At 45.8% G+C, this 144,179-nt stretch overlaps 2 protein-coding genes across 3 annotated transcripts; both read right to left on the bottom strand.

The window, feature by feature from the left end:
* Nucleotides 1-2,443: 2,443 nt before the first annotated feature.
* On the bottom strand, nucleotides 2,444-28,436 carry GPI (glucose-6-phosphate isomerase). The gene is made up of 18 exons (XM_047078286.1): nucleotides 28,264-28,436; nucleotides 27,134-27,224; nucleotides 26,708-26,776; nucleotides 25,152-25,271; nucleotides 20,778-20,861; nucleotides 20,498-20,644; nucleotides 19,533-19,604; nucleotides 18,986-19,030; nucleotides 17,620-17,673; nucleotides 7,079-7,139; nucleotides 6,620-6,663; nucleotides 6,363-6,515; nucleotides 4,804-4,933; nucleotides 4,572-4,648; nucleotides 3,398-3,526; nucleotides 3,105-3,180; nucleotides 2,953-3,019; nucleotides 2,444-2,847 (listed from the first exon to the last, which is right to left on the bottom strand). The coding sequence occupies exons 1-18, from the start codon at nucleotides 28,383-28,385 to the stop codon at nucleotides 2,712-2,714; spliced, it is 1,677 nt and encodes a 558-aa protein (XP_046934242.1). The 5' UTR covers nucleotides 28,386-28,436; the 3' UTR covers nucleotides 2,444-2,711.
* Nucleotides 28,437-38,341: 9,905 nt separating this feature from the next.
* Nucleotides 38,342-120,874, bottom strand: GARRE1 (granule associated Rac and RHOG effector 1). 2 transcript variants are annotated; one of them, XM_047078289.1, is made up of 14 exons: nucleotides 120,809-120,874; nucleotides 90,133-91,430; nucleotides 64,264-64,470; nucleotides 57,967-58,107; nucleotides 57,672-57,767; nucleotides 57,385-57,546; nucleotides 56,343-56,501; nucleotides 53,979-54,076; nucleotides 48,800-48,925; nucleotides 46,678-47,711; nucleotides 43,242-43,407; nucleotides 42,325-42,462; nucleotides 40,740-40,818; nucleotides 38,342-40,290 (listed from the first exon to the last, which is right to left on the bottom strand). In XM_047078289.1, the coding sequence occupies exons 2-14, from the start codon at nucleotides 90,625-90,627 to the stop codon at nucleotides 39,982-39,984; spliced, it is 3,210 nt and encodes a 1,069-aa protein (XP_046934245.1). In that variant the 5' UTR covers nucleotides 90,628-91,430; nucleotides 120,809-120,874; the 3' UTR covers nucleotides 38,342-39,981. The 2 variants fall into 2 exon arrangements, with proteins under 2 accessions (XP_046934245.1, XP_046934244.1); XM_047078288.1 differs by lacking the exon at nucleotides 120,809-120,874 and adding an exon at nucleotides 102,946-104,334.
* Nucleotides 120,875-144,179: the final 23,305 nt, after the last annotated feature.

A 144,179-nucleotide genomic window follows, 5' to 3' on the forward strand; every position in this document is an offset into this window, starting at 1 on the left:
GACATGCAGAAGAATAAACCTGGACCACTTTCTTACACCATACACAAAAAATAAACTCAAAATGTTTGAAAGACCTAAATGTAAGATAGGAAGCCATCAAAATCCTAGAGGAGAAAACAGGCCACAGCATCTTCTTACTAGACAGGTCTCTGGAGGCAAGGGAAACAAAAGCAAACATGAACTCTTGGGACCTCATCAAGATCAAAAGCTTCTGCACAGTGAAGGAAAGAATAAAATTAAAAGGTAACAGATGGAATGGGAGAAGATATTTGCAAATGACATATTAGATAAAAGATTAGTATCCAGAATGTATAAAGGATGTATCAAACTCAACACCCAAGAAATAAATAATCCAGTGGAGAAACAGACAAAAGATTGAACAGATACTTTTCCAAAGACATCCAGATAACTAACAGACACATGGAAAGATGCTCAACATCACTCATCATCAGGGAAATACAAATCAAAACCACAGCAAGATTATCACCTCATGCCTGTCACAATGACTAAAATGAACAACTCAGGCAACAGATGTTGGTGGAAGATGTGGAGAAGGGGAACCCTTTTGCACTGTTGGTGGGAAGGCAAACTGGTGCAGCCATTCTGTAGAACAGTATGGAGGTTCCTCAAAAAAGTAAAAATAGAGTTACCTTACAACCCAGCAATGGTACTACTAGGCATTTATCCACAGGATATAAAAATGCTGATTTGAAGGGGCACATGCACCCCAATGCTTATAGCAGCACTATCGACAATAGCCAAATTATAGAAAGAGCCCCGATGTCCATCAACTGATGAATGGATAAAGATGTGGTGTATATATACAATGGAATATTACATGGCGATCAAAAAGAATGAAATCTTGCCATTTGCAACAACGTGGATGAACTAGAGTTATTATGCTAAGCAGAGTAAGTCAGAGAAAAACATATGTGATTTTACTGGTGGAATTTAAGAAACAAAACAGATGAACATAAGAGAAGGAAAAATAGGAAAAACAGAGAGGGAGGCAAACCATAGAGACTCATACTGAGAACAAACTGAGGGCTGCCAGAGGGGAGGTGGGTAGGGGGATGGGCTAAATGGCTGATGGGCATTAAGGAGACACTTGTTGGGATGAGCACTGGGTGTTATATGTAAGTGATGAATCACTAAATTCTATTCCTGAAACCACCTTAAACTCTATGTTAACTAACTTGGATTTAAATTAAAAAAATAAATAAATAAATAAGGCCTTCACTTATCAGCTAGATTAAGAAAGAAGGTGGGTTAGGAGGGGCCTCAACAGAGCCAGACCATCAAAGACCATTTTTAGAGGAGTGGGCATTTGCTTTTGGAAAGAAAAACAAAACAAAACAGAACTACACCACCATTAGAGAAGTGCTGACAACTTCCAAGCAGTATTTTAAGCAGATAGTTACATCTGTATGGTCACATTCTGTAATTAGGGTATGCCTCCCTTTGAACCTTCATGGGTGCCATTTGTCTTCTTACAGGAGCTTTCCCTGTCTTGAGGAAGTCATATGACCAACCCAGAGTACAACTCAGAAAGGGGCAACCCAGGAGAGAATGGGGTGAAGGCAGCTGTGATGACGGGGCTTTTGTGAAAGGGGCAGCAGTTTCCCTGTCTAGACCCTGTATGATGATCGAGTGTAGACCCTGAAAGCTCAGCCTCCAGCCTGCCGATCAATTCTGCTTGTTGACTCTTTATCTATCAATCTATCAATCAATCTATCTTAATGCTTTTATTTATTTTTGAGACAGAGACAGAACATGAGCAGGGGAGGGGCAGAGAGGGAGACAGAATCCTAAGCAGGCTCCAGACACTGAGCTGTCAGCACAGAGCCTGATGCAGGGCTGGAACTCATGGAGTGAGATCATGACCTGAGCTGAAGTCAGACGCTTGACTGAGTCACCCAGGCGCCCCTGCTCATTGACTCTTAAAGTAAAATTCCCTTTCTGCCTAAGGGGCCAAAAATATTATTTAATATCCTGAACAGAAGGTAAGTATCTTCAACAGAAGATAAAAGGGTGGTTTGCTCAAAATCCTTTTTTCAGTGCCTGTCTTCTGAAAGAAAAGAACTTCCTGAGCATCTGGCCAGAAGATGATCATTACCCTTGATCTGGGCTAGGTATTCATCCATAACAGACATAATCTAATGCAGCTTTTAGAACTAAGTATCCAGTGAACAGAAGCATGCAATTCCTCCAAAATCACTGAGGTGAGGAGCGGATAAAAGGATTTGCTTACAGTGGCTAAGTTGCCCTTGTGACTTTGTGCCCCATGTCTCCTCCACTCTCTTCTCAAGGGACCATCCTCCATTCTGGACCTGCTCACCACTTACAAGTCAAGCCTCAGTCGAGGCACATCACTCCTCCTGGTTGCCCTAACTCCTGTGTAGAGCACCACTTCCAGAGACAAGAAGAGGCTAAGCCTACAACCTCCTTTGTGGCATCTTTATTTTTCTGATACATGAACAAGGTGAACACGGTCAGAAAAATCAGCTGCACTGAAACACTTCAGCCAGTCGTAAAACAGGGCACACAGACATGGAGGGGTGATGATAGCAATCCCAGACCAGCTTCCCCCAAAGGGCTTGTACTCCAAGCCTACAGCCAGAAGGTGCTCTGGGAAGGACTGTGCAGTACATCTCTGGTGAAGAGGGACAAAGAAGGACCAGTCACAATAGGGACTGCAGCCAGGCATGAGTTTATTGGCTTCTGGCCTCACGCTCCTGCTTGATGAAGTTGATTAGCCCATTGGTGGAAGCGTCGTGAGAAGTCACTGGGCTACTGCCGTCAAGCTCAGGCTCGATTTTCTTGGCCAGCTGCTTTCCCAGCTCCACCCTGGCAGGACGATAAGAATAAGAGGAAGGTTCCAGCATCACCAGTGAAATCCGTGAGCCTGCCCACAGGCATTCTCCACCCTCCCCTTGAGGAGCAGCAACTCACCCCCACTGGTCAAAGCTGTTGATGTCCCAGATGATGCCCTGAACGAAGATCTTGTGCTCGTACATGGCTACAGAGGTGGCAGATGGGGCACATTAGGGCTCTACCAGCTTCATCCAACCTACCCCAGGCCAGGACCTTCCCCGCTCACTCACCAATCAAGGCTCCCAGAATGAATGGTGTGAGCTTGGTGAACACAATAGAGTTGGTTGGGCGATTTCCTTCAAAGACCTTCAGAAAACACCCAGGAATGTCCCCTGGTTAGTTGTGATCCCCAAATAACTTAACAGGGGATGTACACCCTGTCCCAGAGGTCGGGATGTGCAGATCTGTAAGGACAGCCCCTCCTACTGCGTAGGACAAGGCAGGCACGCTGTGAATCCTTGCCCTGGCCTCACAACTTTTATCCTTCCGACTCCAGGATGCCACCCACTTCAGAAGTCCTGACCTTGTGTGGCAACAGCTTCTCAAAGTCCTCTGGACTCTTTCCTGCGGCCTGCAGCTCCTTCCGGGCCTCCTCTGTCGACTTCCCCTTCATCAGGGCCTCAGTCTGGGCCAAAAAGTTGGCCATGAGGATCTGACAAGAGAGACACCCAGTTCTGCCAAGAAGTACTGTCTGAGCTTCAGGCAGAGGAGCAAGACTGCCTGGCAATTCTCAGCTGGGGTAGTCCCAGCCTCGGTCAGGTTGCCAGCCCCCAACGTAGAGCTCAATGGAAGTGAGAGGGGACGGCAGGTCACATCTGATGACAGGGTAAAGTAGGTAATGACAATAACTACCCTTTCAGGAACACGCCTGACTTGCCGAGGACCCTGCTAAGAACTTTAGCTATCTTGTAAGATTCTGAGGGGCAAAAGCATCCCCTCTCTTTCCTAGTTGAGCCTGTCTCCCCAAGTCAACAGTGCTGAATCACAGAGGTAGAGAGAGGAAGAATCAGAATTCAAACTCAGGTCTCTGACTCCAAAGCCTGTGCTCACAGTTACCCATGCTACTCTGCACACCCAACATAAGGTGCACTCAATCCTCTTCAAAGCCAGTGTCAGGTCAGGTTAGGTACTGGATGGTTTTCCCATTTGCTGCTGTGGTAAGTAAGATCTTTGCCCCCGCCCCTGCTGTTGCACCTATGTAGGTTACAGGACATGGCAAAAGGGATCTTACAGATGGAATGAAGGTAACAGACGCTGAGATAGGGATAGGTGGGCCCAATGTAATCACATGGGCCCCAAAAAGTAGAAGAGGAAGGCAAATAAGTTGGTCAGAGAGAATCAACAGAGGAGGCAGGACAGAATCAAAGCTGGAGAGGGACTCCACCTACCACTACTCGTTCTGAGACCGTGCCACAGGCCAAGGTGGCTTCTTGGAGCTGAGAATGATCCGCTAGCTGCCATCAAGGAAACTGGACCTTGGTCCACCCTGAGCAAAGACCCAGTAGAGCCTGCTGGACTTCAGATCCATTGAAACCAATATAAAAACCGGGTGTTGTTTTAAGCCATTACGATTGTGTAATTTGTTATGGCAGGAACAGAAAACTAGTATAACCGCCAACCAATGCATCAGCTCTTTAATAGTCTGGGTGTAATGTGAGCCTGACAAAGTGTGAGGAGAGGCTGGATGGGGCTCTTACCTTGTGATGCAAACCCTTCCTTATTGGGTGCTGGGTCTGGACTGGGATGAGGAAGTCACAAGGTATCATCTTGGTGCCTGTAAGAGGGCACAGCGGTCACCCAAGCTCCTACCCTAGCCCATGGGGGCCACCCACATGGCCGATAGGAGAGTGTTGACCTCAGGGAGAAGTCTCTGCCAGGGGGCCCTCCCCCTCCTGAGCAGCACCCCTGCCCAAGCCAGATGGGCCCTACCTTGGTGGATAAGCTGGTAGAAGGCATGCTGGCCATTGGTCCCTGGCTCCCCCCACACAATGGGGCCCGTCTGGTGGTCCACACGAGTGCCGGACTTGGTGATGTACTTCCCATTGGACTCCATGTCACCCTGGAATAGGGACAGAAACCCAGCCCTCTATCTGCAAGTCTTCTTTTCTTCATGCACCATGCCCAAATCCTGCCTGAGATGCACCAAGTATACCTGCCCTGCCCTGTGGGTTATCATCAGGCATGTTCCTTTCATCGCCCCTCGAGGACACAGGCTCGTGGCTTTCTGGCTTAGAGCACTGCAGGAAGGTAAAGGTGGGGATGGAGGTCCAAGGAGGACCTCCCTATGAGCAGAAACCAGTCACAGTATATTTAATTGACGTATTTCTTTTTAAATTATTTATTAAAAAACATTTTTCTTGGGGCGCCTGGGTGGCGCAGTCGGTTAAGCGTCCGACTTCAGCCAGGTCACGATCTCGCGGTCCGTGAGTTCGAGCCCCGCATCAGGCTCTGGGCTGATGGCTCAGAGCCTGGAGCCTGTTTCCGATTCTGTGTCTCCCTCTCTCTGTGCCCCTACCCCGTTCATGCTCTGTCTCTCTCTGTCCCAAAAATAAATAAAAAACGTGGAAAAAAAAAAAAAGCTTTAAAAAACATTTTTCTTAATACATATTTGTTTTTGAGAGAGAGCACGCAAGCTGGGGGGGGGGGGAGCAGAAAGAGAGGGAGATACAGGATCCGAAGCAGGCACCAGGCTCTGAGCCCAACGCAGGGCTCGAACCCATGGACCACAAGATCATGACCTGAGCTGAAATCGGACGCTTAACCAACTGAGCCACCCAAGTGCCTCTCAAGTTTATTCATTTAGGTGATCTCTACATCCAGTGTGGGGCTCGAGCTCATGACCCTGAAATCAAGAGTTGCGTACTCTTCCAACCAAGCCAGTCAGGTGCCCCTCTTTAACTGTTGCCTTAGGGAAAGGCTGGCTGAGGTCCAGGGTGTACAGCCTTTGAGGTCTGTCACCTCAACTAGATGCTGGACTGTGGGGAGCCCTGAAAAGAGGCCCCCTGAAAGAGAATCTGGACCAGGAGAGATGCTGTTTGGTCCCTGGGGGCCCTGGAGATTCGAGGGGGTACAGAAGGCTGTGAGTAGCTCAAAGAGGCACCACAGACTGGGTGTGAGTTGCTTTTCTAGAGGGACAAAAGCAGTGCAAGCCATAGGGGTCCTGGCCGATGGCCCCCACCCTATCGCAGGCACACAGTGAATGCCAAGGAAGAAATGACCGAGCTGAGACCCATGCCCTAGCCAAGCCAGGGTCTGACTGGCCACCATGATAACCAGTCATGCCCCTCTATGGTCGTCGAACTTGGCTAACACTCAGATCAAACAGACCCTGGTAACAAAGACTCACCCTGAGACTGGGAACAGAGGTGGGCCTTGGCTATACCCAAGGGCAGTGGGGGAGAAAAGCCCCTGGAGGGGCAAAAACCTGGGCTCATGGGCCTCCCAGTGCCCCCACAGGCTGACCCAAGACCTGGCCTGGCAGCTGGTACCTGCTGGAAGTAGGCGGCAAAGCGGTGCAGGTACTGGTCATAGGGTAGCATGGCCTGCGTCTCACACCCAAAGCAGTTGATGTACCAGATGCCCAGCAGAGCCAGCAGGACGGGGGCGTTCTTCTCCAGGGGTGTCGTACGGAAGTGCTGGTCCTGAAACAAGAGCAGGGTCAGTGAGAGCCGAGCAGCTGCCCAGGAGGAGAGGGAGCTGGAGCAACTACATGTCTCTGGCAGAGAACACGAGCCTCAGCACTTACCATCCAGTGAGCCCCTGACAGCAGCTGCTCGAAGTTGTCAAATCCTGCGACACAAAAGCAGCGTCAACAGAAATGGTCATGCCCGGTGCCCTTCTGGCAGTGGACACAGCTTCTTCTGGACCCAAGGAAAGGCTGAGGTGCAGCCAGAAGAAAAAGGACCTGGGAAGACTTGGGCCTACAGAAAGTCTTTCTAATCAGAGTCTGCCCTCAGGGCAAAGGCAGATCTAACTTCATCCACCATGGAAAATGGCAGGAGGGCAGTTGTGAGGGACAGAGATCAAGGCCAACCTGCAAACCCAAGAGAAAAAAGGCCTGCCGTCCTGACCCGAAAGAAATGTTCCAGCCAAGGGGAGAGGGGCCAGCATCCTCTGTGGGTCAGGAAGGTGTTCAGGGACCTGAGACCCCCACTCCTGACCTCAGACTACAATATCATCTCCCAAGACTAAAACAAACACTCACCCACGTGCAGTGCAATGGAGAGTCCAATGGCTGACCACAGCGAGTAGCGTCCTCCTACCCACTAGGAGAGACAGGAAAAGGTGCTGAACAAGGGCTGGCGCACCCCGCCCCCCCTCCCTCCTGCCACAAAACTTGCCCCCTGAAAGCAAGGCTCTTCCACAGGTGCAGCATGGAGGGCCAGGCCCAACCCACCTCTGGGAAGCAAGACAGCAGGCCAGGCGCTGGCAACTCTTTGTGCTGACCAACAGGACAGACTACGCGTGGGACTGATCAGAGCCACAAGACCCAACCGGAGACCTTACCATGGCTGGCCCTGTCTCCTCAGACACAGAGAGACCCGGCGCACCTCGTACCTGCGCCAGGCCCGGCCTTCTCCTCCGATAGACCCAGCGCCTCATACCTGCACCGGGCCTGGCCTCCTCCTCCTCCGACAGACCCGGCGGCTCATACCTGGTACCAGGCCCCATCTCCTCAGACAGACCCACAGACCCAGTGCCTCCTACCTGCGCCAGGCCTGGTCTCCTCAGACACAGACAGATCCGGCACATCGTACCTGGTACCAGCCCCACTTCCTCAGACACCAACAGACCAGCATCTCATACCTTGCCGGGTCTTGCCCCTCAGACACTGACAGAGTCAGTGCTTCATACCTGTGCCCGAGCCTCTTTGAATACTGACAGACCCAGCACCTCATACCTATGTCACGGCCGGCCGCCTCAGGCACCGACAGACCCAGAGCTCATACCCGTGTTTGGTCATGTCTCGTGAGACGCTGACAGACCCAATGCCTCACACCTGTGCCAGGCCTATTCAAATACCGACAGACCCAGCCCTTCATACCTGTGCCAGGCTCTACCTCCTCACACTGACAGACCCAGCACCTCATACCTGTGCCAGGTCCTGCTTCCTCAGACACTGACCGGCCATACCTGTATCCAGCCTCTCTGAACAGTGACAGACCCAACATCTTGTACCTGTGGCGAGCCCACCTACCTGGGCACTAACAGGTCAGAATCTCATACCAGTACCCGGCTTGGCCTCCTTCGGCAGTGACAGACCCAGGGCCTCCTACCTGTGCCAGGCCCTGCATCCTCAGACGAACAGACCCGATGCCTCCTACCTGTGCCCAAGCACACTTCCTTGAACAAAGAAAGATCCAACGCTACCTGGCCTTGGCCCTGCCTCCTCAGATACTAATGTGCCTGGGCTTGGCCTTGCCCCTTCTGATACTGACAGACCCAGTGCCTCATATCCAAGCCTAGGGCTGCCTCCTGGGACAGTGACAGGCCCAGAGCTCATACCTAATCGTAGTCTCAGCCCCAAGACATACACAGGCCTACCATTCACACTTGCAGATTCCACTCTGTATCTTCCTGACACATTCACATCTTCTTAACAGCTATTTATAGAGCACCTACCACATAGCTAGCACAGGCCAACAGAAGCAGCCCATGGGGGGGTCCCCAGATGTGTAAATGAAATAATCGTGCCAATAAATGTGAAATGAGATATAAGTGCTTGGGAGAAAGGAAATACACCAGTGAAACCAATTATGAAAGGAACCTGAGGAGTGCTTGAGCTTGGATCTAAGGAATGAGCAGGCATTACCCAGGAAAGCACTGAGTGGGGAGAAGCATTCCAGCAGCCAGCACAGCATAGGCAAAGGTCCTGTGGCTAGAGCAGCCTTTCTCAATAGTGAGAGAGTTAAGCCCCACAGAAAATACTTTCAGTGACTTCACTTCTTAACTGTCCCAAGGATGGTCCAAGGCTAGTACTCTCCTAGAAGCAAAGAAGAGATGCTGACTCATTACATCCCCTGGATGCTCTGGGGCATTAGGGCTTAATTCTCTATTGGAGGCCCATTGAGACAGGCTGGGCAAGAGAAGCACAGCACATTCTAGATGAAAGAAGCAGCGGAGCTGGAGGGTAGAAGCTGAGAGGCAATGCTGGAGAATGAAGCAGGGAATGCCAGGGGTCATCAGGAACGTGACAGTACTGTGGATGAGGGTGCAAAGGACTGATTCAGGAACTTCAATCAAATAGGGTGAATTGAGAGAATGAGAGAATCAAGTGCAGCCCAGAGGTTTTTGGCCTGGGTAATGAGATGAACAGGGAGGCCCTTCACCTGGAAACAGTCCAGGTTTGGGGAAACCTTACCTGACAGACACCGTCCCAGGGGCCCAACCATGTATGACATGGGGTCTCAGATCTCACCGAACAGACTCAATTCTAGAAAGCAGACTGCCAAGCTGCTGATTTTGGCTGAGCCAGGTCATCAGACCTCACTTTTGGGAGCCAGGCAATGCCAGTGTCTGACTTGAGCCTCTAAGACCTCCACCTACAGGACACAGTCTCTAGAACTCATGTTCGCTGCAGCGGCTCTTTCAGATCACACCTTATAGCTCCTCAGTCAGTTCAGCATTCTATGCCTCTCCCACAACAAACCTCACTTTATCTAGTTATAATTCTATTATTTCCCTCACCTGAGTAACTCAGACCCCAGTGCTATAGATGACACCCTGGACTGGCTAGAGATCCTCATGCCTCTGCAACACCATGAGCTCTGCCTATCATGCCTGACCGGGGTACTGAGAACAGGAAGCTGCCCTGGCCAAGGCATTCCATCTGTCCTACCTGATCCTAAGGGTCCCCAGGCAGACCCAGGTACACATACCTACGATGACTCTGGCTTTCCCTTGAGGGCAGCCCATGCTACCCAAACCATGCCTGATCCTACCACCGAGGACCCCACCTGCACCTGACCCATATTCTCAGGCCTCACCAGCCACATCAGTTATGCATTCCTGGGCTAGAGCTTGCCTTCTCATTTCACCTAACAAGCCCAGGGATGCCAACTCATACCTGAATCCAGGTGACAAGAACCCACCTAAGATCACACTTATATACCTCTGCCCACATGACTCCGGATCCACGGACTCACGACACTGCATGGATGCAGTGGCTTCGCCTGTGAGGTTAGCTCTGCCTACCTGTGTCCCGCTCCAGTACCTCATACTACAGGGTCACACACCTGTCAGAGACTGGTTCCAGAAAGCTCAGCGGGTGTACCCAGCTCCACGTATCTGTGCCTGACTCCCCACATCTCAGATGACAGACTCGGGCGTACTTCCCTGAGTCCAACTCAGACTCCTCACACCTTCCTGAGAGACTCAGCTCTGTCTGAACAGGCCTGACCTCAACTCCCAGGCCCAACTTGAGAAACCCAGCTCCATATCCCTTGTCTGACATGGATCTCGGCATCTTGCAGATCCGACATTAGCAGCCACTGCTTGACCTGGCAACAACCGCTCACTGAGGAGCCTCAGACCTCATCAGACAGAAGTATCTCTGTGTATACCAGTGCTCCAGAGACGCCCCCCCCCCCGCCGAGATGTGGCTCTCCCTCCCTGTGACTAACCCATGCTCTCCAAGCCTCCCCTCTAACTCTAAAACCTGGGCCAGCACACCTAAGCCAGAGCCACGTTCCAAGGACTTCACCAACAAGACTCAAGTGTAGATCTCTGGCTCCAAAGTCCGTGCTTGAGAGAGCCACATCTACCTACTCTCGTCTAACTTAGGGCTTACAGACCTCCCTTGAACCCCACAGTGTCTGTCTACCTAAAGACCCCAATGCTGTGGGACTCGCCTGTGGCCACTCCACCCACCCAAGCTTAACCTTCTTCAGGCCCCACCACAAAGATCCAAGGGTACATGCCTTTGCCTGAATCCAACACCTGAAAGTCAACTCTACCTCCCTCCTCAGACCACACCTGACAGGCCAGCTCCACCTACCTTTGCTTGATCTTGGGTCCTGAGACCACACCTGGCAGGGCAGATCTGCCTACTTTACGTGCCTGTGGCTCTTACACTGCAGTTGGTGGGCCAGCTCTACCTACCTTCTATGACCCTGGCTCCTTATACTGTACCTAGCAGGCCAATTCTGCCTACCTGTGCTTGACCTTTAGCTCCTCAGACCATATCTGGTGGGCCACTTCTACCTACCTGTGCATGACTCTGGTCTTTCGGTCACACCTGGAGGGCGATTTCTACCTACCTGTGCTTGACTCTGGGTCCTCAGACCACACCTGGCAGACCAGATCTGCCTACCTTATATGCCCCTGAGTCCATACATAGACCATACCTGGCTGGCCACTTCTACCTACCTGTCTCTGACCCCAGCTCCTCTAACCTGCCGGGCCAGCTCTGCCTACCTGTGCTTAACCTTGGCTCCTCAGACTGCACCTGGTGGTCGTTCTACGTACCTATGCTTGACCCGGGCTCCTCAAACCTGACCTGGCAAGCCAGATCTGCCTACCTGTGTTTGACCCCAGTTCTTCAGACTTAACCTGACAGGCTAGTTCAACCTACTAGTGCCTGACCTTGACACCTTAGACCATACCTGGTGGGCCAGTTCTACCTACCTGTGCTTAATTAACACTGGCTCCTCAGACCTCACCTGGCAAACCAGATGTGCCTTCCTGTGTTTGACCCCAGTTCTTCAGACTTGACCTGACAGGCCAGTTCTACCTACCTGTGCTTGACCCTGAATCCTTAAGACCAATGGCTAGTTCCACCTGCCTGTACTTTACCCCAGATCCTCAGATCTCACCTGGTGGACCAATTCTACCTACCCATGCTTGACTTTGGCTCCTCAGACCACAAATGATAGTGCAATTCTACCTACCTATACTTGACCTTGGTTCCACAGACGTGACCCGCAAGCCAAATCCGCCTACCTGTGCTTGACCTCAGTTCCTCAGACTTCACCTGATATGCCAATTCTACCTACCTGTCCTTGACCCTGGCTCCTCAGACCATACCTGGTGGGCCATTCTACCTACCTATGCTTGACTTTGGCTCCTCAGACCACTACACTGTCGTGTAGTTCTACCTACCTATATTTGACCCTGGTTCCTCAGACTTCACCTGGCAAACCAAATCTGCCTACCTGTACTTGACTCCAGTGCCTCAAACTTTACCCGATAGACCAGTCCTACCTACCTATGCTTAACCAGGGCTCCTCAGATCGTATCCTGGTTCCTCGGACCTCACCTGCTGGGCCAGCTCTGCCTACCTGTGTTTGACCTTGGCTCCTCCAACAACCCTTGGTGGGCCAGTTCTACCTACCTATGCTTGACTTTGGCTCCTCAGACCACAAATGACAGCGCAGTTCTACCTACCTATACTTGACCCTGATTCCACAGACCTGACCTGGCAAGCCAAATCTACCTACCTGTGGTTGACCTCAGTTCCTCAGACCTCACCTGATATGCCAGTTCTACCTACCTGTCCTTGACCCTGGCTCCTCAGACCGTACCCGGCGGGCCAATTCTACCTACCTATGTTTGACTTTGGCTCCTCAGATCATACCCTGGTTCCTCAGACCTCACCTGCTGGGCCAGCTCTGCCTACCTGTGTTTGATCTTGGCTCCTCCAACAACCCTTGGTGGACCAGTTCTACCTACCTGTGCTTGACCTTGGCTCCTCAGACCATACCTGGTAGGCCAGTTCTACCTATCTGTGCATGACCCTGGTTCCTCAGATCTCATCCGATAGCCAATTCTACCTACCTCTGCTTGATCTTGGCTCCTCAGATCATACCTGGTGGTCTAGTTTTACTTACCTGTGCTTGACCTTGGCTCTCAGACCATAACTGGCAAGCCAATTCTACCTACCTATGCTTGACCCTGGTTCCTCAGACTTCACCTGATAAGCCAGTTCTACCTACCTTTGCTTGACCCTGGCTCCTCAGACCATACCTGGTGGGTCAGTTCTACCCATCTATGCTTGGCCCTGGTTCCTCAGACCTTACCTGGCAAGTCAGGTCTGCCTACCTGTGCTTGACCTCAGTTCCTCAGACTTCACCTGATAGGCCAGTTCTACCTACCTATGCTTGACCTTGGCTCCTCAGATCGTACCCGGCGGCGTTACCTGTGCTTAACCCTGGTTCCTCAGACTGTACCGGGTAAGCTAGTTCTACCTACCTACCTGTGCTTGACCCTGGCTCCTCAGACCTCACCTAGCAAGGCAGATCTGCCTACCTGTGCTTGACCTCAGTTCCTCAGACTTCACCTCATAGGCCAGTTCTGCCTACCTGTGCTTGACTCCAGTTCCTCAGACTGCTCGATATACCAGTTCTACCTACCTGTGTTTGACCCTGCTTCTTCAGACCTCACCTGGCAAGCCAGATCTGCCTACCTGTGCTTGACCTAGGCTCCTCAGATCATACCTGGTGGTCTAGTTTTATTTACCTGTGCTTGACTCTGGCTCCTCAGACCACACCTGGTGGACCAGTTCTACCCACCTATGGTTGATCCTGGTTCCTCAGACCTCACATGCCAGGCAAGCTCTGCCTACCTGTGCTTGATCTTGGCTCCTCCAACCACCCTTTGTGGACCAGTTCTACCTACCTGTGCTTGACTTTGGCTCCTCAGATCATACCCGCCAGGCCAATTCTACCTACCTGTGCTTGACCCTGGCTCCTCAGACCTCACCTGGCAAGCCAAATCTGCCTACCTGTGCTTGACTCCAGTTCCTCAGACTTCACCTGATAGGCCAGTCCTACCTACCTTTGCTTGACCTTGGCTTCTCAGATCATACCTGGCGGTTTTACTTACCTGTGCTTGACTCTGACTCCTCAGACCATACCTGGTGGACCTATGGTTGACCCTGGTTCCTCACACCTCACCTGCCAGACCAGCTCTTCCTACCTGCGTTTCACATTGGTTCCTCAGACTTCACCTTGGTGAGCCTGTTCTACCTACCTGGGCTTGACCCTGGCTTCTCAGACCATACTTGGTGGGCCAGTTTTGCCTACCTGTGCTTGACCCCTGGGTCCTCAGACCTCACCTAGTGGGCTGGATCTGCCTACCAGTGCTGGACCCTGGCTCCTCAGACCACACCTGGCAGTGCAATTCTACCTACCTGTGCTTGCTTCTGAGACTGTACCTAGTGGGCTAGCTCCGCCTACCTATACCTCATCTCCGTTGCTCACATCTCACCTAAGACATTCGGTTCTTCCCAGGGCTGAACTGTGACTTATTAGAACTCACTGGACAGATTGAGTGTTGTGAACCTGCCCTAATCTTGGCTCCACAGACCTTACCTGATAAACCCTGCTATACTCACCTGTGCTGAACTATACTGACAGTCCCAAGGATACAAACCTGTGCCATTTACAGACTCCGTAGACCCTTCCTGAGAAACTCAATTCCATATACCTGTACCTGGCCACAACTCGTCAATCTTGCAAAACAATTCTACAAGATAGGCAGAGATGCAGTTCTATCTGCTGATCTTGACCTTACCTAGGAGATCCAGATCTAGTCACTCGTACCCAATCCTGGTTCCTGAGATCTCACCTGAGAGACTGAGCCCTGTCCTCCTGACTTCACTTCATATCCTCAGAGATCATCTAAGAGATACAGTTCTTTCTACATAAGCCTAACACCAGCTCCTTAGGCCTCGCCTGACAGATCTCGTCTACTGACGTATGCCTAAATTCAATGGTGAGACAGAGTTGAATGAACCTAACCATGGCTTTTCAGGTCATTCTACCTCTGCTTGCCTTTGGTTTCATAGATATTACCTGAAAAACTCAGCTCTACCCACCTGTGCTTGACCCCAGCTCCTCAGCATTCAGACCTTACTTGGTAGAAACCCAAAGTACAAACCTGTATCTCACCTCAACTCTTCAAGCCCCACGTGACACAGACCTGTTCTACATACCTGAGCCAGACCCAGAATTCATGGATGCAGTTCCCCTTCCCCTTCCTTTTGCCTGACTCCAGCTTTTCAGTCTTTTCCCAGGGGACCCAGGACCACCTCTAGGATCACCGAGTTGTGCACGACCAGAACTGCTGGATATCACCTGAGGACATAGCTCTGACCTGGACCTGACCATGGATTTCTAGTCCTCACTTGTCAGACTTTGCTCTCTCTGCCCTTTTCCGGCTCCAGTGTCCTTACCTGAGCAACCCGCTTCTACCTATATGTGCCAAATCTTGGCTCCTCAGGCCTCCCTAAGAAACCTGCCTAGTTATACACACCTTGTCTGACTCTAGCTCCTGAGACCTCAGACAGATGTGGCTCTACAGACCGCCCTTGGCCGACTCCACTGTACAAACTTAATCCGAACAGATATTTCTCTCAGACGGGACAAATTCCTGGCTGCTTACCTGGGCCTGAGGGAGGACTGGTGAGAGCCCCTTGGTGCCTGAGTGACTTGGGCCTCAGACCTCTCACCTTATAGACGTGGGTCTCTAGACCTTTGTCTGCCACGAGCCTCTCAAACTATACCTTACCAACACGGCTCCTGTATCTTTTTCACACGCCCCAACTCCCCAGTCCTCACCTTTTATAACTTGCTCTATTCCTAACTTTCCCTCTCTGGGCCCCTCAAACCCCTCCCCAGCCAGAACCCAGTGCCAGAACCTTGGCTGGTTGTGGATCCGCAAAGGCCTCTGCAACCCCTGAGCTCTGCTTATCACACCTGGTCAGGATGCCGAGAGCCAGGTGGCTGATGTGGCTCAGGGGGCTTACCTGTATTTGCCTAATTCTGAGTTTTAATCACCTCATTCGAGTGAGCACACACCCATGACCTGATGCTCACTTTGCAGAACCAGTCAAGAGAGACCCCGATGTATATGACTGTCCTATGCCAGGGACTTCACTTCACAGATCCAGGTTAAAGTACCTGTACATGACTTTGGTTTCTCAGACCTCACTTGATAGAACCATCTGTAAATACTGGTGTCTTTTCCAGAATTCATAGACCTCATCAGTACCTTTACCTGTCCTTGCTCCTCCTCAGAACTCACCTGTACCTGTCCTGGCTCCTCTTCAGACCCCACCAGTCAAAGTTAGCTCTCCAATGTATGCGGACTCTGGCTGAGCCGCTGAGCCCTGAGAAACCCCACTATTTACCATCGTACCTCTGCCTGATCCCGACACGAGGCTACCCCATGACTGACCCTAAATGACCAGGCTCACCACTTATATGTTCCCCTGCCAGACTGGACTCTTCTGATCTTACCTCAAAGCCAGTACAACATCCCCTATGTCTGTCCTGACCCTCTGTCTCACCTGAGAGATACTAGGCTCCACAAATTTCCCCTGTCCCTGGCTCCTCAGGTGACACCTCTTGATTCAAAATGATATACATCCTTAGTGACCAAGGCAGGTCCCTCCTGCAGCCACTGTGTATGTGGTATGCGTGGCCTGGCCCAGGAGGCCTTCGTTGTGCCCACCTCGGTCACTCAGGCCACACTGCCCAGCCCCAGCCCCATGCCTTACCCCAGGCCTTACCTGGAGACCTGCGCCTCTCCCTAAGCCACACCCCCCTTCATCTCTGCACGCTGGACTGTTACGGCCAGTGAAAACCCAGAGGGGTGACTGGCAGGCCACTCGTTCCTGACCACCTCCTGTTCAGGCTCCAGATCCCGGGAAAGAGGTAGAAGACGCCTCCCCTACTTTATCAGACATGCAACATGTTAGAAAGCTGCACAGTCTCTCTCGACCGGGGTTCCTCATCTGAGCCACAGGATGAAGAAAATGATCTGAGTGACTCTTCTCAATTCTTCCAAGGATGGTACATAATTAGTCCCATTCTAGAAAGAAGTTAACTCATTACACACAACAGATGCCTTAGGGCCTTAGGGCTTCATTTTCTCCCAGACTCCGAGGCCTTCAGAGCTTTCTAAGGAGATCACATCTGTGGATGCGGCCACTGAGCAAACAGCTCCCAGTCTAAAGGCCTGCAAACAGCCCCAGTGGGAAAACTCCCATTGGATGACACCCTCTTTGGTGTGCCTGCCACGGTCACGTGTTAGAACAACGCCTGCTGCATTCACAGCACCCACACTGCGCCCTGCACCCCAAGCCTCCCCTGCATTCCACAGCCGGAACCTTTCTCCCACCAGGGCCACGCTCAGGCAAGCCGCAAGGATAGGTCCCGCTCACTGTTTGGCACCAGCTGTGGCCATAGCTGAGATGAGTCCCTGACCACCTGCTGCTAGGGCTGCTCAGGCGAGGTTTGTTCTGCAGGCTGCCTGACAAGGCTCCGTGCAGGCCCCAGGCCTGGCACCTCCTCTCTGCCATCTGCCGGCTGTTCCCACCCCTCTGGAGCAGGCCTGCCCAGTCACACCTCCTGCCTCACCCTGCCCCTTGGCCTTTACAGATTGCAGCTGCAGTTCAGAAAAAGGTCAACACTGAGAATAACTCACAACCTCAAGTTTAGTGAAGGGGGTAAGGGTGGCTCCAGTTACCCCACGGTGGGGGCCGCTGGCAGGCACCCAGGGGAATGTCATCTTGGCCTTGCAAGCTCAGCCCGCCCTCAGTGGAAGTGGAGCCCTCATCCTGACTGGGCTGCTCCTGCCCCATAAGCCTCTCTGAGGGCCTTTCGGCCATTTCCCAAAGCTAGGCATGCAGCAGGTGCTCAATAAATGTTGACCTGACCTCATAGGCCCCTCATGTGTGTCTCAGTGGTCACGCCTGGCAAAGGACACATAATTCACCCAGCACAAGGAAGTGTCTTTACTTACATCCCAGAACTCGAACATGTTTTGAGGGTCAATCCCAAACTCCTTCACTTTAGTCTAAAAGGGGCAAAGGGAGAGAAGGAAGAAAGCCTACATTAGCTGGATGAGACCAGGAGTTCCTGGGTGCCAGGCGTCATGCCATTCAAGCTGCGGGCAGATGGGGCAGGGCTGGAGTAGCCGGTCAATGCCGGGCAGGAACCAGCAGATTTCACCCCTAGAACTGGACACAAGGCCGGCTCATACCCAGAAACAGCTGCAGCCTGGTGTCCGTGAAGCCCTCCTGTGGCGGGAGGCCACACCCCCAGTGCAGGAACCTGGCCCACACACTGCCCTGCAAGACCCACCTCCTGGACCTGTTGAGGTGCAGACACCAACCCATCCAGGACATACGGGAAACTGAGCCCAGGGTGGGAACCGGAGAGGGGCAGGGGCCACCTCCCAGGCCAGGTGTCACACAGCCAGGACACCTGTCCAGCCCCTTCCAGTATCTGAGATGGTGACCCTTCCCCAGAAAGCCTTTAGGAGATGGCCAACCCTGTTCCTCAGGTGCTTGGTCCCCTGTGCACAGAGGGTCAGCAACCCTAGTCAGACAGGAGGAGATGACCCTACCGACCAGTCTCAACTCTGCCGGCAGAAGGCAGACAGTGGTGCTCTGGTCAGCCAGCGTTAAGAGGTGCTCCTGCCTCCCCTCTGGGTAGGGCAGCCCTGGAGGCAGGGGTGCGAGTCAGATATGAGGGGCAGAGGAGGTGGGGGGAACGGTTAGGAAAACCTGTGTGCTTCCAGCTCTGACATAGCCTAGTACAAAGCCCACCAGACAGCAAGTGCCCAAGAGGTTTGTTACTCCTGGCACACAGCCCCACCCCCCACCTCGCACAGCCCCAGGCCAGGCAGACTGTAAGAACTGGCAAGCAGGAGACCGGTGTTCTAATCCCAGCTTCACTGACTCATGCAGTCAGTGGGCAAAAATCCTTCACCGGGGCTTAATGTTCTTATATAAGAAATGGGATGCACCCTCCACCCCTACCCTGCACATCCCATGTGGGGACAGGCCAGGGGCAGGGTGGCAGAGGCCAAAGGAGATCATGTGTGTGGAGCGTTCTGGATTTCAGCCAGGCGTCGGGAGGTAGACAGGGTCAATGGGATCCCTCTCTGGAGCTGCACAGATGTGACGGCAGGACGCAGAAGGGGTGCTGTGCCTCTCACCTCCGTCACAGGCAACTGACCCCTTCTATCCCATCAGCCCAGCCAAGATCCCCAGACGTGTGAATCACATCTCAGCTTGAGTTTTCTGATACGCTATGACCTTGACACCTTGACGTGGCCTGGGCCCTCCCAGGGAGGAAGTCTGGGAGCCCACACGGGCACTTACCGTGTTGGTAGACAGGGCGACAAAGTGCTTCGCGACTGCAGAAGGCTACAAGAGACAGAGTCAGGTTACACCGAACTGAGTCCAGAGGCCGCCCAAGGGTAGTGAGCCTCCCACCCCTGGAGAAACTGAGGTCCTGGGTGGGACTCACTGCTCCCAGTCCTGGGCTCTAAAGCTGTTGGAGGAGCCCCACGTTAAGGTCAAGAGGAGAGAGGAGTTAGAGGCCCAGCCTACCTCACAGGCACACAAGGCTGAGGGTCCCTCCCCTCTAAACAAATGAGTGTGGCCAGGGGTAGAGAAGGCCCTACAAGGCCAAGGGACCTTAAAGTGCCATCAGCTGGTCAGAGCAGGTTCTGGCACACTTGGTATGTCTGGGACTGGGAAACGTCTTAACCAGAAAAGGTGGGCACCAAGAGAGGCTGCCTCCTGCTGCCAATGTCAGGAGAAATAGGGCCCCATGTAGCGTTAGGCTTGGCCACTCAGGTGGACAGGCAGGCCCACCCCGTCCTTCCCAGCCCACGCAGTGCCCACCACCCACCCCAGCACTCACATCCTTGGCAGACAGGAGAAACCACTCCTTCGCTGTCTCCGCATTCGTAATGGTCTCCTGGGTGGTAAAGGTCTACAGCCAGAAAGTACAGCAGTCAGCCCCCAGCTCAGGGTCGCTGTGACCCAGAGCCAGGGTTCAGTGGCAGAGGCCATGTGGGTGCCCAGTTATCACAAGGAGCAGTGACAGTCACTCCAACCTCTGCCCAACTGTCCACAAAGTCACAATGAGTGGTTCTGTCTGGGGCAGAGGCCTGGAAGTATTACCATGATCCTGTGATTCCAGGACTTCCCAACCAGATTGAGAAGAATCCTAGTGAAAGCCACATACACAGCCCCCATCCCACCCACACACACCACTCCTTCACCACAGGTCAAAGGCCAAAGCATCTTCCAGGAAAGGGGCAGTGGCCACGCTGGGAGCTCCTTTGGCCCAAGCTAGGCTGTGATCTCAGAATCCAGATGGAATTCTTCATATTTTATGTGCACTGATGGGAGTAAACAGGGCATAAATGGCCACAAACAAAACCCAGGCTGGGCACAGATCCCACAGAACAAGCAGATATGAAAGTTCTGGGGCGCCTGGGTGCCTCACTGGGTTAAGCGTCCAACTTCGGCTCAGGTCATGATCTCACAGTTTGTGAGTTCGATCCCTGCATCGGGCTCTGTGCTGACAGGGCAGAGCCTGGAGCCCGCTTTGAGTTCTGTGTCTCCCTCTCTCTCTCTCAAAAACAAACAAACAAACAAACAAACAAACAAATAAGCAAGCAAACAAGACGAAGCTTCTAACTGACCAGTTTGGGTTTCCATCAGGTAAACCGCATTTACCGCCTGACACGAACAGTCTGAGCACAGCTTGCCAGACCTGATCCACAAAGCATGAAGTGCTCAGGAGGGTCTAACCACCCCACCCCACCCCCACCAACCACACACAGGGCTGGGGAGCCAGGCTGGGTCCAAGGCCCGTACCTTGGAGGCAATGATGAACAGGGAGGACTCGGGGTTCAGGGTGGCCAGAGTTTTGGCAATGTGGGTCCCATCGATGTTGGAGACAAACCAGACCCGGGGACCTCCTGAAGAATACGGCTTAAGGGCTTCAGTCACCATGAGGGGTCCCTGTGGGGAGATGCAGCATCAGAAAACAAGACTCAGGGCCTACAGAAGTGGGGAAAGCCAGGCAGGTCTCACCCTGGAAAAACCAAGACTCTGGGTGGGACCCCTCACCCCATCCCAAAGGAGTCCTCCTTACCAGGTCAGAGCCACCGATGCCGATGTTGATGACGTCCGTGATGGGCTTGCCTGAGTACCCCTTCCAGTCACCGCTTCGGACACGCTGGCACAGAGTGGGAGGTGTGTTCAGCCCAAACGTCCAAGTATAAAGTGCTGCTCAAAAGGTCTCAAGCCCAACGTCCAGACCCTCACAGGGTCCTACTGAGACCACACTGGCAAATCCCTGCCATACTCACCCCCCCAGCTAGACCCTATTTCATCATTAACAAAGTAGGGGACACCCCCATCTCAGTAACACTGTCAGAATTTGCCAAACGGGGGTGAACTCTCAGCAGAATCTAATGTATGAGAGACGTGAAATGCCAACTACTGGGGCTGGTGCCAGGGACAGGATCATCAGACATGCAGCCAAGCTCCACACGGACCCCACCGATTCCTGTCTCCTGGTGTTTACAACACTGCATACCACCCCCAAGCTGAATAAGGGACCTGTGCACCCATCAGGTACATTAACCCATTAGTCGTGTTAAAGGAACTGCCTAGCTTCTTGGGTTTAGAAATTCCCAGCTTCTCTAGGCAACAGGGGCTAAAATTAAGAGATGGCTCTTTGGCAAAGATCAAATCTAGGGCACAGTGAGAAGGTGAAGCAGAAGAGTGTGGCTATAAAATGCTTTGTTTAGATCTCAGAAGGAGCTAAAGTGGTAACACAGAAAACGTTTTGGTCAAATATCCGGCTTCTGAGGAAACTCACTCTCAAAAACAATGATAGAAAAGGCCTTGTCTTGAAAATATTTGTAGGTATGGCTTTTGCCTGATGGAGTGAACCCCCCCCTCAGTAAGCTTCATAGGAGACCCACAAAGACAACTGAATTGTCAGAAACACTACCGGCTTGGACTGAAAGGGACAGAGATAGTACAAAAGGAAAAGAGGGCTTTAGATACCCATGTTTTTTTTTTTTTCCCCAACATTTATTTTTGAGAGAGAGAGAGCGAGCAAGCAGGGGAGTGGCAGAGAGAGAGGGAGACACAGAATCCAAAGCAGGCTCCAGGCTCTGACCGGTCAGTGCAGCGCCTGACGGTACGGCTCAAATTCACAGACCACAAGATCATGACCTGAGCCGATACTGGAAGCTTAACCAACTGAGCCACTCAGGCATCCCTAGATACCCACGTTTCTATGGGCAGTAAGCAGGCCGAGAAACCTATGTAGCTGCAAACACAAACTACCTTTCAGGTAAAAAGAATGAATGAGGGCAAGGCCAAAATCCTTGAGAAATGATTCCTAGACCTTGAGTCCTAACCAAGCCAACCTCGAGTCTATGTCCTGCTGGATTTCAAAATGGTTTGGACCAATGACTCCTGTGTGCCTCCCATCTCCCCTCTCTTTGAACAGGAATTCTCCTACATCAGCTATCCTACACCTACCTCACCGTTGTGGGTTGGGTGTGTGCGGTGCAAATAAATTGTTTCTTTAATTCACATGTCTTCACATCAAAAGGAAGTATATCTGAGTTGCATTAAAGGAAATGCAGATACTGCTCAACCTCTACCTCATTCTGATGATGAGGTTCTGGACTTCCAGCTGATCTTGTAACGGGATACAGCCTTAGGAGAAAGTGAGTAGGGTGTTCTCCACGTGGAAGGAACATAGTCACTGGGAGCCAGAAGGCAGACTGTGTAGCCAGCTCCCAAGATCGCTCCCAGTGGTCCTCACCTCCTTGTGTTCACGTCCTTGTGTTGTCCCCTCCTCCTTTGATCAGAACTGACCTATACAACTAACACAGTCGTACAGGAATGAAAGATGTAATTTCACGTGCTAGCTCAAGGTACTAAAAGACCCTGAGGCACTCTGTCTTGCTCTCCCTTGGATCACTCACTTGGGGAAATCAGCTCCCTTGTCATGAGGACACTGCTGTACGGAGGTCCGCAAGGTGAAGAACTGAGGCCTCCCCAAAGCCAGCATTAATCGCGAGTGAGTCCTCTTGGATGCAGATCCTGCAGGCTCCATCAAGCCTTCAGATGAGCGCTAACCTTGGCCAATACCTTGACTACAACCTTATGAGACCAGAACCAGCCAGCACAGTCGCTGCAAATCCCGATCCACAGAAACGTCAATCGCTGTCTTCAGATGCTAAGTTTTGGAGCAATTTATTATACACCAATAGAAAACTACTACATACGTCTTTCCCCAAACCAGTAAGACCCAGCAACCTTTTTCTTTTTTAAAATAATAAGGCAACCAATTGTCATGGGAAGTTTTCCATCAATAAAAAAATAAAGTTCTTCAGCTTCTCAAGCCTCCCTCTCACCATTAAAGTTTTGTTACAATAAAGCATCCCAGGGGAGAAAACTTGTGTCTTTAATATGACTACGCACAGCCTTTCTTCCACCAGATGGGGTTTTACAACACATGCCAGTTTTGCAATTTCCATTTCCAACTTCATTGCACATCCTCAACAGCAGGGCAGGTCAAGGTAACCATAGCTCCCTAACATCTAATGGTGCCCGGGACTACAATATATAAACATATACTGATTTTACTAATTAGTTCGTTGATAAATGGGCTCAGGCTGTTTGTGTTTTTTAATTTTTTTTTCATTTTTAAAGATTTTATTTTTAAGTAGTCTCTATGGCCAATGTGGGGCTCAAACTCACGATCAAGAATCACATGCTCCACCGACTGAGCCAGCCAGGTGCCCTGAGCCCAGGTTGTTTGTGACTTTTGACACTATAATCAGGATCATGGCGAGCATCCTCAACCCGACCTTGGCAAACTTCTAACCTCGGCACAGCTATGGGGAGTGTTCCTCACCGTAGAATTGCTGCCACTCACTAGCTTTTTTTGAACTATAAATACCCCATCAGTCTGAGTCAGGTATCCCACAGCCAGCTCTAAAGGAGTGCTTTCCTGGAAATAGCTTCCCGGACAGCCAGCGCCACACTCTCCACGCCGCAGGCCTGAGCACACACGCGCTCATCCGAAAGAGCACCAGCTTCTGACACGTGTCAGCTCCACCACTCACCCCTGATGGCTGGAAAGGCCCTTCCCTACACCCAAAGCCCATCATAAGTACCGACCACACTATTAAGGAACACTGTGGAATCCAGAGTCTCATCACGATGCCAACCCTTCCTCACCCCACAAAGTTCTACTCATTTGGCCAGGCCACCAGGACTGATGGCCAGATCACTCCTGCTGTCTGAGGTCTGAAATGGCTGGGAGCCAAAGCAAATAGACTTGGGCCAGTCACAGGTGGGGGTCACTGCTCCCAGGGACAAGCTGACCAGAGCCCAGATTATCACTCTCAGAGCACACACAGCCCATACATGCTACGTGCACGTGTGCATGCACGCGCGCGCGCGCACACACGTACATCACCCCTGTACCCCAGGCTTGAGGATGTCCTCTAAGCCTTGCAGAATCGACCCTGGAACAGACACTAAGGCAACAGTGGTTGATGTGGGGAAATCTCTAGCTGATCTCTGAAGCAACATCTACACCCACCCACCACAGGAAAAGGAGGCACCGTTATGTGGACAGAGGGACATGTCTTACTTATTTACAAGTACAAATAAGCTGCAAAAAGTAGTTAAAAATGAACCCGTGTGTGTGTATACATGTGTACATACACGTTTCAAAGAAGAGAGAGATGTACGTATACACATAGCACATGCGTAGGAAGCTTTCAGAAGATTTCACAGAAACTGCTATAAATGCTACCTCTGGAGAGCAAGCTGGGGGCACGGTCAAGGACATGTTAAAACATTGAATTTATCGTGGCACCTGGGTGGCTCAGCTGGTTGAGCATCCGACTTTGGCTCAGGTCATGATCTCACAGTTCATGAGTTCAAGCCCCGCATCGGGCTCTGAGCTGACAGCTCAGAGCCTGGAGCCTGCTTCGGATTCTGTGTCTCCCTCTCTCTCTGCCCCTCCCCCACGTGCACGCACTCTCTCTCAAAAATAAGCATGAAAAAAATAAAGTTAAATTAAAAAACCATTCAATTTATCTAGTTCTAGATTAAAAAATAAGGGCATGTTGCTAAAGAGATTAGAAAAAGCAAGTCTCCCTTCTACCTGCTCTACCTCCTCTCCTCTACCATCCCATCCCTTAGGGGCCTCAGTTTTCTTTTCGGATCTTTATTCTGGCCAGACTGTCACCATGAGCCCACAGGTGATTACAGTTCAGCAAAGAGGTTGCTCTGTGGCTGCCAGCGGTAGGTCCATCACAACAAGGGTAGAGCCCCCAGGCCAGCGAGCACACAGACCGCCTCCATGCGATGAGGCCTTGAGTTCTCTCCAAGCAGAATGGAGGGGCGGCCCATCAAGGTCCCCAGATTCTCAAACACATGCACACCCACGGCCAAGGGCAAGTCCAGCGCAGGAGCTGCTTACCTGGCAGAAAGACTTCATCTTCTCCAGGACCCTGTTGACCTCTGGCATCACATCCTTACCATCCACCAGAATGGGGGTGTTTGACCGGTTCCGCAAGGCCACATGCAGCACTGCGCGATCCTGGGGATGCAGTCAGCCTGTGAAGACCCCCACCCCCACCCCCAGCCCAGGGCAGCCACGCCCCCGGTGGGGCACGGTGCAGCCTGGGTGAGGAGTCAGCCCAGCCCTTTCTCCACCGGACACGCACGCGAGCCCTGAGGTGTGTTAGTACCACAGTCTTGTACTGAGAATCTACTGCGTGCTTCTGGGTGTAGAGGCTACCCCAGGACCTGGAGGAGGCAGGCGTGTGCTGCTCCCCTTTGGCTACAGTCACAGGGGGAGGGAGACCAGGAAAAGCCCAGGGGGCCCCTCGGTGTTCAGAGCATGAAAAGCCAAGGAAAGAGGAACAGAGTGAGCAAAGGCAGAGAATGGGAACACAGGTGAGAGACAAGCAATCAATGGGCTCAGAGGACCAGGGCTCGTTAACCTTGTCTCACCTCCTCCATGAGAGTACATGGTAGTTGCTGGCACCTTCTGAAAAGTACCCCCAGCCCCTTGGATGTGGAGCAAAGAAGGGACTCAAATGTCCCTCACCAAGCGGCCCCACCCCACCAACTGCCAGAACCCAAACCAAGCCAAACTGTAGGCCCGTGACAGGTGCCAAGGAGCTGTCCTTGTCATGTGAGAGCAACAGTCCCATCAAGCTGAAGCCAGTAGAGGAGTCCTTGAAGGAAACAGCTCTATAGATCCCAGGTGGATAGGAAAGAGACGGTCTCTGGACTCCAACCCAAGGGGAGGTTCACTAAGGTGGAAGACATCATGCCACTCTACCCTCACCCTGCCCAACCTCACTCCTGTCCGACATTCTATAAGAAGATGCACTCCTCCAGGAAGCCCTCCTTGACTGCAGCTTCCCTCAGCCTAGCCCAGCAGTGAGACAAGTTGAGTTTGAAACTTTGCTATCTCTTATAACGTCTTGGATAAGCGACTTGCCCTCTGAGCCTCAGATTCCTCTTGTGTGAAGGAGGATAATAACACTGTGAGGATAAGACTCTTAGCACTCAGTGATTATTATGCCTCCAGGCTTCCACAGCAATTCAGGAACAGGGCCCCCAAGGCCTGGCTGTATCTCTGCTTCCTACTGATGCCTACCACTGAGGAGGTTGATCTTCTGTCCTAAGATTTCTCTTTTCACTAATAAAACTCAGAGCAAAGATAGACCAGAGTTAAGTTCTCTGAGCATGCCTTGAGAAGCCATCGCCCTGCAGGCTTGAGATGTGCTCTAGGCAGACAGCATTCCACCCTCACCAGGTCCAGACTGCCAGTCTTGGGGAAGATGCACCCCACGGCCCTGCAACCCACTCAAGGAAATAGGCTTTCAGGCTCCTTGTTAAGCAAAAACATTGCTGAACAGCAGAGGTGAAGACACCGTGCGGTGCTCTCAGTCAGATGAACCCCAAAGGGAAGGAAGAGGCCCTGGAGGGTATGTAGAGTCGGCCATCCCCAGGCCAGCTCACCTCGGTGAAGTTGATCTTCTCACCATTGAACATGCGCTCCCGGGCAGCCTCCACACCCCTGGACTTGGCCTGGGAAGAGAAGATACTGAGGCCTGATCCACTCACACTGGCAACCAAGTGCCCAAGCCACCAAACTCTAGGCTTGATGCAGTCCCAGTGGGGCTGACAGACAGGTGCAGCCTGGTGCCCCCCACCCCACTGCCTGCGAAGGGTCTGCTCAGACACTGGCACCGAATCCCCTGGGACGCTGCTTAGAATCGGGGCGGGGGAGGGCAGGAGCTCAGAGCCCTGTGTCGCACAGAGGCAGTGACTGAGGTCCGCTGAGGGAAGGAAATAAAATTGCTCGAGGACCTGTAGGCTCCCAGGACCCCGGTTCGCTTGCCATGCTGTGGGTCACAGGTCAAGCCCCCCACAGCAGAACATTACCAGGTCCACCAGCATCTGCATCACACTGTCGGTCACAAGGTTCTTTGAGTAATCCACCAGAATCCGCCCATGGTTGGTGTTCAGGGTCAAGCTGCAAAAAGATGGCAGAAGCCACTGACCACACCCCGTTTCTCAGGAGAGCCCATTCCCCGACCAGAGCTGCATCCAGAAAAAAAACATTCTCCCTGAGCCACACCCCAAACAAGCCTCAGCTGCTCAGCACAGCGGTGCTGTCGCCTGTCTGCCCACCAGCACAGTGAATGGGGCCAGCCTCACACAATGGGGCTGCAGACCCTTCCTGAGGAGCCATTCCTCTGCTAAAACCGGGAAGACAACGGCTGGGTGCACTGCCCCTGCGTACCCCGTGGAGTGACCATTCCCTCCTAGAGCTTCCACTCTGCGACTCAATCGGGAAAGGACTCAGAAGGCAGGGCTGGTCATGGGGCTTCCAGTCTGGAGCCACAGACCTCCCCTTCCCAACACACCTGCACCAGTCACCGGAGCACCCCGAGATTCCTGCCCCCCCCCAAGATTTCCTCCCACTGATTCCTTTCCATTTCCTGGTCATGCATAGGTCTGCACACCGAGCTTCCTTCGTAGAAATCATGCCCCCACATCTCCACCTTTCTCCGCGGCTCCCCGCAAATCCCCCAGACCCGCCCACCCACATCGCAAACCTCGGGGGTTCCCGCCCGTTCTGGGCCAGGGGCGGGGGGTTCAGGGGACAGCCCTTTCCCGCCTGCTGCGTCAGCTAGGGCCCCAGGCCACAACTGCGGAAGGAGCCCCTTCTCAAGTGGCAGGCATTAGAGGTGGGGGGCGGGGACAGAAGGTGGAGAGAGAGATGCCCCTGCGGAGGGAGAACGGCGGAGTGGCCTGCTTCTCATGACTAAGCAGTCCGGCTCCGAGACCTCCGCGAGCCCCCAGGAACCTGCTTCAAGGAGGCTTCAAGGACAAACTGGGGCCTGGGCCTGGGCCCCGATCCGTGGCCGGGGTCCGCCGAGGACCCCCGGGGACCGCCGGCCCGACCGCCCCGGCCCCGGGCCCGCACACCTGACCCGATGCGCGGCGCCCTGTGCACCCGGATCCGGGTCCCGCACGCCCGCGCCCCGCCTGTGGCCCCGCGCGCGCACCTGAAGTGGTTAAAACGTTCCTTGTCCCCCTCGAAAAGGCGGCGCAAGTTGAGGTCAGAGCCGTGCTCGCGATACCATTGCTGCAGCTTCTGGAATTGCGGGTTCTGGGTGAGCGCGGCCATGGCGACAGCAGCGGGGTACTCGGACTGGGACGTGCTTGGAAGAGGAAGAGGGGGCGGGCGGCGCGCAGCTAGCGGAGGCTCGCTGCGCGCAACCCCCTTTATGGCGCAGGCGCAGTGCCCGCCCCGCTCCACTCCGCTCCCCGCCCCGCTCCGCTCCCCGGCTGTCAGCGCCCTCGGGGCGACCTTGGCAGTCGCCGCTGCTCTGGGCCTCAGCTTGCCTCTCCCTGCAACAAGGCAGTCCCTTGGTCTGCCAGCCTATGCTTGGAAGTGACTGGGGTAAAGAGGCCGAGCTCCCCATTCCCCCGCCTGCTTCCTTCGTCCATTCATTCAATACCTTTCCAGGTAGTGTTCTCACTTCCCACTACGCCCCAGGTAGTGTTCCAGGTGTTGTAGATACATAAGTAATAAATACATATATGGTGGGTCATAGGCTGGTAAGTGCTACTTTGAAAAGGAAAGCTGGAAAGGGTGCTGGAAATTGGGGTTGCAATTTTGAATAGAATGGCCAAGGTTAATGACTAATGAGGTGACTTTTTGAGCAAAAGCCTGAATAAGGTGAGGAAGCCAGCCACTTTAGATGTCTGGGGGGAAAGTGCTCAGGCAAAGGGAAGAACAACTGGAAAATTCCCCAGTGAGCATGCTTAGGTGTTTCAGAAGCGGAAGGAGGCACTTGTGGCTGGCGTGGTGTGAATGAAAGAAAAAGAAGTTGAGTTCAGAGAGGGAAGGAAAGCAAGAAGACCACAGAACTTACAAGACCTTGTGAAAACTTTGGTTTTCTGAGAGCGACAGGAAGCCATCGAAGGGATCTAAGCAGTGGAAAGACATCATTTGACATGTTTACAAATTACAGACCCACAAGGTAGCAGGAATGGAAATGAGGGTAACAGATTGGAGGCTACTGCAACAATACAGGCCAGGGATGAAGGTGACTTGGGTCAACGTGGTAGGAGTTGGGTATGGTGATCTAGACACACTGAAGAACTGAGAGATAGAAAATGAACAACCAAGGGTAACATCCACTTTTTAACCCAAGATCCTGGAAAAATGGAATTGTCATTGCATCTTGGGGAGATGAAAATTTGGGGGGGGGGAAGATCACAAACCTTATTAGACATCTGAAGTGTAGGTGTTGCATTGGGTATTCATGACTGGAGTACCGGAAGGTTCCAGCTGGAGGAAAGACTTGGGAGTCATTAGTGAATACATTGCATTTGAAGTCATGAGCCTAGATGAGAGTCTGGATGAAACAGAGTAAATACAGCCAGTGAGGACAAGAGATCCAAAAACTGGGTACTCAAACTGAGCTTCTCCATTGCCTGGTCCCCCTAGAAAGGCCAACCATCCAGGAATATGTCCTGTCCTGATGCCCCCCAGGCCTAGGTCTTCCTCCGGCCCACCTCCCAGCTCCATGCAGTCACTGTCACCTCTGACCTCTGCAAATGGCTTTTCCTTTCCTGCCCAGAAATATTTGGCGTCGTAAAGGTGAAGAAGGAAAACAGGCTAAGGCTGAAGACTGAAGAAATGAGTGGTCAGCAGGACTTTACAGGGAACAGCTCTGTCCACATGGTCCTTGTTTACCCTCAGTTTCAGGTCAGCTGTCAACTCAGATTTAACTGAGCTCCCCATACTCAGCACAACCCTGACAATGCCGAACAGCCTCTGTCCTACTGGAGTCGCTGAGAAATACTCCAGCCGTGCAAGCCAGTTGTCTACACAGAACAGCACTCCTGCCCCTAAATCCTATGTTTTGTAATCTCATCCAAGGAAGGCCAGTCTCAGTAGCCATTGCCTCATCATCACTTGCCCTATGATTCTCCTGATGACTCTAGCCCAACAGTAGCCACTGACTCCTTTTTTCTAGTAGGCTCTCTTTGGTGACCACAGTGGATGTCTGTTGTCTTTATCCCAAACCACTACGTTCCATCCTCGTGTTTCTTCCTCTGCCTTCCTGATTGCATCAGAGATAAGCCAGCCGAACAAGTGCCGGCAAGAGAAATTCCGTGTTTGGTAGTGCTAAGTTGCCTTTCTGAAAGAGTAGACCTGAGGACCAGTCCCTGGTGTCAAGGAAAACAATGTAGAGCGTGAACCCCAGAGAGGTACAGGACCCAAGTGCCTGGGGCTAGGCCTCTTCTGTCTGCAGCTGGAACATAAATCAGTAATTTTTCTTAGCGTTGATGTTATTTGGAGCTGAGCTGTCATTTACAACTCCCAAGTCTTTCCAAAGGTTTTATGGGTGTTCACCTAAGCACTGCCACACTGTCTTCTCTAATGTCTCCCAGGCACTTGAAACCTACAGGTGCTATTTTGGTTACTGAAGAAGAGGCTGGAGGTAAATCCTGATGATTGCCTTTTTGAAGAACTCATCTTTTTTTTTTTTTTAAGTTTATTTTATTTATTTTGAGACAGAGAACAGGGGAGGGGCAGAGAGACAGAGGGAGAGAAAGAATTCCAAGCAGGTTCCGCTCTGTCAGCGCAGAGCCCAATGCAAGGCTCGATTTCATGAACTGTGACATCATGATATGAGCAGAAATCAAGAGTCAGACACTTAATCTACCGAGCCACCCAGGTGCCCCTTGTCATGTCTTCTTTCACCTCCAGCAGTTTGGCCTCTGTGATTCCAGCAGGTTCAATGACTCCAGATTTCCCAATAATATTTTAAATTTAACATTGGGCTTTGAAAACCCAGTTACATGGATTTTCTATATTAGCAGAAAACTATATTGCTATCCGGAGGGCCATAAGGAAAGAAAACAAATAGGAGGGGACAAAGGAGATCATTATTACTTGACAGCCATTCATCATCCAACTACTAACATGGTTAAACTTCTGCCAGTTTACTGTGTTTGGAGCTCTGTGCTAAATGTTCTCCCATATAATCCTCATAGCAGCCCTGTTAACAATCCTGTTGTCCTCCCCATTTAACAGACAGGTTGAGAAATCTGAAAATAGCCATTCTGTTGCTAAGTGGAAAATCAATCTAAGTTTGCCTGCCTTCTGAGCCCTTTTCTTTATCACAATCCTGTCCTGCCTGCCACGTTCTGGCAATTCCCCATCATCACAGTTCTGTTTTAACATCAATTAAGCCTCTGTGATATATTTTTTTAACGTTTTATTTATTTTTGAGACAGAGAGAGACAGAGCATAAACAAGGGAGGGACAGAGAGAGGGAGACACAGAATCGGAAGCAGGCTCCAGGCTCCGAGCCGTCAGCCCAGAGCCCAACTGGGGGCTCGAACTCACGCACCGCGAGATCGTGACCTGAGCTGAAGTCAGACGCTTAACTGACTGAGCCACTCAGACGCCCCAAGCCTCTGTGATATTAATTCTGATTGACAGGGTAGAGTTTTAGTGGAAATGGCCAAGAACGGCATCTCAAACAGAAAGGACAGCAGCAAGGGAAAAAGCAGGGAGGTAGGAAAATTCAACCACCACATTACTATTGGTCCCTTTGGACCGAATCTAAGGATTTGTATATGGCAGCATGGAGAAACCCACCAGGAAAGGTGCAGTGTGTAGGAGGGTGATTAGTCCTTGGAGCGTGAGGTTAGCATCTCTGATCAAATCTTGGGAGATGGTTTGGGATTTGGGAATTTGGAAAAATTTCAAAGTAAGGTAATTTTACATTCTCACAAAAGTTAAGCCCTACTGTTTTCTACCACCATGACCACCACTGCTACCATATGTTGTGCCAACCCCTGTCTGCAACCACCCAGAGAGTATAGTGTTCAGATACCCGAGGATCCTGGCGACAGTGAAGCTTGGAGCGTTTGACTAAACCACAACAAAAAGAAAATCTGGCTCAGAAAGTTCAAGTGATCCTGCTCGGCCCTGGGCATCTTCAAGGGCCCTCAGCAAGACAGACTGGTCCGGGACAGAGGATTTGACAGCGGAGGCAACTTAGGAAGTCAGGGACAGTCCTACCTCTGCAGAAGGATTTAATTTCAGAGCCTAGTGCAGCCTTGAAAAACCAGTTGGCTCCCATTATTTGTGAAACTAGCACAGCTCCAAATAAGAGCCCTGTTCTACAGATGGGGATTTATATATGTCAGGCCTTAAATCGGAGTAGCTGGGCAGGAGCAGGAAACATGGGAGCACCTGCATGTGTATGCAGGACGAAGTCCGGGGGAGGGAAAGGTGGGTGGAGCGCTAGTTCTGCGGCTGAGTTGAAGGAGCCCACGGGAAGGCGGGGCTATCCACGCGGAGGGATTTTTTCCAGCCGCCCCGAGAGCTGCGCCCATCGGGATGCTGAGTCATGGCGACTTGCCGAGGGATTGAGAATAGCGCCTCCGAAGAGCTCCGCGGAGCCCCTAGAGCTGGCCCACTCTCGGGAGAGGGCGGTGCGCACGATCTTTGGCGCAGGCAAGGCGGGTTCGGCGCAGGTTGGGGGCGCTGATACGCACGCATCTGCGTGTGGGCTCGCACGTCCGAGAGGCACGTGTGCGCATGTCCCCGCGCGGGCTTGGAAGCTAGGGTGCAGAAAGAACTAGCAAACGTCTCAGTCCGCACGTCTGGAATGGACGTGTGCGCGCATGTGCACAAAGGCTGAGTGGGGCGACATGCGCACGCGCACTCGCACTCGCACGCGAGCAAAAAACCCGTGAGTGGGCTCATCAGCGCCTCCAGCCGGCCAGGAGCTCGTCCTGCGTCTCGGTTTTTGCTTGCGGCGGTGTTTTGTCCTTTCGGGATGTCGTCCCCAGATTTTCCCTGTGACTCTATTGTTAGGTACTTTAAAAAAATTCCGTACCGCACAGAGGCATATTTCCACGAGAATGGAAAACTCTACAGAGTTTGTAAAAAGCTGTATAATCCTATCCGCAGTTCCTAATGTCAGTCTCATCTCGCACTTCTGGTACGAACGCTGGTTATCATGTATTATTCTTTTAGTTTGATGTGAGAGCTAATTTTAAGTTATTTATTATTTTTATAAATATAATCATAATTATAATTATAAATAACAATATATAAATAACATATAAATTAAATAATTATAAATAAATACTATTATATAAAATTAGAAATTATAATTTATCTATCTATGTTTACTTGGCATCAGAATTTGCTCAATGATTTGCGCGTCAATGCCTCTTTTGGTCTGGCTCCTCTGGAATTGCTTCTCGCCATTCTGCACCCTGGCCATGTGGCCATGAACAAGACTTGTTCCTTGCTCTCATGAGGCCTCCCTTCTAGTGAGAGGGTCAAAGGCAAACATGGCTCCAGGGGAATGCTAAGTGCTATCATGAAAAACAACCCAGGTAGAGGTTGGGCTCTGGCCCAAGAGAACAGATGGAGGCAGAAGCAGGGAGCATTTGTGGGAGCAGCAGGCAAGTGGGCACTGGGGGAGGCAATGTTGAGGTAGCAGAGGTGTATGAGAAACCCTGAGGCCAGAGAGGGAGAGGCAGGAGTCAGGTGATGACCAGGTTGTTGGCAGCATATTTAAGAACGTAATAGAATTCAAATATGCTTTGGGGGCACCTGGGTGGTTCAGTTAAACGTCAGACTCTTGGTTTCAGCTGGCGATGTGATCTCGAGGTTGGTGAGTTCAAGCCCCCATCGGGCTCCACACTGACAGTGCGGAGGCTGCTTGGGATATTCTCTCTCTCAAAAATAAATAACCTTTAAAAGAATTCAAATGCCCTTGTAATGATAGGCTTATAGGACTTGCTGGAAGAGGAGAATAAAGGAAAGAGGAATCAAGAATGAATGTCTTCTAAGAGTTTTGCCAGAACAGCTGGGTAGATGGAGGGTGGCCTCTTAACAAGGAAGGGAAAGATGGGGTTGTCTCCCCTAAAAGACTATGAGTTTTCTCCTCCAAAGAAGACATACCGATGGCCAAGAGACACACGAAATGATGCTCAACATCCCTCATTATCAGGGAAATGCAAGTCAAAACCACAATATCACCTCATACCTGTCTGAATGACTAAACTAAAAAACACAAAAAGCAAACGTTGAAGAACATGTGGAGAAACAGGAACCTTTGTGCACTGTTGGCGGGAATGCAAACTGGTGCAACCAGTGTGAAAAACAGAATGGAGGTTCCTCAAAAAATTAAAAATAGAACTACCCTGTGAGTCAGTAATCACACTACTGGGTATTCACCCAAAGAATATGGAAACACTAATTCAAAGGGATACATGCACCCCTATGTTTATTGAAGCATTACTTACAATAGGCAAATTATGGAAGCAATGTGTCAATAGATGAATGGATAAAGAAAATGTGCTATGTATATATATACACGTGGAGTCTTCTTCAGCTGTAAAGAATGAAATCTTGCCATCTGCAACAACATGGATGAAGCTAAGTATGGTGCTAAGTGAAATGAGCCAGTCTGAGGAAGACAAACACCATATGATTTCACTCATACGTGGAATTTAAGGGACAAAAACCAAAAACCAGACTCTTAACTACAGAGAACAGATGGTTACCAGAGGCGAGGTGGGTGGGGGGGGATGGGTGAAATAGGCGAAGGGGATTGAGTACACTCGATGTGCATGGAGTACAGAAGTGTTGAATCACTATATTGTACACCTGAAACAAATATAACACTGTAGGTTAACTACACTGGAATTAAAATAATTTTACCAGTTTTCTCATTCTTTTTTTTAATGTTTATTTTTTTTTTAATTTTTTTTTTCAACATTTATTTATTTTTGGGACAGAGAGAGACAGAGCATGAACGGGGGAGGGGCAGAGAGAGAGGGAGACACAGAATCGGAAACAGGCTCCAGGCTCTGAGCCATCAGCCCAGAGCCCGACGCGGGGCTCGAACTCACGGACCGCGAGATCGTGACCTGGCTGAAGTCGGACGCTTAACCGACTGCGCCACCCAGGCGCCCCTTTAATGTTTATTTTTGAGTGAGACTGGAAAAAAAGCACAAGCAGGGGAGAGGCAGAGAGTGAGAGCGAATTTGAAGCAGGCTCTGTGCTGACACCAGAGAGTCTGATGTGGGGCTTGAACCCATGAGCCATGAGGTCAAGACCTGAGTTGAAGTCGGAGGCTTAACCGACTGAGCCACCCAGGTGCCCCGGAAATAAAGTAATTTTTAAAAAGATATTAAAAAATATGGGGCGCCTGGGTGGCTCAGTCGGTTAAGTGGCCGATTTCGGCCCAGGTCATGATCTCGCGGTCCGTGAGTTCGAGCCCCACGTCGGGCTCTGTGCTGACAGCTCAGAGCCTGGAGCCTGTTTCAGATTCTGTGTCTCCCTCTCTCTGACCCTCCCCCGTTCATGCTTTGTCTCTCTCTGTCTCAAAAATAAATAAACGCTAAAAAAAAAAAAAAAAATAAATAAATAAATACAAGACTGAGTTTTAAGAACAGAGACTGCATCTTCTTTGCAGCCCTGGGTTCTAGCAAGGGCCTTGCCCTTAGATGACTTTATTAAGTTAAAAAAAAAACAACAAGTTTTTTTTTTGAGAGACAGCACAGGTGGGGGAGGGGCAGAGAGAGAGGGGGACAGAGGATCTGAAGCAGGCTCCGTGCTGACAGCAGCGAGCCCGATGCAGGGCTTGAATTCACAAACCACGAGATCATGACCTGAGCCCAAGTTGGAGGCTCAATTGACTGAGCCACCCAGGCGCCCTAGCCCTGAAGTGACTTTAGATGTGGAAATGAACATGACACTCTTGAACAGTCCTTTCTCCTCACTTATGCCCACCTCCCAAACTCAGGCTCAATATTAGCCACATCCAGGAGCCTGGCCCGGGAGGTTCCTCGACACATGTGGCTGGGAGGCAGCCAGTCGTGCTTTCCACATACATGGCTTTTGGGCATTTGAGGAGCTCACCATTGGAAGGGTTTATTTCCTCAGTGTTTCCAGATCAGGAAGCAGTCACAACAGTGGCCACACGGTGTGCACAAAGGGCCATCCTCTCACAGTGTCACGATTGGCATGCTGTGTTTCAGCTACACTTTTTTAAAAATTATTTTTTTTAAACTTTATTGACTTATTTTGAGAGTGTGAGAGAGACAGAGAGGGAAAGAGAGAGAGCGGGACAAGGGAAGAGAGAGAGGATTCCAAGTAGGCTCTGCACTGTCAGTGCAGAGCCCCACATGGGGCTTGAACTCACCAGCTGTGAGATCACCACCTCAGCCAAAACCAGGAATCGGATGCTTAACAGAGTGAGCCACCCAGGCAGCCCCCCTACACTTTTTTTTTTTTTAACGTTTATGTATTTTTGAGAGAGTACAAATGGAGGAGGGGTAGAGATGGGCCGACAGAGGATCCGAAGCAGGTTCCGCGCTCAGCTACACTCTTTGAGCTGGACGCCCTACTTTCCCAGGATCCCCCAGGTGGAAACGGAGGGTCACCAGCCTCACAAGGACCCTCTTGCTGTTCAGGCGTAACATCTGTTCAGCTTTCCACTCTCACCCATCTGGCACATAGCCTGGCCACAGAACTCTTCTGTCTCCACCACTGCTGTGAATTGAAACCAGTGAACAGCACTAAGTACTGGTGGTAAACAGAGCATGCTTGAATAAAATGCTAGCATTTTAATAGGTACTTCTGGTGTATTTCCTATCACACTCATGCAACATAGCTGTTACTAAGTAACCTTGTCCTGAGGTGCACTTAGAAGGCTCTGGGTCTTGGTCCCCATGCTCAGCTTCTGGGCAGAAAGAAGTCTTAGTATTTATACTGGTAGGTTATAGATTAATGCTTGTATCTTTTCCTGAGGCCATGAAAAAAAGCTTCAATCAAGTACTATCTTGCTGTAAATGAAAAGTTGAAATTCCCCTGTAACCCACCCTCCCTTTGTGGTTCCCACTGAACAAGCTTCCCATTGCTTAGCAGCAGGGCATCCTCCAATGAGACTAGTCCTTGTCCCTCCCCGTAAGGTATGATCTCCTTGCCAAATATGGGGTCCCTGGTGGAGCAAGGGGAGAGCTCATCCCTGGGTCTGCTCCTTGGAAAGGCTGGTTGGGCAGCTCACAGCGCCCCTGGCTGGTGGAATGGGGGTACTGGCGGACCACAACCCAAGGAGAGAACTTGCATCCCTCCAGGTGGCTCCTTCACCGTGACGCTGGCTCTGTCCTCACAGACGTCTATCCGGATCTCCTTTGGCCTTAGGGAAGCTGGCTGGAGACGTGCGGTAGTTGTCTGCTTCCTGCCCGCCCACCCCAGCTCATCCCAACACTCCCAGGGTTCTTTCCTCTTGCGAGGTCTCAGAATCAGAGGACAAACTGACCTCAAAAGCAATGTGGGTGCAGCTTTTCAAAGTAATGAATCAGGCAGGGCTTCTCACATGTCTGCTGCAGTTCATTTTAAACAGAGATACAAGATATTATTAAATGTATATTTTTAATAAAGCCAATAGTTACTTTACTTATAGGAGCTTTAAAAGTAAGATACAAAATGTAGAGTTCCAGTTTGGAAGCGCTGTAACTATTCACACGATGTCCTGCTGATGCCCGAGCAAGGCGGCCACGCCCGGCCATGCAAAGGACACACACACTCACACACGCACACACATGCGCTTTGGCGAGACCCCTCTGCCGAGCGCAGCACCTGGAATAACCAGTGTTCAGAGCAAGGTGGTGCTGAGAACACAGCACCTGCAAGGAGACCACACAAACAGTTTCACACAGTCTCACAGCCCACAGAGATGCAATTACGAAATGTCCTGCTTAGTCGAGCAAAACAGACTGGAAAGTGACAATTAGCGGTGTCGACGTCACCTGCACTGGGGCGTCAAGGGCTGACCTCTGTCCAGGGTGAGGTCCTTGGGGAGGCACTATTAAAACAAGAGTACTTCAGTATAATAGAACTTGAAATACAAGGGACTGGGGACACGTTACTGAAGGGAACAGAAAACAATCTTACGAGGGAAACAGCCACAAACAACTTCAACAGAGATTAGTGCACACACCGACGGCTAACACAGACAAGGGCCACGCGGGGTGGGCGCAAAGCACGTGCCTGGAAAAGTCTATGTACAAAATAGTTCTCTGTAAACGTGGTGAGGTGAATGTTCGGAACCCGCGGTGAAAGGATCAGAAGTACAGGCAGCAATGGCAACCCCCACAGCACAAAAGACGACACCCGAGCCCTGGGAGCAGCCTGGCAACACAGTGCTAAGAACTCAGATGGCTGGGCTCAGACACCCTAAGGGTCCTCTAGAATTGGTGTGTATACATACATATACGTATATCTTTTTTCTTTTTGGTATTTTTAAATATAAATTTACTTATATCCGTAGAAAAATGAGAACATAAATGTGTTATTACAATCTTCGCTGGAAAAGCTTATGTGGAGTTAGAAAGAATAAACCATTTATTAGTAGTTAACATATATATTAAAATGGTTTAATGATTTAAGAAAATATAAAAAAAATATTAATACTGTCAAACTTTCATACCAGAAAATATTATGGATTTTTCTCAATTAGACTTTTTCAAAGATGAAATATGAAAAATTTAAATAAGTTTTATATAAAGAACTTCTGTAACCTCAATTAATATACAGTGGGATATGTCTATTCTATATAGATATATTTATTATTATTTCTCAATTTAAGCACCATTCAATTCTTCTGGATCCATTCTGGCTGGAAAATATCCTTAAATCCACAGGATGTCATCTATTTAATGGCACATGTTAACTGAAAATGAGGTGGTTTTTTGTTTGTGTTTTTCTAAAGAAAAGACTTTAAATTAATTCCTGTCTACATCGTAATTGGTTTGTCTTGAGCCAGCTCACAAATGTTACTGCAATTTCAAGTGCAGGTGCGTCTGTGCAGCCTCTTGACCACACCCCCACGTTCCGAGACCGTGTCAAAGCCTCTGGCCATGTGTGGATCTGAGGGCAGCAGGTGCAGCCTGACTCTGCACACGGACAGCAGCCAGCTGGCTCATCTCCATGCACCATCAGGAATATGCCTCTGACATCAGTTTTACGATCCTGCTTTTGTAAATCCGGTAAAGACTGCACCCCTTGGGTGCTGCTGGGGTGGCGAGGGGCTGCCCACCCACAGAAAACCCAGGTGATTGCTTCCGATCACAAATATTCTATACTTTGCCCATTTTGTTTAAGCTTAAATAAAGATAGTGTTGAACAAACCTCCGGCCTCTATATTTGTTATCTTAAAATCTTCAATGCATTTGGGGCAGGAGATGTTTTAACTAAAAACCTATATGAAAAATAGCTATAAAATACAGTGACTGGTGTGGTCATCACTCAATGCGTTAAGAAGGGGGAAGGGAGGGTTTCAGAAGAATGGTCAGTTTTGCTCTCAGCCTTTAGGCCTGATGCCTTCCCAACACACACAGTGGGACTACAAACTAGAGAGCTGTGTTTCTCAAAGTGTGGCCTCTGGCCCACCTGCATCAGAATCACCGGAGGAGCTTATTAAGCTCGAAGATCCCCCAGCATCTCCCTGAGGGTCAGAAACCTGTCTCCAGCTGGCCCTCCAGGGGTCCGATGCCTCCAAAGTTTGAGAAGCCAGGCCTTGAAGGCTTGGAGCTGCCAACTACCCCCATCCCCAAGGAGCCCTGCCTGGGACAGGGGTGCACTGGTCCTCTGGGGGGGCTGGTGCCAGCTAGTCAGGGTGGGGATGCTGGCCCCAACAGCTCTGGGCGGGCAGGCCGGCCCTGGGTCAGTACTGGGGCAAGTAGGCCGGCCGGCGCTCAGCCTTCCCGGGGAAGGCCTTGAAGCCCTTGGGCGCTGCCTTGTGGGCTGGTGGGGGCGGAGGCTGCGGTGGGGTCTGCACGTAGGTGAAGGAGGTGGCGCTGCGATCGCTGGTCGCGGCCCACACCGGGGACTGCAGCATCTGCATGGTGTCGTTCCACTGGCTGCCGGGGCCGGCGACTGCGTACAGAGGTGTGCTCGGGCTCGGCAGCGTGCTGGGCACCGGGGAAGGGTGTTGCCAGGGTGCTTTGGGTGGCCACGTTTTGGTTTTGTTATCCTGAGAGACAGAAGAGGGTTCTTAGGGGCATTTCTGGCAGTTCATTGTCTTTTCCCACCTCCCCAGGTCTCTGGTCCTGACGCACACCTAGGAGCCACGTGCGAGCCCCACACCTCCCCAAGGCCCCGGGACAGCCTCGTCCAATCGAACCTGCAAGGACAGAAATGTTCTGTGTCTGCGCCGTTCAACACAGTAGCCACTACCACATATGGCTAGTGTCACTAAGGAACTAAGGAATGTTGCAATTGAAATAGCCACGTGTGGCTGTTGCCTGTCACCGTGGATGGCACAGCCCCAGAGCTTCCTGTAAATCTGGCTCTGAGTCAGCTGAGGTAGTTAAGAACCTGTCATTGCTTTGAAGCCCTCTTAAAACTGAAGCTTTGCAACTTTGCTCATGGTCTGCACCCCAGAGAGCCAGCCCTCCTTGGCCAGAACAGGGCCCACGATACCTGGTTCACGTCCTCCACGGTGCTAAGAAGAGGTGGTGAGGGCAGCGTGCTGGTCTCCTGTTCTCCACTGCTGTGTTTCCTGAAAGAACCCGGAGCTCAGCACGGTGGGCCCCTGCTGTCCCACCCAGCTTGCCTCCCGGGGACACACTGGCCACCTGGCTCTGGTGGCTCTGGGCACTGGTTCTAGGTGGGGAGGCCTCGGTGGGTCGCCAGTGAACGGAGCACTCCCGGAAGCCGCCACAGGCTTGGGGAGGTGGGAGTGGCAGGCGTGAAGACGGGCACTGGCCATTCCCCTGGCTCTGGCTTTTGTGAATTTATTCAACAGATACTGAATGCTTCCCGTGCCCTGGGGAAGTGGGACTTAAAAGACTGTTGGTGTGAATCACAAACATGAAAAATTTCTGTTCTGACGCTGAACGACATAGGCAGGGCGGAGCAGGCTCGGGGCCCAGTAAATCAGTCTGCTCCTGCAGATGGACGGCAGTGTCTGCAGAGGCAGTGCTGCACATCGATGTCTCACTGCCCTCTCCAGTGTCCCTTGTCTAAAACAGACATCTTACATGCTACCCCTGGTCAGTTCCACTCCTCCTGCCTCCTCCTGCCTCGGTTCGCAGCACCCCCTTCATCCAGATGCTCTCAGAGCATCCCTGATTCTTCTCTCTGACACATACCCCACTGCCAATTTCTCACCCTCATTTTGTTCAGTTTTCTGCTCGTCAGAAGCCTCCTTGACCCTTATATCTTTCTTCATAGCACCCAATCCATCCTGACATGTTTGTTTGTTTTAAAGCTTATTTACTTATTTTGAGAGAAAGAGAGTGAGCAGGGAATGGGCAGAGAAAGAGGGAGAGAGAGAGAATCCCAAGCAGGCTCTACCCTGGCAGTGCCTGACTTCGGGCTCCCAACTCATGAACCGTGACATCATGACCTGAGCTGAAACCAAAAGTCGGATGCTCAACTGACTGGGCCACCCAGATGCCCCTCTTTTCTTCTCTCTCTCTCTCTCTTTTTTTTTTTTTTTTTTTTGAGTAAGCACCATGCCCCATGTGGGGCTTGAACTTATGACCCTGAGATCAAGAGTTGCATGTTCCACTGACTGAGCCAGCCACGTATCCCTACTTTTAAAACTTCTCAGACCTGAATATACTCCATTACTATTTTTTTCACCGAAGAAACAGGGTCAGAGAGGGCCAGGCCCTTGTCTGGAGTTGCAAAGCCTGACTAGAACCTGGTTGACCCGGTCCTGCTCCTCCCATAGAAAGGGCTGCCTCTCACACGACACAGTCCAGTATCAGCAGACCAGACCCTGTCTCCAGAACCCTCCCCTGCCTCACACTGGTATTTTTGGCTACCGCTTGCATTAGACTGTTCTGCCAGCAAAACCCAACCCAATGTCAAGTCACCTGGGCTACAAGCCTGCATGGTAGCCAGAGAGGACTCAGCAAGACAGTGGTGGCCGAGGCCCTCTGCCTTTCCCACACCAGGCTGACTGGGGACAATGCGGTTCCCGAGCTTTCCAGAGGAATAAGCTGTGGATCGCATTCTTGTGCCCCTCTGTCCTTTGCACTTGAAAATCTCTTCATACCTTCTCTGCTTGACAGCAGCAACGAGGTCGGGCCCTGAAAACATGGAGAACAAGCTGTCTCCGTTGGCGGAGGACGTCTCATCACTTGAGCTGGCAGAGTCTGCCTGAGCACCCGACCAGCCGCTGTGTAGGCCGTCCCTGAAAGCCAAAGATAGAAGGTGGTCCCGGAGCTCCTGCGGCCGGCCTGGACACCAGCTGGACAGCCCCCAGGCTGGCCGCCCGCCTGCCCCAGCCCTGAAGGAACAGTCTTTATCCTGCATTCATCCAACAACCAGACAGTGGTCTCTCACCTCCCCTCCTAAAAACCCGAGCAGTTCTTCCTGTCCCTTATTTCAAAAGTAACATGTGCTCATCGTTGCCCTGTATTCTTCTCAGAAGACTGTGCTCTGCATAGGAAATTCATTTGAGAGCAACAAGTTGAAATGGTCTTTGGCCGTCTAGACTTATGAACCAGGTGGCAATAAGAGACGTGAAAAGTCAACGTCCGGTTGTCTTTAGGATGAAAATCCCGTTGTCTCACTACACTGGCCTCTGGATCATACACCTTTGCTTTTTGGAGGCTACAAGGGCCACATTCCGTAAATCACATGGGTTCCACGGCCATGCCCATTTCAACATCAAGATCGTGGTAAACATGCAGTTACCTCATAAACACCATTAAATAAGTTCCTCGTTTAGGGCAGAAGAGCACGTGTTGAAAATTATCAATTTATACTGATGATGGTGTTTACAGAGACACATCATGCCACTTGGCATTGTAAGAGTCTGTCACAGAACTCTGACCTCCTGAAGGGTTGACAAGATGTCACTCTCTCATCTGGGGCCTTGGAAATGAACTGCCTGGTAAGAGTGCACAAGGGTCCCACGGGGCTTACCCCAGTCCCAAACTCCGCCTCCCTGACACACGCAGCACTCACCCTTCTGTGAAGAACTCCGGGAAAGGCCAGGTCCGATGGGCATCATCCATGGGTGGCCAGTGGCCCCGGGGGTTGCCTGGGCGGCGACCGTGTTGAACTTGCCTTTTCTGCTGCATTGCCTGGCTCACTCCTGCCACATAGCGTGCAAACTCGGGGTCTGAACCCACTGTGTCAAGACAAAGGGACAAATAGGTTTTGGGGTCACACTGGCCTCTTGTTTCCTTCCCTGCCTCCTGAGGATGTGCTGGTCACACACACAATGAAAAGTGCCAAGGCGCTGCCGGGCTTGTGGCCCAGAGCAGCAGGACTGCCCGGCAGCCCGCCATGGTGAGATGGGCTCTCAGCCACAGGTCTGAAGCTGGGGTGTGGTGTGTGCATAGGGACTGTCAAGAAGGGTTATACCTAGGACAGAGGCAGGCTGACTCTGAACAAAAGACCGAGAACACAAAAGGATCCATGATTAAATGTTAAACACCAGTTACTTTAAAAATTCCCAATGTCTGGTGCTACATACTTAAGAGCTTAGAACATCAGATGATGTCTTCGGCCAACTGATAACCTGATAGTTATCAGAGCATCATGGTCAGTCAGAGATATGTCATTCCCACGCGGCCCAACTCGAATCCAGGATTTTCCTGGATACTGGACGGCAGACCTACTCATTCAGTCTGAAGATAACAAGAGTGGTAATGGAGGAGTTAAAACTTCAGAATGCATTAAGAGGTGACTGGAAACATACCGGACAGAGCCGAGTAAGGATGGGCAGGAGAGAAAACAGCATAAAAGGCATGACAGAAAGCGTCAGACAAGAAGATATGGCAGGAAAGTATCTACGGATCACAAACTGAATAGGCCTCAGCAGTGTATACTTGTCAGCTTTAAGCTGGCAAAGGTACCAGGGCACGATTGCATTACTGGCCTGTCCTCAGGGCACTGCCACAGGACTGCTGCGTGAGACTGCCCTGTGTGCAATGCACAAAGATGCCCACACTGGGGTGGTAGTGCTGGGCCGAAACCAAGGCCCCCTTCTCAGTGAGTCAAACCATGCCACCAGGGGCCAGAGTGTCTGTGCAGGGCGGGGTGTGGGGGGGCACTCTGCTCTCCCAGGCCCTGCCCTAAAGGGTGCCTTCTGAAACTCATCTATCCAGAGGAGTGCCCTTCCTTAATTTGGAGAAAGGGCTATAGAGACCTTATGCTCTCAGGTGGGGTCTGCAGGAAGGTACATAAGGACCTGCAGGTCAGAAAGGAGGAGCCAGAAGCAAAAGCCAGTCAAGTCCTTAGGCTAAAGACATAAAGGCTGCCCAGGCCTCAACAAAGATCAAAGATCTGGCAAAATTCTGCCAAACACCATTTATACTCTGGATTTAATTACATGACTATCAAAAGACGTACCGTTTAACAGCAGCTGAGAAACCATGCTGCACCCACCCCAGTCAGGGGCAACCAGGTAGGCCTGCTCTCCCTGTGCCCCGTGGGCAGGGCTGCCCACATCTACCACCCAAGGACAGCAGGAACAAGCAAGCACGAGCAACGGTATGAGGAATTTTTAGAAGACATAAGAAAACATTTCTTTCCATTAATAGTTAATGCCAGGTTGTTTTAGCAGTGGATCTCCTCTTCCACCGGTTATTTCTATAAATATTTGCTGTAGTTATTTATAATACTTCACAGTATTCTCCTTGTGAATGAGACATATTTTCTATTCTGTATACCTTTTGCTAAATTCGAGAAGACATTAATGGATTTCTCTGTATTTATCTTCCATCCACCTGCCTTACCGACTTGCTTACTAATTTTAGAAGTTTTTTTATTGAGCTTTCTTTTTTTCTAATTCTACTGCCAGCAAAAAGATGGTTTTCTTTTTTTAAATTTGTTTATTTGTTTTTGAGAGAAAGAGAGAGCGTGAGGGAGGGAGGGGCAGAGAGGGGGAGGGGAAAAAGGATCTGTGCCGACAAAAGACAGCCTGACATGGGGCCTGAACTCATGAACTTGAGATCGTGACCTGAGCCAAGGTCGGAAGCTTAACCGACTGAGCCACCCAGATGCCCCCAGAGATGTGCCTTTTAGTGTATCTTTTTCTTTTGCCGTGTTTGCTAGAAAGTCTAAGACAAAGTTATATGCTGTTGGTGGTAATAGCTGTCACCCTGTCTGGGTCATGATTTTAACTGGAATGATTTTGTTTCACTATATAGAGTACTACTTGCTACTGGCTTTTGGAAGTCTTTATATATATATATATTCAAGAAATTTCTTTCTATTCATCTCTTGAGTTTTGTTTTTCTGTGCTTTTCTTTTTGTTTGTTTGTTTGTTTTAAGGAATTACTGGTGTCTTTTTCTAGAGTCTTTACAGCATCTCATTTAACTGGCTGACGCGATGGATTACTCCACGGTAGCAGAGTCCCTAACACTGAACCACTTTCCACCCGTGCAGTAAACCGGGTTTAGTAACAGACACTGTATCAGACACTTCCGACACACTGCTAGGTTGTCTTGCCCCTACCCACATTCATGAAGAGATGACTGCAGTTTGCTTTTTTAACAATCTTTATAAAGTTTTTATGGTGAATCACGTTGGCTTCATAATTATCGTTCCAATCTCTTCCACTGACGGAGATCTAGGCAGGTCTTCCACTTCTGGGTACGATTTTGGTAAATGCGTATTTTATTAGGAAAGAAGTCATTTTCCACTCAGTTTTCAAATATGTTGTCATTGAGTCATATGTAGTAATGTCTTACACTTCTTTCAACCTCTCCTATTTCTGGAATGACAGCTCCTTTCTCTTTCTTAATCTTGTCTCTCTTTGCTCTTACTAAAGCTTATGATAAATTGGTTTGTCTATTTGCTTCAAGAGATTTCTTCTTTTAGATTTTATTTTACAATTTCAACACTACTTTTCTTTTAAACTTAATTAATTATGGCTTTTGGCCTTAATTAGTTCCTCCTCCTAGTCTGTTTTTGTTTGTTGTGAAGTCATGTTTCTAATTTCCCAAGATAACTCTGGTGGTATTTTCAGTGTTCAGGCCAGAAGCCTTATTCTATGAGGCAGGAAGGTACTCCACTACCTCCCATAGGCCCAAGAGTCTAGGCAAAGAAGAGTCACAGAACAGGTTGTGTACTCACAAAGGACCAGCCACCTTGGCTCTCACGAATGGGAGGACCCAGACTGGAGCCTGCTTGAATTATGGGACTTGGAGCTACTCAAGTAACTTCTCTTAGCCTCAATCCCATCCTCCATATAGTGAGAGAAACCTCATTCTCACCACTGTTGCCTATCTTTGCTGGAGGTGCCCCATGATTACCAACCGACAGTGAGAAAGGGTCTTTAAAAGGAAATTAGGTCACTTCCCCCCACAAGTAAGGCTGTGTCAGGCGCTATGAAGTCCTCAGTGATTATATTTATCTGAAAACCCCAAGGGGCAGGGGTGGGTCACATACCTGCAGGATCAAAAGGCAGAATCTCCCCCAACATTCCAAAGACTCCATCACTTTGGTCACGGTTTGGCCAGGTGTTATTTCTAGGTCCCTGTGGCTTCTGCCCCAAAACCTCCGACATCACATTATCCATATAGCTGCTCACCAGACCCAAGCTGTACAAGTCAGAACTGAGATCAGATATGCCAGGCCACTGGCCAAGAGGAGACAGACCTGCTCCAACAGGCTGTGCTGGCTGCTGGGATGAGCCATGTACCCATTTCCCAGGGGCCCGAGGCTGGGGTGGGGGTTGCTGAGGTCCAATGGGTTGGAGCAGGTGTTGGTAGTATTGGAGCTGGGGCTGTTGTTGCTTTGGGGACTGCTGCTGAGCTGCCAGGCCTGGCTGGGGTGTCAGAGGAGTGTGGGCCCCAGCCTGGGGCGGCCGTGGTGGAGGGGGCACCGGCAGTGGTGGCTGCTGTGGCTGCATGGCTCCTGCCTTCTGTTCAGTCACCATGGCTGTGGCAGCAGAATTACGCCTTGTCACCAATGGGGAGCCCTGATGTGACTGGCCCATGTTAAAGCCCGAGAGAAAATCTATCACCTCCTGCATTTCCTGATCGGTTGGTAAGTTCATACCCTTCTCATCCTTGCCATCGTCCCCTTGCAGGAAGTTGTCACGCCTCTCCATGAGAAAACCATTGGCCATTTGATTACCGGGATTCTGAGTGGACTGTGAGGGGTCTGTAGTCCTGGGGAAATTACCAATGTTCAAAATGCTTTGTAACCTTGAATCAATATTGCTGGGCATTTTGGCCTTCTCTTCTGAACACCCAGCTATGAAGATGTTTTTGGAAGGGGTATTTGGGATGGAATAATTTGTGCTGCTGCTGGAGCTGGTACACGAAGCTTTCTTGGTGAACCGGGATGTCAGTTTGGAGAACGTCTTCTGCAGACCACCTGAAGATTTGTTTCCATTCCCAGAAGGCAGGTCAGCCTGATTCCCAAAATCACAGATCTCCCTCTGAAGCTGGATCTGTATGCAGGGTAAAGCTTGCTCCCTATTTAAACAGAGATGTATTAAAAAAAAAAAAAAAAGACAAATATACAGATTGGACAATGAAATGATCTCTACGCATTTAAGGACAAAAACAATCTCTCTAGTTGGTATCAGGTTCCCTTATTTTATAGATAAATAAATGAATACCCAAGGCTTTTAAGTGTATGTAACTTAAGTACTTACTATCCATATTTATGACAAAAAAAAATCTACAGCGTCTAACATGAGGCTGTGCAAAGTACATTTAGATTCTGGCTGGAGGAGTTTGAGCGAAGCCCTCTAACCACAGTACAGAGTGAAGCAAGGGTAGAGCGGGCATGCAAGTGGCAGAGGCCAGCTTTGTGCCTGGAGGACGAAGACGGGGGCTGGGCCAGCAGAGGGACATGGACAAAGCCCCACAGCAGACAGGGTGGGCGAGCGGGACTCAGTGACACTGTGCAGCACTGCTGTCCTTGGAAGTGATTTACAGACAGTGCTAAGAACAGATGGTTGTTACTTCCAAGGTTTTCTGGGCACTTTTTCTAGTACTGAAAGCCCTAGAGTCAGAAAGGGTATGGAGTGGAGGCAGGCGACGGCTGGTGGGACCCCGGACAAGCCACCTCAGTCTCCTGGGCCTCATCGCTCGTGAGTTAAGAAAGGGGGTGCATGGCTAGATGTTTAAGATCCCTACCATTCTAATGTCCATAATTTCCAGAGACAATCTTGTGACTGTCAGCTGCTTTCAGATATAAAGTTGATATAGGACATACGTAAGTTTTCTAAACATTTCTCTGCTCATAAGGTGTAAATGAGTTGGGTTAAAATCCTCTTGATGGGCTTACTCTCGAGTGATAAAACAAATGAAGGCAGACATGTGAAGTAACTGGAGGAGTCTGGGTAAAGGGCAGAGAGCAATTCTTGGTATCACTGCAACTCTTCTGTAAAATCTGAAATCATTCCAAAGTTAGGTTACCAAAAAATTCGCTTTCTCGCCTTACTGACTCACACGCTATCAGCGACGTGAGCACACACGAAGCTGTATGTGGTCATGCTGTCCCTAAGTGCGGGCCTGAATATAAAGCACTTGAGGTGACCGGCGGGGACACCGACCTCCCTGCCCTCCAGCGGTTGAGGTCCAGCACAGCCGTGTAGAGCACGTCCACCAGCCCCAGGGTCTTCTCCGGATCCAGGCTTCTCTGCAGCAGGGACATGGTCGCAGGGTCCTCTTTCAGGCACCTAGGCACGAACCGGGCTGTGTCAGTCTGGGCTACACTTCCCTGAAAAAGTGTTTCAAGCAGGCCTCCTACAAAAGGCTGCCATTTTTACATGCTTTGGGCACCAAATAAAAATTGAGCAACTGAAGAGCACTTCGAGAATGACAAGGCGGACGCTGGAACCCGCTGCCCTGCAAGAGGAGGGGGAGCTCTAGGATCTCCCTGGAGTCTGTTCAGGAGCAAGAGAAGGGTTGGCTGGAGGGGAAACCTTCTGGGGGCCCTAACGCCCTCTCGCTGCCCACCCCGGCCCCGGTCCTGACTTTCTGCCCTACCCTGTGCAGATTCTGTGAGCCAACACAGTATCTGCTCCTTTCCAGAACATCCCTGCTCCCACTTTCTTGTTAGTGCTTCACACCTGCACCCGGGAAACTGCAGGTCCGTGGAGGTAAAACCCTCACCGTCTGCCACCCAGACTCGCTGCAAATTTCAGGTAAGCAACAAACAGCCTTCCCATAAATGAACGTTTTCCAAGATGACCACCTCAGCCCGCGTCCTCTCTCCTCAGACCCTGCCATCCCTGCCGCCATCATCCCTTCTTCCCCATCATGGCTCTCAAGTAACTGAGAAGACACACGAGATGAGGTCTGCTTCCTCTCCTCACCACCACGCACCAGCTCACCTGCCCGTGCCGCCTGCCCCTCCAGTCACGGCGGAACACAAGCCTTGCTCTGCCACAGACTGTCCCTCCAGCCGAGCGAGCACTGCATGCTCTGGACCCTCCTGCTTTCCCAAGGACCCTGCTCACCTAATCGCCCCCTTTGTCCCCATGACATTCCCTTTGGCCAACAAACCAGCCTCACTGACCAGTTTCTTTCTCTTCACCCCACATTCCCCGCCAGACACTGTGAATTTCTCTGCTCCCCTTCTTAGCCAAACACACTGTCTTCTCCTCTTCCTTACCTCATATTCTTTCTTTTTTAAAGTTTATTTATTTATTTTGAGAGAGAGAGAGAGAGAGAGAGAGAGAGAGAGAGAGAGAGAGAGAGAGGCAGAAAGAGAGAGAGAATCCCAGGCAGGTTCCACAATGTCAGCACAGAGCCCGATGCGGGGCTTGATCCTGCAAACTGTGAGACCATGACCTGAGCCGAAATCAAGAATTTAGCCGACTGAGCCACTCAGGCACCCCTTACCTCCTATTCTCCCTTCCCCCCACCACCAATGGGCTTTCATCCCCATAACTACACCAGAATAGCTTTTATCAAATGACTTCGTTCTTGCTAATGTCAAAGGTCAATTGCCTGTCTCCGCCTTACTCAATCTCAGCAACGTTTTGCAATGTTTCTTTCCTCCCGGAGCACTGTCTTCTGTAGCCCGATGACCCCCAAACTTGCTCAACTTTCTTCTCACCTGGCTGGCAGCTCCCTCCTGGTCTCCTCTGCCAACTCTTCCTGCTCCACTTCCCCCACCTCCGCATGGTGGCGAGTCCCAAGTTTTGTCCTTTCTCCCTAGACTGCTGCATCCGGTCCTGCGGCTGTACAGACCACCCTACACTGAGGACTCAAATCTCCTTCATCAGCCGACCTCCTTCTCTCAAACCCCACTCTCCAGTATCTGACTGCACCCTTGACATCTCTCAGGTACATCTAACAGGCAGTCTGGCCAGCACAACGGATTCTTCTCCTCTCCACCAGAAACCACTCTGATTCCTACAGACTTCCTCCATAAGTAAACAACACAGGGACCTACCCCAAACCTACACATCATCTCTGGCTCCCTCACAGCCCATGCCAACCCACCAGCAATTCCCGACAGCTCTTCTTCCAAGACACATTCTGAATCCAAGCCCTTCTCACCACCCCTCTTATTACCGCTCTACTCCAAGAAACCTCCAGCAGCTGTGTCTCAGGACCAACCACCCAGCCGGCCTCCTCTCCTCTATCTACTCCTGTCCCTCCCAGGCCCACTCTCCCACGTAGCCAGAGTGAGCCTCCTATAGCACAAATCAGAACACATGACTTCCCTATTTAAAACCCTCCGGTGGCATTCCATCGTGATTGACATCAAATCTAAATGGCACCTCAGGGGTTTTTGTGACCTGGTCTCTCCTGCCTCTCTGGCCACATCTCTCTTCACTGTCACCTCCACTCACCTTGCCCCAGCCACAAGGCCTCTGCTCGCTCCCTGCATATGTTGGATCTGCCCACGTCTCAGAACCTTTGCTTTTGCTGCCTCTGCCCAGACTGCTCTCCCCTGAGAGCTGCTTCCCACCATTCAGGCCCTCACTGCCCATTCAGGGTACCTCCTCAAAAGAGGCCTCTTCTGAGAGGCAGAACCGGGAAGATGTGGTCTGTCTTCTCCTAAGCACTCTGGGAGTTAAATGGTGAAATCAACCCTTGCGAAGCCATCCTAAGGAGGCAGCGGCACTCTCCAGCATGACTTAGGGCTTGAGAAGAAATACGTCTGTGAGGCTACAAGCCGGCCAGCTTCAGAAATACTGCAAAAGGCAAGCTCTGCCAGTGCCAACCAGACCCTGGCTCTGGGGAGAGAATGTTGGCCAGTGGACCTGGCCAGGGTTCATGTACCTGACTCTCTCAGCCTGGAACTGCTGATTATTAGGACCTACTCGCTCTCTGCTCCCAAGCCACTCCTGGCTGTGATTTGGCTGGTCACATATGTTTGCCCACTAGGAGAGCATCTGCTGCTGGTCATGCAGAAAGAAGTACTACACTTGCTGGTGAGAATAATTTCTCTTTCTGAAAATCAACAAATTGGCACTTTTATCGTATCCATCAGTCTCAAGAGTTGATTACTAATATCTCTTTAAGAGATGAAAGCCATTCTTTTGGTAAATCACACAGACTTGCTCAAAGCCATTCTACTCTGGATAAAAATCCAAGTCTCTCAGGGACCCTGTGCCTCTTCAAGACCACCTCGCACATCTCCAGCCAGGGCAGGTCACCCCCCCCCCCCCCAGGCTTTTGCATTTGCTGTTCCTTCTACCTGGAAGAAACGCTCTCCCATCTGCTCTGTGCACGGCTGGTTCCTCTCAAATACCGCATCTTCAAAGAAGGACCACTCACAAGTGACCTTCTCATCCAAAAGAGCCTCCCTTCTCCCAGCTATTCCAGTTATTCTTCATCATACGACATCATTCTACTCTAATTCCCCTCATACACATGCCGCGGCTTGAACTGAACTCGTAGGCTTGTTAGCTGCCCCTCACACTCCTTCTCATTAACAGGTCAACACTATTAGGGGCAGGGACCCTGTCTGTGTTGCTCATACTTAAATTCCGAGAGCCAGACAGTAGGTATTCAGTAAGTACTTGTTGAAAGAAAGAATGGATGGACACCTTAAATAGGACGATCAATACATCTAAAAAAGGTATTATAAAAGAAACCCTATCTGGCAGTGGGACACTCCATTTTATTAAAAGCAAAGCATATAATAAATTCTTGATTGGCTTTGCTAATAATTTCATTTTTCTGAAGGTGGAGTAAAGCAATCACTTCTGCTTGCATTCTTCTCAACAAGCACATACTTTATACTTTGAAAGAAACAAAAACGTGCATTTTAAAAGACTTTGTATTTTTACCAAAAGCAACCAGCAGAGGGAGCCTCTCCAAGAAATTACAGTCTGTAAGGCCTTTACCGGAGGTGCAATGAATTACAAAGGAAATCAATCATACACGGAGAGTTCTGGAACCAGTGAACTGCAATTAGCCATTTTAGTACTAGTTGTACACCTTGGGGTGGGGAAGGATGTGAATTGGAAAACAAATTCAGGAACACAAAAATCTTATAGACAAGTGAGCTTTCAGTTTATTGTTTGATAGGAATGAAGATGTGTATGTAAGTTAACAGTATGCCATCTCAATAATCAGATAAAAAATTGGAAGGGGGAGGTTTTGGGACATGAAGTGAACTGCCAACTGTGACTTGATTTATCAGCAAGTTCTAAAACTCTGGGCAGAGTCTACCACTGGGCCCTCTCATGTCTGGGAGCAATGGTTTAAATACAAGTCGAATGCATTACCTGGCTCCCATTTTAGTCCCCCTGGGCACCAAGAGTGCCATCACGCCTGACCATGGCCATCTCTTCCTACCTAAATGTCTCAGAAATTTTCTGTATGGTTACTCATTCATATCATAATCTTAATAACAAAAGTCGGCCAACACACGCTCATTTTTGCCATTAATAAAGTTATGATGCTGATCCTTTAGCTGAATTTCTCTGCACATCATCGGGATGAGCCGCCAGACTGTGGAGCTGCTGGCGTCAGATCGCTTCTTTCAAGGCTTCTGACACACTGAGCTGCCCTCCAGAAAGGCTGTGTGATTTATTCACTTTCTGTGCCTGTTTTTGTATGGTCTGGCTCAAACTTTTATTTTTTTATTTTAAAAATGTATTTATTATTCTAAAACAATTTTTCAACACCAGTGGGCAAAATGACATCATACTGTTTCTTTACTCTGCCTCTATTAGGTGAGGTTACACATTTTCTTCATCTATTGTTGATTACCTATTCATGCACCTGTCCATTGTCTTACCGATTTGTAGGAGTTTTAATAAACTAAGGAGAATACTTTATTATCAGTTCATAAATGTAATTAAATAATTAGAAACAAAAATGGCTCAGTCCACCCCCAGGTTGGGAATGGCATGAGCTCAAGATCATCAGGGTTGTTACTGGAACAGACAAAGGAGGAGAAGGAATTTTATGTTCTGTACTTAGTTTTAGAGAAACACTGGTGACTTAGGGAAAATGATGTACTCTGTTCAAAAGCTATGGACTCAGTAACAAAGAGAAGATAATATTGGTCATTATGATCCAGGAGTATATAACATTTTAGTTATACTACTTGTCAGACTATTTTTCAGACACTTTGGCTTCCTTATCATGGACTGATAACCATGACACACGATGTCAACACACCACCATTGCCCGTGTACCTGTGCAAGTAGCAAGACCTGATGCGTCACCTAACACGGGGTTTGTCCAAAGCAAAGCAATGTTTTCAAAGACGTGCAAACTTCAATCATTAGGCTTGTGTTAATATAAGAGTCACGTTACCATGTGGATGGGACTTGAACCACAATTCTGGAGCCCTCTAAACTGATTTGGGGGGCATAGGCTTCTTTATTTTCAATCTGTGCTGTGTCAACTACCACCTAAGAGAGAGTGAGAAAAACAACAATCAGCTTTCAGAGAGGAAAACGGATCGCAAATAAATCCAATACATGAGCCTACTAAAGCTGAGTGACTCTGGCAAGAACTATCCCCATGGCAAGGCAGTTATGCAGAGGCCAGTCAAGAGCCCCATGAAGACAAATGCAAGTAATAAAGATGACTGAAGACAGTAATACTTCAATAAACAGAAACCAAATTCTGAGTGCAAGATGTACTGAACTTTCCAAGCACTTTTAGTACTTTTTGCCAAACTATAAATATGTTAATTAGGAATTATTTTGTTTCCACTTAGTATTTTTTTTTTTTACTTTATGCACTTGAAAGAAATAAGACCGTCATTAAAAATTGAACCACAGCTTCAGAAAAGCCCATTTGTAACGAATGAATACAAGCTAGAAGTGGATGAAGCTCTTTTTTTACAAGATCATTTATCCTCAACCATCAATAAAAACAGAAGTAGTTCAGAAATGTTAAGATGATTCTTCTCTCAATGATTTCTTCTTATTTGGAGGAGAGTCTTCAATATTACATAGGTGATATAGTAGCTAGGTAAGTTCGACAGTTTGACAAAATGACGACTATATTTTCAAATAACTAAAAGAATTTAAGAAAAAATCATAAAGCACTTCAAAAATAATCTGTTACAGGGCACCCGGCTGGCTTGTTCAGTAATCTGACTCTTGATCTCAGGTTGTGTGTGCGTGCCCCATGCGGAGTGTAGAGATTACTTAAAAAAAAAAAAAAAATCTACATCTCTATATATATCTGTTGTATTTCAAAGCCATGCAGAGTTGCTTATTATGATTCCGAACTCAGCCTCTAATGGAGCTGATTTCCACTGCTGTAAACAGATTTCCCACAGCTGGTCTGCAATGTCCTTTGGAAAAGACTTCCTGTCCAAGTAATAGCCATTGTTGGACCAGGCAGGTGTTTCCTCTCTCCTCCCATCTCTAGAACCACAACCTAAAGTTTCTTTGTCTGTCACACACAAAGGTGCCCTGGGAGCAAGGAGTAAGGAACTGGAAGAAGTTTCTGCTCTCTCAATAACCTGGGGCTTTTAATTTTTTTAAAAAAATACATTTTCCCAAAACAGACTGTATGTCTGTCTGCCTTATTTTACCCACTCCTTTCTAGAGAACTTATCCCTATGGCTTTTCTAGTTACAGCTAACATGATCTTTCGGAATGTGGATCAATTTCCTCAAGCCAGTGGGCTCCCACATACTTCAGCAGGGGGTCTCCAGCTTACTCCTTCTCTTCCCGTATTAAGGGCCGGATCCTAAAGGAAGCCTAACTACCCGCTGTGGACAGGCCCTCACCTGGCCCTACACAAGGCAGCACCACCCTGAGCTGGGCCACCTGAGGCCTCACCCACATGAAACGAAAGAACAGCATCCTCCCAACAGCTCCATTTATGACTAAAGTAGGAATTAAAGAAACAGTTTTTTAAATTTTCTTAATCTCTAATTAGCTTCTGTTAACCTCTGACTGAAATGCTGTTATCTTTTCCAAAAGTAGTCATTTAATTCTCGAAAGTGGGATCAAGGTTGTAAGGTTACATGAGTCCCAGGTGCCAAACAAAAAGCTAAGTGGTGACTTCAGAGATTGATCTCTGGATCCCACCTTTGACAAAAGTCACTCTTCTCTCCCAAGGTGAAAAGACTAAACTTATTTCTGAATTGATGTTGTTATTTCATTGTTAAGAAGGAGATAAACAGAGAGCTGGGATACAAAGTGACTGGATGGGGGGGGGCACTGCTTATACCACTGAGGTTTCTTGGAGGAGGCGGTGTTCGAGCTGACATCTGGAAGACGAAAAGATGTCACACATGCAGATTCAGAGGGGAGTCTTCTCAAGTAAGAAGAGCATCAATGGCAAAGGCCCGAGACAGGAAGAAGCTTGGCATGTTCGAGCATCAGAAAGATACCACTGTCGTTCCAGAGTGGGCGAGCTGTGCAGAGAGGCCCTCCCCATCAACCAGCACTCACGGAAGGTTTCTGCACAGGAAACCCGCAACATCACTTTGCAACTAGGTTCCCTGCAAATATGTATTATCAGTCTATACGAGAAAACAAAAAAGGCTTTTTAATGCTGCTGTTCCTCTACCTTCTCCACTTGCTGTAAATGCTGCAGTACTGAAGAACTTTTAAAATTATTCAGTATTTCCACACTTGTGCCCGCACCGCATCCTCCCGTGCGGGAAACACTCTCTGCTCTCTCTCCGGGGCGTCCCACACGCTCACTCACCAGACCAGCCTGGCCGAACAGCAGCTGCACAGCAGTCTTGCAGGCGCCCCGCCACGTGGACGGGCACACCTGGTTCAGTACTTCGGTCACAGGAAGGTCGTCCCTGGGTGTAATTCCATTGTAGCAGCCCGCCTCCTTGATGAGCTGCAACATCGTATGCTACGGGTCGAGAAGATGAGAGTTCACCCCTCAAGATAAAGCTGTACAAGATTCTATAATGTGCTGAAATGAATTTACAAGTACACAATAGTCCTCAAGAAAAGATCACTGTTTCAGTCCCCCCACCCAAATCATGTCATTTTCATTTCTTAGGTAACTGTCATCAGATACCCTCAGAGAATACGGATACGCAGACATTAATACACACACGTGATTTCTATGCTAGCAAAAAATATAGCATTGCATTTGCTGACACAAATTGGCTGAGGAATTTTGAAATTCTGAATTCCTCTAAATAAGGAGACAAAATCATCTGGCAAAAATAAATACCAATGAAAACCTCAACTTTATTTTGGATGACCAAGTGGTCAGGTATGCAGACTCTGGAAACAGACTACATAGCCTCAAATTCCAGTCTACTACTCTGTAGCTGTGTGACCTTGGGCCTCAGTTCCTCTGTCAAATGGAGAAAAGAGCAGTCTCCGTCTCCTGGGTGAGCATTAAACGAGACGATGCATGTGGAGCCCTTGGCATGATGCCTTGGCTCACATGACACTCCCAAACTGGTCATAATTACTGTGGTATAATGTAAAATTTTCTATCTAATTCACAAAAGTCCCCTAAAACATTAATCATAGATAGTAAGATAGTATTTTATAGTGTACTTTCGAAACACTTTATGTTAAACATTTGAACAAAATTAGGAATAAAACCTGGCAAATGTCTGTTAAAAGAAGTCATCATAGTCTGCTTTTAGACACCAGTTTACTAATACCTCCTGCCTTGACTTCAGTTTTGTTTTTTAATCTATACAAGCCCTTAGGTTTCCCTTAAGAACGGTTTCCAAGTTCACACCCGGTATTGGAACCCCATGGAAAGCTACCGTCTTAAGTTTCAGGTTTTCGGCGGCAGATTCGTTGAAGGAGACGCCCTTCAGGAAGTGTGATCCTATCTGCACAGGGACGGTGGGAAGCTCACACTGCATGGGCTGCGGGGGGGTCTGCCTCCGCCCTGTCTGCTGCGCCTCGGCCTCGCTACAGCAGCCCTGCAAAAGGTTTGGAGAGGAGAGGGGAGGTGACCCACGGCAATTCTGCCAAGACAGCCGGTTCACTTGGTATGGCGACACTGCCATTCCACGGCTCCCAAGAGCTTCCAGAAAGAGAAGCATACCTGTAAACTGGCTTCAATTGCCTTTGGATTCAGGTGGAAACCAGCTTTCATTGCATATTCACAGTGGCCTAAGCTTTCCAGAGCTATTTTATATGCCTGCAAAAAAATTGTAAGAATCAAGATTACATGGCAGATCGTAGAATGACAAAGTCCAGGGACAACAGGAATTTAAAATTTCTGTAGTGACTGAATGACTTCAGGCCAACTACCACCCTACTATTCCTTCCAACTGGTTCAACCTCACAACTTGAATGCCCTCCCTTGTTTCTATCTGTCTTCAGATAACAACACTTACTTGCAAAGCGCTGTCAATTTTCAAGTTCAGTTCCTTGAGCTGGTGCTCGGGAATGGCCGCACTCTGAGAACAGAAGAGTTGCTGCACCTCAATGCCTGCCAGGCGGCTGTCACAGCCTCTTTCCCTCAGTCTCGATGTCGCCTGCAACAGTAACAGCGACGGGAAGGCACAAGAGAATGTAACAGACTTAGCTATGTTTAAAAAATAAGAAACGAAGAAAAAAACCAACGGAGTTAAACCCAGATGCTATCTGAGCATTAGATATATACCGGACATTCTGGATTGTCTGTATTACCAAGTGAGCAACCAGAAATCTGGGAAGATTAAACCAAGCATCTTGAAGAGAAAGCAAACCTGACACAGAACTACTTTATTTAAGAAACCCTGGGGAGGGTGGGGTGCGCCTAGGTGGCTCAGTTGGTTAAGTGTCTGACTCTTGATCTTGGCTCTCGGCTCAGGTCTTGATCTCAGCGTCATGAGTTGAAGCCCCACGTTGGGCTCCATGCTGCATGTGAAGCTACTTAGGAAAATAAAAAAAAGAAACCCTGGAAAAAAGACTTACCTACCTGTTATTAATTTTTCCTATATGTAAAACTTTCACATTTTAAAAATGTATTTTTTTGAGAGACAGAGAGAGAGAGAAAGAGAGCATGCACACAGGTGGGGGAGGGGGCAGAGAGAGAAGAGAGAGAGAATCCCAAGCACGCTCCGTGCTGTCAGTGCAGGGCTCGTGAACCGTGAGATCGTGACCTGAACTGAAATCAATATTTGGATACTTAACTGACTGAGCCACCCAGGCACCCCTGTAAGACCTTTACATTTTTAATTTCTCTTTTAAAGACAGCTAAACTAAAATATTGGCACTTGGAGTTTCCAGAATCATCATATTGAACATATAAGGTTAGGTGTTCCTGTACACGAAAGTAAAAGGCCACACCAACATAGAACAGGGAAAAAACGTACCCTGGAGTGTTAAAGGAAAAATAAGACTTCTGAAATCTGCGCAAAAAAATTTAAATACTTATTGTTTGGTCATTAAATATGTTCATGAACAAGACAGAGAAACAAGAAAAAAAAAACTAATCAATGTCTTATTGTGATGAAATGTAAGTTACTTATACATATGGGTCAGGACTGGAGAATACAGAAAAAATGTATTTAATTTCTTAAATGGGAGAAGGAATTCAGGATGAACTGCCTTTCAATTTTTCAATGTCTATTTCTGTTGCAGTCACATTTGTGCAACAAATAACATTTTTTAACAGCTAATTTTTGTTCTTCTGCTGTAGGAGTTACAATGTTTACCAAAACTGCAGAAAGGTAATTAGCAGAAACAATGCTATAAAGTTCCAAAGCTTCACAAATTACATATGTATGACTACATTCCATCCAGTCCCTGAACCCTAACTAGTCTTACCGTTTAAAACTATTTGACTCTCTAAGATTCTTTCACTGAAATATTTGGCCCAGAAGGTCTTGTGGTGCATATCTATGGCTAGGCAATGGAGCGCAAAGCCTGGTGCCTACCATCTTAGGGCTGACAGCCTCATGGGCCAAACAAAACATTTAAACCATTTAAAATGGAGAAAAACACACCAAGGAAAACAGGGAGAACTATAATAGGGCAGAGCACCCTAAACACTCAGAAATCAGCATTTAGGTTATGAGTTTGAGGTGGAGGAGGAAGTCAGCAGAAGTGTGGGATGGGTGAGCAGACATGTCAGCAAAGAAACTAGAACCCAGTGAGCAAGGGAGACAGTGACCGCAGATGAACCAGACTGTGTGGGACTAGGCAGGTATGGTGAAGGGTCGGTACTTCACCCTAAGGAAGTAGCAACATCATCCAACTTTAAATGGAGGGAGACGAAGGGTGGCAAGACAGGGAGGGGAGAAGGGAATCTAGCCACTGCAGGTGTCTGGGGAGAGTAGGGACATCCTGAACTAGGGCAGTGAAAGGGACACATGTGGGGTAATGCTTTGGGGTGGAACCTGCAGGGCTTATGGACTGGATGTAGATGTGATGGAAAGACAGGAGGATAAATCTTCAGTTTCATGCATGAATGACCCAGTGTGGGATGGCAGCACTTGCTAGTATGGGGAAGATTTGGGCAAGACCAGGGGTGTGGGGAAAAGCTAAGCCTGAGCCACTTAGATACCTGAGGTAAGCAGCAGCTGAATACAGGGGCCTGAAGCCCACAGAATTGGACTGGTCGCACATATGTGAGGGCCCCCAGCACACAGGCAGTTCTTAATGTCCCAAGGCTATATGGAGACCCTACAGGGAGGGCACTCAGAAATGAGCACTGAGAAACGGACGTAAGTTGTGTGTATAAGTTGTGTTGAAGAGAAAAAGCTAGCAAAGTAGATGGAGAGGATGGCCCAAGAGATTAATGCCTGCTTCAGGGACGCCACAGGAAGAGAGGGTCTCTAAGGGCCCGTATTGCTGTGAGCTGCTGAATGCAGTCAAACGGTTCCCTGGATTTGGCCACACAGAAGGCACCAGTGACCTTGACGAGAGAATGCCTGTTCTTTTTTTTTTTTAATGTTTATTTATTTATATTGAGAGAGAGTGAGAGCTTGAATGTGAGCAGAGAGAAAGAGAGAATCTCAAGCAGGCTCTGCACTCTCAGCACAGAGCCTGATGCAGGGCTCAACCCCATGAACTGTGAGATCACGACCTGAGCTGAAATCAAGAGTTGGACGCTCAACCAACTGAGCCACCCAGGTGCCCCTGAGAATGCTTGTTCTTGTGTAGGAGGGGAAGCCAGATTTCAGCGAGCTGAATGATGCTATTTATATAAAGTTTCATATTGTGCAAGATACACCTTATACTACTTATGGATACATGTATACAGAGTAAAAATATAAAAATATATGCAGGACTCAGAAACTCCAAATTCAAAAGAGGTTATCTCTACAAAGGAAGAGATGTGAGTAAGGCAGTAAAAAGGTACAAAGGAAATCAGCTGCATTTGTAAATAATATTTTTTCTGTTAAAAATAAAAAGCATGAAAGGGGCACCTGGCTGACTCAGTCTGTACAGCACATGACTCTTGATCTTGGAGTTGTGAGTTCAAGCCGTACGCTGGGCATGAAGCCTACTTAAAAATAAATAAGTGAGCATATAAATAAATAAACAAATGGTATGAAGCAACTGACAAGAAGTTAATTCACTCGACAAAGCTAAAAGGCAGACAGGGTATGTGCGACATTTCCTATATACTTGAAATCTTTCATAATAATCTTTTTTAGAATGACTCAAAGGTACGGTAGACAACTCTTCCAAGAAGTTGGCTGTGAGAAGAGCAGAGAAACAGGGCAGAACAGCGAGGATTTCTGTGTATGCGGGTTTACGTAGTGGGTGGGAGGGCATGCTGAAGAGGAGGGAGAGAAAACACAGGGCCTCACCACAGAGGCCTTGAGGGTGGGGGAAGGTGGGGACAGGGCGGACCCCGGACAGGAGGGGTCCTGTAATGAAGGGAAGGAAGAGATGAGGGTCTGAATGGGGGAAGCAGTGTGGTTTTGGGGTGAAGAAAAGGGACTGCTGCCAGGTGGATTCTATTTCCTCGGTACAGTGTAGGGCAGGGTCACCGGGCTGGTGGCTAAGTGAGTGAGAAAGCACAAGGGCCTGTGCAAACTGCAGAGGGTGAAGAATAAGGTTAAGGTGAGGAGATCAAGGGACTGCTGGGGTCCTCACAAGCACTGGGTTCTCAGCATGATCATTTCAACAGGAGACAACTGTGAGCCCGGTATTAAGGGTATGAATATGAGCTGCATGATCAGGAGGCTGGAGCCCAGCAACCAAGAGGACACAGAGGTCTGCGAGGTGACAAATGGCCACCTGCAATAAGGTCCCACTTCCACACTGGACCTCAATTAGCATTTCAGGGCTGCTCTGACAAACACCGAGAGGCAGGGGAAAGCCCTTAACAGGAAAGAGAGACCAAAACAAACAAGAAAAAGAAACTGAAAAGAAATTCAAAAGAAGAACAGAGAACAGCATAAAACTGAAATAATAATAAAATTAGAGAATGTACAATGTGAGACTAGTAAATAATATTTAAAATTTTGATTAAAGGAGATTTCTAAAACATGAAATACTCTGCCAACTGATTATGGAAGGATTACAACTAAACATTATATAAAAAAATCAATATTATACTCCTTAACTGTAAATTATCTCTTTCACTATGTAAAATGGATCAAAAAGTCCTAGTCAGTCCTAGTTAAAGTCTTGACTTGGAAGGCTTTTCACTCCCACCCCCCCTGGAAACACCTGAAAACAAATAATCCAGTGAAGAAATGGGCAAAAGACATGGACAGACATCTTTCCAAAGAAGACATCCAGATGGCTCATAGACACATGAAAAGATGCTCAACATCACGCATCATCAGGGAAATATAAATTAAAACTACAATGAGTTACCACCTCACACCTGTCAGAATGGTTAAAATTAACAACACAGGCAACAACAGATGTTGGCGAGGATGCAGAGAAAGGGGAACACTTTTGCACTGTTGGTGGGAATGAAAGCTGGTGCAGCCACTCTGAAAACAGTATGGAGCTTCCTCCAAAAGTTAAAAAAAGAACTATCCTACAACCCAGCAATTGCACTACAAGGTATTTATCCAAAGGATACAAAAATGCCAATTCAAAGGGGCACGTGCACCCCGATGTTTATAGCAGCACTATCGATAATAGCCAAAGTATGGAAAGAGCCCAAATATCCAGACTGATGAATGAATAAAGATGTGGTGTGGGTGTATATATACACACACACATATATACACAATGGAATATTATTTGGCAATCAAAAAGAATGAAATCTTGCCACTTGCAACAATGCGGATGGAATTAGAATGTATTATGCTAAGCGAAATAAATCAGTGAGAGGAAGAGATATATATATGTGTATATATACACACACATATGATTTCACTCACTTAAGAAACAAATGAACATAGGGGAAGGGAAGGAAAAATAAGATAAAGACAGAGAGGGAGGCAAACCATAAGAGACTCTTAAATACTGGGGGCACCTGGGTGGCTCTGTCAGTTAAAGCGTCCGACTATGGCTCAGGTCACGATCTCTCAGATCGTGGGTTTGAGCCCCATGTCGGGCTCTGTGCTAACAGCTTGGAGCCTGGAGCCTGCTTCAGATTCTGTGTCTCCCTCTCTCTCTGCCCCTCCCACACTCACACTCTGTCTCTCTGTCTCTGTCTCTCTCTCAAAAACAAATTTTTTTTTAAACTTTTTTTTACATTTATTTATTTTTGAGAAACAGTGAGACAAAGCGTCAGCGAGGGGGAGGGGCAGAGGGAGAAGGAGACACAGAATCTGAAGCAGGCTGCCAGCTCTGAGCTGTCAGCACAGAGCCTGATGCGGGGCTCGAACCCACAAACTGTGAGATCACGACCTGAGCCGAAGTCGGACCGATGCTCAACTGACTGAGCTACCCAGGTGCCCCTAAAAAAAATTTTTTTTTAAAGAGACTCTTAAATACTGAGAACAAATTGAGGGTTAATGGAGGGGTACTGGGTGGGGGGATGGGCTAAGTGACAGGCATTAAGGAGGGCACTTGTTGGGATGAGCATTGGGTGTTATCTACAAGTGATGAATCACTAAATTCTACTCCTGAAACCAATACTACACTATACGTTAACTAGCTTTGATTTAAATAAAATTTAAAAAATAATAAAATTTAAAAAATAATAAAAAGAATATGTGGGGCGCCTCAGTTGGAAGAGCATGTGGCTCTTTATCTTGGGGTCGTTTGAACCCCATGTCGGGTGCAGAGATTACTTAAATAAATGAACAACAAAACAAAACAAAATACCTACAAGAAACGTGCTGTCACTGACCACATCCCCACCTGGCTGCCTGGCTGGCCGCTTTACCCTCCGCAGCCAGCTCTGGCCTGTCTTTCCAGACTTCGGCTCTAACCTCTTCTCCCTGGTCTCTCTTCCTTGAAGCTTTGCTGCACTGCTCCTAGTTGGAGGCAGGACCCTTTCTCTGGGCTCCTGCACACCTCCATCACAGCCCTTTAACCCTATTTTTGTAGGCCCTCCCTCTTAGGAGGCTGTGAGCAGAGGCTGTCACCCCAGTGCCTGGCGCACGCCTGGCACAAAGTGAGCGTTCACAAAAGCATTCACTGTGAAATGAATGAACAAGCTAATGATAACGGTTTAAAACTAACAGTTCTAAATAAAATGCCTCTTTCAGGAACCAACAGGCAAAGGTCCTCTGGAGCCTCTCCTAGTTGAACACAGGGCACCAATCTCCCCCAGGGAGGGTTACCTCAGCAGCCCCCCGCCAGGATCGCACGGCTTCCTCCAGTTCGGGTGTGTGGCTCATGCCAGATAAGCCGCCGCCGCCGCCATTCTTCTTTTCTGGCACGACAACCTCGGCAAAGCACGAGTGAGCCACTGGCTGGACCTTCTGTAATGCCTGGGTCAAAAACTGGAAATGGACCTGTACCACTGTCAGGAAACATCGCCCCAACACCTGTGAAAACAAGAAAGCCAGGGGATTTTTAGGTTGTGGGCTGCTACTGCATTAGTGCAATAAATTCTCAACTATCAGTGTGAGCAGAAGGTAACAACACTTGGAAGTCTGAAATCACAGAAGTTAGAAAGTCACCAGCCTTTAGGAGAATCCTTGTTCTCATGTTCGCACCTGGGTGCCTGATGTCCAGAAGTCAAGATATTTCCACCAAATCGTAAACCCCATGGTTCAAATGGGCCTTCCCAGTTCCCAGCTAGCCCCCCACTCCTGTTCTCCGCTCTCCTCATGTGGACTCGGGCTCACACCAACCCTTGGTTGTCTTTGAGCTCTTACTGAACCAGAGGAACCCACAGTTCCAATTATGTCCACACGGCATTCAGAAGGCAGAGTGAAAGCTGTGTGACTGAAAATCTGAAAGGTCGGTTTGACTAGAAGACGACACTATTTATTAGAAATGGAATCCAAAGATACAGGTTATTTTGGTAACAATGTTATTAACATAGTTTTATTAACATAGCTGTGTGTCATTAATTCCAGTCTTAGGAAACAAAGCTGATAGACCAGTCTTCTAGGAGTCAACAAAACATACTGGACAACTCTGTCAGAACAGTAGAAACTCACTCACCCGAAACATTATCAGTAGTTGGTTGGTTGATGGAACATCCATTAAAGTAGGGAATTCATTTAAAAAATATTATAGACATATGTTAATATGTACTATTAATATGTAACTATAATAATTTACATGTCAAAAAATACCATAGACCATAAATATTTTAAGACACAAATGTGCATTTATCTGCCAAGGCCAAGGCTGTTTATTGACACTGTCATTCCGTTTGCTTTCTTGAGGCAACCCTAGCTACAAGGTGTTCTCTAAGATTTCCTATTTCTTTTTCTTTAAAGGAGAGCAAGAACTTGTCACTTACAAAGTAACTTGAGCAGAGAACTTCCCGATTACTGACATCTTCCCCTAAGCTTTTACAGTTGTTTGGTCCATACCAAATTTGACATTCACGTTTTTCCCATGGAGGGTATGTCATATTCCACTGGTTTACACGGTGGATTACTTACTTACAAATTACTTTATTTATTGAGCTTGCAATTTATTCAACGGGTAGGAGCGCAGCAGGGAGGGCTCACTGGCTGTCGGTGATCAGTGCACTGCCTCGGGGAGGTGCTGAAGGCCGGGTAACTGTTTCCATTGCCTGTACAAGGAACCAACACCTAACCCCAGTGTCTACCCTCTAGTCCAGCCCTGTCCCTTAAGGCAGCCAAAAACAAGATTCAAGTCTGGCCCCACCTCCCAACATACATTTCCGATGCTGTCCTTTTCCATCTCCACTGGTCAGAGCTCTGCTTCCTAGAGAAAGAGTCAGGCAAGTCTCAGTGGTAACACTTACTCACTCCGATTTTCCCCTGTGAAGTCACCAGGGCCAAACTAAAACAAACTCACACAAATCTCACACCAAAGCATCCTCCTCCTACAGAGAACAATTAGAATTACAGGCTGGATCCCCACCCAAACCTCCTGGGTTTGCACTCATACCTGCCTCAAAGCTCCTCCCCATCAATGATCGGTGCCAGATGGGGCAGGGTGAGGGACACAGATGAAGCAGACCTAGCAACCTAGAGTGATGTGACAGGAATAGAATAAACAGCATGTATTTAGTGCCACTGTACATAATATTTAGTACACAATAGCAGCCACCCTCAATCGAGCACTCAGCCTGTACTTCACCTATGCTAAAGATCTCACATGGATTATCTCATTTAATGCTAGGAACAACCGTATGAGGTCATTCCCATTTTACAGGCAGTAAGAGTGAGGCACAGAAAGGCTACGAACTTTGTCATGGGGACACAAACTGGAGGCGACAGAGTGGGCACTTGACTCAAATGTCTGTGCCCTTAGCCAGTATGCCCCACTGCCTTCAGTCGGCTCTAAGCAGCTGGATACAGCTGTCGGCTGGCAGCACTGAGACCAGGCACCTAATAAACTCCATCTTAACTGGTTTAGGCCACAACGAGGGTACCCTGAGGCCCCATACAAGGCACACACAGGAGGAGGAGTGGAGCTAGCTCCTCTGGCACACACTCTTTCTCTGCCTCCTTCCTCGGCCTCTTGCCGGCTACGGCAAAGATGTACGTGCCAGGTACCATGTGCGCCGGGGTCACGGTCTTACAGCTGCGGATGTAAGGGACTCATTCATTCCTTCAGCAAACATGTAACATGTGAATACCCGATACGTACAAAGCACAATAGGCTAGAGGGTGCTGCAAGAAAGATGATGAGCAAGTCCTGGTCCTCAGGAGGGTTACTTCCTGAAGGTGGAGAACAAACTGCTAAGTGGAGATGCAAAGTCAGGGGGCACCGGAGAAGGAACACAAGGGGGGGTGGGAAGGAAAAGGCTCTCTGAGGGAAGGACTAAAGGAAGAGTTAACTACCCCTCCCCCTTCTAAAAAGGGAAAATGCTGGGAAAGGCCTGATGCAGGGTCCCAGGGTCCAGAATAGGACAGCGCCGGTTGATGGGAGGACGGGGCTGGGGAGGGTGCCCCAGTTGAGGGCAGGATGGTGGAAGGAGGGCGATGCTGCTGCAGGAATAAGTGGGGGAAAAGATGCCGGACAGTTTAAAGGCAGACTTTTGGTATGTTGTCTCCACCATTCTTACATGTTTGACCTTGGATGAGTCATTTAATCTAAATTTCTTCCCTGTAAATAAGGAATGATGAGAACAAGAACTCGGCATCTCCCTGCTCCCACCCGTGATGCAGGGAGCAGCAGTCCAAATTACACTTGTAACAAAATATCTGTGCCGTAAACGTTTCATTAAGAGCCGATCAAAGCAATGGCCACCCTGCATTTGGAAAAGCTATTTCACAGAATATCTGCTCTAAAAGTTTCAAGTAACAGATGCATAAACACTACCTTGAGAGAGAGCGCCTGCCTCTGGGCATCTCCTGTCTCAGCCCAGCTCCCCTCCTGGAACACACCCCACCCACCTTGACCCAGACTTGGGCCAGTCCTTGGGGGTCTTCCTGAGAAACGTGGAAAGAAATACAGACTCTAAAGTTGTGAATTCAAAAGCAGGTGACCTCAGGGCCGTGGGCAGCTATTTTCTCCCTCACACGGAGAATGCTGCTCGGACTGCAGGATTCAGTGAGGCTGAAGAACAGACGTGGCAACCCGGGGAACGGATGAGTGGAGTGGTCAGAGACACTGCAGATTAAAATGTCAATGCAGCTATACAGTTGCAGCGGTACCAACAGCCACCTTTATTGAGCGCTTAACCCATACCAGCACTTGACTTGCAGTGAAGCAACTCTGTGGGTAAGAGAAATGCATCCATTTCCCAGATGATAACACTGAGGCTTAGAGGTCGAAACCTGTTCCAATGCCATGCAGGAGATAGGAGGTGCAGCAGAGATCTGATGCCAGATATGTTCCACTCCAAAAGCTGTACTCCTAACTGCTAAGCCACTGTCTCCCTATGACAAGATCCAGGACATAGCCATAACAGGGGTGGCTACTAAAAGGAGGGGAACCCTGATATCCCCCGCATACTGTCAGGCCCTGAGGCGGGAGGCATGGCTCAGTCTTCTCTAACAGAGGAAAAGGAACTGGGACAAGAGTATCAAGTGGGGTGGCCTGTGGCACTCCTAGGTGGCATGAGTCTCATCGTTTATGAATCCACAGCAGAGAGCAGCTGCTAAGACTGGCTGGAAATGGCAATATGAAAACAGGGAGAGGATACAAGGGGCTTGGGAGAAAGAGCAGCTTCTCTTACCTCTTGAGGAATTCCAAATCCAAAAACATCTGTTCAGTCCTTCAGTACATCAGTCTCATTTAAAATTATGAATAAAGCAATTGGATTTAATTGGCATTTGCATCAAAAAAATTTTTTTAAGTTTATTTATTTTGAGAGAGACAGAGACAGGGTGAGCAGGGGAGGGGTAGAGAGAGAGAGTCCCCAGCAGGCTCTGCACCATCAGCACAGAGCCTGATGTGGTGCTCGAACTCACTAAACCGTGAGATCATGACCTGAGCCGAAATGAAGAGTCAGACACCTAACCGATTGAGCCACCTAGCTGCCCCGGCATTTGCATTTTAAAAAGACTAACCTAGGGGCGCCTGGGTGGCTGAGTCAGTTAAGTGTCCGACTTCGGCTCAGGTCATGATCTCGCGGTCCGTGAGTTCAAGCCCGTCAGGCTCTGTGCTGACTGCTCAGAGCCTAGAGCCTGTTTCAGATTCTGTGTCTCCCTCTCTCTCTGACCCTCCCCCGTTCATGCTCTGTCTCTCTCTGTCTCAAAAATAAATAAACGTTAAAAAAAAAATTAAAAAAGAAAAAAAAGACTAACCTAGGGGAGCCTGGTTGGCTTAGTAGGAGAGGCATGTGATTCTTGATCTCAGGGTTGTGAATTGGAGTACCATATTGGGTATAGAGATTACTTAAATAAATAAGACTTAAAAAAAGAAAGAAAGAAAGAAAGATAAATCTATTCAAGGCATCCCAAGTTGGTGGAATTTCAGGCCAATATCAGACTTCTGCATTAAGAGAAATCTTTTATTTTATTATTAAAAAAAAACCCCTCAGTTTTCATTGTTATTTTTTTTTTAAGTTTATTTATTTTGAGACAGAGACAGAGAGAGAGGCACAGACAGACAGCTCGAGTTGGGGAGGGGCAGAGATGGAGAGAGAGAAAGAGAGACAGAGAACCCCAAGCAGGCTCCACACTGTCATGGGGGAGCCTGACTCGGGGCTCAAACCCATGAACTGTGAGATCATGGCCTGAGCTGAAATCAAGAGTTGGACACTCAACTGACTGAGCCACCCAGGTGCCCCAAGAGAAACCTGTTAATGTGACTTCAATTCCTCATAAAAGCCCAATTCCTGAATATAGACTAATCATTGACCTTGCCACTCCTGCCTCTAAATTTCCACAGAGCATTCTGGATTATAAACAGCCATCAAAGATCTACTAAAAGGAAACCTTGTTTTCTGGGACTCCCTGGTGGTGGCAGAAACGCAGTATGAGTTCACTCTCCCATTCCCATATACACATACCACATCTGCTGCTAAGGGTGTTGTGTTGATGGATACAACCAGAAAACTTTCTCTTCTTGGTGATGTTTATATTTTATTAATTCAACCAGGTTTTAGTTTAAGGTCACCCTACTCAGTCCCCCAAAGACCACCCTCTCTCACTGCCACAGTTGCAGAGGACCAATTTAACTCTACCTTCCTAGAATATTTCAAACTTTAGTTTTAGTTACTGCTCTTCTAGGGCCAAGCAAGGCCTGGCTCAGCCCTGAATCTACGCCCGTGTTGGGATCATGGAGTGCCCAAAGCCACCCATCCCCCAGCACACCTAGTGATTTTCATATCGATACACACAATATCTCACTAAGTTCGTTTTCTACTTAACCTCACTTAACAATCCATCTTTCTCACATCCCTAGAGTGAAGAACAAATAAAACCGATACATATACCACATGGTCAAATGTCCAGGAACTCCATCATTTATTTCTGATCAGTTTAAAAGTCCAGAGTGAATGAAATGAAGGCGATCTGGATTGGCTGCTTTTATTAGAAATTCCAAAGTCATTCAATCATTTCTTTCTCTTCAATATTTACTTTTACCTTAAACATTACAGTTGGTTCCAAGTTCCCTCAACCTTGCTCTTTTGTTCGTATGATAATTCCAGAGTTATTACATAATGACCTAACCAATAGACCAGAATGTGATATAAAAACCTAAATGTGTCTCCGGAGAAATAGAGAATGCAGTGGACCATGCCCAGGCTATGGAAAGTGCTTGCAAAGATTAGATTACAGTATAAAAATGCAAAAAAGAAACTTACTGCAACTATGTATAGTCTGACCTAAAAATCGATTACAGGGAGTATTTAAATATTTAAAAATTTAAAAAGCAACTAACAAAACGACAAAGATCTCTTTGCAGCAGGTATTAACCTAGAGCATAAAGAAGCTGCCATGTTATATATAAGAGGGAGAATACAGAAAGGAAAGAAAAGCTAACACCTGCCCAAGGGTGGCTGAGCCAACACCAAATGCTAATCACTCACACAAGATTATATTCTGCCTCTGGATATGCTGCTCCCTTGCTGGTAAAAATATCGACAGACACAGTTTCAGAACTCCTACCTCATGGACCGAGCACTCGGGTGCACAAAACCTTTTGTGTCAGTAAAACATAATCATTGCAAACAAATTAGGGGGAAAAAGATCAGCTAAATAAAAATCTACCAAATATTACCAAATAGATATAACCACTGATTACATGTTTCCTGTACAGCCTACATTTGTACCTGTAGATGGTCTTTTTGTAAAAACTAGATTATATGTCCTATTTATTTAAACATTTTTTTAATGTTTATTTTTGAGAGAGAGAGAGAGAGAGAGAGAGAAAGCAGGAGTTGGGGAGGGGCAGAGAGAGAGAGGGAGGGAGACACAGAAGCTGAAGCTGGCTCCAGGCTCTGAGCTGTCAGCACAGAGCCCAATGAGGGCTCGAACCCACGAACCGGGAGATCATGACCTGAGCTGAAGTCAGACACTTAACCGACTGAGCCACCCAGGAGCCCCTATGTGTTCTGTTTTATAACCTGCTGTCCAAAAGAAAATATATCAACAATTTATTACCATGCCAACACGCACAGGGAGTTTTATATTTTAGCTATGTTGCTATAAATCTTAACAATTAATAAGGATAACTATAAAATATCATTCAGGACATAAAAAAAGTGAAAGGCTACTCAAGGTAACTAAATCCATATTAATTTTGGTAAGCAAAGGACCCTGCTCTTATAGTAATTTTTCCTATTCAAAATGCAAGTTTCCTCCATAAACAAGCAAATTTATATTGTGGGTTTCTACGGAGCATAGATAAAAATATATTTAAGTCACCCAGACAAGCATACGGCCTGGGAGCCTATTAGAGTTCAGGAAATTCTTTTTGTTGATATGAGTGTATTTTTCATCAAAAGTTGGCACTTTGATCAAGAAGAAAAAATTACCAGGGCGCCTGGGTGGCCCAGTCAGTTGAGCGTCTGGCTCTTAGTTTCAGCCCAGGTCATGATCTCACTGTCAGTTTGAGCCTCATGTTGGTTTCCACATTGACAGTGTGGAGCCTCCTTGGGATTCTCTCTCCCTCTGTCTGCCCCTCCCCTGCACTCTCCTTCCCAAGATGGATAAATAAAAAAAGAAGAAGAAAATACTATAACTGGGATGTCTGAGCGGTTAAGACATGTCTTTCTTCTTTTTTTTTTTTAATGTTTATTTATTTATTTTTGAGGGGAGTGGGAAGGGCAGAGAGAGGGGGATGGAGTATCCCAAGCAGGCTCCACATTGTCACTGCACAACCCAATGTGGGGTTCAAACCTATGAACCATAAGATCACGACCTGCTGAAATCAAGAGTCAGAAGCTTAACCCACTGAGCTACCCAGGTGCCTCAAGGCACTGGTCTTAAGAAGAAAATACTAAGGGCGCCTGGGTGGCTCAGTTGGTTAAACGCCCGACTTCGGCTTACATCATGATCTCACAGTTCGTGGGTTCGAGCCCCGTGTCAGGCTCTGTGCTGTTAGCTCGGAGCCTGGAGCCTGCTTTGGGTTCTGTGTCTCCCTCTCTCTCTCTCTCTCTGCCCTTCCCCTGCTCACGCTCTCTCCCTCTGTCAAAAATAAACATTAAATGAAAATTAAAAAGAAGAAAATACTAAACTATCTCCACTGAAAAAAAAATGATTAAAAAGACAAATGGGGAATTCAAAGTGGAAATTCACTCCATCAACATTATTTTCACCATAGGACTCTGAGGAGAGGCCTTCTGCATCCCAGGACCTGGTGCCACATGTGTCACCTGTTCCCTGAGAGAGGGCTCACCGCACACATCAGACCGACTGCCTCTGTTATTCTTGTGAATTCCAACCGGTGGCGGCTGTGGCAAATCCTGGGCTGAGGTGGAAAAGGGGGTCGCCCACCACCTCTCAGCAGCATCTGGGACAGTGGGTCCCTCCCGCTCACCCCGCTCCTTCTTGAAACACTTGCTTCTCTTGGCTTCCAAGACACTGCACTTACTCCATCTCTGCCTCACTCTCCGGCTGCTCCTTTAGCGTACTCCTAGGCTGCTTCCAAGTCATCTTCTGACCTCTAAATACCGGAGTGTCCCTGGGCTCACTCGTCCTTGGATTCGCCCTCTGGTTCTCCAGTTTATATTCACTCCCTTGATGACCAGGTCCAGTTTCACAGCTTTAAATACCATCTATTGAATCTACTGTTCCCAAGTTCCTATCTCCTGTCCGGACCTCAGCCCTGAACTCCAAATTTGTATATCCAACTGTCTACCTGACATTGCCCCTGGGATGTCAAATAAGCACTGCAGACCTGTTATTCCAGCTACTCTTCCCCCACTGCTCCCCGCCTCAGTAAAGAGTGCTACCAGTGGTGCAGGTGCTTGTGTCATAAACCCTGGAGCCATCTTGCAGCCCCTCCCCTCTCCCTCATGCACACCCATGCACACCCCCACGGTGCTAGAATATTAATCAGCCTTAAAAAGGAGGGAAGCTCTGACACATGCTGCAATATGGATGAGTCTTAAAGACAATGGTAAGTGAAAGCAGCCAGTCACAAAAAGACAGATATTGTATGATCTTATATGAGGTACCTATAATAGGCAAATTCATAGAGACAGAAGGCAGAATTGTGGTTTCCTGGGGTTGGGGAGAGGGCGGAATGGGAGTTACTGTTGAAAGGGTTCAGGCTTTCAGTTTGGGAAGACGAAAACGTTCTGGAGTTGGATGGCGGTAAAGGCTGCGCAATACTGGGAATCTGCTTAATGCCACCGAGCTGTACACTTAAAAACGAGTACAGGGGCGCCTGGGTGGCTCAGTCGGTTAGGCGCCCGACTTCAGCTCAGGTCACGATCTCACGGTCCGTGAGTTCGAGCCCCGCGTCGGGCTCTGTGCTGATGGCTCAGAGCCTGGAGCCTGCTTCCGATTCTGTGTCTTCCTCTCTCTCTGCCCCTCCCCCGTTCATGCTCTGTCTCTCTCTGTCCCAAAAATAAAAATAAACGTTAAAAAAAAATTAAAACAAAAAACAAAAAACGAGTACAACTGCTTCTAGTCACCTCCTCTGCTAACATTCTGTTCTAAGTTATGATCATCTCTTGCTTGGATTAATTACTATAATAGCCTCTTAACTGATCTTCCTGCTCCGTTCAATTAGGATTAGGTCTGTCTACACCCAACAGCAACAAAACAAATGTAGTGGCTTAAACAAGAGTGATATTTACTTCTTTTCTTTCTAAGATAAAAAAATAAACCTAGGGTTAGGCAGTCCAGAGCAGGCAATGGGGACTCCCGGGGTCACAAGGAACCCAGTTCCCGTCCTTCTGCTCTGCATCCTCACGCAAGGCTGGCATTCTTCAGTTGCCTCCTAGTTCTAAGTGGCTAAATGACCTTCAGCCATTGGCCTGCATTTTAGAGAGCAGCCAACTGGGACAGGGGAAGGGTGTACCCTCTTCTCTCTAAGGAAACTTCCCAGTAGACTCATCCCAAACCTCTAGCTACATCTTCCCAGACCTGAATTTATTCAAGAGACCCCCAGATGTAAGGAAGGCTGGGAGTCCAGTCCTTTTTCCAGGCACAATATATCTGAAAACAAAACAAAACAAATCCAGGGTTTTGTTACTAAGGAGAGAGAGGAGACTGGATTTGGGGAGCCAACTAGCAGCATCTACTCTCTCTCCTAGAGGCAACTTTTCGCACAGGGAAGTCTTAGAAAACAGAAAGCGGATTATTGTACTCCCCTGCTCAAAATCTTCCAATGGCTTTCCACTACAATCAGAAGAAAATCCAAAGTCCTCATTCTGTCCTATAATACTCTATGTGAACAGGCCCCTGACTATTCTCTAAACTTATTTCCTATCCTTCTCAGCTCTAGCCACCCAGCTTTCTTGCTGTTTCTCAAAAATTCTGAGCACAGCTCCTGTCTCAAGTCTTTTGCACAAGCCAGTTCCCACTACATCAGGGTGTCTCAGCATCAACACTATTGACATTTGGGACCAGAGACTTCACCATTACAGGGGCTGGCTTATGCAGGCTCATATGTTGCTAGCAGTGTCCCTGGTCTTTACTTATGAGATGCCAGCAGCACTGGCTACAGATGCAGTAACCACAACCCCTCAGATCATATTGTTTTGAATACATTTTCAAATTTTTACTGTTTTTTTTTTTAAGTTTGTTTATTATTTTGGAAGGGGGGGGCACGGAGGGGCAGAGAGAGGGAGAGAGAGAATCCCAGGCAGGCTCCACACATAGAGCCTGACTGGGGACTTGATCTCACAGTTTGTGAGACCATGACCTGAGCCAAGATCAAGAGTCAGATGCTTAGCTGACTGAGCCACCCAGGTGCCCCTGTTTTGTTTCGTTTTTAATTTTTTTTAATATTTATTTATTTTGAGAGAGAGAGAGAGAGAGAGAGAGAGAGAGAGAGAGAGAGACAGCACGAGCAGAGGAGGGGCAAAGAAAGAGGGAGACACAGAATCCGAAGGAGGCTCCAGGGCTCAGAGCTGTCAGCACAGAGCCCAACCTGGAGCTTGAACTCACAAACTGCAAGATCGTGACCTGAGCTGAAGTCAGATGCTCAACAGACTGAGTCAGCCAGGCGCCCCTGGTTTCTTTCTTTCTTTCTTTTTTTTTTTTTTAAGCAAAAAAGCAGGGAAAATCCCTTCCTCCCAGGGTGACTTCTGAGAGATCAACAGCTGCAGAAGAGCTTGAATGTGGCTGTAGAGGGGAGCTTTTGAGTATCTACACATCTGTTCTGCCGCAGGATGGAAATACAATGTGACGGGCTATAAGGAAGAGAAATACCAAGATTTCACCTTCTCCGAGTAAATTTGAATTGAAAATAAGATAAATCAAAGACCTTTGTGCTCCTGCAAACTTCTGTGTTTCAGGATCTGGGGCCTGAGTCAGGTCACCTAATGTTCCATACTTCCTGAAAAAACACCATTCAACCATGGGTGTATATGTGTGGGATAAGAAGGATGGGACACTGGTCAGAAGCAGAGAGAGAAACTGAGGTCTTACAAGATGGCAAAAATTGTCCCCCAAATACATAGTGGGTCAGTGATATTCTGATTCCTTAGCATGCAAGTTCACTGCCTCCTCCTTCAAACCATTCTGCGCCCTCTGGTGTAACAGTCAAGTTCCTCCCTACCCCTAATATGGTTGGGGGTGGGGGGGAAGGGAGATGTCATTTTTGTGCCAACTGAAAATACTTCTAGACATTGCCAAGTGTCCTCTGAGGAACAGCCCACCCTGACCCACTGGGGAATGAACCACTGCTCTGTCTGGAGCATCCTTCCCTCTGGAATTTGTACAGCTGTAGTTCTGATAGTCATTGCTCAAATGTCCCGTCCTTGGCCTTTCCTCTACCTCTCTCTCCCCCCTTATCCTTCTTCATTTCTCTCTACAGCACCTCTCACCACCTGACATTTGCACATGCTAGTTGTTTTTTGGTCTGTTTCCCCACTTAGAAGCTAAGCTGGATGAGGGTAGGATCTTGGTTTTGCTTACTCTTGCGTTTTCAGTGCCTGGCACGCCAAGCCAAGCCAAGCGAGCAGCATGGTGACTCCAGGGCTGAGTGCAGGACATCAAAAGGCCAGTATCTTTGTGAAAATGACATCTGATCCCTGCCCCCCCCCCCCCACACACTCTTCCTGCTTTTTCCCCTGGACAGCTCTTCTGCAGCCAGCCCACAGAGACCAGCTGCAAACCTTGAGATTACTTTAAGGGTGACCTTACCAACAGGCACAGGGAAGATCACGACTGTTGTGGAGAAAGGAAGTCCATAAACCACACAAGGCTTTCCTGTAAGTGACAACTCATCCATGAATAAAGAATCACGTATAACATTTGTTATGGCTTGGAACTGTACGCTTATTCTTTCAACCTAAGAGCCAGTAATATAATTAACGGGTATGCTGTTAATAGAATTAAGGATACGTGTAAGGGAATAAAAAGATGTATTTTCCTTATATGTTTCTCTGTGCATATCTATTTGCTGTTCTCTGCATAGATCCGTAAGATAATTAATAGTAGTTATATCTGGGACTAGCATGGAATTGGAAGGGAGGATCATTATTTTTGGAAAGGGAGACTTATGCTATTCAGAAATGTTTGAATTTTTTATCATGAGCATGTACCATGTATACGAGAAACTAATTTGTTAAAATCAATAATCAACAGTAATATATCCAAAGCATTCCCATTAAAATGAAGACCAAAACAAGGATGCTCACTCTTTTTTTTTTAAAGGGAACACTTTTTAAAAAAAAAAATTTTTTTTTTTTTAACATTTATTGAGAGAGAGAGAGAGACAGAGCATGAACGGGGGAGGGGCAGAGAGAGAGGGAGACACAGAATCAGAAGCAGGCTCCAGGCTCTGAGCCATCAGCCCAGAGCCCGACGCGGGGCTCGAACTCACGGACCGCGAGATCGTGACCTGAGCTGAAGTTGGACACTCAACCGACTGAGCCACCCAGGCGCCCCGGATGCTCACTCTTAAAGGTGATTATTTCACATATTAAAACTTATGGTCAACACAAAATATGTAACTACTAGAAGAGAGGAGACATATGCAGATGACGTGACCATATATACACCAAAAAACCCCAAATAAACAAATCGAAACATGAGAATTATTGCATTCAGTCATGTGGAAGGAGACAAAAATCAAGGATGTTTCCATGTTATAGAAAAAAATGCTCAAATAGTATCTCATTCATTAGAGCAACTGAAATATAAACTATTTAAGAATTTCAAGAAGAAATATGGGCATCTCTGGGGGGCTTGACTAGTTGATTGAGTGTCGGACTCTTTTTTTTTTTATAATTTTTTTTTTTAATGTTGATTTATGTCCAAAGGGGAGAGAGACAGACCGTGAGTGGGGGAGAGGCAGAGAGACAGAGAGAAAGAGAGAGAGAGAGACAGATAGACAGACAGAATCTGAAGCAGGGTCCAGGCTCCGTGCTGTCAGCACAGAGCCTGACTCGGGGTTCGAACCCATGAACTCCAAGATCATGACCTGAGCCGAAGACAGATGGGCAACCAACTGAGCCACCCAGGTGCCCCTGAGTGTCTGACTCCTGATTTCAGTTCAGGTCATGATCCCAGGGTCATGGGATTGAGCTGTGCATCAGGTTTGGTGCTGAGTGTGAAGTCTGCTTAAGACTCTCTCTCCCTCTGCCCCTCTCCCATGCTAGCATGCTGTCTCTCTAAAATTAAAATTAAAAAAAAAAAAAAAGACTTTTAAGAAGAAACATACACAATCATTAGGAAGGAGACTATGGAACTTTACCAAGAGACATAACAGAAGACTTCACAGAAAGGCATAATTGCTAAAATCCTGAAAAACAAACAAAACAATTTAGCAATGCATATGGAGGGTTATAACCGTGTTTCTCATCTTCTGACCCTCTCCAGATCTGGGTGTGGCCTCCTTCGGAGGGAGCCCCCCTCAGAGAGCCACTCTCAGTCCTGTGGCTTGGGGGAGGTGGACTCCGCTTGTACCGCAGCCCTGGGGTGGGCATACAGTCAGACCTGGCTAATCGGCGTGTCAGTTTAACCTTTCTGGTCATAGGGTCCAAGGACAGGCAAGGTGACCCAAGCCAAGCCAACCGGACTCAGTTCTGGAACTTTTGTCAGAACCTCAGGGAAAGCAGAGGTGCTCTTTCTGTTGAGTTGCTGGGGGCTCTGGCATGGAGACAGTCTGCCTAGCCTTCTGTCTAGGACAGTCCAGTCTGCCTAGAAATGAAGGGAACACTCGTGAAGGCAAAGAGAAGAGACAAAATTTGGGTCTTTTCGGTACTGTGTGAACCCCTGAATCCAGCCACGCCCAAAGAGCTTACTTGCTTCAGTTTCATAGGTCAATATATTGTTCTGTTGAGAGGTAGCACAGTGCTATAGTCAAGAGTTTGTACTCTATAGAGTGAGACCGCCTGGCTCTAAAGTCTGGATCTGCCGAGGAGACTTTTGATAAGTTGCTTCATCTCTCCACACCTCAGTGCCCTCATCAACAAAACAGGAACGGGAATAGTACCTAACTCATAAGGTTATTAATAGAATTAAGGGGCGCCTGGGTGGCTCAGTCTGTTGAGCATCCAACTTCGGCTCAGGTCATGATCTCATGGTTTGCGAGTTCGAGCCCCACATCAGGCTCTGTGCGCACAAGCTCAAAGTGGAGCCTGCTTCGGATTCTGTGTCTCCCTCTCTCTCTGCCCTCCCCTGCTTGTGCTCTGTCTCTCTCACCCTCGAAAATAAAAGATAAAAATTTAAAAAAATTTAATAGAATTCAGTGAATTAATGTGTAGAGTCTCAGAACAGAGCACAGCATACATCACTATTAGCTGCTTTTTGCTTTTATTGTCATTTAAGCTATTTGAGTTTGGTTTCTATCACTTGTAGCCACAGTGATTTTTTTTATAAAAACAAGTCTAATCATGCTGGTCTCTTGCTCAAAATCCCCCTTAAAAAATCCCATATCAGGGCGCCTAGGTGGCTCAGTTGGTTGAGTGTCCACCCCCTGGTTTTGGCTCAGGTCATCATTCACGGTTCCATGAGTTGGAGTCTGGCATCAGGCTCCACTCTGACAGTATGGAGCTTGAGATTGTCTCCCTCTCTCTGTCCCTCCTGTTCCCTCTCTCTCAAAATAAGCAAATAAATTAAAAAAAAAAATCCCACTTCATTCTGCGTAACTTCTAAATCCTTATCAGGGCCTAACCTAGTTCTCTGCCCTGCCCTAACCTCTTCCAGGCTGGGTAGGAAGTTCTGGTGTAGGGGGCTGGGTCCTGCCAGAGTAGGAGGAGCAGGAGAACTCTGAACCAAGCAGCAGTCATCTGCATCCCACAGCATCACACCTGCTATCTCAGTCTACTTATTTGTCTGTCTTGTCCACAAGGCCTAGAGCACTTTTGACTGTTCTCACTCATCTTTGCCAGCTCGTAGCCAGCTCGTGTGTATTTTCTCCAGGAGGGTGGGTGGTAGCAGCTAGGTAAAGAGGAGAGCAGACCAAAGGAGCTGGTGAGGCCTCGGGAGGGGTCCTGGAGTGAGCAAGGACTCATGGGGTTCCTCCACATCAAGCTATTTCTATCTTCCTGGCTCTGGATATGTCAGCATCAGCCAGAGGGCAAAGAAGCCCAGTCTCGTGGGGGACTGGACACTGCAAACAGGCCCCCTCCACACAAAGACTGCACACTGGCCTGAGGCAGCAGCGGGGTACAGGGCACGACCCCTGTATACGCTGGTCCCAGAAGGATTTTAGGCAACTGTCATTTTACAGACAGAATCCTGATTTGTAAAGATGAGGGAGGCTGCCAAAACAGGCTGTTATCCAATCCTGTGAAGTCTCACAAGCCAACCAGTAACCATAAACATTTAGAAGAGAAAATAATTCGGGAAAGCTAGTTCTATGTAAAATTATACTCCAGGAACTCTTTTATTTCTCTTTCCTCCGAATTTGCCCACCAAACCTAGTAGTTCCCTTATGTTCCCTGAAGCCTTTTTAGCAACTATTAACTTTTAAATCCTATTCTCCTAAAGGAAAGCAACATTGCCATTTGAGTCACCAAAATGAGGAGCACACCCTGCCTACCTGCTGTTGGGGCCCTTCCTGCCCAGGGGGGTGTTTTTCTGCTTCTTCCTTGACTCACTTTTATTTTCTTCATTTTCCTGAAAAGTACCTGCTTTCCTTTTCATCACAACAACTTAATAATACTCCCTGTGATATTGTGATTTATAGTAAGAAATATGTATTTTGGTCTTCTTCCAAGGTTCCTGGCACATAGCTCCTAAAACTCTTGGAATTTTCTATGTGATAAGAGAGATAAAGTGTGTTTTGTTATTCGTAACAAGCCTCTCTACACCATACCTGAGTTTATGTTGATGAGGTGACTTTTGAAAAGCCCCTAGGAATGGGGGGCTGGTTGTCAAGGGAACCAACCACTGATTACAGGTTTGGAACTTTCAGTCCCACCACTCTGGGGAAGGGAGAGGTTAGAAGTAGAATCAATCAACAACGGCCAATGATTTAATCAATCACACCTATATAATGAAGCCTGGAAAAAGCCCAAAGGACAGGGCTCGGAGAGCCTCTGGGTTGGTGAACACGGGCAGGTGCTAGAGGGTTGGTGCGTCCGGAGTGGGTGTGGAAGCTGCACACCCCTTGCCCTGCGCATCCCTTTCATCTGGCTGATAATGAGTTATAGCTTTTTATGATGTAGTAAGTAAAATGTTTTCGGAGTTCTGTGAGCTGCTCTCGCAAATTAACTGAACCCATGGTGGCAGTCATGAGAACCTCTCCTTTACATCCAGTTGGTAGTAAGCAAGGGTAACAACACCCTGGACATGTGATTGGTGTCTAAAGGGGAGGAGGACAGTCCTGTGGGACTAAGCCCTTCCACTGTGGGGTCTGATGCTAACTTCCAGTAAATAGTGTCAAAACTGACTCAGAATTGCCGGTGTGGGAAAAACTCCCAGCGCACATTTGGTGATCAGAAGTGCCAGAAGGGAAGTATTCTGTGAGGAGACAGAAAACAGAAGAGTCTTCCTAAAGACTCTTAAAGACTTCCTAAAGACTCCTAAACACTCCCCTTTCTGTTATGAGTCCACTTCATAGGCACAAATCCTCCAAGGAATGGAATCATTTATGGGGTATTCCTGATTCACTACTCCTAACATAAGTTTCTCTCTCCCTTTTTTAAAACTTGGAGTATGTCCAAACAAATAGAGAGTGTTAACAAACCCTCATATACCCATCAAAAAGCTTCAATAACCATCAACATTTTGCCATGTTATTATCACCCTTCTGCTGAATACCACCTTTTTTTGCTGGAATGTTTTGAAGCAAATCCCAATCAACGAAGACACAGTACATGTTCAAACTTCCCAAATTTTCTTTTAAAATGTCTTTTGTTTGCTTGAATCTCAACCCCAAAATGCTTATCTTATTTGGTTGTCATATCTCTTAACTCTCATTTTAGATGCCTTCTACCTCTTTTTTTTTTCCCCCATGCTACTTGACTTGTTAAATCAGGTCAACTGCCTATAGAACATGCCACATTCTGATCTGTCTAATGGCCTCCTTGTGGTGTATAATTTGCTCCACTACACCGCGTATTTTGTGTACACTGGGAATTCATTCCAGAGGACTGATGAGATTATGTCAGGTCCCCTCCCACCCTGGGGACAGGGGAGAAGAGGGAGAGGTGCAAGAATATACTATGGGGGTACTGTGTGGTTCTTAGGAGATATGATCAACTAACTGGTTATCTCATTTTTGGTGATGCTGAGGTTGACCAATGGATTTGAGTGAGAAAGTCCTGATCTTTCCCTTATGAAGTTCCCCAGTGACCTTTTACTAACTGGTTTTATCCTCCATTGTTGACCACTTGCCCGAGTCAGTTAATTCATTATGGTCTGCAAAATGGTGATTTTCCTAATTGTATCGTCTCTTCTATCCAGAAAATACGGAGACTTTTCTAAACAGAAGAACAACCTTCCCCCATCCAGTAGGGCTATTTGATTACGCTAAAAAACAGTTGTACCGGAGAAGCAGGAAATTTGTTTAATTCCTTGTTTTTCTTTTAATTAGCAATTTTCAGAATAATGAGTTGGTAGCACAGTGGGTCTTGGCCACTCAAAATCAAAGGATCCAGTGCTTCCAGAGTGGCAGCCACCCCCTGGCCCCAGTGGCTTCCACCCACACGGACTGGGCAGGGCAGACAGTACATCTTGTTGATCCACAATGAAGTTTACAAAATCACCCAAATTCCAGCTGCTTAATTAATTATAGATTCTTCTAAAGGCTAAAATCTGAAGGCAATTTAGATGCTAGAAGAGTCACCTCAATAAAAGAATAAGTCAAAAAGAGTGGTTAGAAATTAGCAACAGCCTGAAAACTGGATTTATATAAGCTTTTAATGAAGTGAACTTCAGTTTCTGATTAATAGCAGCAATTTGGGTTTTCACTTGGCACATATAGTTAGGAAATATTGACCCCATAATCTGTTATGAAAGATCTACTAGTCAAAACAAGAAAGAAAATAAAGAAGAAACAATGAATTTTACCTTTAGGCAAAAAAAAAAAAAAAAAAAGGAACAACATGCAAATTTAATTCCATTAAGGTTAATGAAAATCACATTTTGAAACCAGCCCCTAATATTTTCCGTTGCTGTTGCTCTACAATATTTTTGGCATATATCTACCAAAAGAAATGTGAATATGTCTGAATTAAGGTTCTTACGAGTCAGTGCTTACAAATGAATTATTTCAAACAGATTCACAGATAATCACACAGTACACAAAAGACATTTGTTAGTGCATAAAGTTGAAGGCCGAGATTCAATTACATAAAGGTTTGATTTAAAGTCTGCCTGCCCGCTTACAAAGTGGTGATGATACTTGAAAAGCCACTAAAATTGCCAGAAGAAATAAAATAGAGTCTCCTTAAAGACATACAACTCCTGGGATCCCTAAAGCTGCCCTGGGCTTCTGGAATGTCTATGCACAGCATCTGCCCGGAGGGCCATGTCCTCCCAACACTGAGGCCCCAGCCCCAGCCCTAGAGCCCCCCACCACCACCCCAAGAAGTGGCAAGGGCTCCTCACTCATCGCACAAGAATCGTCAAGGATGCTGTTCCTGCTGCCCTCCCTTCCACCTTCCCTTCAAAGGCTGACCTCAGGACACTCTGACCTCCCCTCCCCCGCCCCTACTCTCCTGTACTCTCCCTTTTGCTCACTGTTTCAGCCACAATAGGTCCTCACCACTCTCCAAACACTCAGGTTCATCCTGCCTCAGAAACTGCGCTAGCCATTCCCTCTGCCTGGAATCCTCTGTTCCTGCTTATCAACAGGGCTTACTCCTTCACCTCCTTCAGGTCTTTATTTAAAAAAAGAAACAAGGGGGGGGGCACCTGGGTGGTTGGGCATCTGACTTTGGCTGGGGTCAAGATCCTGCAGTTTTTGAATTTGAGGGGCTCAGTGCTGACAGCTCAGATCCTGGAGCCTGCTGCAGATTCTGTGCCTCCCTCTCTCTCTGCCTCTTCCCCACTCACACTCTGTCTCTCTCAAAAATAAAACAGTAAAAATATTTTAGATAAATAAATAACAAATAAAGAAAGAAACAAGGGGCCCCAAATGGAGTCACTTGTGCTAAGCCTCACATCAGCAAACCAAGATTTAATACTTAACCTAACTGCAATTTCAGCTTCTTCCAGGAATAATACCTGTAACCTGTCAATTTAGAATTACCTGGTCAACAGTAGTGAGGTAATCCACCCAAGAGACCCGTTCCATCTCATATAGAAGGTAGTGGCCTTGCTGGAAGCAATCCACTCTTTGCTAGAAACTTTCTTTGCCTGCTCCTTTCTGCCTTATAAAAGCCTTCTATGTTGTATAGCTCCTTGGAGCTCCTTTCTATCTGCTTGCTAGATGGAATGCTGCCCGATTCATGAATAGCTGAATAAAGCCAGTAAGATCTTTAAAATTTACTTGGATGAATTTTGTTTTTTAGTGAGTCAAATGTCACCTCAATGACACCGTTTCTAATTATCTTATCTAAGACTGCAGTCCTCTTTTCTCTACACAAAGGGAACAATTTCTATCTTGTTCACTAGTGTATCCTTTGTGCCTGGCAGTATCTGGCACAAATAAAGTGTTCAATATATATCTGTGCAATGAATGCATGAATCACAAGTCAGTTTGATTCTTTTACTTACGTGTGCACTGAAAAAGGAATTTTATTAAAGACAAGTGATAAATACTTGTAAAAAGAGGTGGACATCTGTGACTTTCTGATAAATAAAAAAAACACTTTACAGGATTGTCTATACGGCTTTAATATGGACTACACGGTTTAAGTGCAAAGGATAACAGATTTCTAGGACAAGAGATACTGAGGTAGATAAAATCAAGGAGAAAGCAGCCAATTTAGCCAGGCCAGCATTTTACAGGAAAACTGGAATTAACATAATCTTAAAAATCTCTGGTAGAGATAGATTCTCCTAGACTCAAAGAGAAAAGATACAGACAGCAGGTCCTGTGCGGTCCACCTCACAAAAAGGTTTGGTTGGGATATTCAAAGCTTTGTATAAAGAACAAATTCAATATGTGAAACCATATTTTTCCTGAATTCACATTTTGGCTGGACTGACAGTTTGAGACTTATACAAAGGAATTCCCATGAAGCAGTTAATTAAGATCACATTTCCTATTTAGACAAAATCCCAGTTCATATACGATGTAAACTACGTGTTTTCTATAAATCCAGAGGAGGACAAGTCCTACCTAAACTGTCAACTGGCTTGTCCAAAGGTTGTTAGGTACTGCAAATATATTTAATGGATACCCCACCCCCAGCCCTCTTCCTTCCCCAATGTCCCATTCTTGGCGGGAGGCAAAGAGAGGGAGGACTCTTGGTAGAAGCAGTCCCCTTGGGCTTTTATGATGAAAAGGTCCTGGCAGCTGCTCCATCAGGCAGGTAATACTGCTGCTGCCTTACAACAAGGGAGGTGCTGACTTCAAGAACCAGGAAAGGGGCACCTGGGTGGCTCAGGTAGTTGAACATCCCACTTCAGTTCAGGTCATGATCTCACAGTTGGTGAGGTGAAGCCCCACGTCGGGCTCTGCGCTGACAGCTCAGAGCCTGGAGCCTGATTCAGATTCTGTGTGTGTGTCTCTCTCTCTCTCTCTCTCTCTCTCTCTCTGCCCCTTCCCTCTTTGCCCCCTGTCTCTCTCTCTCTCTCTCTCTTAAAAATAAATAAACATTAAAAAACAAAACAGGAAAGAAATTAACAGAGCAACGGTTTTAGGAGTGGCAGTTTTTTCCCCTTAAAAGGATTCCAGTTAGAAAAATACTTGCCGAACATTTCTCTCTGATGTTGGTTTGGTACATAGTTGTGTTCTGCACTTCAGAGAAGGGCTATTAGCACCATTCAAGCCATGCTGGAAGCAGTAATAATAAATGATGACAACTGGGTAAAGTGTTTCAGAAACACTAATCACCTCTGATCTTCACCAGAACTCTGGAAGGTGGGTGGTAATTCCATTTTATTTTATTTTTTAAAGATTTTTTTTTTAAGTAACCTCTACTCCCAGTGTGAGGCTCGAACCCACAGCCACAAGACCAAGAGTCACACACTCTATCGACTGAGCCAGCCAGGTGCCCTGATAATTCCATTTTATAATTCCAGTTTATAGATGGGCAAAGTGAGGCTTAGAGAGTTTAGAAGATTTACTCAAGACTATACAGACAGAAGCAGAGTCATTTTCTAAACCCAGATCTTCTGACCCCATGCCTCATAACCATGATCCTAGCGCTTGTTAACTAGTGAAACACTACAGTTACAACTCATTTCTCTACCAGTGAGATTATAACCATAAGATTGGGAGGGTAAGGGGCAAAGTCACTGACAAGTCCAGACAGGACAGGACTCATGCACACCAGGTCTGTCCCAGAGCACAGAGTGAGCAGCTGCAGTTCCTAGCCAGGCACCGAGATCAAGGAGCACATCCCAGACCTGGCTGTGAGTAAGGGAACAGAACAAGCATGCTTTGGCCCCCCTCTAGGGTGGGACAGTGGGATCAGTACTTTGACTTAGGTTTAAAATGGTGACGGGAATGCAAGATGGTGCAGCCACTCTGGAAAACAGTATGGAGGTTTCTCAAAAAACTAAAAATAGAACTATCCTACGACCCAGCAATTGCACTACTAGGCATTTATCCACGGGGTACAGGTGTGCTGTTTCAAAGGGACACGTGCACCCCCATGTTTATAGCAGCACTATCAACAATAGCCAAAGTATGAAAGGAGCCCAAATGTCCATCAATGGATGAATGGATAAAGAAGATGTGGTATATATATACAATGGAGTATTACCCAGCAATCCAAAAGAAGGAAATCCTGCCATTTGCAACTACGTGGATGGAACTGGAGGGTATTATGCTAAGTGAAATTAGTCAGAGAAAGACAAAAATCATATGACTTCATTCATATGAGGACTTTAAGAGACAAAACAGATGAACATAAGGGAAGGGAATCAAAAATAATATAAAAACAGTGAGGGGGACAAAACATAAGAGACTCATAAATATGGAGAAAAAACTGAGAGTTACTGGAGGGGTTGGGGGAGGGGGGATGGGCTAAATGGGTAAGGGGCACTAAGGAATCTACTCCTGAAATCACTGTTGCACTATATGTTAACTAATTTGAATGTAAATTAAAAAAAAAAATTAAAAGAAAAAAATAATAAAATAAAAAGTAAAATGGTGATGCATTTCAACACTGAATTCAGGGCTGTTCTCAGTCACAGTCCTCGGCTAAGCTCCTCAGCAGAGAAGTCCTACCTAGCCAGTCAAGTTCAGCATTGTGAGGCCCCAGGGATGAATGTTAAAGAGTCTCTCAAGGCCTTGCCGATAAAACCCTAAAAAGACCAACAGGAAAAACCCCAAATGCCTAGCCATTCCATGTGAATTGGTGAGTATTCTGAGGGTAAGACCCTTATTGGCCCATGGCAGTACCTAAGTTCCAGAAACAACAAATACTGCTCTGTGGAAAAAGCAAAATGTTAAGTCTGCGGGCCTAAACTTGGCAATCACACTTTAGAATTTACTTATAAGTCAGCTGTTTGAAACTTAGAATACACCCATAGATTCTAAAACCCATCAACAGCACTTAGTTTCCAGTCTAGCCTCCAAAGCCTGTTTAGCCTATTATGTACAAAAACATGGTAGTACTCCAGCTGTCCTAATCACATTTCAGTGGGGAAGCCAAGTCAAAATCCCAAACCACAACAATTAGAAATATTTCTCCTGGGGCGTCTGCGTGGCTCAGTCGATTGAGCGTCTGACTTCGGCTCAGGTCATGATCCTGTAGTTCGTGAGTTCGAGCCCCGTGTCAGGCTCTGTGCTAACAGCTCAGCGCCCGGAGCCTGCTTCAGATTCTGTGTCTCCCTCTCTCTCAGCCCCTTCCCCACTCATGCTCTGTCTCTCAAAAATGAATAAAATTTAAAAAAAGTTTTTAAAAAAGAAATATTTCTCCTTCTCAGCTCAAGTGGTCCATGACGGTCCCAAGAAAGCAGAAGGGCCAAGGTAAGTGCAACTTCAGCCCAGTAGCTTCCTAAACCCCCAGTCCTCAGGGCTGGTTCCTCCTGCTCTAGTTGTCTTGACCTGGGGAACAAGGGCACTCGCCAGGCAAGGGTTGGAGGGCAAAAGGGCCATGACTAACTCTGTCTCCTCTAGCACCTGGAGGCACGGGCTGAAAAAGAGCTCAAATGTGTTCAAGTTAAAATAAAAGCCTTTGGCCTTATTTTTCAAACCACTCTTGTCTGAAAGTCTAAAAACTAAAAGTGTTTATGTCATTACAGGATGAGAGCTGTGACAGGCTGAGTCTAATACTGTATAACCCTTTCTGAGAGGGCAGAGTCCCTAACTGCTCTCTTGCCACATCTCTGCAAAGCAGCGACCAGGCACACTGGTGGCTGAACAACATGGTCCTTTCTGTAAAACAAACAAAAGCCAAAGCTGTACATCTGTGCATGTGCACATATGTACCCAGACAGCAGTCTGGAACGGCACACGCTGGCCAACTAACGGTGGCCACTTCTGGGAAACAGAATGGGATGGGAGAGTAAAGCAGCAGTTTTACATTTCACCTTTTGAACTTCTTTTGAGAAGTACATTTTTTTTAAGTTTATTTACTTATTTTGAAAGCAAGACAGTGGGAGTGTGGAAAGGGGCAGACAGGGAGGGAAAGAGAAAATCCCAAGCAGGCTCTACACTGTCAGTGCAGAGCCTGACATGGACTCGATCTCACAACCCTGAGATCATGACCTAAACCGAAACCAAGAGTTGGCAGCTTAACCAACTGAACTACCCAGGTGCCCCAAAAAGTATATTAAAAAAAAATGCTTAATGTATATTTTACACATGTAACTCAAAAAATACTTGAAACTATCACAAGCCATTTTAAAAACACTTCAAGATGGTAATTTCCCTGAACATAAAATGTGATCATAGAAATAATCAGAAATTTAAAATATACTTGGACAGACTCAAAAGAAAATGACCAGCAGGTTCAGTAAACTACAGCCCACGGGCCAAATCCAGTTCAACAGACAGATCCAGAAGGTAAGACAGGTTTGTTTTTTTTAATTGTTTTTTTTTTTCAACGTTTATTTATTTTTGGGACAGAGAGAGACAGAGCATGAATGGGGGAGGGGCAGAGAGAGAGGGAGACACAGAATCGGAAACAGGCTCCAGGCTCTGAGCCATCAGCCCAGAGTCTGACGCGGGGCTCGAACTCACGGACTGCGAGATCGTGACCTGGCTGAAGTCGGACGCTTAACCGACTGTGCCACCCAGGCGCCCCAAGACAGGTTTTTATATTCATAAAGGTTATTTAAAAAGCAGAAGGGAACATCTGGGTGGCTCAGTCAGTTAAGTGTCCGACTCTCGACTTCGGCTCAGGTAATGATCTCGTGGTTCATGAAACTGAGCCCGGCATTGGGCTCTGTGTTGACAGTGCAGAACCTGCTTGGGATTCTCTCTTTCCCCCTCTCTCTGCCCCTCCCCTGCTTGTGCGTGCACTCTCTCTCTCTGAAATAAACTTAATTTACTATTTGCTTGGTACAGAAAGTCTGATGATCCCTAATTTACACCAATAATACTCTTTTCAAATATAGTTCTAAATTCTCTTGGAAACACCTTCAAAATCACTTTTAATCAATACAAATTAGTCACATTATTTAATAGCTTACCTTTTTTATACCCCCTAAATTCACAGCAGTATAAATTAACTTGTTTAGCCACCCTAACCACCAGAGTTGGCTCAGAAGACGTGATTTCCTAAAATCAAATTCAGCCCCAAGATGGAAAGGGGCATTCTCTGTTCTAGCATTCAGGAACCTAACCCCTGACACGTTGTTAAAATGCACAAGGACGTGAGAAATCAAACTCAGAAGAACTCTCTGAGCAGCTAACAATGATTTTTAAAATCTAGCAGTGACACTAGTGACACTAATCTAGCAGATCAGTTTAATAAATGATTTCCTAAATGAAGGAAATAGATCATCTTTATTCTGAATGAAATTTGTATTCTAATCTTACGTTCTAATCTAGAGCCCTGAAAGAGGGAGAATACTTCATTTCGATTAACAAAGACCCTAAGAAATATATTAATCAATTAATTTAGAACTGGAAAAATAATTTATCCCGTAAACATGTGTGAACTTTCTACATTAAATCAATGGTTCCATATAATGACAATTCACAAAGTTCATGCTCATATTTAGAATTCTCAGTCTCCACTATGTACTTTTAACAGTATGCTATTCAGAACTAAAGGTTCAACTTCAAAATTGAAAGAACATAAAATACAGGCTGATATGTTTAACAGTCTTTTAACCTACTTAATTTGAAATGAAAGCAATTTAGAACCTGGTATTGCACAAAGTGTTTTACAAGGACAGAGTATCAACAGAAAGAAGATGATCATCACTGCTGTGATTTAGGAGAAAAATGAAAACCGCATTCTCACTTCCCTCTGGAATACATTTTCCTACCCAAGTATGACACAGAAGATACTCTACCTCAATGTCCTGGAGGCTGAATTCCTTCTGATCTGTAAAGTTTGCGGCCCCAGCACTAAGTTCCATCAGCATCTTGGCGATCTCGGGCTTTATGGCTGAAGTCAGCCGACTGGCTGCTTCCATGACGTGCTCCTGCACATCTTTAAGCTGCATGGCTGCCTTGGAGTAGTGAGAGTTCCTAAACACAGTGCTGAAGAGATCCGTGAGGAAAGTACTGGCACGGCAGAAGACGTTGAGGGCATCCAGGTACTTGGAGATGCCCTGCTGGATGTCGGCGATGGGAGTGGAGTGGGGCATGGCGTGGTGGCAGCTGCCCGCAGCGGTCAGGCTGCCCAGGGGGGCGGTGGTGGCCGTCGACGCCAGGGGAGCACTCAGTGCTCGGCCCAGCTCAGGCATCGGGTACTGCTGGTGCTGCTGCACCTTCTGCTTGGACCCGCCAAGCAGGAAGCGCCGCTTGTAGTCCATTTTACTGTCCTGGGCGCTGCAGCAATACATGCGGGAGGGGTGGCTGTCCCGGTGACCGTGAGCGGGTCAGGGTCCTGATTCTATTTTCTTTCCCCCCAGAACTGTAGCTAGGTATAAAAATAGTGGAGTTCTGCAAATCTAAGTTTTAAAAAAGGCATTTCCATGAGGCAGGTGACCATGTGACCCAAAGTAGATGCAAGAACGACAGGTTTATGTAATTAATATTTTCAGTGTAGGCAGGACCCCTGACCAAAAATAAACATGTGTCCAAAATGCTGTATAGGAACTGTTAGCTTTCCACTCTCTTAATAAAAAGATATGCTTGCCGAGAAAAATGTTTACTTATAATTGCTTTGCAAGAATATTTTGGTACTTGTATTTACAATGGCAGAAAAATAACTTAACTTTTAAAAAATGTAATATAATGTAATATAATGTATCTTCAATATACCAGAAAAGTTAGAACCCCCAAACCCACAAGCTGATCAACAGCAATTTAAAAAGCAGTCCAGTTACTTCACACTAGGTCCTGAAGAAGGAAGATCAAACCTCTGCAGAATGTTGACAGAGCCTGCCTGCCAAATCCATTCACCTGCAAAGCTTCTTCTCAATGCGAAGCATTTCCAAATTTCCTTTGATGTTTTCTGAAAACAAGCGTTTTTTTAAAAAATGGCATTTGTTATTATAAGTCTCCTCCTCCTTTCTTTTTGTTTGCTGAGGTAGCAGTTTCCTTGTAACAGTAATAAGAGGTGCTTCCAGACTGGGCTGGCCCTCAATTGTAAAGTCTGAAGCAAGAATGCGCCGATGTATTTGTAAGGCCTCTAAGTCATTTCCTGTGAGGGGGAAAAATAAGATAAAGTTAGGAAAGTTACAGGACAATGAGGAATTCTGAAACATTAACTCCTGAAATGCTAAAATCCACAAAGGCGGGCTATAAGTAAGAAATCACAGACAACCTTACAAAAGCAGGTAGGGGAGCTAGAGTTGAACTATGACACGGTGACTATTAGAAAATTCTTCAAGTTGTACAAAAACAGTGCAACCAGGAAGGTTTGATTCCACACCAACCACTTCAAAGCTGAGGCTAACAGGGCCTGGATTTGTGATGGTATTCGGCATAACCCTTGATTCCTCCCCAAAGAGCTCATAAATTTGCAAGGGGATCAGGAGAGTATCCAGACCACGGTGAGGATGGTCAACAACTACAGCAGTCATAAGACCTTAAGGGGGACTGGAAAAGAGAGTGAGGAGCAAAAACAGAGAGATATCAGAAGGTTGCTACAAAGAAAATGTTCCCGTGAGGTAGCCCCTGACCGAAGGATAGGTTTTCACAAATGCAAAGGGATGGGTGGGGTTCCCCAGCTCAAAGGACCACCAGAGCAAAGGCCCTGAAACAGGACGGCACAGAGGGCATTCAGGATACTCCAGCTGGGCGGAAGCGCAGTGCACAGACAGAGCCTGGTGTGGTGAGTGGCTGACAGGAGGTCTGCCGACAGGATTCCCCTCGTCCCCACCTAGGTTCCCCTCTGGATGTTCAAAGGGAAGCCTGGCGGGGTGTGTGCTGGTTCTCACACCCTGGGGCACCTTCTGTAGAAACCCCGGCTCTGCACAGGTGTAAATAGCAACATCTGGGCTTCTCTGGTTACAGTTTCTGGTACCTTTAATGTTTATTTATTTTTGAAAGCACAGAGCACAAGCTGGGGAGGGACAGAGAGAGAGGGAGACACAGAATACAAAGCAGGATCCGGGCTCTGAGCTGTCAGCACACAGCCCGCCCGACACAAGACTCGAACCCACAGACCGCGAGATCATGACCTGAGCCGAAGTCGGATGCTTAACCAACTGAGCCACCCAGGCGCCCCTCTGGTCCTTTAACAGTGAAGTAGTGTGACTCTTCTCAAACAGCTAACATCAGGGCTCACATTTGCCTGAACTATCTGTTCTCCCAAATGTAACAACAGTCCAAGTCTATTTTACTGAGTGTTATACTTAGTCCCTGTTAAACTACAAACTACATGATCTCTGAATATAGTTTAGCCTACTTATTGATAAGTAGGTTTCCTTTCTTTTCATTTTACTTTTTTGTTGATAAAAAAATACAAGTCACACTTTGTCGCTCATCTTGGCCAACCACCACGCCTTTACAATTGCACAAGGAACGGAGGAAGGTACGGAGGCTAAAAGAGCAAGAGAGGAGAGAAACACACATACACTCTAAAGGTGTAGCAACTCTAAGCCAGGTAGCATGTAAGTACAACTAACCTGGCTGCCATTTGCAGCTCTGTGTTCAAGAGAATCTTAGCTCTTAAAAAATCTGGGGCGCCTGGGTGGCTCGGTCAGTTGAGCGACCGACTTCGGCTCGGGTCATGATCTCACGGTTTGTGAGTTCGAGCCCCGCATCAGGCTCTGTGCTGACAGCTCAGAGCCTGGAGCCTGCTTCAGATTCTGTGTCTCCCTCTCTCTCTGCCCCTCCCCCACTCATGCTGTCTCTCTCTGTCTCGGAAATAAATAAACATTACAAAAAAATCTCATAAGCTTTTTATTTATTATTTTTTTTATTAAATTTTTTTTAATGTTTACTTATTTTTGAGAGAGAGAGAGACAGAGCATGAATGGGGGAGGGTCAGAGGGAGAGAGAGACACAGAATCCGAAGCAGGCTCCAGGCTCTGATCTGTCAGCAGAGAGCCCGACGCGAGGCTCGAACCCACGAGCTGTGAGATCATGACCTGAGCCGAAGTCGGACGCTCAACCGACTAAGCCACCCAGGTGCCCCTCATAAGCTTTTTAAGAAACAACAAATCAGACAACTACTTGTAAGAAATGTTCCCAAATGTTCTTTTTTCAAATTTATGACAATAAGGAAATCCTATCTATCCCTACCCAAGTGCTCTATTATAACTGATGTAGCTTTACAAATTCTGATGTACAACAGAAGTCCTCAACAGGAATGCTGTTTACACAGAAACCATGTGGTCTATGAAAGAAAATCATCGTCTTGAGCTGGCTATAGTGAGCGTCTTGCGCAGTTCTGAGGAGCACTCTTTGTTCTGTATGACACACGGGTGCCTGTGGCTCTGACAGTCCACCCCCATTCCTCTGCTAGTTGGTCCTGAAAGGCCAAGAAGACCCATATACTTACCTAATTTTAAAGAAAGCATCATAAATAATTATACTCTTTTTTCACTTTACGTATTTCCAAAATTTACTTGAATCAAACTTAGAATGCTTAAAGATACACTATTTCTCACCAAATTCATCTACAAATTCAAAATCAAAATCTAAACCACCTTTTTTATAGAAACCAGCAAGCTGATCCTAAGATTCATATGGAAATGCAAGGGACCCACGATGCCCAAAACATGTATTAGAAAAAAATATGTTGTTGAGGAGCCTGGTGGCTCAGTCGGTTAAGCGTCTGACTTCAGCTTGGGTCATGATCTCACGGTTCATGAATTTGAGCCCGGTGTTGGGCTCTGTGCTGATAGTTCAGAGTCAGGAAGGATACTGCTTCGGATTCCGTGTTTCTGTTTCTCTCTCTCTCTCTCTCTCTGCCCCTCCCCCGTTTGCACTTGCGCTCTCTCTCTCAAAAATAAATACACGTTAAAAACAAAAAGAAAAAAATACATTGGAGGATTCACACTTCCTGATTTGAAAAACTACTATACAGCTATAATAATCAGTGGAGTACTGGCATGAGGAAAGACACATAAATCAATGGAAATAGATAAACATTAAAAAAAACTTAAAAAAAAAAGAGCAACAAACAAAAACAATACAAGTATGAGCAACAACGTGGAGAACCTAGAACTCTCATACAGTGTTGGTAGGAATCTGAAATGATGCAAACCACATCAGTCTGGATGCAAACCGTCTGGCAGTTCCTCAAAATGTTAGAATTGCCATATGACCCAAAATTCCACTCCTAACTACGTACCCATGAAAACTGAAAATACAAGTTCATATAAAAACTTACACATGACAGCTAAATAAAATCATAAGCGAAAAACTTATACACAAATGTCCACAGCAGTATTATTCGTAAGAGCCAAAAAGTGGAAACCACCCAAATGTCTATCAACTGGTAAATGAATAAACAGGATGTGGTATAGCCATACATATCATTCAGCCATAAAAAGGAATGAAGCACTGATAAATGCTACAATGTGGACGAACCTTGAAAATATATGGTAAGTGAAAGAAGCCAGACACAGAAGACCATACAATGAGAGATTCCACTGACATGAAACATTCAGATAGAGCAAATCTACAGAGATAGATAAAAGTAGGTTAGTGGTTGCCAGGAATCAAAGACACATAGAGAATGGGAAATGACTGCTAATTAATACAGAGTTTCTTCCTGGGGTGATAAGGATGTTCTGGAACTAGATGGTGGTGATAACCATACAACTTTGTTAATACAATAAAACCCACTGAATCACACACTTTAAAATGGTAAATTTTATGGCGTGTGAATTATATACCAATAAAAAAGGAGATACAGGAAAACATATATACCACTGGCTTCCAGAAATGTCTATTTAGGATAGATGAACAAAGGTCTGATAGGCTACAGCTGAAAAATGACCCACTGGTTCCTGGGTAGATCTGCAGCACTGTGGGTAGTTACTGACTAACCAGGGTGGTGATCACCTGGGTGTTTATTTGGAGGTAAAAAACTAAGCACTGTTGTTATAATTTGTGCATTTTTCTAAGTTCAGCAAAAAATTAAAGGAAGATGGGGCACTCTGGTAGCTCAGTCGGTTAAGCATCTGCCTCGGTTTTGATGATCTCACAGTCGTGAGACTGAGCCCTGCATGGGGCTCTGAGCCGGGTGTGGAGACCGCTTAAGATTATCTTCTCTCTGGGGCGCCTGGGTGGCACAGTCGGTTGAGCGTCCGACTTCAGCCAGGTCACGATCTCGCGGTCCGTGAGTTCGAGCCCCGCGTCAGGCTCTGGGCTGATGGCTCAGAGCCTGGAGCCTGTTTCCGATTCTGTGTCTCCCTCTCTCTCTGCCCCTCCCCCGTTCATGCTCTGTCTCTCTCTGTCCCAAAAATAAATAAACGTTGAAAAAAAAAATTAAAAAAAAAAAAAGATGATCTTCTCTCTCCTTCTGCCCCTCCCCCACTCAAGCTTGCTCTCTTTCTCTCTCAAAATAAAAAAAAAAAATTAAAAGAAGAAAACAAAAAGTTAACTAGCATAGAAAGGAGGGACACTTGGGTAGGGAAAAAACACTGAGGGTGGGAAGGGAAGAGTGGGACCTGAGAGGCAGTAAGACAGAGATTACCAAATTGCTGGTCTCAGTCAAATCTCCTTCCTTCTTTATAATAAACCAGTGGGGCCACGAATATGTGCATTGCACTAGTCTGAAATGTGTATGCTTATATGACTAATTTGGAGTGTAAGAAAAAGTTCTAGATTAAAAGCCTTGGCAAACTCTAAGATTCAGACCTAATCCAAATTGCAATTTCACTATTGAGAAGAGAGCAACAGGGATGTCTGGGTGGCTCAGTAGGTTGAGGGTCTCACTCTTGATTTCAGCTCAGGTCATGATCCCAGGGTCATGGGATTGCGGCCCGCATCAGGCTCGATTCTCATTCTCTTGAGGCACCCGGGTGGCTCAGTCGGTTGAGCATCTAACTTCGGATCAGGTCATGATCTCTAGTCTGTGGGTTCGAGCCCTACATAGGGCTCTGTGCTGTCAGCTCAGAGCCTGGAGCTTGCTTTGGATTCTGTTTCCCTCTCTTTCTGCTCCTCCCTAGCTTGCATTCTGTCTCTCAAAAAATAAAACAAAACGTTAAAAAAAAAAAATGATTCTCATTCTCTCTCCCTCTTCCTCTCTCTCCCTCTGCCCCTCTAGACCCTGCTTGTGTGCACTCTAATTAAAAAAAAAAAAGAAAAGAAAAAAGAAAAGAGCGACAGATTCATGAAAATAAAAACATGTAAAGAAAGAGGAGGGGAATGATATCAAAAGTGCTGCCACTTACTCTGCAGTAAGGACCTCTAAAACTTCTCTTTTCCATAAAAACAATAAGAACACTGGCCAAAATGGTCAGAATCAACTTTTTCCAAACTCTGGAAACTAACAGGCTTCCAGAAAACTGGAGAACATCTATTCAAGAAAAACAGCTGAATTTCAGTATGAATAGTGAGTTCTATAGCATTTTAACTTGACCTAGTTCCATTCCCTGTTCTCTAACTCTGTGATAGAGTTGAAAACTAATAGCTGCATTTGCAGTGAAAACCAGAAGGCGGGCAGCCACCAGAGGGAGCAAAACTGGGCTAGAGGTCCTACAAAGATTCCAGTCCCTAGAAATTAAAATTATTTGACCTATCTGGTAGTTCCCTGAAAGATCCCACTTCTCTATCTGAACTGACATGGAACTCACTTGGAGATGGGAGAAAATCAGCTTTCCAGAGTTCCCATATTCTATCACTTAAAATGGTCAGTTTTCAAGTAAATCTTACAAGACATGAAAGAAACAAGAAAGTTTGACCCATACACAGGAAAACAAACAACAGAAAGAATTCCTGAGGAAACTGGATTTACTAGACAAAGACTTAAAACCAGCTATTTAAAAATACATTGAAAGAACCAAAGAAACCATATGTAAAGAACTAAAGGAAAGTACGATAGTGCTGTCTCAGCTAATAAGGAATACCAATAAAAGATAAAAACTCTATTGAAAAAAATAGAACCAAACAGAAATTCTGGAGTTTAAAGATATAATAACTAACATAAAAAATATACTAAGTGGTTCAACATAAAATACACTAAGTGAGCAGAGTCAGCACACTTGAACATAAATCAAAATCATCCAGTCTGAGGAGCCTCAGAGACCTGTGAGACACCATTGGGCATATGATGGGATTCCTACAAGGAGTGGAGGGACAGGCACATATTTGAAGAAATAACGGCCAAAAACTTCTCAAATTCGATGAAAAACAGGAATCTACATGAAGCTCAACAAACTCCAAGTAGGATAAAATAATCAAATTGCCTAAAGCCAAAGAGAATCTTGAAAGCAGCAAGAAAGAAGCAACACATCATGTACAGCTGACCCTGTCATTTATAGTAGTTACATTATGTAAGGTCATCACGCAAACTGTAATTTGCAAATACTGAATCAATACTCTTAGAAGACACACAGAATTCAATTCCTATGAGTCTCTGGTCATAACATTTTCATCAGTCAATACACAACCTTGTTTTATTTGTTTCTCTTTAAACATCTTATTTAATATATATTGTTGATTCATTAATATTGAACTAACAACCAACAGGACTGTACCTCATGCCTTAATGAAGCTTATCTAACACATGTATTTTATCTATATGGCACATCATAGCTTTCTTAGGCTTAGGAACACTTGACAGCTCTTTAGTACTATGCTTGGGGGCTTTTTAAACAGTGAAATTGCCAACATAAAGCATAAAAATGCAAAAACCATGGCATTGGATAGATTATGGAATAGACACCTTACAATCTAAGAGTTGAAATAAGAAGGCAGAGCATCACCTTGTTTGACAGCCACAGGGGTGTGCACACTGGGCAATTCAAAATTTTTTGTTACTCTGCACATGTCCAAAAATGACCATAATAGCTTCACAAGTTCTGATTTTGTATTACAAATAAATTTTAGTCATTAAGTCAATCCACAAATATAGAATTTGAGAATAGTGAGGATAGACTATACAAATATATTACCTGAAATACCTATATTCCCAACATAATGGGGTATACCTCTTCTCAACAATTTAATATACAAAACATCAACCTTTGAAACAAATAATCACAGAGTTAATGAACATCTTAAAAGATACACAGAGGTTGCTCTTTAAATACTGAACCCTGAATATACTTAATGTAATATATCAACAGTTCCATTATGCGCAACCTGTCAGGATTTCATTGATTTTTAAAAAAAAAATTTTTTTAACGTTTATTTATTTTTGAGACAGAGAGAGACAGAGCATGAACAGGGGAGGGTCAGAGAGAGGGAGACACAGAACCTGAAACAGGCTCCAGGCTCTGAGCTGTCAGCCCGACGCGGGGCTCGAACTCACGGACCCAGAGATCATGACCTGAGCTGAAGTCGGCCGCTTAACCAACTGAGCCACCCAGACGCCCCTCATTGTGATTTTTAAAGATTCAAGCCTATATAAGGTACAATCCATCTGATATTTAGAAGTGTACAGCTTATATAGACAAATTTATGCTTTAAGAGAACAATTACATCTGGTGAATCATTACTCCTTTTCCCTTCAAGAATGTATTATTTAAAAATTTTAATTTAAGTATAATTAATATACCGTGTTATGCTAGGTTTCAGATAGAAGGAATGTATTATTTTTTCAAATAGAAATAATTTTTCTAAAATCCAAACAAGTTGGGGGATTGTGTTATTAGTCATTAAACATTTTATTTTAGGGGTGCCTGGGTGGTTCAGTCGGTTGGGTGTCTGACTCTTGATTTTGGCTCAGATCATGAATGATCTCGCAGTTTGTGGGGTTGAGCCCCCCATTGGGCTCTGTGCTGACAGCGTGGAGCTTGCTTGGGATTCTCTCTCTCTCTCTCTCTCTCTCTCTCAAAATAAATGAATAAACTTAATATATATATATACAAATAAAAAGACTGCTGTTCTTTTGTTTTTTTGTTTTTTTGTTTTAAAGGGATGCCTAAGTAGCTCAGTCAGTTGGGCGTCCAACTTCAGTTAAGGTCATGATCTCATGGTTCATGAGTTTGAGTCCTGAATCGGGCACTCTGCTGTCAGCACAGAGTCTGCTTCAGATCTTCTGTCTCCCTCTCTCTCTGTCCCTCCCCCAATGGCACATGCATGTCCACGCACGCTCTTGCTCTCTCTCTCCAAAATAAATTAAAAATAAACTTTTTATTTTAGTGCTAAGTTCACAGTGAAAAAGAATCACTTAACAAGCTAAAATATGTATTAAAATCTCCTCATTGTTTGGTTTGCATATAGCTGCTTCATCAAAAATAATTACTTCAAACAAAAAGGCAATAACCAGTGCTGGTGAGGATGCGGGGAAATTGGGCACTCACACATTGCTAGTAGGATTGTAAGATGGGACAGTACCTTGGAAAAAACAGTTTGGCAGTTCCTCAAAATGTTAAATATAGTGTTACCACATGACCCAGTAATTCCACTCCTATGCACATACCCAAGAGAAATGAAAACTGTATGTTCACACAAAAACCTGTACATAAATGTTCATGGCAGCATTACTCATAGTTGCCAAAAAATAGAAACAATCCAAATGTCTGCCCACTGATGAGTAGATGTGGTACAGCTATATAATACTGGATATACATATTACATACATGTAAAGGAATGAAGTATTGATACGAACTAAAATGGATGAACCTTGAAAACACTGCTAAGTGAAAGAAGCGAGACACAAGAAGCCACATGTTATATGATCCCATTGATACGGAATGTTCAGAACAGGCAAATCCAGAGACAGAAAGCAGATATGTAGAATGGGGAGTTACTGCTAATGCGTACAGGGTTTCTTTTTGGGGTGATGACAAAGTACCGAAGTTAGATAGTGGTGATAGTTGTACCACCGTGAATATACTAAAACACATGGTATATAAACTATATCTCAATAAAGCTGTTATTTTTAAATGAATTTTTAAAAAATGAATTTAAATAATAAATCTTTCATTGCCATTTTCCTTTCGTAACTTCTCATTTAACAGCAAAAGGTACATAATAAAAAACAAGTTTCCCAGGGACACCTTTATTTTTTTATTTTTTATTTCTTTTATATTTTTTAATGTTTATTTTTCAGAGAGAGAGAGACACACACACACACACACATAGAGCATGAGCAGAGGAGAGGCAGAGAGAGGAGGAGACACAGAATCTGAAGCAGGCTCCAGGCTCTGAGCTGTCAGCACAGAGCCCAACGTGGGGCTCGAACTCACAAACTGTGAGATCATGACCTGAGCCAAAGTCAGATGCTCAACTGACTGAGCCACCCAGGTGCCCCAAAAACAAGTTTCCCAGGGACACCTTTAGTGCCAGCATTAGTCTCCTTTTCATACTTCATTAGAAAGCTGTACTTAAATGCTGCTAACCAGAATCTAGAAACGTCGGTGCCAAAAGGGTCCATAAAGATCATCTAATTTAAGCCCTTCAATTTACAGATGAGGGGGAAAATCCCAGGATGCTGAACAGCTGCACTAGACCATAGAGCGCCGGGATCAAACTTGGGTGTGTGGATTCTCAGAGCTCCGAACACATATGTAAATGTTCTGTTCTGAACTATTCCGACTGGCAGACAGATTAAGCTATGCTGTAGCAACAAATCCTGAAACAAGTGGCTTAACCTGACAGATTTATTTCTTGCTCACATGAAGTTCAGCATGGGTCTGGCAGCCCTTCTTCAACTTGTCGTGACACGATCAGAACTTGTGTTTTCCAGTCATCTCAGCACAAAAAAAGGAACTCAGACCTACTCTTCACTACTTCCCACTGGAAGCAACACACATCACTTCCCCTCATGGCCCTTTGACTAGAATTAGTCACATGGTACCAATGTAATGACAAGAGAGGCTGGGAAATGTAGGCGCCCATATGGAATATTGGGTAAGCATTACCATCAGCCATGGCTGACAACCCAGCCTTGCTGGGTGTTGTGTAGTTCTGACTAGGTGGTGGACGCAATTCTGATCCCACACAGGAGAGGCTGTTTGGTAACACTGAGTCCTCAAAGATGCTTTCCAGATGCCAGGTGATTCCCACATGGGCTGCTCCGGGACATGGTTCTGTGTTGTGTATATGTATGTGGAGTTGGGGAGTGGAAGATGGTGGGGGGGGGGGGGCGGCGGGAAAGGTCATAGACTCTTTTGAGAAACTGATGAAAAAACACTCCTAGTCAAACACATATCCAAAACACTGAGGTCTCCCTTCAGTTTTGGAATTGGAGCCCTAGGTGAAGAACCACCTGCCCTCCATACTCCCCGTGCCTCAGTGAGAACCTATGTGTATAATCCCTTCTAACAAGACCACTTATGTCCCACAGTCAGGTGGGTTCTTCCCCAGGCAGAGAGAACACACAAGCCCCTTAAGAAGATGAAAACTGGGGGGCGCCTGGGTGGCGCAGTCGGTTAAGCGTCCGACTTCAGCCAGGTCACGATCTCGCGGTCCGGGAGTTCGAGCCCCGCGTCAGGCTCTGGGCTGATGGCTCAGAGCCTGGAGCCTGTTTCCGATTCTGTGTCTCCCTCTCTCTCTGCCCCTCCCCCGTTCATGCTCTGTCTCTCTCTGTCCCAAAAAATAAATAAACGTTGAAAAAAAAAAAAAATTAAAAAAAAAAAAAAAGAAGATGAAAACTGGCTTTTACTTATTCTTAAAAGATCTGTTTGTTCCTGTGCTGATCTTTGCTATAATAAAACTAGACAGTGTTGAATTCAAGGAAATATGATGGAATTGAAATAACACTCAGGTTCTATCGTTTTCAAACGTGATTTTGCCAAGAGCTAAGAAGCAGGAAAGGTGGTGACATCCATTTAAGGAGTTGTCTTCACGGCAGTGATAACATCCCCTGACAAAATACTGTTGGATGGGTGATGGGTACCTGAGATCCATCAACCATTTGCTCTACTGTTGTGTATGACTGAACATTTCCACAATAAAAAGTATAAAATGCACACAGACATGCACAGAAGCACCTGGATATATCCCTTTTGTTATTTTTTACATAAAATTCTTCTCAACGCTTAATGTTTTTCTAATGCTTTCACCCCATATTTATCTGCCTGAAGGGCTAAAATATGTTCAATCTATTTCAGGACATTTCTGTATTTTCTTACAAAGAATTTTCACTGGGAAAATATTAATCACTTATGAATCCATTATTCATATGCATTGTGGAAGTCAATATACATTGTGAAAGACCTCAGTAGTTAGTTGTAGCCAAGACTTGTAAGATTTAAGTATTTTATTCATAAGTTTTAATGATGCCCAAGATTTACAAACACATAGCTGAAGAGGACATTTTAGTAGATAAGTCACGTTTTTTCAACACCACAGTAGTTTGCTAAATTCTCAATAGATTAAAATTGAGCCCAGACCTGATTATGTCATTTAAAACCTTCCTTTCTGCAATCAAAGTCATCAGCAATTTCTATTTCAAACAATAACAAAGAACATGCTTGAAACTAGACAAAGTATAAAAAGAGTTTTCTTATACTCCTAACTGATATCAAAAATGGTTTGGTCAGCCTGAGAAAATCTGAAAAGCTTCCCTTTATAGAGAGTACAGTGGATAAGAGAGTGACCTTAGGGACCGAATAACTGGGTGGGATCCTGGCTCTGCCACTTACCAGCTATGTGACCTTGGCAAGTTCTTTAACCTCTCTGTGCCTCAGTTTCATCATCTGTAAGATAGGGATAATAACAGTAACTACTGTTATGAAGTTAAATGAGTTTATACACATAAAGCACATAGAATGACACCTGGCACATACTGAGCACTAAATGATGAACTTGTTATTGTCATTCCCATACAATAAGTGACAGTAGGCAGGCCTTGTTATCTCTGTTCGTCTGGAGAAAAGTACAGACAAAGGTCCTGGAAAGGTCCCAACCCCGGAACTAAGTAGAAATCTACGTATCCTAGGGCAGGAGGCATCACATGTTTCAACGATGTGATAGCTATGATTTGGGAATACAGAGAATAATTATAAATCCATTTCAGTCATTAGCCAGCAGAGAAAATGGGAGTGAAAAGCAGTCCTGTTGTCTGCAACGGTATGGCACAAAGTAGCTTCACTTCAGAATGATGGGCTAAATAAATAGGCACAAATACTTACCTTCCCACTGGCCCCAAATCCTAATGAAGTAACCATAAAGACATTGACAAGGGAATCACAACACAACAGTGATGAGTAGGGCTGAGGGATATAGTCTATTTAAATGCTGGCCACTTTCCAGAAGATGGAGAAGGCAGAGGGAATTACATGATACAACAGACCACAGCCGAGCTAAACACTTCCCAGAACACGCAGAGCCAAAGGTGGGCAGAGGGACAGAGCCTTTTTTCCTGGAGGAGCTGTATAAACACCTGGCTTTGAGTCAGCAGGTACAGAAGTAAGGAGTGGGAAATAGGTTCATCAACTTGATCTCCATTCTTCTGATGGTTGGTCACTTAATCAGCTAACTTCTCCTATGGCAAAAGGACTGCTGGAAAAACAGGAACCTTTTCTCAATTACCTATATATATCATCAACCCAGTTCTTCACTGATAAGGATCATCAGACAGTAGACTTAAAAAAACAAAAACGAAAAACAAACACAAAAAACAAAAAACCCCTAACAACCAGAGGACACAAAAGGACACCTAGGATGAAAAGCAGATTGGACTCCAGAAGAAACAGATTTTGTCCCTGAAAAGAAATTTTAACTGGTATCCTTAGAGAGATATCAGATAATGCACCCTTAAAACAAAAGCAAGCAAACCATAAAGGAGGCAGAAGGAAGAATTCTTGAAAATAAGAAATATGATTGCTAAGATGAAAAACAAGGGAAAAATAAAATGAGAGTGGAGTAGGGTGCAGGAGATATGCACACACATTTGCTTATATGTTTTAAAGTAAGCAACAGAAGAATAAATCAAAAACCAATTAAAATGTTACCTATGTGGTACAGAGTAAACAAGGGCATGGAAGAAAGCCATTCATTCTCTCAATCTACCTTGCTTTATAGTTTTATCTTTAGAACTAAGTAAATATTTTGTACAACTAAAAAAAGAAAAGTAAATCAAAAAGAAAACAATCCTGGGGCGCCTGGGTGGCGCAGTCGGTTAAGCGTCCGACTTCAGCCAGGTCACGATCTCACGGTCCGTGAGTTCGAGCCCCGCGTCAGGCTTTGGGCTGATGGCTCAGAGCCTGGAGCCTGTTTCCGATTCTGTGTCTCCCTCTCTCTCTGCCCCTCCCCCGTTCATGCTCTGTCTCTCTCTGTCCCAAAAATAAAGAAACGTTGAAAAAAATTAAAAAAAAAAAAGAAAACAATCCCTAAAAATAAAAAAAACAGAAAAATGAACCTAAACTATCAAATAGTGTGGCATAACCACACAGAGAAGGATTATTTCAAGTTGAAAACAGTATTTTTACTGTAACTCTTTGGTGTTACTGCCAACGAAGGAGAACAGACACAAATATAAAATCAAAGAAACAAAAATCCTTTAACGATTCATCTGATTTTGAGATATTAGCCTGAAATCATGATTTACCTTTTTCTTTCCAAAATGTACATGTTTACTTTACTAAAAAGACCTACAAGGATTCACATCTCAGTTGTAATGAATGTCCCTAATACTATTTCCCACCCCCAAAACCAGAGCTCCTTAAAGAAATGGCTGATTCTAGATCTGGGGTCAGAAACAAAAAAGATAAGCCAGGAATTCTTATCAGGCCAGGCAGCAAGGAATTCTTCTAATGTGACTCCTGTCAAAAGGACTCAGACGCAACCTGAAGAATAAGCTGTATTAATGGCCAATAATGGGACAATTTAAGCATACTAAATAAATAAATACATACTCTCCTAGAGCAAAATTCATTAAATATATAAAAATTAATGAGTTTGGACTTGGCAATGACTTCCTGGGTAAAACACCGAAGCATAGGCAACAAAAGAAAAAAACAGACAAACTGAACTCATCAAAATTAAAACTATTGTGCATCAAAGGACACTATCAACAGAGTGAAAAGGCAACCCACAGAATGAGAGAAAATGTATGTAAATTATACCTCTGAAAGGGGATTAATATCCAGGATATATAAGAACTACATACAACTCAAAATAAAAAACAAAACAGAAACAAAAACAAAAACCCCAAACCAAACAATCCAGTTTTAATACGGGCAAAGGACGTGACTAGAAATAAACAAATGGCTAACAAACACATGAAAAGATGCTCAACATTACTGATCATCAGGAAACTGCAAATCAAAACCACAATGACATACCACCACAAATCCATTAGGGTGGCTATTATAAAAAGAAAAAAACCACACAGAAAATAATATGTTCTCAAGGATATTGAAAAATTGGAACCCTGGGCATCACCAGTGGGTATATAAAACGGTACTGTCTCTGTGGAAACAGTACAATGGTGCCTCAAAAAATTAAATGTATAATTACCATAAGATCCAACAATTTCACTTCTTGATATATACACAACAAAAGAAGTGAAAGCAAGAACTTGAACAGATGTTTGTACGCCGACGTTCATAGCAGCATTATTCATAACAGCTAAAAGGTGGAAATAAGACGAATGTCCATCAATGGATGAGTGTAAACAAAATTTGGTACCACCATAAAATGGGATATCATTAAGCCTAAAAAGGAAGGAAATTCTGATACATGGTTCAACATGTTCATCCACGTGGCAAGCTATTTCTCTAACTTGTCAGGCCACTGTTCTACAGAAACCTGCAGTGGTGGCAGTATCTGGGTACTTAAGTGCTACAGGGAAGAAGGCAGAGATCATGGTCCCTACTTCCAAAGTCACAGCTAGGTAACAGGATCATCAAACACTCTGTTTCTCAAGCTCAGGTGGAGAGGGAAGAGGACAGGTGGGTGGAGAGTACAGTGCTGGTGATTTCTCTGGGGAGCCTGTCCTTTATCTTTTATATCTGTTTACAGCATCTTTCACTACGTGCACGCACACGCATGCACACCTAATTTCTGTAGTCAAATACGTTCATCTGTTCTTTCAGTGTCAGGTTTTGCAACTTAATTTACTTGCCAGAATTAATGATCAAGCGTAGATGAACCTTTCGAAAAAGATATATAAATGGCCAATAAGCATACAAAAAGATGCTCAGCATCATTAGCTATCAGGGAAATGCAAGTTAAAACCATGATACCACTTCACAGCAACTGAGATGGCTTTCATAAAAAAGACAGACAATACCAAGTGCTGGTGAGGATGTGGAGAAACTGGACTCCTCATATACTGCTTGTGGGAGTGTAAAATGGTGCAGATACTCTGGAAAGCAGTCTGGCAGTACTTCAAAAGGTTAAAAATAGGATTACCACATAACCGAGCAATTCCACACCTACGTATACACCTAAGAGAAATGAAAAACATGTCTACGCAAAAAACCTGTATATGAAGTTTACTATTCATAATCGTAAAAACGTGGGAACAACCCAAATGTCTATCAACTGATGAATGAACAAAGAAGATGTAATTTAGCAGCCAGCCAATGGGATATTATTCAGGCATAAAAAGGAATGAAACATTGATACACGCTACAACACGTATGTGCCTTGAAAACATTATGCTAAGTGAAAGAAGACAGACACAAAAGGCCACATACTACAGGACTGCATTAATATGAAACATCCAGGATAGGCAGATCCATTGAAACAGAAAGTAGATTAATGGTTGCCTAGGGCTGGGGGATGAGAAGAATAAGGAATGAATGCTAATGGGTACAGGGTTTCTTTTTATAGTGATAAAAACATTCTAAAATTGATTATGGTGGTGGCTGTAGAATTCTGAATGTACTAAAAATCACTGAATCATATATTTTAAATGGACGAATTATAGAGTATGTGAGTTATATTTCAATAAAGCTGTTATAAAAGAAAAGAAAAACATGAACCACTCCATAAACAATTCCCTCTTCAAAGAAAAAAATACAGAATATTTTCTCTCCTCTCCAGTCTGTAACAATGTAAATCTAAATCTACCCTTGATAATGTGGAGACGCCACAGGAAATTCTTCAGGGAGATTAGTGAAGTTATTGTCTGTGAAGTTCAAAGCCCAATCATTTCCATGTTTTTTGTCAGTTCAGAATGACACAAGCCATATTTAGAAATGCGCTCCAGAAAAATGCTTTGAAGAATTTTATTCTCAACATTCATGAATTTAAAATATCTATCCAAGGCAAGAGAAAATGCCCGAAAGATTTAGTTCTTTGTTCTCTGAGTCCTAGGACTCTACTTTTTTGGCTCCCCTTATCTGTTATCACACTAAGAAGAGTGAGGCAATGCTGACTGAGGAGATGCTAGCTCTCCTAAGCTCCACTCCTGTCCCCCTGGCCATTCTTAGTGGCCTCTTTGAGCCACTCGTCCCCTGACAGACCTGAAGCACTATGGTTCCCCCAGAGTTCTATGCTGTGCCTTGTCTGTTGCTATTATCAACATATTCTCGCTGGGAGGATCCCCAAATCCATCTCTCTAGCCCAGATCTTTCTCCTGTGCTCCTGATCCCAAATATTCAACAACCTTCCGGACAGGTCCTCAAATCAAGTGCCCACAAACAACCCTCCCCGTCTTCCATCGCTCCTTTCCTGTCTTAGTGAACGTCATCACCGCCTACCTACTGGATCCACCATCTCCACCTGTGAGCCAGACGCCTGGGTGCTATCCTCTACTCCTCACTCCCCTCTACAGCCACTTAATCATTTAGTCGTACCCTTCCTGCCTCCTTAATAGCTCTCAAGTCTTTTCTCTTCAATCTTTATTGCCGATCCAGAGTTCTGATCTTCTTTTCCTCTTGCTGGAATGACACAGGAACCTCCTTCCAAACTCCTGGACTGCTCCATTCTGGTTGCTGTGTCACTGTTTTAGAGCCAATTTAATTATCTACTCCGCTGCTTAACGTCAGTTATGGCTGTCCACAACGCTTCCCAGCTGTCTTCCCCCACCCCACTGCCCACCACTGTCCAGGTCTTGCTTGTGCCATCTTCCCTCTTACCATCTACGTGCTCAGTTCCCTCTGCCTGCAAAGCTCTCCTGGTTTATACTCACTTCTCTTGGATGTCTAACTTAGAAATCACCTCCTCTGGGAAGCCACCTTGGCAAAAAGTGAGCTAGGGGTCCCCCTGTGTGCTACCGTAACACACTGTTTTTGGCCACGTCTTAGCATTATCTTTATTGTATTGTAACATACTGCATCACACTACCAGTTTGTGTGTTTCCCTGCCACCTCCAACGCTCGGGATCATGGAGCTCATTCAAGATATTCAAGAGTGCTAACTACACTGTAAACATTCAACAGGTATTTGATGAATGATCAGTACATCCTCAGTATTTATTTAATGGTGATTTTTATACAGTCAGTGTTGCTGCCCACAGAGGCAGTGGTTAAGTGCTAGAAATAAGGCTCTGCTTAAAAAAAAAACAACAACAAAAAACAAAAACACAACTACCGATGACATGTCATGTTCACACAAGCACTCCTCAACAAAACAAACCATTTATCAAGCGCCGACAATCTGTCAAGCATTAAACCAAGCTTTAGCTACATAATCTCATTTAATCCTTGCTAGAACCCTAAAATAAAAACAGCTGACATGAACCAAGTGGGTATTCAATACTAGGCTTTGTGCTATGCACTTTACATGTTATTATCTAATTTAATTCTCTCCATGACCCTGTGAGGTAGGTGAAGCATCTAAAGAGGTTAAGTGAGTTTTTCAAGTTCTTGCCACGTGGCTAAGGTAGGAGTCACCAAGAGAACTGGGTTTGGGGCCTGGCAGTCTGCTGCCAGAGGCGGAGCTCTCCACCGCACTATCCCACCTCTGTCAAATATCTAGACGGCAGCATTCTGTTTATCACTCGTAGAGAATATGGCTTAAAGCTGTAGTCTTGGAAGTGACAGGAAGTTGAGCTGGAGTAATGAAAAGTAAAGAGATTTCTCTTTAGGAGATCACACCCATATCTATTCTTGATGACACCCACATTCAACTCTGGTCAAGACCCCTCTCTCCCTCTCCCTCTCCCTCTCTCTCTCTCTCCCTCCCAGGACTAGACCCATGAGACATCTCCTCAGGTCCTTCAAACTATACTTAGTCATCCTTCCACTCCCTGCTCCTCCCGCTGTATTTACTGTCTTGGTTAAAGGCACCTCCAGCCATGAGCCTAAACCCAAGATGTTGCCCCACGTGGGCCCTGTCCTGGTCCCTTTGCTTTCTATCCCTTACATTCAATCCCACCAATTCTGTTCACCTGGTCTACAGCAACTGCTCCATAAATGTTAGCTATTGTTACTGCTACATGCAGTAGCCTCTAAATGCCTCTCATTTTCTTCTTTATACATGCAGTAGTCTTCTGGAGCAAGCAAGACAGGACTGAGAGAGAATGCTTGCCGTGAGGACCAGAAGCCAAGCTGTCAGATGCTCAGACCCAGCTCTTTCAACTGAAGTACGCAGAAGGGAAGATGTACCTCAGCGTTGGAACCCAACATTGTATTTTATTCCATTTTACAAAAGTAGAAGTCAGCATTCAATCCTTTAACACAGTGGTTCTCAACAAGTGGAGGAGAGGATACTTCACACACATACACACACATACACCCACCTCAGGGGACATTTGGCAATGTCTGGAAACATTTTTTGGTCGTCACAACTGGGGCAAGTGCCAGGGGGTAGAGGCCAGAAATGCTAACTATCCTATGATGCACAGGGCATCTCCCTTGTTCATCCAAAGACAATTACCCAACCCAAGATGTCCACCTTCCGTGTTCAAGTTACCTAATGTGTAAAAAGTTACTTCTCTCTGGGAAGAGGATACACACTTCCTACATAAGTTAAGCTATCACAGGTCCACAATACAGTAAGAGTTATCATGGGAAAACAAGTGGGTAAATGCTAAACAGTGGCTTAAAACACAAACACCATTATGAGTTCAGGGGAAGGAGAACACCACAAAGGCTGAGGCACTCTTCAAAGATCTCAGAGAGCAGACAGTGCTCTTTAGTCCCCTCCGAGCCTGCCAGTCAAGGCTCCCACTAAGTGACCAGAACCCACCTTTCCAGCCTTACTTGGAACAGGTCCCTTCAGCCCACCCTCTGCTTCTGCCAGACTGTTCACCCAGGACAGCAGCTGGGCCACGACGTCCCGCTCCTACTGTTATAATGGAGAAAACCTCTCACCTACTGCACAGAAGCGCTGCCCTCCTACTGAGCAACACCACACCACACCAAGGGTAAGGAGGACACGTCATCATCTCAACCCAATCATAAAATCAGGTTCCTGTGATTCCTACAGGAAAGAGGTAGCGAAAAGACTAAGGTGGAAAATGTTTTAAATGGCTCAGGCCCTAAGGCCTTGTCCTCTGCCACCCCAAATCAGTGCTTAGCAGCAGCCAGCCAGGAGCTGCCTCATTTCCTGTAGTTGCTCGGTAAAAATAGGAAGTGGGGGAGGAAGTTCGCAAAGCAGAAACAAAAGTAATCACTGCCTAGCTTCCTGAACACAAATCACTGAGCAGGGAGGGTATCATTAAAACATCAAAATGGAAAGGCAGGCATGGAGAGCCAAAGTCAGAGGAAAGGAAGTGACACTTCTGGGTCCACCAAGCCCAGATTATTTCTGTGCCCAGGAGACTGCCCCCAAATAAAAATATGCGCAAAACTGAACACTAGCCTATTATACGGACACAGTTTCCATGGAACTAATGTTAATTAGTTAAAGAATGTTAGTTTAAAGAATCATGCAAAAACTCCAGAAACATTAAAGTTCTATCAGAGTAAAACATGTCAGTGAAAAAGTTTTAAGGAGGCCAAGATTATTTTTTTTTTCTGTTCAAGAAATGACTACTAAAACTACTGTTAATGCAAAACAAAAACTTACTGAATAACTGATCAGTTGACAAAATCCGAAGTTCATGTATCCTAAAGTGAGCTATGAAAACTCAAGGACATAGAAAAAAAAAAAAAACCCTACTAAATAGAAACTCTAATCAATGTTCGAATTTACAATAGTTAAAATAAAGATGTTACTATACCCATTCCACAGCAACACCTTGAACCCTGTGTGTGAATGGTGCCTGAGTGTTCCAGGAACCCAGGATATCAGTGCCTGTGGTCAGGAGCTTCTGGTCTAAGAGGGGAACTAACTGTCTCCACACGGTGATGTCTGACTATCTCCTGTCCTGACACTTGCTCTGTAACACTGTAACATTTATCACCACAAAACAGGACATTCCTCTACAATAACAAAGCAAGTTGTCATTAGTGGGTCTGAAGAGCTTTTTTTATTTAGTAATCTACGAACAACTGATAATTTAAGCAGAAGAAAAAAATTTTCTAACCATAAAGTCAACAGAGTTGAAATTCAGTTTCAAAATAGCACAGGCAAAAAAAAAAAAAAAAAAGGCCAAATGTGTTACATAGTCATATAGATGAAGGGCAATTTTGCTTAAATTGAGGGTATTTTGGGGGTGGGGAGAGAAAGGAAGATCAAAGACTAGTTTATTTTTTTTAAGCTTATTTATTTATTTTGAGAAAGAGAGTGCAGGAGAGGCGGGGGGGGGGGGGGGGAGAAAATCCCACACCGACTCAGCACTGTTAGCACAGAGCTGACATGGGGCTTGATCCCATGAACTGTGAGATCCTGACTTGAGTCGAAACCAAGAGTTGGACACTCAACCAACTGAGGCACCCAGGCGCCCCAAGACTAATTTATTTTTGTAAACAGCATATGAATAAGTAGAAACGTCAATGAAATGGATGGTAATCACCATATATTCAGTTTCATACCAAGAAAAATGGTGAAAATTTAATGGGAAAAAAAATCCATTATAGGTCCTCATGAGGAGAGATCTAGCTAGGTATTGAATTTTTTCGTAATAAATCAACCTACTGTATCCTAAGACTTGTGTTTAGTCTTATAAAATCAAAAGAGTAACTCAAAAAGCTGTTGCCTTTAAAACAAAACAAGGATAGAAATTTTGAAAGAATTTTATTAGAGGAACACTCTGAGCCAAAAAAACTTTATTCAACAGAAGTCTTCAAAAGAAGGAAAAGCAGGGGGTGGGGGCAGCTGGCAAAGCCTTGCCAAGAAAAGGTTTATCTACAAATAACTACCACACATCACCAAAGGATAAATACAGTTAGCTCTGAAACTTCTGAGAAAGTCTGCTCAGGTAAAACCAGGTTTTTATTTATAAACTAAAATGGTTTTGGACCATTAAAATTTTTCACATCAGGGGCACCTGGGTGGCTCAGTCGGTTAAGCGACCAACTCTTGATTTTGACCCAGGTCATGATCTCACGGTTCATGAGTTTGAGTCCTGCTTGGGGATTCTCTCTACATATCCCTCTGCCCCTACCCTGCTTGCACATGCTCTCTCTCAAAATAAATAAACATTAAATAATTTTTTTAAATAAAAAGTATTGAAAAAAATTTTTTCACATCAAATGCAGCTGAGCACTATGAAAACATTCACAACAACAAATTTTGCCAATGACAGAAATTCGGGTATAAGTCAAGGAGAATGACCTAAAGTCCATCTTTTTTCTAAACTGAAGTATAGTTGACTAAAGTCAATCATTTTTTAAAAAACACAAACACTGATGTAATTTTTTGAACCCAAATTGTTAAAACGGTCCCCCAAATCTACATCTATTAAAAACCTCTAGTCTATTTTTATTAGTATATTACGTGAAAAAGCCTTGATCCACTCAGCTCTGTTTGAGCCTAGTTTTAGCAGTTGTTATTCGCAAAGTTTCCTAACATAAAAGCAAGCTGACTAATGAAAATTGATGTACCCATTAGAAAGTTATTTAAGAAAACTTAATAGTGCTACTCATTCTTAACAATTTGCACTGTGGAACCTATTTAAAATTAACCTCAAATGGGGAAAAACAAGTATTTATCAAGAAACTCATATACAAATGGGTAAATCAAACTGTAATCTATAAATTATTTCTCTTACTATGGAGAGGAATTACACAGATTTTAGATAAATATGCTTCAGATTCAGGACCGTTTCTGAAAATTTAAGGCACCCTTGAAAAATTTTATCAGTGGACAATTACCCAGCTCCTGCCTCCAAGCTGGGAACACTGCCTTCAATTCTGCACACCCAGCAAGCCTTCCCAACTCTCAAAAAGAACCACAAGTCAGAGTCAAGGCAGAGGGACCCCATTCTACCTCACAAAATCCCAGCAGGTCAAATAATTAGCAGTGAGGACATTTAAGAAGCCTCCTCTCCATCCCTCCCATTCTCCCCAGGCAGGGAAGACAGCGGTAGAGCAGGCCTGCAGTGGCTTACCACCAGACTGACTTCCAGGCTCTGCCATTTCTCCAGGCCACGAGCCCTCACATACTCGAGCATTTACTGAGGCCCTACTATGTGCACGACACCGCTCCAGGCACTGGGGATACAGTGATGAATGAAACAGACACAATTCCTGTTCTTGAGGAGCTTCCAACCTAATGGGAGAAAAAGCTCATGCTTTTACCTTGTAGGTAAGATGCTCCAATACAAAGAGATTTCCTGGAAACAGGCACTGACAAAGTGCAAGTCATTATCTGTATGGGTTTGGGAGTCAGACTGACCTAGATATGCATCTTTGTTCTCAGTAATTATCAGTTGAGTGAACGGCACTTACTAATCTACGCCTCAGTTTCTTTGAACTCTGTGCCTCAGTTTCTTCAGTCCAGTGGGGAGGCCTAAATCCATAAACCACAGTACCTGGCACAGCTTGAGTCTCACTCAGGAACTGCAGCTATCCATCCGCTCCGAAAGAGGCTGGGCACCAGTCAGAAGGAAGCATTTTATCTTCTAGTGAAATTCTTCATACTGCCCTACTGTCAGTGAAAAAAGCAAACTTTTCCTCCTCAAAATACCACAGTTACAATATTTTTCAAAAATAGTACTTACCTTCCTGCTGCTCTGGCCCCAACTCTCAAAGTCCTGGCAACAAACTAAGAGGGCTGCCCTGTGTCCTTCAGAGGGAAGGTCAAGGCTCCTCCCATTTCCCTGCTCACCACTCCCTCCCCTTCGGCCCCTAGCTGAAGGAAGATGAGCCAGGACTAGGCTGAAGAGGGGGACTGACTCACATTATGAAGCACAGGGATGTGGCTGCATTCTCTGCTACTCTGAGACTCAGGGGCAGGACAGGTCTTTGGGAGCATGAGAGAGGGACCACTTTTGACTTCCCTGCCCAGGTTACCGCAACCTGCAGCACTTGAGTCTGGGAGCCAGGCCAGCTCTCCTCTGCCAGTTCTCAGGCATCCACCTCTAGGACCTGGGGGGTGGGGTAGGGGAAGACTCTGGGATTCCCAGGTTCCCCATTGTAATTACCATCTTGCTAGCACCTAATCCCAAAATTATTTCTAATATGAACATTTAGATTTTTTTTCCAGGTAATATCTAGATCTAATTCTGCACTCAAAAAACTATCCCATTAACACTCTTTGCAACTACCAATTTGAAAAACCACATATCAGACTGTGGCCCAGACACAAGGGACATAGTCAAACAGTTAACAAAAAAAAAAAGTGATAGCATCTAGGAATGAATCCTAGAAACAGACTCAGTAAATGTAGACGCCTGTATCCAAGACACTCACTGGCAGCACTGTCCACAAGCATCCACCTGGAAGTAGCCCGCGTATTCTGCATTAAGGGATTCATTAAATAAATTACACAGGAACACCTACATCATGGCCATTTCAAAGATCAAGGTACATTTCATCAAACCTAGGATGTCATTTATAAATCGTATCATTATTTTATACCTGCTAAGAAAAACTCGGCCATATAATGACGACCTGCCATCACACGCTGCTGTATCCCAATTTCAGGCTCCCTTCAGCCTCCTGCCTGTCTCATTTCTCTGTCTGTCTAGGGCACAGATCACCCTTGAAACAAGTCCCTGTGTTCCCTTTTCTCTCATTTCACTTTTTCTAGCAGTTGCCCGTATTTAAGATCCACTGTTTGGATGAAACCATCGTGGGCCCCTTCAGTTCCCAGAGCCTGTCGTGAGCTCCTGCAGCCTCCACTGCCATTGCTTTTTGTTAGCTTCCCTTTCTGCATGAACTGCAAGTGTGCAGCAACAGGGTGGCCCCATCTTCACATGCACCGCGGTGCACAGTACAAGGCCACAAGGCCACACCACCACCACCACCACCACCACCACAAAACACATCGGTCAGGAACTGTTCTAAGAACTTCACAAGTACTGACTCATTTACACCTCACTGTAACTCCAGGAGATAGCTAATGCTGCCTCTCCCATTTTCAGACAGGGTAAAATGGGGAAAACAGAGGCTGTGTGACTTAGAGATTAATGACTAGTAAGTGGCAGAGGCAGGAACGGAACCCAAGCAGTCTGGATAGAGTCCTTGTTCTCAACATCTATGCTACATTCCCCCTCTTAATGACTGCTACATACATGGCAAACATTTAAAAATTTGCTTTTATTAACTTTTAATTGAAAATATAATACACATATACAGTGAAAAGGAAATCACACAAAAGAGTATGTGAGAAAAAGCTAGTTCAGTCTAACAGCCTAGATTTCTTGGGCTTCATCCCAAAGGCAACCACTGTTTCTTTTCTATCATTCCAGGAATTTTTTTCTACACTTAGAAACCTATTTCATGGGGCGCCTGGATGGTTCAGTCAGTTAAGAATCCGACTCTTGATCTCAGCTCAGGTCTTGATCTCAGGCTTATGAGTTCAAGCCCCATGTTGGGCTCTGTGCTGGGCATGAAGCCTACTTAGAAAAACAAAAAAACAAAACATTTCATGTGTACCTCTCTCTCTCTCTCTCTCTCTCTCTGTTTTTTTTTTTTTTTTTTTTTTTACACAAATGGGCCCATACACAGTGTTCTGCATCTTGCCTTTTTCACTGAATGACATTTCTCCAAGCTTGATGCATATCTGCACCTACACCCTTTTTTATTCAATGCTAAGATACACATATTTTCACATTTTAACCCAAGATGGTTCATAAAGTCAGAGGATCTTGATGGGCGTGGACTTCATCAGGAAATACATAAGTCACAAAGGCTTTTAAATGTACAAAAGATACCAAGTGTTAGCCTTGCAGAGATGTGCAGACTGAATCACCCACCAGGCAGAGACCAACCAGCTGACATTCCACATGTTACTTCTCCTGTAATATACCTCTCTACTTCAGAAGGTTGTTGTAAAGACTAAACAACGTAATATACACAAGACACAGGGCACCAAACCTGGTTACCACAGTGAGTCTAAGGGATTAACATAATACCTGACACATTGTTAGTGCCCAATAAGTTACATATTGTTCTTAATTGTTTCTTCAAGAGCTGGCTCCACTTTCCTCTCCAATCTCATTTCCCTCTACTTCCTTATTCGTACCTGCCTACCCTTTACCCTAAAACTCTATAGCTCACATACCTCAGCCTGCTCACCTCTACACCTTTGTGCCTGTCATGGCCCTCCCTAAAAGTCCTTTCCCCTCACTGTGGTGCCGAACTAACGTTCTCCCACAGTATGCAGCTCAAGCCCATCCTCCAGGGAATCTTCCCTGACAACTGCAGGTGGATTCTCTGGGGGAACAGTTTGGGAAAATTGTATCTATCATGGCTACCCCTTTTGGTTCTAGGTTTTGTCAGTGCACCCAGGAGCAAACTGGTCCAGGGCAACTGATTCAGGTCACCTAAACTCAAAGATGACTATGTATGAACCAGAGGGCTAGTTACTAAGTTTATAAATACCCATGAAAGCTAATATTTACTGAGCACTTACCAGATGCGAGGCAGCAAAAAGGAAAGTACTACTATTATCCCCATTCTACAGAAGGGCAAACAGAGATTAGCCAGCACCCCAAGACCAGGATCCGATCCGAGCAGTCTGCATATGGAGCTCTCAGCCATTCATAATCTCTCGTTGGCAGGAAATCTCCATGTGAAGCCATGTTCTAATCAGAAGGTATCAGGAGAATGGAAGCAAAGCAAGGGAAAGATTCTCCTGGGTAGAGGCATCAACAGAGATGCACCCATCTGCTTGATGGTGCAGAGGCTCACTGAAGGACTGCACACAGCTCCTCTGGCCAGAGTCCCCAGGCAGTCCCACAGACATATCACCAAATTCCTCTCTTGGATTCACCACCCCAATTTCCACAGACACCATCCCAACCCTCTCCTAGAAATGCAGTCTTTCTTCTGAGGATACAAAATTAAGTTTAAGCAATTCTGGCTACAAACACATTCCAATCATGCCTTCTTGGGGTTATAGCTGGGTCATTTTGGTTGAACTTAAAGTTTTCCCTGAAATTCTCCAAACTACACTTACAAAAATGTCTCTTGGTTTACATCTTCTCTATAGACAGCTCTTTTATTCTCATTTCATTCACAGATGATCACTGATTCATTCAACAAACACTTGATTGTTCCCAGAACACTGTGTTCTAGGTCCTGGAGATAATAGCAGTGAAAAGGACAGGCAAGATCTCTGAAACCTGGTGGAGCTTATCATGTGTCCCCCACTTCTAGGCACTTATGACACTTTATGGCAATCGCTTATTTGGCCTTCTTGTTCAGGCTGTGTCTTTCAGCTCTGTATTCCAATTTTCCACAACAGTAACTGGCCCACACTGTGAGTACTTCATAAATGTGAGTTGACTAAATTAATCAATAAAAGCACTGGGTCTCATCTTTCTCATCCAGGGTGGGACCAGATTATGTCTGAAGTCCCTAAGAGTAAACATACAAAATCTAAATCATGTTAAAGGGACAGAAAGCAAACCGCAAATACAACTCCAATCAAGAAGGAAAATGGAATGAGATAGGTCCTTACAGTCATGAAAGACAGTCCACCTTGGGAAGCAGTGAAGGGCTCCCTCACCTGGAGAAAGCACAGACTGGAGAACATGACCAGGGGTCTGTTGGAGGTACGGAAATGACTTGCAGTAAAGTCTGAGTTGGGGTCAATGTATGGAGACAGGAGTGAGGGGGTGAAGTGGTTCTCTGCCTAGATCTCATACTGGATGAGTGCAAAGAAGCACTGTTTTGGGGGAAAAGAGGTAGAGGCATGAAGCTAGGCCTTGGAAAATGCTCATAGACAGATGTGGGACGAGCACCAACAAAGACAAGTGAAAAACCACAGTCACAAAGTTTAAGAAAAGGACTACAATAGCTCCAAGTCAAAAAGGCCAACCAAGAGGAGACTGACAACAGCAAGAAAATCTGGCTTACCATACCAAATATTTATGGTCAAGGTCAAGGGAAATGAGTAAGCAGCAGCCACTGCATCTATCGATTGGGCCTCAAGAGCAGTTTCAATAGAGATAAACACATTTGAAACACAACCCCTCACTCATTCAGGCTCTTAGTGAACTTATACTAAGAGAAAAAGGCACCCCCCCACCCCCCTTCCCCGGCCCCACCGTAACTCCAAAGTAAAGCTATTCCTTATTCAAACCAACATTCTTTGTCCAGAGAGGAAGGTCATCATTTTCCACTAAGGACGAAGTCTCAGGAGGGAAAGAAAGAGAGTGGACACCCAACCCATGGGATGCCCCAGCCGACTAGCTCTTACATACGATTATTTTCCTACAGTCTTGGAAGCACCACTTGACATAAAGCTTCTGGTGTATTAGGCTCCGGGATTGAAATAGAATAAACATTTAGTAAGATTTCAGCAGAATCATATGCAACTTGTTTAAATTTTTTTTTTAAGGATGCTTAAAACATGCTGTCTTCCAAAAATCCAGAGATAATTTTAGATTGAAAAATCAAGGCTTGCCAAGGGAATCTGAGAGCTTTTCTATCTTGGTCTCCAATGCTAACCTACGTATTCGTGTGCAAAAATAGAGGAAGATTAGAATCTCAAATGCCAGACTGAAAAGTTGCCACAACAAACCTGAACTCTTCATATGGAGTTTGTTATCCTGTCAGCAAGAAAGCAAATGAAACAATAAACTAAACTTTTCATTTTTAAAGAGAAAAAGAAAAGAAAAAAAAAAAAAACCACACCCAAACACGAAATATTTCCTAGCCTTGTAAAGGAAAATTATTAAGAAAAAAGAAAAGATACTGTGAACGAAATTTAAAAACAGTCTTCACAAAATCTACATATCAAATTTGTGAGTAGTGTCTTATAAACACATACTGAGAACTTCAGATCTAAAATATGATAAAACGGCAGTCATAGCTTATTCAATAAAACTGGGTCAACTAACCATTTGGAAAATATTTTCTATCTTACACCAAAACGAAATTTTGAGCAATTTTTAAACTGAAATTAAAAAAATAATCATAATAAAACCATGAAACGAGAAGCAAAATGAATGGAAGTTTTTATAACACCGGGACGGAGAAGAATTTTTCCAACTTGTCAATAAAGAAAACAAATATAACCGATTTTTTACACGAAGGTTACCTTTGACCTCATTTGTAAATTTATCCTAAAACAATCAGACGATTCCTTTTGACAAAATTATCTTGTGATGTGACCAACTGGGAACAATCTACCTATGTACCAGCAGGGCTTTAAATTACGGTGTGCAATCAAGTCCACAGAAGTGACAATACAAGTGAAATGCGTTGTATTTACTGACATAACCAAAATGTTAGCAATGATCGTCACTGAGTGGCAGGCTGGCGGATGACTGTCATTTGAAAAAGTATTGTCACAACACTTTTTGTGTTGTCTTGCATGTGAGGAGAATGAATTGCTTTTATAATGGGGGTGACGGTGCGGGAACAAGCTTTTTTCAAATCGGGGTCCCCCAACCTGAGTGTTCACCTGGCAAATTTTGTGAGGAGTATGAACAGAATTCTTATCATGCCAACCAGGCGTGCTTCTTTCCTCGCACCGCGCGGAGCAGGAAGACACACCCCTGACCCTGCACTCGCCCCACAGGCGTGCGTCCTTCAGCCCCCAGCCCTGCCGGGTCCCCGCAGAACCTCCCCCGGCTCGACTGCGCCAGCAGGCTCCGCGGGGCCGGAAAATCGTGTCCCTCGGTGGCCCCGCACGGCCGCGAAGGTGCGCGCAGCCGGCCAGGCAGCCGCGGGGCGGCGTGAGGGCCGCGTCCCCAGCCAGTCTCGGCGGACCCCGGACGCCCACAGGCCGCCGTGCCTCCGCGGACCGCTCCGCCGGCTTCCGGGAACGGGCGCCGGCGCCAGCCCGACCTCCCCGGCCCCGGGGGACCGAGGGAGCGCCCCCCGCCCCTCCCGTCCAGCGTCTGCGGAGTACCCCGGCGCCCCCAGTCCCGGGCACGAGCCATGAGGCCCCTCCGGGCTTCCGTCCGCCCGGCCAGCGCCCCCAGAGCCCGGCGTCCTCCACAGCGGACGGGCAAGGGGCGGGAGCCCACGGCCCCGCGCCCCGCGGCCCCGAGCGGAGCGGCTGTCCGCGAGCTCGTCCAGTCGCCAGTCCCGGCCCGCAGCCCACCGGCCACCCACCAGCCCGCCCGCCTGCGCCACGGAGTGCCCGCTCGCGCCCGTTCCTCACCTGCGACGCGCCCCGGCCCCCAGCACACCGCCCGGACCGGCTGTGTACACCGGAAGTGACGTCTCCAGGCCGGCCCCGCCCCCGCCCCAGGCGGACGCCGGAGTGGAGGCGGACCCGGGGGCTCGGAGCTGATCCCCGCTGCGCGAGCCGGGAGGGGGCGGCCCTGAGCTTCCTACCCCAGACACCGAGGACCTCCCTGTGGGACGGCTAGGGTGGGGGGTAGAGACAGTCGGCCGGAGCCTGCAGGGCCACCCCTATCCTCCACTGTGGCTTGGCCTGTGGGCGGGAGGGGTTAGCTACGTCCTCACAGACTTATTATTGAAATAGATTACTCAAATAATGAGTGCTTACTGGATGCCACGTCCTGACAGGCACTGTAGGAACAGGGTAATGCCCTCACTCTCATTGGTTTATTCTCTAGTGGAAACACAATAAAATTGCCACAAATACGCACGATGAGATAGTGCCAATTGTGACAAGTGGTAGGAGGGGAAAGTGAAAGAGGGAGGGGGAGAGTTCCCTGACCTAGTGTAGGAGGGTGATCAGGGAATTATTTGCCCAGGAAATAGAACAGGAGTTGAGGTCCTAAAGGAGAGAAGGAAGAAACAACTTAGAGAAGCAGAGAGGAAAGCATGTTAGGGCAGAAGAAACAGCAGGTGTCTTCAATGTGTGTTCGAGAAACTAGGATAGTAAGATTTTGCCTGAGAGCAGTGGGAAACTAGTAAATTTAAAGCGAGGGATGATTTTACCATGCTTGCGCGTTTAAAGGGATTGCCTGGACTACAGTTGCAGAGGACTATAGAGGGGGAGGCAAAAGGGGATGTAGATTTCTACACCCATGTTCATAGCAGCCTTTTTCGTATTAGTCAAAAAGGTGGAAGCAGCCCAAGTGTCCGTTGATGTATGAGTAGATAAAATGTGGTATATCCATGCAATGGAATACTATTCAGCCTTAAAAAGGAAGGAAATTCTGACATGCTACAAATGTATGAACCATGAAGCATTATGCTAATAAATAAGCCACTCACAAAAGGACAAATATTTTATAATTCTACTTATAGGAGATACCTAGAATAAGCAACTCATAGAGACAGGAAGTAGAATGGTAGTTGCCAGGGAATGGGGCGAGGGGAGCATGGGGAGTTTGTATTTAACGGGTAGAGAGTTTCAGTTTCAGAAGATGAAAACTTCTGGAGATGGATGTGGTGATAGTGCACAACCACCCCAAAACTATACAATTAAAAATGGTTAAAATTGTGAATTCTATGTATATTTTAGATAGCTAGCTATCAGGAAACTATTTCAATTGTCCAAGCAAAAAACAATTCTGATTTAGATCAGGGCCTCCACATTTTTCTTATTGTTCTTGAACTTCTATCAGCAAAAGTTTGACTACTATCTAGATTTTATTAATACATACAAAAATACCTCATTCTAATATGCTTCCCTTTATTGCACTTTTCAGATCCAGCATTTTTTAAAATTTGTAGGTTTGTGGCAACTCTGCATTGAGCTAGTTATTGGCATTATTTTTTCTAACAGTATTTGCTCACTCTGTATCTCTGTGCACTTTTGGTAATTCTCCCAATATTTCATGTTTTTGCATTATTATTGTATTTGTTATGATAATCTATGATCAGTGATTATGACTCAATGAAAACTCAGATGATGCTTAGCATTTTTTAGCAATACAGTATTTTTAAATTAAGGTATGTACATTGTTTTCTTTTTTTTTAATGTTTATTTTTGAAGGAGAAAGAGACAGAGTATGAGTGGGGGAGCAGGCAGAGAGACAGAGGGAGACACAGAATCTGAAGCAGGCTCCAGGCTCTGAGCTGCCAGCACAGAGTCTGATGTGGAGCTTGAACCCCACAAACTACGAGATCATGACCTGAGCCGAGGTCGGACGCTCAACAGACTGAGCCACCCAGGCACCCCTGTACATTGTTTTCTTAGACATAATGCCGTTGCACACTTAACAGACTACAGTATTATTGTAAACAAAACTTAAAAAGAACTTTAATGTTTATTTTTGAGACAGAGAGTGTGAGCAGGGGAGGGGCAAAAAGAGAGGGAGACATAGAATCAAGAGCAGGCTCCAGGCTCTGGACTGACAGCACAGAGCCCACGCGGGGCTCAAACCCACAAACTGTGAGATCATGACCTGAGCTGAAGTCAGACACTTAACTGACTGAGCCACCCGGGTGCCCCTAAACATAACTTTTATATGCACTGGAAAACCAAAAAATTCACTTGACTCACTTTATTGCACTATTAGCTTTTTTACAGTGGTCTGGGACCAAATCTGGAATATGCCAAGGAATGCCTATATATATCCACTACACTACTAACATACTATTTACATTATGAAACATAAATAATTTTAAAGGATTAAAAAGAAAATCTATATAGAAGTTCTAACATTTTCTTCCTGTCCTCTAGTAGATGTTCACCCATGGGTATGTGAACCTCATGTGGAAAGCCACTCACAGACTGAGGTAGTGGCAGTGGGGAACAAAGCAGATGGAAGTCACTGATGAAATGGATATGGAGGGTCAGGAAGAGAACGGAATCCTAGATTTCTCCCGACTCTCTGGGATGAACCATTGTAGTGGTGACACAGTGCTGGAAAGTCTCGAAGACAGAAAGAAGGCCATGAGTTCCACTGTAAACATGACATCAAGGAGGATGCACTGAGGAGGCAACTGGGGATGGAGGGTCTGCAGCTGGAGATGTCATTGGAGCTTAGGTTCATTGAAGCTGTGGGTAGGAGCTGAAGGTGAGTTTAGATTGAAGGGAGGCTTTTTGGTGACTTTTTTTTTTTTTTTTTTTTTTTTAAGTAAGCTCTATGCCCGACGTGGGGTGTGAACTCAGAACCCTAGCATCAAGAGTCGCATCCATTGACTGAGCCAGCCAGGTGCCCTGGTGTTTGGTTTTTTAAAATGGAAGAGAGTTAGGGGCGCCTGGGTGGTTCAGTTGGTTAAGCATCTGACTCTTGATTCTGCTTAGGTCGTTATCTCATGGTTCATGGGTTTGAGCCTGTGTAGGGCTCTGAACTGACAGCATGGAGCTTGCTTTGGATCCTCTCTCTCCCCCTCTGCCCCTCCACATGTGCACCCAGGTGCGTTCACACGCTCTCTCTAAATAATTAAACATTAAAACATTTTTTCTTAAATAAGGTGGGAGAGATTTACACACATTTCAATGTCAGAGAGGAGGATCCAGTTGGCAGAAACAGGCTGAGTATACAGGAGAGACATGATGGTCATTTTGTGAGGTTCTGCAAAGGCTCGAGGGGATGTAAAATGCTTTGCAGCAAAGAGAGAGGGAAGCTTGGGGACAGAGGTGTGAGGAAAGTGGGAAAGGTGTGAAAGCAGAAAGGGGAGTTGAAAGGAGAAATTTGGGAGAATTTACAAATTGCATGGAGAATCTATTTCAGGTTGCTAATTATCCATTCAGAGTAGAGCCCTCTTTCCTGTTAAGTGACTTGCCCCAGCAGCTTTCAGGTAAAGGTGAAGGTGAAGCAAGGATTCATCTGGCAGTTGAGTAACAGAGCCAAAAGTGTTACTGACATGATGGGCCGTGGATTCCAAGTGACAAGAGGAAGCATGTGAGGCGGAAAGGACAGCTGGTTTGGAGGAAGTGTCCCTGGGTGCTGGTGTCACCTTACCTGTGTAGGCTGGAGAAGGACCAGGGATGATGGCTGGCTTCTATGTGGCCAAGTGTGGTTCCTGCCATCTCAGAACAAGCCCACCCACCATTCCGAGGTGCTCGTAGCTCCTGAGACAGGCCCCAGGCTCCAGTGGCTATGCCTGGAGGCACTTGGTAAACATTGGATGGGACTTGAAAGAGGCTCCCTCCCTACTTGCCAGGCTCTGACCCATGTGCTTAACCACTGCTGCTCACTTCACTCTGAACCCCATGGTCCCAGATAGTGTGTCGGAAACAACTTATGCCTGGCTCCATCTGGGCCCCTTCCATAGACTTCAATCCAGGACCAGGAGTTCTAGAGACCCATTCAGCCATGCATGCAGTTCTGTTTTCTTTGTTTTCTTTTTATTGAAGTATAATTAACATGCAGTGTTATATTAGTTTCAGCTCATTTGTGCAGTTCTTATTTGGGCTCAGTGTGAACCTTGCCAACCTTGGGGCCCTTTTGGTGGCCTTTGAGCACTAGGCCGTCTTGGGCTTTTCAAGCTTACCTGAGGATATTTTGCACTGTGCACGTATCAAATCTGCTTTGCGAATAGTATATCTACAGCTATCATACCTACCTCCTAGAGGTCTGAACTATTGTTTGCATTCATCAAACACTCATACATATGGAGAGGAAGGGAAAAAAACACCCATGTACCCATCACACACATTTGAGATATCTGTCAAGTCGTGTCACCTCTTTATTCCAAGCTCCCTTACACTAGAGTGTCAAGAAAAGAGGGTGGAGTCTACAGGGTCTAGAGATGGAGGCCAGGTCCTCCTGGAGTCCCCGTGTCTTCAGGGAGGGAAGCTGTGACCCTGCAGCTCTCCAGAGAGGTCTGTGATTGGACCCTTCACATGCACATAGGGATAGGATGGCACCCCAGAGACCACCAGACTAACACCTCAGTTTGCCACTGAGGAGGCCAAGAAGGCCCAGGCCGGGGAACAGGGTCTCTCCCTGAATCACGTGATCCCCTGTGTATCTGGTTAGAGGCACAGCTGGTTGGAGCCAGACCCCATGCAAGGGATGAGAACCTCAGAGATCGTCACTGCAGGAAATGAGCAGCATGAGACTTCAGGAGCTCCTCAGTGACGGAACAGCTCTGCATTAGTGAGATGGGCGAGATGCACCTTGACCTTGGCATGAGATGCCTCCCCCTTCACTGAGAGAGAGAGAGAAAAGCAGATTTGCTATGGCTAGCTTTTTATGAAGGCTTCACATTCCTAATGTGAAAGGCTGCAGAATACAAACATCCACACAGAGGGGCTCATGAGGAATGAGAACTGATTTTTTTTAAGCAGCCAAAATTATTAGTTGGCTTGTGTATTCTTCATGGCAGAAGCCAGGGCTCCCAGGCTGGGCTTTCACATGTTAGTTTTAGTGGGCATGTCTGAAAGAAGAGCCTTCAGGGAAGGAGTTGTCACAGCCAAGTTTTGGAGGTGGGGCAGGAGCAATGGCGTTGGTTTGGAAAGGGTACCTTCGCTCCTCTACCTTACTGGTCTCCCCTGGGCAGAGTGTGAAAGCTGCAATATGGGCTGTGAGCCCCAGGAAGGGTAATTGCATTCCAGAATCCACAGGATTGGGAAGCGAGTCTGGAGAGGGCTGGCCAGACGTTCTGGACAGAGCAACCGGCTGTCTGCTGCTGGGCATGGAGAGAGGCTGTGGCAAGGCCAGTCCAGTCTAGCTTGAGTGGCGTGGCCCAGGCAGGAAAGGGGGTAAGGGCAGTGTGAGTCATGTGTTAAAGGGGAAACTTCTCCCCCAGTCTCTGGATTGCCTCCCTGAGGAAGTCATTGCTCACTCCTCCCTTTCCCCTGTGTGTAAGCATCTGAGCATCCTGTTGTCCTTTCTTCACTGGCTGGAAATTGTTGTACTGTGGCCAAGGGGCCCTTACCAGGAAGAGCCATCTGCTGCTGTCTCACCCCCACCTCTAAGATCCCAGGTTGCCTTTCATTGTTCTGAGGGGTTGGGGCTGGCCAGGGGCCTGGGAGAAACCTGATGGGTGGGCTGGACCCCAGGAGTCCAGGCTCCTTCCCCTGTAGGCAGGACAGAATACCTGGTACCACCTCAGGGAACATGGAAGATACAGGCAGGAGGAGCTGCTGGGGGACTCCCTGGGGCCTCTTTGGGGTTTGGTGAAACAGAGGTGTCCAGATTATGTGGAAGAGGTGTTAGGGAGAGCAGCTATAGACTAGGGACCACCCTAGAGGCTAAGCCCACCACAGTGATCAGCCGTGAAGGTCTACACAGTGGAAAGGGATATATCCCAGGCCCTACAGACTTCCAGGGGTCCAAGGGCTTATGGGCAGGAAAGGAAGGTGTGCTGGGGCGGGAACAAGGAAAGGCTCTGGTATTGGTGAAGCCATAGGTGCTGTGGCCTTCAGGTCAAGTCATCCTGAAAACCAGGGGCAGCTCCAGTCCATTTCATAGCTGACAGAACCAAGGCCTTACTCTCCTCAGGTTCCAGTATATGGACCTGGCCACGGGCACTGCCCTCAGAAGGTTTGTGCTCAGAAGGTCTGTGCTTGGTTCTCGTCTGGCAAGATGTGTCTCTCAGGAATTGCAAGTGAAGAGTTGCAGTCAACTCTGTGGCCTCGTAAAAAGTACGGACTTGAACACTTGTTGGGAGTTCTGAACAATTAAATTTATGAGCATCCCCCTCAGATTTGTAAACCCACCAGGGGCCAAGATTGAGGGGAATGAGACCTTCTCAGGTCCATCTGGCTGAAGAAAGCAGAACTCTGTCCCCTTTCCTGAGTGCGGGTGACTTTCTTTTGGTTATCAAAACGTAATAACCCCAACTCCTTGTCACGGAAACAAGAGGGGGTTTATTAGCCCTAACAAAAAGAGCACTGTGGCCACTAGAATGGCTGTCCTTGGCAGCTGTCCTGATGCCCGGGAGTAACTTACAGACTGCTATCCTGTGGCTTGTCTGCTCCCTCACACAGTGGGAAGGAGAGTCTCGGGAGCTGGGTTTTCATTTCTTCAAAACATGGTGCCAAATTCCTCCAACCTGACAACTCTGAAGTTGCTGTATGGCTCCACGTAGAGATCTTTACATGTGGTTATCCCCAGTTACAGTCTGGTTAGAGCATTTCAATTGGGTCTTCTTCAACTGTTAGCAAGCAGGAGCAGTAAACTGCCACCGGCTTAATTTCTAGTGGTGATGGCAACCTGTGAGACCTTGGGGACTGGTCACAGAACCCAGACTCCCTTCCAAAGAGGTCTGGGCTACTCAACTCCTGGTGGATGTAGGTGCTGGAGGGCAGGACCACATAAGCATCAGATAGCTGGCTGCCTCCCATGTGCAATTCGGGCAAGCAGATGTTCCAGCCAGGTCAGAGAGCAGTGTGTTTGAGTGACGAAAGGCAAGAGGGGTTTTCTCCTCCTGCCGCCCCCACTCACTCCACTGGGAGAGATGGGCTCAGAGCCCAGACCCCCCAGCCTTCTCACTGCCTGGCAGTGTTGCACCTAACCTTAACCCTAACCCGCAAGCTGCCAAGTACTCATGCCTTCCATATAGGGGCAAAGCTGGGCAGAACCAAATATATTTTTAAGCTAAGTCATTAGAAATACTTGGGGAAAGGCTGAGTTTATACACTAAGATTTGGCTCTTAACCTACAATGATTTCACTTCCATGAAACATTGCTGGTAAAGCGCAAAACAATGAAGCCTCATCAGTCTACACTGCTCCAAATGAGGGCGCAAGAGCATCCAGTTCTGAGCTACCCAGTGAACACCATAAGAGGGAGCTGATGAAACTAAAAGCCACTTTTGACTTGCCATAGCTCCGAGCTTCCTACTAGAATCACCAAGGAGATTGGGCTGATTGAAAGGGAGCCAGGTGGCCTTAAAATATATGGAGAAACCCTGAAAGTACTACATCACCTCACACAGAAGCTGATCAGGTCAGTAAGAAGAAATGAGATTACCTGTGATCTCATAAAATTAGCAATTCAAGCTGTTTTCCACATCTACACAGTCACAGTCATGGGCAAATCCAAGAGCACCACGAGTCCAGAACCGGTCACAAGTTTGGCCCTCACCCAGAACAGGCCTCTGGTGGCAGAGCTCTTTAAAGCATGACCTCGTGGGCCTCCTCTTCCAGGAAGTCTTCTCTGAAATCCTCAACTGTATATATCCCCATAGTCTTTATGCCCACAAAACTGTAAGTTTTGCCCTTTCTGGACAGTGAGCTTAGACAACGTTCATCTCATACTCAGCTGTATCTTCAGCACTGGATATGGTATACAGCAAACAGCAGGCATTCACTAAGTAGGTTCCTCATTTATTCAACACATTTCTGAGCATCTACTATGGGCCAGGCACTGTGCTGGGTACTGGGGATAGAGTGATGAATGAGATAAAAGTGATCCTTAACACCCATTTGGTGGGAAAAACAGAGCTGAACACAAATCCACAAACATAAACCTAACACAAGCATGTAAGCACAATTAGAATATGTTGCAGTGAAGAAAAAAATGCTAAAATACTACTTCAAGAAGAGCTCAACACATTCTGGAAGGTCCTGGAAGGCATCTCTGAAAATGTTATGTTTAAACTGGCATTTGAAGAATGAGAAGCAATTACAGTTGATCCTTCAACAGCACAGGCTTGAACTGTATGGGTCCACTTACAGGTGAGTTTTTTTTAACAAGAGTGCTGGATTTTCTCTGGTTATTTTCTCAGTAACCTTTGCTCTAGCTTTATTGTAAGAATACAGCATATAATGCATATAACATACAAAATATGTCTTAATCAACTGTTTATGTTATTAGTGGGCTTTTTGGCTAACACGAGGCTGTAAGTTTTGGAAAGTCAAAAGTTATACGTGGTTTTTTACTAGGGGGGTGGTAAGCACCCCAAACTTCCACAATGTCCAAGAGTCAACTATAGCTGGGAGAAGCCCTCCAGGTGAAAGGAACTGCCTGTACAAAGGCCCTAGACAAGGAATCTGGCTCATTTTTGGAACCAAGGGAAGGCTAAGGGAGTTCCCCAGGGACTAGATCACACAAGACAGGATGGGCAGGATGGCTCTTTCTGAAGAGAAACAGGAAGTTACTGGAAGAATGTGATGCAAAAATTTGTTTTCACAGCATTGGTGAGGGCGGTGGGGAGGAGAGGTAGAGGCAAAGGGAGTTAGCAAGGCTCTCAGGGGCCTGTGTGTGGTATCAAAGGGGCAGAACAATGGAAAAACTCGAAGGTCCCCCTCCATGTACCTCTCATACTGACATTCAATTTACATAAAGTACACATATCTTAAGTGCACAGTTTAAATTTTCACTTATATATACAAACCACCCCAAGATAGAATACTTTAGCAGGCCCTGCCTCCCCCAAAGATAACTAGTACTTCATCTCTATCACTATAGGTAAGTTTTGCCTGTTTTGAGTTTCAGGTAGATGAAATCCTATAGTATAGTATAGGTGAAATAGTGTAGTATAGCAGTATTCTTTATGTCTGGCTTCTGTCATTCATCATGATGAGTGTCTGGGAGATTCATTTATGTTGTGTAGAACAAGTTTTATTTTTTTTACACTGTATTCCATTGATGAACATACCACTATTCATTCTATTGTTGCTAAATATTGGAATTATTTCCAGGTTTTGGCTATTAGGATTACTATGAACATTCCTGTCTGTTGGTGGACATAAGCCAATCACTGCTATTGGGAAAATACCCAACAATGAAACTGATGGATCATAACTACATATAATATATACATATGGCTTTAGTAGACACTATACATTAGTTTTGTGGTTGTACCAATTTACACTCCCACCATTAAAGTGTGTCCATCCCACCTCCTCCACTTCCTCACCAACACTTGACATTATGGTCTTCAAAAAGTTTGTCAGTTTTGTGGGAGTAGAATGGTATCTCACTACAGTTTTAATTTGCTTCTTTGATGACAAAATGTCAAGAATGTTTTCACATGTTCATTAGATCTGAATATTCAAATGTTCAAATATTCAAATATTGAATATTTGAATATTCAAATATTCAAAATGTTAAAAATTGAATTGTTGGGTTTAAAAAAAAGTTTTTTTTAATGTTTAGTTTTGAGAGAGACAGAGACAGAGTGTGAGTGGGGGAGGGGCAGAGAGAGGAAGACACAGAATCCGAAGCAGGCTCCAGGCTCCAAGCTGCCAGCGCAGAGACTGATGCGGGGCTCGAACCCACGAACCACAAGATCATGACCTGAGCCAAAGTCAGACGTTCAACAACTGAGCCACCCAGGTGCCCTGAATTGTTGGTTTTTAAAAAATAAAACTGACTTGTACTTCTTCATATATTCTGGATTATGAGCCCTTTGATGGCTAATATTACATAATGTTAAGTATCTTCTCCCAGGCTGTGGCCCCCATTTTCACACTCTTTCAGTAGTTTTTACTCTTAATGAAGTCGTTTATCAACATCTTTTATTTTCATTTTTTGTTTGGTATCTTCTTTGCCTACCTAGTTCAAGGTCTTAAAGATATGATCCTATTTTTTTCTCAGAAATATTTTGTAGTTTTCAGTGTAGAGGTCTTACACATCTTTCGTCAGATTGTTAGGTATTTAGTTGTTTTGGTAGGGTACTATTATAAATGGTAATATTTTAACTTATTTTATAATTAGTTGGTGATTGTTTACAAAAACAAATGATTTTTGTATATGTTAATAATAATTTTTTTAAGTTTTTTTTTTTTTAAAGTAATCGCTATACCCAACATGGGGCTTGAACTCACGACCCGAGATTTAGAGTTCCATGCTCTTCCTACTGAGCCAGTTAGGTGCCCTGATAATTCACTTATTAATTGTAGTAGTTTGTATACAGGTTTGTTATATCCCATCATGTCATGTTACAAATGATAGTTTTTTCTTTTTCCCAATCTTTCTACCTTTATTTCTTTTTCATGCCTTATTGCACTAGCCAGGATGGCCAACACAATGCTAAATGTAAGTGGTATTTGATACCAGTCTTAAGATGAGAGTGCAATATTTCACCATTATGTGTGATATTGCCTAACATTTTTGGTAAATATCCTTTATTAGATTAAGTAACTTTCTATCTATTCCTAATTTGCTGAGTTAAAAAAAAATCTTTCTTTTTGAAAGGCCAAAGACTATGTGCACATCCAATTTATTCATGGTGGAAGAGTGGGGAATCAAATGTGAAAAGATGTCAGCCTGTTCCAGAAGGCACCCTGGGGCTCTTGCCAGCAATTGTTGGGGGGTACTGCCAGTCTTTCCACCAACAGTGTGGGCTCATCATTGCCAGGTCATCTGTAGCTGGCTGTCGTTTTTTGGTAGTTGGCTGTGAAAGACATTACTTGTACTAATATGTGGTTCTATATTTCCCTACCTCCTTAAGTTAAGTGAGATCAAGGTAAGTTCAAGTTGGGATACTGCAAAAATGAACATTTCTGACAGCTCCTTTCCATTCCCTGGAAAAGAAAAAGCAGCCATCTTTTGATTGCTAGGGATAGACAGTGGACCATCTCAGTTCTGGGGAAGTCTGAAGTCTACAGGATTTCCAGATTTAAATCAAGTAGCAGCTGGAAGAGAAAAATTAAGTCAGCCCAGACTAGGTATGTTTTGAGCATAAGTCATCATCTGGATTGATGAAAGCTGCAGAGCAAACCCACTGACTCTGGAAACCAAACAGGCATCTGACACAGGGACACATCCAGGGAGATGTTAAAGTATGGGCTAGCCTGGCATTTTGTCAAGCATCCCTTTAAATAATTATATGTATGTATATATACATATAATATGTATATATTATATAAATATATAAAAATATATAAATATATTATAATAAATATATATATAATAAATATAAATATATAAAATATATATATATATTTTAAATGTTTAATTATTTCAAGAGACAGAGCATGAACAGGGGAGGGGCAGAGAGACAGAGACACAGAATCCGAAGCAGGCTCCAGGCTCTGAGCTCTCAGCACAGGGCCTGATGCAGGACTCGAACTCACAAACCGTGAGATCACGACCTGAGCCGAAGTCAGATGCTTTAACCGACTAAGCCACCCGCGTGCCCCAAGAATCCCTTTAGACACTTGCAGACAATAGGCACGAGGTTCTGATCACTTACAACTTCAAGATAAGCCCAGTGCCAGGTTATGGGCAGCTCGAGGCCTAGTCCCTGGGGGAGCTGAGCCGGATCTCCAGGCTGTTTGGAGCAGTAGCAGAGTTGGACATGGGGACATGCTGCTGAACACCAGCTAGTCACAGAACAGAGGTGTGCAGCTGCCCTGCTAGCTCACAGCCTTGTGCCTTATTTTTAGATCTGTGATTCAGAGTCCTAAACCAGGACAGAGGCCTTGGGGAGAGAAGAGGCCCCGCTCAGGGGCTGGCTCTGGTGAGTAGTGTGGGCCTGTCTGTGTGACATGACAACCACATCCATATCAGACCATCACTGCAGTGACAGAATTTCCTCTAGGACACAATCTCTTGAGGTCTCTATATTAGATGTGTTCTCGAAGACACGTGATATAATTTGACGATCAGATTTGAGTTCCCTAAAATTCATTCCGGTTGCTGCATAGAAAATGAACTGGAGGAGTGCAGTACGGATGGAGGGGGACCAGTGAAGAAGTTACTGCGGTAACACATGCAAGAGTTAACGGTGCTTCACACTAGAGTAGAGGCAAACGGATTTCTGGTTCAAGATAGTAAACCAACTATAAATGTTTTTCCTTTGAGATGACACTAAAATGCCATTAAATGGATAAAAAACGATTTCTAATATAAATAGAACTGGGCAGAAAGGAATCTGTGAGGTATTTTTCAGCAAATCTCTAGACTGAGTAGAACATATGGGGGGCGCCTGGGTGGCTCAGTCAGTTGAGCGTCCGACTTCGCTCAGGTCACGATCTCACGGTCCGTGAGTTCGAGCCCCGCATCAGGCTCTGTGCTGACAGCTCAGAGCCTGGAGCCTGCTTCAGATTCTGTGTCTCCCTCTCTCTCTGGCCCTCCCCCCATTCATGCTCTGTCTCTCTCTGTCTCAAAAAATAAATAAATGTTAAAAAAAAAAATTAAAAAAAAAAAAGAACATATGGAATAAGTCTGGTGGCCCAGGGCACAGCAGAGGGGTGCTGCCACCTGGACCATGCCTGGTGGTGCTGCTGTGCAGGAGGAGCCAACTGTCTGAACTCTGAAATGCTTCAGACTCTGAGGCAGCAGGTATGACAGACGGCAAGAGTGAGAAGGAGGTCTGAAAACAGAAAAACTAACTTCAGGTCTGTCTGCACAATAAGCAGGGGGAATAATCCTCTGCTGCAATGAGAATGACCTATAATTAGGCAACAAATTGCTAGGAAAAACATACAAATAAAAGGAAGATTCTTCTCTGCAGCTATCCATGGGATCTGTGAATATCAACACCTCTGAACAAAGCCTTCTGGAATTCAGAGATCTGAGGATAAAGAGCACTACCTTAAAGCAAACCCTACCAGATGACAATTCTGGCTACAAAAAGAGCTCCTGGCAACAATTCTGCCTCCTATTCTAATGAGACACAACCAAGAATCCTCAGATATTTGAAGAAAGTATGTTATAGGAAGGAAACCAAGACTGACAGTCAGGATAAGGAAAGAAAATATAAGAAAAAAATCGATGACACAGAGGATCAATCTGAAGCTCTTATATCTGAATAAGAGAGAGATTTAGTGAAAGAGGTGGCATTAAAGAAATTACCTAAGAAGTAATAAGAAAAAGAATTAAAGGAAAAGCACAAATCTTTAAATCAAGAGTCTACTGTTCAGCATAATGATGGGCTAAAACAAAAAAGACCCAGAGAAGTCCTCATACGATTTCTTAACACAAAGGTCACTGCTAAGTTTCCAGAGTTTTTTGGAAAAAAACCACCATCTACAATGAAAATGAATCAGATTCGCATTGGACTTAACACCCCTGCACATTAGATCAAGGGTCAGCAATTGAGCTAAGAATGGTTTTTATATTTTTAAAGGGCTGTTAGATTTTAAAAAGATGATGTGACAGAGACCGTACTATCTGGCCCTTTGTATACACTTTCTTAGAAAGCTCTCTAAGGAAGAATTATAGCAAATAAGGGAATGGAAAACATGGCATCCATGAAACTCTCTCACCTAGGAGAGCAATGAAGAAAAATCCCACAATCATCACTTTGCTGAAGATCTCGAAAGCAATGTTGGGATTTTAGCAGGACAGCAGAAAGCTATAGAACAACCTCTAGGAAAAAAGACGAGTTCACAGACCAAATGAAAAAGATAGTACGGCCGAGGGCTTAGAAAAACTTTATATGGAAAAGCAACAAATACAGGCTAAGAAGAACATTCACCAACTCCAGCAAAAACAAATAGCTGTAGAGAAAGTAATCATCCAAGGAAAAACTGTCTAAATTATATTAGAAGACTGGTGGACTCAGGAATGAAGTAGATTCCAAGTAATAGAGAATACAAGAGAAGAGAAAACTAGGTAAGAGACAGAGAGCGAGTGTGTGTGTGCAAACATGTGCAAAAGCCAAACAGAAATTTTAGAGATAAACATTGTAAACATAACCCAAACCAAGATAATACATATAAAATTCAGAATAGTGATTTCCTTTTGTGTGAAGCACAAATGGAATAGGGGAACTGTAATACATAGATGCAGGTTGTTGATAACACTAGTTCTTGGGCCAAATAACAGATTCACGGTTCCTCATCATATCATGGTGACATATTCCTTTGTAGATCTTAAATGTGACAAGGGAAAAAGATAAAGGAAAAACAATTAGAAAAAGTTTTCTTAATATTTATTTATTTATTATTATTTTTTTAATGTTTATTTATTTTTGAGACAGAGAGAGACAGAGCATGAATGGGGGAGGGTCAGAGAGAGCCGGAGACACAGAATCTGAAGAAGACTCCAGGCTCTGAGCTGTCAGCCCAGAGCCCGACGTGAGGCTCGAACTCACGGACCATGAGATCATGACCTGAGCCGAAGTCGGATGCTTAACTGACTGAGCCACCCAGGTGCCCCTATTTATTTTTGAGAAGGGGGGTAGGGGAGGGGCAGAGAGAGAGGGAGACACAGAATCCAAAGCAGGCTCCAGGCTCTGAGCTGTCAGTACAGAGAGCTCAATGTGGAGCTCAAACCCATGAATGAAGATCACGACCTGAGCCAAAGTCAGACGCTCAACCGACTGGGCCACCCAGGTGCCCCAGAAAAACAATTAAAAAAAATGTTTTTTAAATGTTTTTGAGAGTGCATGCACGCGCACACACACATACACACGTGCAAGTGCACACATGGGAGAAGAGCATAGAGAGGGAGACAGAGAATCTCAAACAGGCTCTCTGCTGACAGCAGAAAGCCCAATGGGGGGCTTGAACTCATGAACCGTGAGATCATGACCTAAGCTGAAGTCGGACACTTAACCGACAGAGCCACTCAGGTGGAAAAACAATTTAAAAATTGGAGGAAGGCAAAGTCCAATCATGAAGCAAAATTAAAATGAGGATGATTTTAAGAAATTGGTGGAATCGAAGAAAAGACAACCTATTTAATCTTGATCATAGTAATACATTTTTTTGAAAGGTACAGTATTTATGAAACTAGAATGGTGGTAGGGAAGGCATACCACCCACTTGGCTCTGTGCTGAGAAATTCTTATGAAATCATACCAGGACACTGTTTATTCATTTTTAGCTTTTAAAGTCAACCAACGGGGCACCCGAATGGTTCAGTCGGTTAAGCACCTGACTTTGGCTCAGGTCATGATCTCATGGTCTGTGAGCTTGAGTCCTGTGTGGGGTGAGCTTGAGCCCCACTTCTCTCTCTCTCTGCCCCTCATGGGATTCTGTCTCTGCCCTTGTTCACTTGCACCCTCTCTCTCTCAAAAAAATAAAATAAAATAAAGTCAACCAATATGTGAAAATAAGGCAATTTTTAGTGCCAGGAGGAATAAAGCATTTCTACGAAAAGAAATACGGATGAGGTTCATACACTTGACTCATTCATGAATGATATTTACTTAGTTGTTGTATTATGTATTAGTCTTTATCAAGTATTATGATAAATATATTCAAGGTACTGAGCAAGGATGCGTGAATCTCTGCGTGAAGGGTTAAATCTTCCTATCAGGAGGTCTGCAGTTGGTAAAAAAAGGTGAAAAAAAAAAAACCAGTAAAAAATAGTTTACGTAGGCTTTTCCTACTGATATATTAATAAAAGGGGGGACGTGGGTAGTGTGTACACACACATATACATACACACAAATTTGAAGAGGGACACTATTTAGAAGAAAATAGATAAACAGTATTTGCCTTTAAGGAAGAAAAGTAGACTTCTTATATACTATTTTGTTTCTTTTGTAGTAAATACATACAGGTATACAAAGAATCTTTTTTTAAAGAATAACCTCTTTTTTCCTAGTAAAAAAGAACTCCTGGGGTGCCTGGGCGGCTTAGTCGGTTGAGCACCCAACTCCTGATTTTGGCTCAGGTCATGATCTCACGGTTTGTGGGCTCCAGACCCCAAGTTGGGCTCTGTGCTCACAATGCTGAGCCTACTTGGGAATCTCTCTCTCTGCCCCTCCCCCACTCATATTCACTCTTTCATAATAAACATTAAAAAAAAAAAAGAGCTCCTGTAAATAACTAAAAAAAAAGCCTAACATCTGAAGAGAAAAATAATTAAACAGTTCACTGAAAAGGAAGTACTAATAACTTACTTATGACAAAATATCCAACCACACTCCAAATAAAATGCATGGGGTACTGGGAAAACATTTTTCACTTATCAGGCAAAGATTTCCAACGTGTGGCAAAGACTGGCAAAGATTTCCAAAAGTGTGGTAACACTGTACTGGTGACCATATGGGTAACAGGCAGCCTCAAAAACTGGTTGATGTGTAAACTGCAATAATCTCATATTGAGAGAGGATGCAGGAATATTTATTAGAATTACAAAGCTATGTCTCCTATTATCCAGAATTTCCAGTTACGGATTTACCTTACAGATAAATTCACCTATTTATGAAATAATTCATGGAGGTCCTTCATTGCAGGACTATCTGCAAAAACTGGAAACAACCTAGCTCCTTGTGGAGAGATGGTAAGTTTTAAGTCAGAGACAACAGAAGAGGAAAACTTTTGACTGTAAATCCTCTTAATCTGTTTTTGAACTGTGCGAATATGTACATTAAAGCCTTGGTCAGAGAAACAATCTGCTGAGGATACCATGCTGGCCACATGGCCTCTGCAGTAGATTCAGGGCTGGAAGTCTAGGCTGCAGGTTCCGAATGCCCAGGAGCAGGGAGAACACCTGGTCTGCCCTGGCCTCCTAACTGGTCTTCCTGCTTCTTACCCCACTAAGTTTATTCTGAACACAGTAGCCAGAGGTTCTCTTTAACTGTAAGTCAGATTGTCACTCTTTTTTTAAATTTTAAAATTTTATTTTTTTAAATTTTATTGTACTTAAAAAATTTGTTTTTAATTTTTAAAAATTTACATCCAAGTTAGCATATAGTGCAATAATGATTTCAGGAGTAGAATCCAGTGGTTCATCACATACATATAACACTCAGTGCCCATCCCAACAAGTGCCCTCCTCAATGCCCCTTGCCCATTTTGCTTAGCATACTACACTCTAGTTCCATCCACATTGTTGCAAATGGCAAGATTCCATTCTTTTTTATTGCCAAGTAATATTCCATTGCGCACGTGCACGCATGTGTGTGTGTGTATATATATAGGTATATATATATATACACACACACACACCACATCTTCTTTATCCACTCATTTGGGCTCTTTCCATACTTTGGCTATTGTTGATAGCGCTGCTATAAACATTGGGGTGGACGTGCCCCTTCAAAACAGCACTGCTGTATTCTTTGGATAAATACTTTGTAGTCCAATTGCTGGGTTGTAGTGTAGTTCTATTTTTATTTTGAGGAACCTCCATACTGTTTTCCAGAGTGGCTGCACCAGTTTGTATTTCCACAGATTGTTTCTTCTGTTCAAAACCCTACAACTGCTTCTACCTCACAATAAATGACAATCATTACACCACACTCTGCTGCTTCTTCTCTACCTGGCCTCCACTTACTCTCTATCATATTCTACTACTCTCCTCCTTTGCTCCACCCCAGTCATACAAGGTTCACTCCTGCTTCAGGGTCTTTGCAGCTACAATTTCTTCTCCTTGAATATCTAATCACCTTCTTGAGTCATCTCTCAAATGTCAGCTTCCCTAACCTATTTATTTACTTAAAAGATTTTTTTTTTTTTGAGACAGAGACAGAGTGTGAGTGGGGGAGGTGCAGAGAGAGAGAGGGAGACACAGAATCCGAAGCAGGCTCCAGGCTCCAAGCTGTCAGCACAGAGCCCGATGTGGGGCTCGAACCCACAGACAGTGAGATCATGACCCGAGCCAAAGTTGGACACCCAACCGACTGAGCCATCCAGGCGCCCCTTAAAAGATTTTTTTTTTAAAGTTTATTTATTTTGAGAGAGAGAGAGAATGAGCGCGTGGAGGAGAAGAGAGAGAGAAGCCTAAGCAGGTTCTGCACCATCACCATGGAGCCTGATGCAGGGCTTGAACTCATGATCTGTGAGACCATGACCTGAGCTGAAGTCGGATGCTTAACTGGCCAGGCGCCCCATATCTACTTAAAAGACTTTTAATTAATCTCTACACCCAATGTGGGGCTCAAACTCACAACCCTGATATCAAGAGTTGCATGTTCCATTGACTAGGCCAGCCAGGCACCCCCCCCCAACCTATTTTAAATTGGAAGCAGCAATCCCTCCTCTAGTCCATGTACCTTTTCTTAGCTCTTTTCTTCATAGCACTTAATCATCTTAACATATTACATATTTTATTCATTTATTCTGTCTTTTCACAATAGAAAACAAGCCCCAATAAGGGCCAGGTTTGTTTTGTTCACTGCTGCTTACTCTGCAATTGCAACTGTATCTCTTCCACAGTAAGGACTCAATAAATATTTGTTGAATAAACAAATTCTTTCTCATTTTCCATAGAAAATCAGCAAAACTAAAAACAGAAGACCAGAGGTAGGAAGGCATAAGACTGTGAGCATGATTACTGCCTTTCATTAAAATCCTTTCTGATTTAAACCAAAACACATACGTGTGCACGTGCATGCACACACACCCATACCTCTTATCAAAACGATTTTTTTTTTTTTAAAGAGGTATTAGGAAGTAGAGTTGACAGGACTTGGTAATGGGTGTGATGGTGGTACAGAACTGAAGGAAAATGGGAGTGTCAAAGATGACTGCCAGATTTCTGGCATGCAGGTTAGTAGCTGGCACTGCTACATACTGGGATCAAGAACACTGGAAGAAAAGTAGAGGGGAGATCACTTTGGTTTGGGGACACTGAATGTGACAGGCTATTATTAAGACCTTCAAGTACAGGTAACAAGAAGTCTGATCTAGACTCAGAAAAGAGATCTATACCAGGTATGTGAATCTGAGAATAACTTCATATAAAGGCCATAGAAGCTGAGGCCAGAGAGAATGCAGCTTAAAAAACAGAAAAAAGGCAAAGTAAAACTCTAAGGAGCACTGTTATTTCAAAATGGGGTGGTGGAGGATCCAGTAAGAGACTGAGGAGTAGCCACTGAAGAAGGTAGGAGGAGCAGATAATATGGCAGCCAGGAAGATAAGAATACTTCAAGAAGGAAGAGTTCAGTTGTACACAACACTTCTGTAAAGCAAGTATGAAAGGAAAACTGGAAAGGCTCACTAGAGATCAATGGTGATCTCACCAAAAACTGTTTTAGTGGAGTAGATCAAGTGGGTTAAGTGAATGGGAGATTGGGCATCTTGTCAGTTAAAGAAGTAAGTAGGGGCTGGGTGGATGCAGAATTCAAGTATAAATTTCTTTTCTTTCTTTCTATTTATTTTTATTTTTTAATATAATTTATTGTCAAGTTGGCTAACATAATGCATACAGTGTGCTCTTGGTTTTGGGGGTAGATTCCTGTGATTCATCGCTTACATACAACACCCAGTACTCATCCCCACAAGTGCCCTCCTCAATGCCCATCACCCATTCCCCTCACCCCCACCCCCCCAACTCTGTTTATTCTCTGTATTTAAGATTCTCTTATTGTCTGCCTCCCTCCCTCTCTGTTTGTAACTATTTTCCCCCCTTCCTTTCCCCCATGGTCTTCTGTTAAGTTCCTCAAGTTCCACGTGAGTGAAAACATGTATCTGTCTTTCTCTGACTTATTTCACTTAGCATAATACCCTTCAGTTCCATCCACGTTCAAGCATCAATTTCTTTAAAAAAATGAGTAACAATAAATATGCTACGTATTCACAATTATATATTAATATATATGAATATTAACACATTAATAGGATATAGTATGCTAATACAATTAAATACAAATGAAAGGATCCCTTATCAAGAAAGATGTTGAAGATACAGGCAGAGAAAGAAGTAAGGTAAATCAATATTTTAAGTCTGGAATGATAGGAGTTAGGGAGCCAGAGCACATGCAGTTTGTTGATAGGTGTTTTTTGTTTTTTCTTTTTTTATAGGGCCGCCAGGAAAAGACTGGATACAGATGGAGTTGGTTGAGAGTGTGGTAAGTATCTGGAGTAGTTTCCATCATGTCCTCTAATTTCTCTTTGAAATAGATGGCAAGGCCTTTTGTTGACTGTAAAAAGGTGATTAAAGAAAAGTACCCCGTTTTGCTGGCAATGCTGAGAGCCCAGCAGAAAGTGGTAATGAGATTTACAGTGGCACTAATTTACTCAATTGTGATTCTCTTCCGCAGGACTCAACCCTCTGGGTGAATACTAACAATGTTAAAGATGGATGCTTTCAGAGTAGAAGTTCCTTTAGGCAGGACCATAAGAAGCTCAGGAAAGGAGGAGGGAAATTTAGGGTATTTGCAAGATAAATGATGGATCATGGAGTCTAGGCTGGCTGGAGATGGTGGTGGGGAAAGCAAAAGAAAGGAGGGAGCTATATGAATCCAAAGTAGAAAGATCTTGGACCTGGACATTTGCACCAGCCTAAGAACAGTTACTGAGCAAGGGAGTGGTTAGGTCACTGTATATATATATTTTTTTATTTTTTATTAAATATTTTATTTTTTTAAGTAATCTCTACACCCAATGTGGGGCTCTAACTCACAACTCTGAGATCAACAGTCACATGATGGCTGACTGAACCAGCCAGGTGCCCCTACAGTTATTTCCTGACTAAGCCAGTTGGAAGATCAGTGTGGTTGTCTAAATCCATGATTCAGAAGTGACGCAACTGATGTTGATGTACAAGGTCCGGGTTTGTCCACAGCTTTGGGTGGGAGATGGAGGATAAGAGGAAAAGGTCACAGGTCAAGGAACAGGAACCAGCGTGTGGGATGGGCCCAGAAGAGTTAACATAGCAGGCCTGACTGCTATCCTTTATAAGGCCTGCTTACAAGTTTGGCCCTTCACTGATACATGGAAACTGGAAACTCGGATTTCAGGAGGGTTTCCACCATTCCCAGAACTGGTAAGAGTAGCTCACCGTGCCTAAACTGTTTGGACAATCAATATGGTTTAATTGTGCTTTACTTTTGGCATTCTGGGACTTGGGTATGTGCCAAGCAGATGGTGCTTACATAGCCAGTCCCCAATCAAAATCATGGACACCAAGTCTCTAATGAGCTTCCCTGATACATTCCTCACGTGTTCTAACAACTTGTTGCTGGGGGAATGAAATACATCCTGTGTGATTTCAGTTCAAAATCCCCTCTGAAAGTTTGAGCCTGGTTTCCTCCAGACTTTGCCTATGTGTCTTTTCCCTTTGCTAATTTTGCTTTGCATCCTTTTGATGTTAAGAAATCTCACAGCCATGATTATGATTATCCTGGGGTCTCTCAATACAGATGGGTAAACCACAATGAAGCTGGTCACTTGGAAGGAGAGAAATGTAGAGGAAGGGGAAGACAAGTGACAGACTTTTCAAGAGAATGGGTAGTAATCAGACGATGAGATGATCACATAAGCCTCAATAAAATAAGGAGGGGTTTCAACCAGGAGCGGAAGAACAAGGACACCAAGATCACATCCTGAACACTGGTTTGCAGGGCAAGAAATACTCTAGTGTCCCCATGGGAAGGTTGCTTTGGGAAGCAGTGTCCTTAACGGACAAAGGCTATGCACAGAGGAGGATAAACCCTGCATCTGCTCTAATATAAACATCTATCTATGTCTACATCTATAGTACATCAGGGTTTTCTGGTACTTTATGGTTAGTAACAAATCAGTGTGCTGGTGTGGAGTGGCACCATAGCTGGGCACTACCATCTTTCACCATACTCTAAGTCCACTAGAAGGTAAATCAGTGCTCCACTCACCTACTCCAGCTCTGCCTTCTCTTGCAGAGGAAAAGCAGTGCTAGCATTATTTTAACAATCAAAAGCTAGAAATTACCCAAATGTAGTATCAATGGTAGAATGGCTAAACAGTGGTCTGTTAACACAATGGAATATTACTCTGCAATGAAAACCTCACAGCCAAATGCAACAATATGGACTAATCCCACAATGTTGAGCAAAGAAGCTAAGCACAAAAAGAGTATACATACTGTATAATTCCATTTATATAAAGAACACAAAAAAGCAAAAGCCATCTATGCTGGTAGAAGTCAGGATAGTAGTTACTCCTGAGGGGGCAAGGGGCTACTGGAAGGGAGCTGTAGGGGGGCTTATGGGGAACTATTAATACTCTGAATCTTGAGCTGGGTGCAATTTACAATTACTGATACATATACTATTCTGTGTGTATATTATACTTCAAAACTAAAACAGTACTGCTCAATATATTAAGTGACAACAGCAAGTTTCACCATAGTACGTACACTATGAATCCATTTTTGCTGAAAAGCACATGGCTGTAGAATAATGCCAGGCAGAACATGCCCAAATAGTGTTGATGATGGTTAGCTTTGGGTGGTGGGACTGTAAATTTTCTTTTCTTCTTTTCCTTTACCTATTTTTAGAAACCATTTCCATACTGCCTGCATTCTTTCTTTTTTTATTTTTTAAGTAAGCCCAGCACGGGGCTTGAACTCACAACCCCAAGATCAAGAGTTGCATGCTCTACCAACTGAGCCAGCCAGGCGCCCCATACTGCCTACAATCTTTTTAAATGTATTACTTTTATAGACATAAAACAAAACAACACCTAATTCCATTTTATAAACTGCAACCTGCAAGGTTCCACATACCCACCCTGGACAAAGCAATGCTACTAAACACTGGGGAGGGAGCAAGTGATAACCAACACCCAACTAACCCATAAAGAAAAAAATTTACAAAACAATTTCGGCACAAGCAAAACCCTGAACTGCAATGTTGGGATCTGCATTCTCATCAGCAATCCTATGTGAGGCTAGCACTGGAGGATTACCCGGATTAGGTGAGCACTAGGATTACAGGGGCACACTCCAGACATCTAGTAAACATGTTCCTGTCCTCTGTACCGGGAGGACTGAAAACCATTCACTGGAATTCATCACAATGTCGCCTGGGCCCGAGTTTCTCACACTCCCTCAAGACTGGTATTCTTTGCTCTTTCCTTGCACTCTCAGACTACTCTTCAGTCTGGGGGCAAAAGCAAGACTTCCTAAACGGGAGAGTCACTTTAAGAAAGCCTTATTATT

This window comes from Lynx rufus, unplaced genomic scaffold (assembly GCF_022079265.1).
Source record: "Lynx rufus isolate CCGP_SWC_20201006 ecotype Redwood Valley unplaced genomic scaffold, mLynRuf1.p SCAF_16, whole genome shotgun sequence".
Lineage (NCBI taxonomy): Eukaryota > Metazoa > Chordata > Mammalia > Carnivora > Felidae > Lynx > Lynx rufus.

What these genes read in the sequence shown, in the direction of transcription:
- GARRE1 (XM_047078289.1), bottom strand. Translation starts at nt 90,627, where the DNA reads ATGTATTGCTGCAGCGCCCAGGACAGTAAAATGGACTACAAGCGGCGC. An exon ending in TCAGCCTCCAGGACATTGAG is followed by an intron (nt 64,471 to 90,132) that starts GTAGAGTATCTT and finishes TTGTTTTCACAG; the next exon opens with GTGTTGGGGCGATGTTTCCT. An exon ending in GTTCAAGTCCCATCCACATG is followed by an intron (nt 48,926 to 53,978) that starts GTAACGTGACTC and finishes GTTCGTGCCTAG; the next exon opens with GTGCCTGAAAGAGGACCCTG.
- GPI (XM_047078286.1), bottom strand. Translation starts at nt 28,385, where the DNA reads ATGGCCGCGCTCACCCAGAACCCGCAATTCCAGAAGCTGCAGCAATGG. An exon ending in AGAAGATCAACTTCACCGAG is followed by an intron (nt 25,272 to 26,707) that starts GTGAGCTGGCCT and finishes CTGCATCCCCAG; the next exon opens with GATCGCGCAGTGCTGCATGT. An exon ending in TTCTCCTGTCTGCCAAGGAT is followed by an intron (nt 19,031 to 19,532) that starts GTGAGTGCTGGG and finishes TGTCTCTTGTAG; the next exon opens with CCTTCTGCAGTCGCGAAGCA.